General features: G+C 45.9%; 3 protein-coding genes across 14 annotated transcripts; 1 reads left to right on the top strand and 2 right to left on the bottom strand.

Moving 5' to 3' along the window:
• Positions 1 to 22939: 22939 nt before the first annotated feature.
• Positions 22940 to 82408, top strand: LOC100502409 (uncharacterized). Of its 10 annotated transcripts, none has more exons than XM_020543811.2 (51): positions 22940 to 23190; positions 25915 to 26215; positions 26301 to 26526; positions 26621 to 26960; positions 27052 to 27165; positions 27234 to 27362; positions 27445 to 27621; positions 27819 to 28010; positions 28142 to 28279; positions 28431 to 28550; positions 28658 to 28893; positions 29418 to 29521; positions 32604 to 32698; positions 32792 to 33028; positions 33275 to 33469; positions 33614 to 33710; positions 44196 to 44293; positions 44364 to 44509; positions 44577 to 44685; positions 44766 to 44912; positions 45177 to 45224; positions 45365 to 45493; positions 45587 to 45826; positions 45905 to 46051; positions 46135 to 46220; positions 46305 to 46410; positions 46479 to 46574; positions 46701 to 46853; positions 56955 to 57137; positions 57233 to 57462; positions 57552 to 57651; positions 57751 to 57867; positions 73327 to 73371; positions 73573 to 73650; positions 73762 to 73878; positions 74760 to 74886; positions 76184 to 76284; positions 76371 to 76433; positions 76618 to 76686; positions 77138 to 77284; positions 77359 to 77496; positions 78498 to 78545; positions 78628 to 78774; positions 78851 to 78912; positions 79879 to 80032; positions 80152 to 80343; positions 80424 to 80528; positions 80622 to 80753; positions 81261 to 81509; positions 81727 to 81828; positions 81907 to 82408. In XM_020543811.2, the coding sequence occupies exons 1-51, from the start codon at positions 23092 to 23094 to the stop codon at positions 82042 to 82044; spliced, it is 7149 nt and encodes a 2382-aa protein (XP_020399400.1). In that variant the 5' UTR covers positions 22940 to 23091; the 3' UTR covers positions 82045 to 82408. The 10 variants fall into 10 exon arrangements, with proteins under 10 accessions (XP_020399400.1, XP_020399398.1, XP_008658994.1 ...); XM_020543809.2 differs by having other exon boundaries at positions 76371 to 76478; XM_008660772.4 differs by having other exon boundaries at positions 57552 to 57657; positions 76371 to 76478.
• A 27831-nt stretch (positions 82409 to 110239) lies between these two features.
• On the bottom strand, positions 110240 to 115589 carry LOC100383156 (uncharacterized). Of its 3 annotated transcripts, XR_004852501.1 has the most exons (15): positions 115096 to 115589; positions 114925 to 114998; positions 114757 to 114790; positions 114613 to 114671; positions 114263 to 114377; positions 114147 to 114184; positions 113805 to 113902; positions 113603 to 113658; positions 112362 to 112671; positions 111925 to 112040; positions 111248 to 111304; positions 111047 to 111089; positions 110914 to 110979; positions 110706 to 110780; positions 110240 to 110604 (listed from the first exon to the last, which is right to left on the bottom strand). XR_004852501.1 is itself a non-coding variant. In XM_035962347.1 (14 exons), exons 4-14 carry the CDS (start codon positions 114666 to 114668, stop codon positions 110548 to 110550), a joined length of 1044 nt encoding a protein of 347 aa, XP_035818240.1. In that variant the 5' UTR covers positions 114669 to 114671; positions 114752 to 114790; positions 114925 to 114998; positions 115096 to 115570; the 3' UTR covers positions 110240 to 110547. The 3 variants fall into 3 exon arrangements, 2 of the variants coding, with proteins under 2 accessions (XP_035818240.1, NP_001169292.1); XM_035962347.1 differs by lacking the exon at positions 111047 to 111089 and having other exon boundaries at positions 114752 to 114790; positions 115096 to 115570; NM_001175821.1 differs by lacking the exon at positions 111047 to 111089 and having other exon boundaries at positions 110241 to 110604; positions 115096 to 115460.
• An 861-nt stretch (positions 115590 to 116450) lies between these two features.
• LOC100192056 (putative oxysterol binding domain family protein) lies at positions 116451 to 122362 on the bottom strand. The gene is made up of 9 exons (NM_001137479.1): positions 122022 to 122362; positions 120998 to 121351; positions 118826 to 118919; positions 118200 to 118621; positions 117493 to 117660; positions 117259 to 117399; positions 116988 to 117185; positions 116805 to 116918; positions 116451 to 116728 (listed from the first exon to the last, which is right to left on the bottom strand). Exons 1-9 carry the CDS (start codon positions 122316 to 122318, stop codon positions 116585 to 116587), a joined length of 1932 nt encoding a protein of 643 aa, NP_001130951.1. The 5' UTR covers positions 122319 to 122362; the 3' UTR covers positions 116451 to 116584.
• Positions 122363 to 143807: the final 21445 nt, after the last annotated feature.

Here is a 143807-nt window from a genome sequence, read left to right as displayed (position 1 = left end):
AATTTTGTGAGCTTTGAATGTATGATCAAGGGCTCAAAGAAGATCAACGAGCTTGATGATCCCTCCACATCCGAAGCACAACCAGTGGCTTTCAAGGCAACGGAGGAAAAGAAGGAGGAGTCTACACCAAGTAGACAACCAATCGACGCTTCAAAGCTCGACAACGAGGAGATGGCCTTGATCATCAAAAGCTTTCGCCAAATCCTCAAGCAACGGAAGGGGAAGGATTACAAATCCCGTTCCAAGAAGGTTTGCTACAAGTGTGGTAAGCCCGGTCACTTTATTGCTAAATGTCCATTATCAAGTGACAGTGACAGGGATAACGACAAGAAGGGCAAGAGGAGAGAAAAGAAGAGGTACCACAAGAAGAGGGGCGGCGATGCCCACGTGTGCCGCGAGTGGGACTCCGACGAGAGCTCCACCGACTCCTCCGACGACGAGGACGCCGCCAACATCACCGTCACCAAGGGACCCCTCTTCCCCAACGTCGGCCACAAGTGCCTCATGGCAAAGGACGGCAAAAGGAAGAAGGTTAAATCTAAATCCTCCACTAGATATGAGTCCTCTAGTGATGACACTGCTAGTGATGAGGAAGATAATTTGCGTATCCTTTTTGCCAACCTTAACATGGAACAAAAAGAAAAACTAAATGATCTAATTAGTGCCATCCATGAAAAGGATGATCTCTTGGACTCCCAAGAGGACTTCCTAATCAAGGAAAATAAAAAGCATGTTAAGGTTAAGAATGCTTATGCTCTAGAGGTAGAAAAAATGTGAGAAATTAACTAGTGAGCTAAGCACATGCCATGACACTATTGCCAACCTCAGAAATGAAAATGCTAATTTATTATCTAAGGTTGATTCTCATGCTTGTAATGGTTCAATTTCAAATTCTAGAGATGATAATGATGATTTACTTGCTAGGATTGAAGAATTGAACATTTCTCTTGCTAGCCTTAGAAATGAAAATGAAAAATTGCTTGCTAAGGCTAAAGATTTTGATGTTTGCAATGTTACTATTTCTAACCTTAGAAGTGAAAACGATATATTACATGCTAAGGTTGTAGAATTAAAATCTTGCAAACCCTCTACATCTACCGTTGAGCACACTTCTATTTGTACTAGATGTAGGGATATTGATGTTAATGCTATTCATGATCACATGATATTAATTAAACAACAAAATGATCATATAGCAAAACTAGATGCTAAAATTGCCAAGCATAACTTAGAGAACAAAAAATTTAAATTTGCTAGAAGTATGCTTTATAATGGGAGACGCCCTGGCATCAAGGATGGCATAGGCTTCCAAAGGGGAGACAATGTCAAACTTAATGCCCCTCCTAAAAGATTGTCTAATTTTGTAAAAGGCAAGGCTCCCATGCCTCAGGATAACGAGGGTTACATTTTGTACCCTGCCGGTTATCCCGAGAGCAAAATTAGAAGGATTCACTCTAGGAAGTCTCACTCTGGCCCTAACCATGCTTTCATGTATAAGGGTGAGACATCTAGCTCTAGGCAACCAACCCATGTTAAGTTGCCTAAGAAGAAAACTCCTAGTGCATCAAATGAGCATGATATTTCCTTTAAAACTTTTGATGCATCATATGTTTTGACTAACAAATCCGGCAAGGTCGTTGCCAAGTATGTTGGGGGCAAACACAAGAGCTCCAAAACTTGTGTTTGGGTCCCCAAAGTTCTTGTTTCTAATGCCAAAGGACCCAAAACCGTTTGGGTACCTAAAATCAAGAACTAAACTTGTTTTGTAGGTTTATGCATCCGGGGGCTCAAGTTGGATCATCGATAGCGGGTGCACAAACCACATGACTGGGGAGAAAAAGATGTTCTCCTCCTACGAGAAAAACCAAGATCCCCAACGAGCGATCACATTCGGGGATGGAAATCAAGGTTTGGTCAAAGGATTGGGTAAAATTGCTATATCACCTGACCATTCTATTTCCAATGTTTTTCTTGTAGATTCATTAGATTACAATTTGCTTTCTGTATCTCAATTATGCAAAATGGGCTACAACTGTCTCTTTACTGATGTAGGTGTCACTGTCTTTAGAAGAAGTGATGATTCAATAGCATTTAAGGGTGTGCTAGAGGGTCAGCTATACTTGGTAGATTTTGATAGAGCTGAACTCGACACATGCTTAATTGCTAAGACTAACATGGGTTGGCTCTGGCACCGCCGACTAGCCCATGTTGGGATGAAGAATCTTCATAAGCTTCTAAAGGGAGAACACATTTTAGGACTAACAAATGTTCATTTTGAGAAAGACAGGATTTGTAGCGCATGCCAAGCAGGAAAGCAAGTTGGTGCCAATCATCCACACAAGAACATCATGACGACCGACAGGCCGCTTGAGCTACTCCACATGGATCTATTCGGCCCGATTGCTTACATAAGCATCGGCGGGAGTAAGTATTGTCTTGTAATAGTGGATGATTATTCTCGCTTCACTTGGGTGTTCTTTTTGCAGGAAAAATCTCAAACCCAAGAAACCTTAAAGGGATTCTTGAGACGGGCTCAAAATGAGTTCGGCTTAAGGATCAAGAAAATCAGAAGCGACAACGGGACGGAGTTCAAGAACTCTCAAATCGAAGGCTTCCTTGAGGAAGAGGGCATCAAGCATGAGTTCTCTTCTCCCTACACGCCACAACAAAATGGTGTAGTGGAGAGGAAGAATCGAACTCTATTGGACATGGCAAGGACCATGCTTGATGAGTACAAGACTTCGGATCGGTTTTGGGCCGAGGCGGTCAACACCGCCTGTTACGCCATCAACCGGTTATATCTTCACCGAATCCTCAAGAAGACATCGTATGAACTCCTAACCGGTAAAAAGCCCAATATTTCATATTTTAGAGTCTTTGGTAGCAAATGCTTTATTCTTGTTAAAAGAGGTAGAAAATCTAAATTTGCTCCTAAGACTGTAGAAGGCTTTTTACTAGGATATGATTCAAACACAAGGGCATATAGAGTCTTTAACAAGTCCTCTGGACAAGTTGAAGTTTCTTGTGACGTTGTGTTTGATGAGACTAACGGCTCTCAAGTAGAGCAAGTTGATCTTGATGAGATAGGTAATGAAGAGGCTCCATGCATCGCGCTAAGGAACATGTCCCTTGGGGATGTGTGTCCTAAGGAATCCGAAGAGCCTCCAAATGAACAAGATCAACCATCCTCATCCACACAAGCATCTCCACCGACTCAAAATGAGGATGAAGCTCAAGTTGATGAAATAGAAGATCAAGCAAATGAGCCACCTCAAGATGACGACAATGATCAAGGGGGAGATGCAAATGATCAAGACAAGGAGGATGAAGAACAAAGGCCGCCACACCCAAGAGTCCACCAAGCAATTCAACGAGATCACCCCATCGACACCATCCTCGACGACATTCATAAGGGGGTAACCACTAGATCTCGGGTTGCACATTTTTGTGAGCATTACTCTTTTGTTTCCTCTATTGAGCCACACAGGGTAGAGGAAGCACTTCAAGATTCGGATTGGGTGGTGGCGATGCAAGAGGAGCTCAACAACTTCACTAGGAATGAGGTATGGCATTTGGTTCCACGTCCTAATCAAAATGTTGTAGGAACCAAGTGGGTCTTCCGCAACAAGCAAGACGAGCATGGTGTGGTGACAAGGAACAAAGCTCGACTTGTGGCTAAGGGATACTCCCAAGTCGAAGGTTTGGATTTCGGTGAAACCTATGCACCCGTAGCTAGGCTTGAGTCAATTCGTATATTATTGGCCTATGCTACTTACCATGGCTTCAAGCTTTATCAAATGGACGTGAAAAGTGCCTTCCTCAACGGACCAATCAAGGAAGAGGTCTATGTTGAGCAACCTCCCGGCTTTGAAGATAGTGAGTACCCTAACCATGTGTATAAACTCTCTAAGGCGCTTTATGGGCTCAAGCAAGCCCCAAGAGCATGGTATGAATGCCTTAGAGATTTCCTTATTGCAAATGGATTCAAAGTCGGAAAAGCCGATCCTACACTCTTTACCAAAACTCTTGAAAATGATTTGTTTGTATGCCAAATTTATGTTGATGATATCATATTTGGGTCTACTAACGAATCTACATGTGAAGAGTTTAGTAGGATCATGACACAGAAATTCGAGATGTCTATGATGGGGGAGTTGAAGTACTTCTTAGGATTTCAAGTGAAGCAACTCCAAGAGGGCACCTTCATCAGCCAAACGAAGTATACGAAAGACATTCTAAACAAGTTTGGGATGAAGGACGCCAAACCCATCAAGACACCCATGGGAACCAATGGGCATCTCGACCTCGACACAGGAGGTAATTCCGTCGATCAAAAGGTATACCGGTCGATGATAGGCTCATTACTCTATTTATGTGCATCTCGACCGGACATTATGCTTTCCGTATGCATGTGTGCAAGATTCCAAGCCGACCCTAAGGAAGCTCACCTTACGGCCGTAAAACGAATCTTGAGATATTTGGCTTACACTCCAAAGTTTGGGCTTTGGTATCCTAAGGGATCCACATTTGATTTGATTGGTTATTCGGATGCCGATTGGGCGGGGTGTAAGATTAATAGAAAGAGCACATCAGGGACTTGCCAGTTCTTGGGGAGATCCTTGGTGTCTTGGGCTTCAAAGAAGCAAAATTCGGTAGCTCTTTCTACCGCCGAAGCCGAGTATATTGCCGCAGACCACTGTTGTGCGCAATTACTTTGGATGAGGCAAACCCTGCGGGACTACGGTTACAAATTAACCAATGTTCCTCTGCTATGTGATAATGAGAGTGCAATCAAAATAGCGGATAATCCCGTCGAGCATAGCCGCACTAAACACATAGCCATTCGGTATCATTTTCTTAGGGATCACCAACAAAAGGGAGATATCGAGATTTCATACATTAATACTAAAGATCAATTAGCCGATATCTTTACCAAGCCACTAGATGAACAAACTTTTAACAAACTTAGGCATGAGCTAAACATTCTTGATTCTAGGAACTTCTTTTGTTGATTTGCACACATAGCTCTTTTATATACCTTTGATCATGTATCCTTCATATGCTATGACTAATGCGTTTTCAAGTCTATTTCAAACCAAGTCATAGGTGTATTGAAAGGAAATTGGAGTCTTCGGCGAAGACAAAGGCTTCCACTCCGCAACTCATCCTTCGCCGTCACTCCGAGCATCACTCCGTCTTTGGTATAATCTTCACTCCCTTATTTATGACCAAAGGGGGAAAGAGTAATTCTAAGGGCTCTAATGACTCCGTTTTTGGCGATTCATGCCAAAGGGGGAGAAAGTATTAGCCCAAAGCAAAAGGACCGCACCACCACCTAATTTTTTTAAAAAAAGAGAGTTTCTCAATTGGTATGGTTCTCAATTGATAAATTTCAAATTGGTATCTTATTGTGTTCAAAAGGGGGAGAAAAGTCGTGTTTCAAAATTGATTTATCAAAACCCTCTTGAACACTAAGAGGAGGATTTCATTTAGGGGGAGTTTTGTTTAGTCAAGGGAAAAGCATTTGAAACAGGGGGAGAATTTCAAATCTTGAAAATGCTTCTCTAAATCTTATTCATTTTGACTATTTGCAAAAGGACTTTGAAAAGGATTTACAAAAGAATTTGCAAAAAAAACAAAACAAGTGGTGCAAGCGTGGTCCAAAATGTTAAAAATAAAGAAACAATCCATGCATACTTTATGGGTATTTATATTGACTCAATTCCAAGCAATCTTTACACTGACATTATGCAAACTAGTTCAATTATGCACTTCTATACTTGCTTTGGTTTGTGTTGGCATCAATCACCAAAAAGGGGGAGATTGAAAGGGAATTAGGCTTACACCTAGTTCCTAATCAATTTTGGTGGTTGAATTGCCCAACACAAATAATTGGACTAACTAGTTTACTCTAGATTATATGTTCTACAGGTGTCAAAGGTTCATCTACAACTATACTAATTCGACTGTCCGGAATACCGTAGATTATTCCGGACAGGAGAAGCTTTTTGGAAAAACAGGCCAAGCGCGGACCGTCCGAGCCCTTGCGGCAGACCGTCCGCAACACCAGGATGACACTCGGACAGAACCAATGCAAAAATCTAAGTATGCACTACGGACCGTCCGAAGGAAAAGCAAGGACCGTCCGAGACCGTGCGTGGACCGTCCGGGCTCAGGCGCGGACAGTCCGGTAGGTGAGAAACCGGAAAACCCGAAGGTAACGGGTTCGGAAAAACGAATTATAGCGGCCTCGCGGACCGTCTGGGGTGCACGACCGGACCGTCCGCGACTGGCTTTATCTGACATCTGACGACGCATTAAATGCAATATAGCCGTTGATATAGCCGATACTGCTGACCGTTGCGTTTTCAGCCGTTGATCTACAGGCGCGGACCGTCCGGACCAGGCGGGCGGACCGTCCGCGGTCTGCAGAATGGGGCAACGGCTAGGAAGTGGTTGGTGGCTATAAATACAACCCCAACCACCTCCATTCACTTCACCCAAGCATTCCAACCTTCAACATTCAATACAAGAGCTAGCAATCCATTCCAAGACACATTCAAAGCCTCCATCTCTCCAAGTTTCACAATTGAGAAAAGAGATCATTAGTGATTAGTGACTTGAGAGAGAAAGTGATCTGTGTGTTATTTGTCGCTCTTGTCGCTTGGTTTTTGCAATCGTGCTTTCTTTCAATCTTCATTGCGATCAAACTCACTTGTAATTGAGGCAAGAGACACCAATCTTGTGGTGGTCCTTGTGGGAACTTTGTGTTCCAAGCATTTGAGAAGAGAAAGCTCACTCGGTTTGAGGGACCGTTTGAGAGAGGGAAAGGGTTGAAAGAGACCCGGTCTTTGTGACCACCTCAACGGGGAGTAGGTTTGCGAGAACCAAACCTCGGTAAAACAAATCCTTGTGTCTCACTTCCATATTCGCTTGCGATTTGTTTTGCACCCTCTCTCGCGGACTCAATTATATTTCTAACGCTAACCCGGCTTGTAGTTGTGATTAATTTTGTAAATTTCAGTTTCACCCTATTCACCCCCCTCTAGGCGACTTTCACTTACAACCACACCATTGATTGTTTTGAAGATCTTATTGTCCAAGTAGGTGTTGTTGTCCTTGATGTCTTCCTCTTTCATTTGAGTGTCCTCCCTTTGTGATTGTCTCTTTTTCCATCCAAACTTATTGAAAAATACTCAAACGTATATGATGAAAGATGATTTCTTTAGACAAGAAATATAAACAATTCATCATCCACAAGTCACATAGAAATGAAGTAAAATCCTTAACATTAGTGCACATCATTAGAAAAGAGGAATATACACCTTTTAAACATTTTTGATCAATCATAGGAAATTTACTTCTTCATATTGAATTTATTATCATAACTTAGTGAGAGCACCTTGAGGGGGGTGAATAGGTGATCCTGTAAAATTCAACACTAATAGCCACAAAACTTAGTTATTAAAGTTAGAATGGCTAAGTAGCTTGAAACGAGCTCTTGTGAACACAGTCAATCAAAGAGAAAGCACACAAGAGACACGTGATTTTTATCCCGTGGTTCGGCCAAGTAACACTTGCCTACTTCCACGTTGTGGCGTCCCAATGGACGAGGGTTACACTCAACCCCTTTCAAGTGATCCGATGATCAACTTGAATACCACAGTTTTTCCTTTCTTAGTCTTTCTCCCGTTTGCGAGGAATCTCCACAGCTTGGAGCCTCTCGCCCTTACAATGATGATCACAAAAGAAGCATAGAAGTAAGGGAGGGAAGAGAAACGCACACAAGACTCAAATCACAGCACAATCACGCACACAAGTCACAACTTGAGCTCAAATCACAACCCACAGAGTTCACAACTCAAATGGAGCTCAAGTCACTATCTCAAAGAATCAAATGCGCGAAGTTGGAGTCTTGGAGTCTTAGAATGTTTCTTGTAAGCTTGGGTTGCTCCTCCATGCACCTAGGGGTCCCTTTTATAGCCCCAAGGCAGCTAAGAGCCGTTGGAGGCCAACAAGGAAGACTATCCTTGCCTTCTGTCGGGTGGCGCACTGGAAAGTTCGGTGCGCCACCGAACAGTCACTGTAGACGGTCCGATGTCGATCACCTTTCTATTCTGTCGCAGACGACCGTTGCATCTCCTGGCCAAATGGCGCACCGGACAGTCTGGTGCCCCCTGTCGACCGTTGGCGCGGGCCACGCGTCACCCGCGGATTGCGCGGCCGACCGTTGCGCTGGCGACCGTTGGCTCACCGGACAGTCCGGTGCACCACCAGACAGTCCGGTGAATTATAGTCGTACGCCGCCGATTTTTCCCGAGAGTAGCCTGTTCACCGGAAGCCAGCCTGGCGCACCGGACACTGTCCGGTGCACCACCGGACAGTCCGGTGTGCCAGACCGAGCTGGACTTCGGCTGCACCAGGCCAAGTCATTTGCAATTCTTTTCTTCTTTTCTTCTCACTGTTTCTAGCACTTAGATAAAACATATTAGTACATAAAAACTATGTACTAAGTCTAGAAACATACCTTCTCCTTGATTTGCACTTCTCTCTTCATTTAGCACATAAGAACTTATTTAAATGTGTTGGCACTTAATCACCAAAACATAATAGAAATTGCCCAAGGGCACATTTCCCTTTCAATCTCCCCCTCTTTGGTGATTTATGCCAACACATCCAAAAGCAACCAACAGAAGTGCAACATCAATGCAATTGAGAACAAAATTGTATTCGCACAAATTTTGACATATTTGGATCATTCTTTGCCACCACTTGGTTTGTTTTTGCAAATCAAATTCATTTTCCTATCTCTAAGTCAAACACACTTGTTTAGGCACAAAGAGAGATATTCCAGTGGAAAAATTGAACAAGTGCCAAAAACTCCCCCTTTTTCCCATAATCATAAATTCTCCCCCACAAGAGACCAAATTTTGCAATAAGAGTATTTTGGACAAATCAAAAATTCTAACTCTACTATTTTAAAAATTCTCAAGTGGCAGCTGATCCATTTGCTCTAGCCTTAATTTCTCCCCCTTTGGCATCAAGCACCAAAACAGGATCATCTTTGGCCCTCTAACCCCATTGCCTCACCAAAATTGTCAATTAAGAGCAAAAAGGCAACTAGAGCATAAGAATGAATTTGGAGGTGAGTACACTAATATCGGAGTGCAGTGGAAGTCTTTGCATGGTCCAAGTTCACCTTTCCCTTTCAATGCACCTTTGAGACTACATCAAGTACACTTAAACACAAAGGTTAGTCTCAAAGGGTCAAGTTGTAGCACATCTCCCCCTAAATATGTGCATCATTCACACATGGACTTTTGAGGTCCGGAGATCCCTTGCACAACTTAAGCACCATAAATAAGCAGCAAATTGCATAAATGTATAAGTAACATGATCAAAGGCATAAAACACATGTATGCTATAGATGAATCCAAGTTACGTGAATCTAAGACATTTAGCTCACTACACAGCATGCAAAAGGTTTTCTCATCTAATGGCTTAGTAAAGATATCGGCTAGCTGGTTCTCGGTGCTAATATGGACACCTCGATATCTCCCTTTTGCTGGTGGTCTCTCAGAAAGTGATGCCGGATGTCTATGTGCTTAGTGCGGCTTTGTTCAACAGGATTATCCGCCTTGCGGATTGCACTCTCATTGTTACATAGGAGTAGGACTTTGCTCAGATTGTAGCCAAAGTCCTGGAGGGTTTGCCTCATCCAAAATAGTTGCGCGCAACACTGTCCTGCGGCAACATACTCGGCCTCAGCGGTGGATAGGGCAACGGAGGTTTGTTTCTTTGAACTCCAAGACACCAGGGACCTTCCTAGGAATTGACACGTCTCTGATGTACTCTTCCTATCAACCTTGCATCCAGCATAATCGGAGTCTGAATATCCAATCAAGTCATAGGTAGACCCCTTTGGATACCAGATCCCGAAGCAAGACGTAGAAACTAAATATCTAAGAATTCGCTTAACGGCCACAAGGTGACATTCCCTTGGATCGGATTGATATCTAGCACACATGCATACACTAAGCATAATATCTGGTCTACTAGCACATAAATAAAGTAATGACCCTATCATAGACCGGTATGCCTTTTGATCAACGGACTTACCTTCTTTGTTGAGGTCGACATGTCCGTCGGTTCCCATCGGTGTCTTCGCGGGCTTGGCGTCCTTCATCCCAAACCGCTTGAGAAGATCTTGAGTGTACTTCGTTTGGGAGACGAAGGTGTCGTCCTTGAGTTGCTTCACTTGGAACCCAAGGAAGTAGTTCAACTCGCCCATCATTGACATTTCAAACTTTTGAGTCATCACCTTGCTAAACTCCTCACAAGACTTTAGGTTAGTAGAACCAAATATTATGTCATCGACATAAATTTGGCACACAAAAAGGTCACCATCACAAGTCTTAGTGAAAAGAGTGGGGTCGGCTTTCCCAACCTTGAAATCATTAGCAATTAGGAAATCTCTAAGACATTCATACCATGCTCTTGGGGCTTGCTTAAGTCCATAGAGCGCCTTAGAGAGCTTGAACACATGGTCGGGATACCTGACATCCTCAAAGCCAGGGGGTTGTTCCACGTACACCTCCTCCTTTATTGGCCCGTTAAGGAAAGTGCTCTTCACATCCATTTGAAACAACCTAAAAGAGTGGTGAGCGGCATAGGCTAATAATATTCTAATAGACTCTAGCCTAGCCACAGGAGCAAAAGTCTCCTCGAAATCCAAACCTGCGACTTGGGCATAACCTTTTGCAACAAGTCGAACCTTGTTTCTTGTCACCACCCCGTGCTTGTCTTGCTTGTTGCGGAACACCCACTTGGTTCCCACAACATTTTGCTTGGGACGTGGCACCAGGCTCCAAACTTCGTTCCTCTTGAAGTTGTCGAGCTCTTCCTGCATGGCCAACACCCAGTCCGGATCTTGCAAGGCCTCTCTACCCTGAAAGGCTCAATAGAAGAGACAAACGAGTAATGCTCACAAAAATTAGCTAAATGTGAGCGAGTTGTTACTCCCTTGCTTATGTCACCTATAATCTGATCGACGAGGTGATTTCTTTGAATCGTCGCTCGGACTTGAGTTAGAGGGGCCAGTGGTGCTTCTTCCTCCATAACTTGTTCTTCTTGTGCTCCCCCTTGATCACGTGCCTCTTCTTGAGGAACCTGTTCATCATCTTGAGTTGGGGGATGCACCATTGTTGAGGAAGATGGTTGATCTTGCTCCTGTTGTTCCTGTGGTCGCTCCTCACCAATAACCATTGTGCGCATTGCGGCCGTCGGAACATCATCAAGATCAACTTGCTCTCTTGGAGAGCCATTAGTCTCATCAAATACAACGTCGCTAGAGACTTCAACCAAACCCTATGATTTGTTGAAGACTCTATACGCCTTTGTATTTGAGTCATACCCTAGTAAAAACCCTTCTACAGCTTTGGGAGCAAATTTGGAATGTCTACCTTTCTTCACCAAAATGTAGCATTTGCTCCCAAATACACAAAAGTAAGAGACATTGGGTTTGTTATCGGTAAGGAGTTCGTAGGAGGTCTTCTTGAGGAGACGATGCAGATAGAGCCGGTTTATGGCGTGGCAAGCTGTGTTCACAGCTTCCAACCAAAACCGCTCGGTCGTCTTGAACTCTCCAAGCATCGTCCTCGCCATGTCGATAAGTGTCCTGTTCTTCCTCTCTACCACACTGTGTTTGCTGTGGTGTGTAGGCAGCGGAGAACTCATGCTTGACACCTTCCTCCTCAAGATACTCCTCAACTTGTAAGTTCTTGAACTCGGACCCGTTGTCGCTCCTTATCTTTTTCACCTTGAGCTCAAATTCGTTTTGAGCCCTCCTTAGGAAGCGCTTTAGGGTCCCTTGGGTTTCTGATTTATCCTGCAAAAAGAATACCCAAGTGAAGCGGGAAAAATCATCAACAATTACTAAACCATACTTACTTTCCCTGATGCTAAGATAGGCAATGGGTCCGAAGAGGTCCATGTTGAGAAGCTCCAGTGGTCTTGATGTTGTCATCACATTCTTTGCTGTGATGAGTGTTTCCCACCTGTTTCCCTGCCTGACAAGCTGCATATGGTCTATATTTTTTGAAACATACATTGGTTAGTCCTAACACATGTTCTTCCTTTAGAAGTTTATGAAGGTTCTTCATCCCAACATGTGCTAGACGGCGATGCCACAGCCAGCCCATGCTAGTCTTAGCTATTAAGCATGCATCTAGATCGGCCTCCTCTTTCGAAAAATCAACTAAGTAGAGTTTGCCGTCTAATACACCCTTAAACGCTAATGAACCATCACTCCTTCTAAAGACAGAAACATCTATATTTGTAAATAGACAATTATAACCCATGTTACATAATTGACTCACAGACAATAAGTTGTACCCGAGCGATTCAACTAAGAACACATTGGAGATAGAATGCTCGGATGTAATGGCTATCTTTCCCAATCCTTTAACCTTGCCTTGGTTCCCATCTCCAAAGATGATCGGATCTTGGGAATCATTGTTCTTGATGTAGGAGGTGGACATCTTCTTCTCCCCCGTCATGTGGTCTGTGCATTCGCTGTCGATAATCCAGCTTGAGCCCCCAGATGCATAAACCTACAAGGTAATTTACACTTGGGTTTTAGGTACCCAACTCTTGTTGGGTCCTACAAGGTTAGTCACAATAGCCTTTGGAACCCAAATACAAGGCTTATCTCCCTTGCATTTGGATCCCAACTTCCTAGCAACTACTTTTTAATTCTTACAAAAAAATTGTAAAAGAAGTATTGCAAGCATGGTAAATAGTAGAAGGTTCATTACATACTCTCCTAGGCACATGATGCACAACATGATTTCTCCTAGGCTTACTTCTACCATGCACAAAAGTAGAGCTAGAAGCAAACATAGCATGTGAATTAAACGCATCATAACTCCTATTATAATGAGCATTTCTAGAAAATTTTCTATCATAAATGTAAGCATGACATTTTTTAGAACTACTAGCCATAGGAGCCTTCCCTTTCTCCTTGTTGAGAACGGGAGCCTTTTGGCTTGTTAAGTTCTTGATTTCCTTTCGAAAACCAAGTCCATCCTTAATATAGGGGTGTCTACCAACGGTGTAGGCATCCCTAGCAAATTTTAATTGATCAAAATTAATTTTGCAAGTCTTAAGTTGAGCATTAAGACTTGCCACCTCATCATTTAATTTGGTAATAGACATAAGGTGTTCATCACAAGCATCAACATCAAAATCCTCACATCTATTACAAATACTAACATGCTCTACACATGAACTAGATTTATTTGCTTTCTCTAGCTTAGCATTTAAATCATCATTTACACTCTTTAAACTAGACACAGTTTCATGGCAAGCAGATAACTCAGAAGATAGCATTTCATTCCTTTTAATATCTAGATGTCGGGTACCGTAATTAGGGGTACCCCCAATACTCCTAAACACGGCTGGTAACCACCATCAGCACAAGCTGCAGAGACTGATGGGCACGATTCAGGTCAAGGCTTCGTCTACTCAAGGGACGCGATCTCGCCTCGCCCGAGCCCAGCCTCGGGCGGGAACAGTAGTCCCAGAAGAATTCTCACCTCGCCTGAGGGCCTCCTCAAGCAACGGGCGCACCCTTGACTCGCCCGAAGCCCAGCTCGGGCAGGCTTCGTAGTGAAGCAACCTTGGCCAAATCGCCTCACCAACCGACCGTATCGCAGGCGCATTTAATGCGAGGATCGCCTGACACCTTATCCTGACACACGTGCCTCAGTCGGCAAGGTCGAAGTGACTGCAGTCGCTTCGCCCTTCCACTGACCGATCTGACAGGAAAACAACGCCGCTTGCCCCTCTTCGACTGTTGTGCCACCCACTAGGGTGAGGCTGACAACAGCTAAGTTCAGCCCCAGGCACAACAGAAAGCTCCGCCTCGCTCGATCTTGGGCCTCGGCCTTAGGAGGATGTCTCCGCCTCGCCCGACCCCAGGGCTCGGCCCCCGCCTCGGCCTCGAAAGATGGTCTCCACCTCGCCCGACCCCAGGGCTCGGCCTCAACCTCGGCCTCAGGAGGAGGTCTCCGCCTCGCCCGACCCTAGGGCTCGGCCCCCGCCTTGGCCTCGAAAGGTGGTCTCCGCCTCGCCCGACCCCAGGGCTTGGCCTCAACCTCGACCTCAGGAGGAGGTCTCCGCCTTGCCCGACCCCAGGGCTCGGCCCCCGCCTCGGCCTCGGAAGGTGGTCTCCGCCTCGCCCGACCCCAGGGCTCGGCCTCAACCTCGACCTCGGGAGGAATCACGTCCTCGCCTGACCCTGGCCTCGACCTCAGGAGGAGTCTCCGCCTCGCCCGACCTTGGGCTCGGACCGACTGCGCCACGGGGGATGCATCATTACCCTACCCCCTTGCTAGCTTAGGCTACGGGGGAACAAGACCGGCGTCCCATCCAGGCTCGCCCCGGTAACAAGTAATGATGGCTCCCCGCGTGCGTCCATGACGATGGTGGTTCTCAGTCCCCCTACGAAAGCAAGGAGACGTCAGCAAGGTCCCAGCAGCCCCGACAGTTGTGCTTCTACAGGGCTCAAGCGCTCCTCCGACGGCCACGATACCGCGTACACAGGGCTCTAGCACCTCTCTGATAGCCACGTTGGCATGTACACAGCGCTCAGGCACCTCTCTGCTGGACACGTTAGCGCATAGCTACACCCCCATTGTACACCTAGACCCTCTCCTTGCATCTATAAAAGGAAGGTCCAGGGCCTTCATGAGGGAGGGTCACGCGGGAGAACGGGCTGACGAACAGGCTCACCCTCTCTCTCTCTCTCGCGAACGCTTATAACCCCTACTGCAAGCGCATCCCCCTGGCGCAGGATAACACGAGCCGCGTTTTCCCCCCTTGTGTTCCATCTCACGCCAACCCATCTGGGCTGGGACACACAGCGACAATTTTACTTGTCGGTCCAGGGACCCCCCGAGGTCTAAACGCCGACACTAGAGCAAGAGATTTTTGAACACTAATAAACTTATCATGCTCTTCATACAAAATATCCTCTTGCTTTTCTAAAAGTATATCCTTTTCATTTAGAGCACCAATTAGTTCATTAATCTTTTCTACTTTAGCTCTATCTAATCCTTTAAAAAGACTAGAGTAATCTACTTCATCATCGGAGGAATCCTCATCACTAGAAGTAGAGTACTTAGGGGAATCTCGAACACTCACCTTCCTTTCCTTGGCCATGAGGCAAGTGTGGCGTCCATTGGGGAAGAGCGAAGACTTGTTGAAGGCCGAGGCTGCCAGTCCTTCATCGTCGGAGTCGGATGAAGAGCAGTCTGAATCCCATTCTTTACCAAGGTGCACCTCGTCCTTCGCCTTCTTGTAAACCTTCTTCTTCTCCCTCTTCCCATGCTTTTCTTGTTCCTAGTCATCATCATTATCAGGGCATTGTGCTATGAAATGACCAGTCTTATCGCATTTGAAGCAAGAGCGCTTTCCCCTTGCTTTGTTCTTGTTGGGGTACTCCTTGCGTCCTTTCAATGCGGTCTTGAAGCGCTTGATGATAAGTGCCATCTCATCTTCATTGAGGCCCGCGGCCTCTACTTGTGCCACCTTGCTTGGTAGTGTCTCCCTGTTGCTGGTTGCTTTGAGGGCAACGGTTTGAGGCTCGTGGATGGTTAGTGTACCATTTAGAGCATCGTCCACATATCGAGCCTCCTTCACCATCATGCGCCCGCTCACAAACTTCCCAAGAATCTCCTCGGGCGTCATCTTGGTGTACCTAGGATTCTCACGAATAAGGTTGACAAGATGGGTAGTCTCCAGCAACCTCTTCAGCCCGGGACGCTGCTCCGCTTCGGGAGCCTCGAGTTCATGTCCCTCGACGGCAGCTACGACATGGTACTCCTTCCCCCGCAGCGCGGCGGCGACAACGACGGCCGTCAGCTCGCTCCGCGGCGGCGGACTCGACGACGTCTTCTCCCTGTGGCAGAAGAGCAGCATTCGGGTTTGTCCCGTCGCCTTCCTCGCTGCAGGAGGAGGAGGCGGGGCAACCATGGCCAGGCAGGAGGCGGCACCTCGTCGGCTATCGAGCGAGTCGACGACGCTGGCACCCCAGCGGGGGACATGTCGGGCGTTGTCCTCGTGCCTGAGACGACGACGAGTGTCGCTTCCCCACAACATGCCAGCCCCAAGCGGACAGATGATGCCAGCACACTCGCGAAGGACTTGATGGGTGTTAGCCTTGTACCTGAGATAACGGTTCATTCCGTCCCCAACGCGACTTCGTCACCGTCCATCGATCGAGAGGTACCGTCCGTTTTCCACCTTGTGCCTTTTAGATTCAACTTCGATCCACCAAGCGACCCTGCTTCGGTGAGCGCTTTCATAAAGGCATATCCTAACCTTCTGGGGTACCATATGTGGTCAACCTGGGACCGACTGATGGCCGTCTCGACCTACGGGCCCCCGGGTTCCGAGGAAGAGGACGAGCCCGACTCTGGTTGGGATTTCTCCAGGCTCAGTAATCCCAGTGCCATGCGAGAGTGCATGACCGCATGTGACTACTGCCTCTCCGATTGCTCCGATGATGGCCACAGCCTTGACGACGAGGGTTGTGGCCCAAGTCGCGAATGTTTCCACGTCGATCTAGGGGGTCACGACGAAGGCAACCACCTTGGTATGCTGGAGGATGACGATCCCCCTGGGCCTGCGCCTCGCGTTGACATCCTGCGGGAGCTAGCTGTGGTCCCAGTCCCTGCGGGGGGTCAGGACACACAGCTCGAGCAAATCCGCGAGATGCAGGCCAAGCTCGACGAGGAAGCAGGACAACTTGTGCAGCTCCGGCAAAACATCGAGCAGGAGTGGGTAGGTCGAGCACTCGCCGGAGAAGCACGTCATCAGGCCCGGGACGTCTAGCACCGTATCGCTGACGATGCCAGGGCAAGGCTGCCCCTGGCCTCCAGTGGGGTCGGCCAGAATCTGGCTGCAGCGGCAATACTTCTCCGAGCAATGTCGGAGCCATCCACCACCGAGGGGCGGCGTATCCAGGGAGAACTCAAGAATCTCCTGGAGGACGCCGCGGTCTGAAGGGCCGAGAGCTCTGCCTCCCGAAGGCAAGGGTGCCCCCCGGAGCATCGCGCAGCGACTTCCCGATTCATGCGGGAGGCCTCGGTCCACCCCGGGCGCACGCAGGATGCGATGCCTACAGCCCCGGGACGCCTCGGCAACGAGCACCACCGCCGCGACCGACGAGCCCGCCTCGACGAGAAGGTGCACCGAGGCTACCACCCCGAGCGTGGGGGACGCTACGACAGCGAGGAGGATCGGAGCCCCTCGACCGAACCACCTGGTCCGCAAGCCTTCAACCGGGCCATACGACGGGCGCCGTTCCCGACCCGGTTCTGAGCCCCGACTACCATCACCAAGTAATCGGGGGAAACAAGGCCGGAACTGTGGCTTGCGGACTACCGGCTGGCCTACCAGCTGGGTGGAACGAACGATGACAACCTCATCATCCGCAACCTCCCCCTGTTCCTCTCCGACGCCGCCCGGGCCTGGCTAGAGCATCTGCCTCCTGCACAGATCTCCAACTGGGACGACCTGGTCAAAGCCTTCGCTGGAAACTTCCAGGGCACGTACGTGCGCCCTCGGAACTCTTGGAATCTCCGAAGTTGCCGCCAGCAGCCAGGGGAATCCCTGCGAGAGTACATCCGGCAGTTTTCGAAGCAGCGCACCGAGCTGCCCAACATCACTGACTCGGATGTCATCGGGGCGTTCCTCGCCGGCACCACTTGTCGCGACCTGGTGAGCAAACTAGGTCACAAGACTCCCACCAAGGCGAGCGAGTTGATGGACATCGCCACCAAGTTCGCCTCTGGTCAGGAGGCGGTTGAGGCCATCTTCCGGAAGGACAAGCAGCCTCAGAGACGCCAGCAGGAAGACGTCCCCGAGGCGTCCGCCCAGCACGACACGAAGAAGAAGGCCAATAAGAAGGCACAAGCGAAGCACAACGCCACCGATGCAGATCTTGTCGCCGCTGTCGATCACAGGAACCCTTGGAAGCCTCTCGGAGGGGCCAACCTGTTCGACAAGATGCTCAAGGAGTCGTGCCCCTACCACCAGGGTCCCGTCAAGCACACCCTTGAGGATTGCGTCATGCTTCGGCGCTACTTCCATAAGGCTGGCAAAGGCCAAGACAACGCCAAGAAGGAGGGTGATAAGGCAGAGGAGTTCCCCGAGGTCCACGGCTGTTTCATGATCTACGGTGGGCGAGTGGCGAACGCCTCGGCTCGGCACCGCAAGCAGGAGCGCCGGGAGGTCTGCTCGGTAAAGGTGGCGGCGCCAGTCTACCTAGACTGGTCCGACAAGCCCATCACCTTCGACCAAGGCGACCACCCCGACCGCGTGCCAAGCCCAGGAAAGTACCCGCTAGTCGTCGACCCCGTCATCGGCAACACCAGGCTCACCAAGGTCCTCATGGACGGAGGCAGCAGCCTCAACATCATCTACGCCGAGACCCTCGGGCTCTTGGAGATCGATCTGTCCACGATCTGGGCCGGTGCGGCGCCCTTTCACGGGATCATCCCCGGGAAGCGCGTCCTGCCCCTTGGACAACTTGATATGCCCGTCTGCTTCAGAACTCCCTCCAACTTCCGAAAGGAAACCCTTACGTTCGAGGTGGTCGAGTTCCGAGGAACCTACCACGCGGTGCTGGGGAGACCATGCTACGCCAAGTTCATGACCGTCCCCAACTACACCTACCTCAAGCTCAAGATGTCGGGCCCCAACGGGGTCATCACCGTCGGATCCACGTACCGACACGCGTACGAATGCGACGTGGAGTGTGTGGAGTACGCTGAGGCCCTCGCCGAGTCCGAGGCCCTCATCGCCGACCTGGAGTGCCTCTCCAAGGAGGAGCCTGATGCGAAGTGCCACGCCGGCAACTTTGAGCCGGCAGAGGCGGTTAAGTCCGTCCCTCTCGACCCCAGCAACGACGCCTGCAAGCAAGTCCGAATCGGCTCCGAGCTCGACCCCAAATAGGAAGCAGTGCTCATCGACTTTCTCCGCGCAAACGCCGAAGTTTTTGCGTGGAGTCCCTTGGACATGCCAGGCATACCGAGGGATGTCGCCGAGCACTCGCTGGATATCCGAGCTGGGGCCCGGCCCGTGAAGCAGCCCCTACACCGCTTCGACGAAGAGAAGCGCAGGGCCATAGGCGAGGAGATCCACAAGCTAATGGCTGCAGGGTTCATCAAAGAGGTATTCCATCCTGAATGGTTAGCCAACCCTGTGCTTGTGAAAAAGAAAGGTGGGAAATGGAGGATGTGTGTAGACTACACTGGTCTAAACAAGGCATGTCCGAAGGTTCCCTACCCTCTGCTTCGCATCGATCAAATTGTGGACTCCACTGCTGGGTGCGAAACCCTGTCATTCCTCGACGCCTACTCAGGGTATCACCAAATCAAGATGAAAGAGTCCGACCAGCTCGCGACTTCTTTCATCACACCTTTTGGCATGTACTGCTATACTACTATGCCATTTGGCTTGAGGAATGCAGACGCGACATACCAAAGGTGCATGAACCACGTGTTCGGAGAGCACATCGACCGAACGGTTGAGGCTTACATCGATGACATCGTAGTCAAGACGAGAAAAGCCTCCGACCTCCTCTCTGACCTTGAAACGACATTCAAGTGTCTGAGAGCGAAGGGCGTGAAGCTCAATCCCGAGAAGTGTGTCTTCGGAGTCCCCCGAGGCATGCTCCTAGGGTTCATCGTCTCCGAGCGAGGCATCGAGGCCAACCCGGAGAAAATCGCAGCCATCACCAACATGGGGCCTATCAAAGACTTGAAAGGAGTACAAAGGGTCATGGGATGCCTTGCGGCTCTGAGCCGCTTCATCTCGCACCTCGCCGAAAAAGGCCTACCCTTGTACCGCCTCTTAAGGAAGACCGAGCGCTTCACTTGGACCCCCGAGGCCGAGGAAGCCCTCGGAAACTTAAAGGCGCTCCTTACAAACGCGCCCATCTTGGTGCCCCCCGCTGCGGGAGAAGCCCTCTTGATCTACGTAGCCGCAACCACTCAGGTGGTCAGCGCTGCGATCGTAGTCGAGAGACGAGAAGAAGGGCATGCACTGCTCGTCCAGAGGCCGGTCTACTTCATCAGTGAAGTGCTATCCGAGACCAAGATCCGCTACCCGCAAATTCAGAAGCTACTGTATGTAGTAATTCTGACGTGGCGAAAGTTGCGACACTACTTCGAGTCTCATCCGGTGACTGTGGTGTCATCCTTCCCCCTAGGGGAGATCATCCAGTGCCGAGAGGCCTCGGGTAGGATAGCAAAGTGGGCGGTAGAGATCATGGGCGAGACAATCTCATTCGCTCCTCGGAAGGCTATCAAGTCCCAAGTCTTGGCGGACTTCGTGGCTGAATGGGTCGACACCCAATTGCCAACAGCTCCAATCCAACCGGAACTCTGGACCATGTACTTCGATGGGTCGCTGATGAAAATAGGAGAAGGTGTTGGCCTGCTCTTCATCTCACCCCTCGGGAAACATCTCCGCTATGTGTTGCGTCTCCATTTCCCAGCGTCAAACAACGTGGCCGAGTACGAGGCTCTGGTTAATAGGTTGCGCAACGCCATCGAGCTAGGGGTTCGGCGCCACGACGCTCGTGGCGACTCACAGCTTGTAATTGACCAAGTCATGAAGAACTCCCACTGCCGCGACCCAAAGATGGAGGCCTACTGCGACGAAGTCCGATGCCTGGAAGACAAGTTCTACGGGCTCGAGCTCAACCACATCGCTCGATGGTACAACGAGACTGCGGATGAGCTGGCTAAAATAGCCTCAGGGCTGACAACGGTTCCCCCGGACGTCTTCTCCAGAGACATACAACAACCCCCGGATCCCTCTTGATAGTACGACGATTCCTAAACTCAAGAACTTAAATAAAAATCAAACTTACTCTCCAATAGACACTAGGAACTCCAAACTTCAAATCTAAGGAATCCTCTTACCTTATTGAGTTCCAATATGCTGCAATGGTCACCAAGAACATGTCCAATAACTGGAATGACCCAAATTCTGATTATTTCTAGATTTGTCACTTTTTGTCATTTCTATCAAAGTCTTACACAACTATAATTCATTTCCAGGTTCTTTCTTTGATACCTCTTCCTTGGACTTGTGACCTTGCTTCTTCAGTTGTCTTGAGCTAGCAACCCCCATGTCATATGATTTGAATCATCTAATCACATATGAATTAAACCGATGACTTCTAATCACATCCTCTAATGTTGTGATCTTCATCGTTGTATTAATCTTCACAATCTGATTAGTCTATCGACATCTTGCAAGTACTCACTTCTTCACCTTAGCTATGGTACCTCGGTCCACAAGCCATCTGCTTGACCTTCACCTTCACTTAATACATCAAAGCCCTTTCCTTACCTGTATTCACCCTATCAGGTTGTTTCCAAGTCACATTATACTGAGCATCCATTTAAAAAGCATTTCTTCAATATTGTGAACCTTGTTTTAATATTATCTAGATATGAGTGTAAAGATTAATCAAGCCTCAGAGTGTTTCTCATAGAAACATATATGTATCAACATCAATATGATCAAACCAATTCATAATTCCTTATATCATATTCGTTTTGGCTTGACACTTCCTTTCATTTACTTCAATCTCTATCTTCAACAAAGATCAGTCATCCTTATATGACTTTTATCTGGCTTGATTTGTCCCTTGACTAAATGCAAGAACTTGCTTCTTCGCTTGATCAAGCTTTCCTTAAGCCATACCTCTTGAGTGTACATTGAATCCTTTGATGTCTAATTATCTAATAGATGATATTTTAACTTTTGATCTTCATGGAATATCTCATCTCCACAGATCCAAATGACCTTACTTATATGACATACTTACCATTGTTTGATGTTGATCCTTTATAATTTTATATTATGAACAATTGATGTATATGATACATTTTCATATCAATCCTTATAGAATAGTTAAAGCGTGTGCGCGCAGGCGTGGGCGCTCAGCAGCCGAGCGAGGGGCACGTGTGCCAGATAGGGGCGTGAGCGAGGTGTAGTGGCGCAGTGCAGGCGGGCGCGTGTGCCAGGCGTGGTCGCGCATGCGAGCGTGTGTGTGAGGGGGGTGGGTGGGCAGGTGGTGGGGTGTGAGGCGACGGGTGGTGTGAGAGGTGGCGTGGGGTGGAGGGTGAAGGGAGATATGCGGGCATATTATAGAATATAGGAGATGATGACAAATTTCGTAATTTTAATGTATATAACCATGAGTAGTGGATCTTTTGCTAAAAATAATCTCAAATAAAGTACTCTCGAGAAAATTATGACGTTATCATAATCTGGGCTTTAGATTATACAATCTGGACCTATAATCTAGGTGTTTGTTTACCCACTAGATTATTTGCACTAGATTATATAGGTTCTGTTTGAGAGGATTTCACTTCAAGAATTATAGTTTCAGGTTTCTAGCTTCACCATAAAACAATTTCAACAGATTAGTAAGACAAAGTTCAAGAGTGTTTGGCTTGCACATAAATTCTAGCTTCTATAATACAATTAATTTGTTTGAGTTTTCTTAATTATCTTTGATGGTTAGTGAGTGAAGAAAGAGACATAAATCGGTAGATCATGTAACCAATAGCACGGTAGATAATTTTTATACAACTTCACGATAATGTATGAAAATATTATTTTTGAAGCACCATTTGAGTAGCTTCAAAAAATTTATGAAACTGGCTTTTAGTTTAAAATTTTTTAAAGTTAGATCTCGTGGAGCTGATCGTGTTGTACAGAAGAAGCTAGAATAGACTTAATTTTTTGAAGTGAAGGTCTACTAAATAGATCATACTCTAAGCATATTATAATGCAAAACAAATAAACCTAAAAATTTGATATTGTAATGGCATATATATATATATAAAACATACCATTGCAATGTCAAAGGGCGAGGATCGAAACTAACCTTTCCAATCTATTCGGCAGGATCTGCTTTGCGACGCTGTCAAAGGAACTCGCTCGACCACCGAACCCCCCTTGCCCTAGCGCTCCCCGCCTCCGCCTCTCGCCGCCGGCGAGATGATCCCTGTCAGCGCCGATATCCCTGTGGAGCTGCGCTTCCTTCTCGAATGCGCCACCGGCTCCAACTTCGACTCCATTCGGCTCGAGCTCTGCCAGGTATCTGTACTGCTTGACCCTTTCCGCTTCCTGCCATCGTTGCGTTCCCCCTCCCTTTGATTCGTCGGTTCTCAGTCTGTGTAGCTTGTATCCTTGTGGAGGGCGATCAGTTCTACCCTAGGTTAGCCTAACGGTAAGATTGTCAATTCTGAGTTTAAACTTGTTAGAGTTGCAGGCCACAAGTTCAGCGCCTAGCGACCTAGGTTGTTAACTTCGCATCCACTTGATTACTGCAAACAAGTTTTTTTGGGACGTATGACCGTGCTTAAATTCTGTATGAATCTTTAAAACTCATTGGCTTCACTAGCTGTGCTAACGTATTTAATCTACTAGCCAGTTGTCCGTGCTTTGCTACGGTTTTTATAGAGGACATATCCTGTGCAATCACTCATTTTGGTGCAAGCGTGCAATCAAACTATCCAGAGCATCCAGTCTAGATCCAACGGTTTCATATGGAAGTGGTTAAATGTAAAATAGAAACTAGGTTTCAGGTGGGAGGGGTTAAATGTAAAATAACAGTTACCATTAGATCTAGATCGGATGCACCAGATCGCTTGATTGCATGCTTGCACCAGGATAAGTGATTGCATAGGATATTTTCCCGTTTTTATATATCATATAATTAGGTATATAATTAGGTTTGAAATATTTATTCAAATATAATTATTGTTTATTTCTAAACACTAAGGTATATGTGGTCTGATGGTTAGCCCCAAATTTCTAGATTAGGGTGGCGTGGTGTCGGTGTTTTGACCCAATGGTCATAACCAACTAGTGAATTAGTGCTGCGTGCCCTGGTCCAGATGGTTGATGCAAGAAGACATAAATTTTATCCTGGTTCGGGCAATAGAATGCCCTACTTCCAGCAGAGGGGGATGAGACTTATATTATCTTGCGCCTAAATGCTTGTAGTAGGGGGTACAAGTTAGTCGAGAGTGGGAGTAGATCCCAAGTCCCTAAAGATTATTGAGGCAATTGCCAAATATCGGTTGTGGAGGCGAAAACTTGTGAAGTGTTCTCTCCTCTCCCTTGGAAGCCCTGGACTCCTTTTATATAGCCTTAAGGAGGGATCCCAGGAGCGCCAATGTTTGTCGTAAATGGGAGAGGAGGCGAGTTCGAGCCCCTGTAGCAGCATGGCCACCGGAATGACCTTTGTCCTCGCGGTTGTCTTGGATCAGGGGGAGGACGTCCGACCCTTGTATCTCACATTTTGACCGAGCAGAGAGACGAGGCCAGGATCAGTGCTCGGATGCATACCCGAGCCTATTTTGTGGATGTGTTGTCCGAGTGGTAGTTGTTGGAATAGTGATAAGTATGGTGAAAAGCACATGGTAAGTCGTCCCGTATGGTGTAAAGCATACTTGTCACCAACCCTGTAGTTTCTGTAGTCATCCCGTTGTCAGATGTCTCTGCGGAGGAGTTGGTGGCGTCAGGCGTCCTTTCGTCGATGTTATCTAGGCCGAGGCCATGCTCGGGCGAGGCGGAGGTTCCTCCCGAGGCCATGGTCGGACCTGTGCCAGGGCATGCGGCCGTGTGGGGAGTAGTTAGAACAGTCGCCGGAGTGGCCTCCTGTGGGATTCACGGGGAGTTGATGGCTGCTGGCTGCTGCCAGGGTAGTTGGCCGAGGTCATGCTCGGGCGAGGCAGAGACTTCTCCTGAGGCTGAAGCCGTCTTCGGGCAAGGCAGAGTTCTCTCCCGAGGGTGAGGCTGTGCCCAGACGCGTGCATGTCCCATCCAGAGTTTGTTCGAGAATAGTGGCTGGAGTGGGGGAGCAGTGTTCGTTATTCGTGGGCGTGCGTCATCGTAGTCGGTAAAAGTAGATGGGACCGCGGTCCCATCGTCCCCTGTTTGACCGAGGCGTCACATGGAGTAGATATCCGAATCGTCGCATTTAATGCGCACGTCTCCACGGTCCCCGTGACCTTTGGCCGAGGCTGGTCTCGGGGCTGTCCTCCTGTCCGAGACGAGCTCGGGCGAGGTGGAAATTGCCATTCCGTGAAGAGGGGCCCTCGGGCGAGACGAGGATTTTTCCCGGGCACTGCCTTCGCCCGAGGATGGGCTCGGGCGAGGCGTAGTTTTGAGCGACCGTTGAGCGGGGTCTCGGGCGAATCGTGATTCAACCCTGCTTGACCACGGGGAACGTGTTTTCTGATTTTTCGGTACTTAGGTGTAAGCATGTTTAGTGGCACAATCTGGGTACCCCTAATTATGATACCTGACACGTGGGTTCGAGTGCTCGCTCTGTACTATTTTTTGGGCGGTGTGGTAGCTGCGCGGACGGGGTCGGGTGCTGGGCAGGCGCAGTAGCTGGCTGCGCGGGTGTTGGGTGTCCACAAGGCAGTAGCTGAGAGAGTGATGCGCGGGCGCTGGGCGTGGGGCCCACAGGTCACGGCGCCAAGGCGGGGCGCGTCATGCGTGGGGCGGGTCCAGAGTGTCAGTGCGGAGGGTGAAGCCGTGGTAGCACCAGGTGCCCACATTAGGTTCTTAATAGAGTAATATAGATTTTGTTTCCTCAACGGTAGAGCTCGTGGTGTCTTTTCATTGACAATTTTAGTTCAAAATCTTGTTGAACCACCTACTGTAGTTTCGCAAACCGGAGCAGTTTGCCTACTTGCTGGTTAATATAAGTTTCTTCTTTGGCTTCCATCATATCTTAGTTCTAATGACTGAATACTCAGTCTGCTTGATGTTTTCTAATTCAAATTATTTTCACCATCTTTTCAGTTAGTTGACAGTGGCTTGGATGGATGCATTTTGGTGCTCCGAGTATGTCTGAATCAAATGTTGCTAAATGCTGGGGAGGTCAAGAACCTCCAGTTGCAACAAAAGCTTCTATCTGATGTTTTCAGATATTGTTTACATAAGACCTGCTTCACAACTAGTTTTTGTGAGGCGCTGGCAACGATAGCCTTGACGGATGATTTTCTTGAAAGCTTGACAAATCTGCTGGAGCTCTCAGTTGCTGAGAAAATTGGTGTTGGACTTGCGCTGTCAGATTCTGAGGACTCAGAGATGAAGCAAAAAGGTAGTCATTTCTGTGTGAGTCTAGTGACATCATATCTTCTTCTCTTATTTTCAGATGGTCATTGATATCGCCTCTTCTGTTCCAGGGCAATGGTTTTCAATTGCTCAAATTGAAAAGCTGTGTACGAGTCATATCCAATCTCTATCAAATGGTCAAATTCATGAAATTGTCATGTTTCTGCATCAGTCTGATGGCCTGTCAAAGCATATGGACACTTTTAATAATATTATATCTCTACTAAAAGTCACGGAGAGGCCATTTTTTGTACCTGTTACGAATGGAGATTTTGATAGCCAAGCAAATCCTTCAAGGTATTCAGTTTCTGACCAATCAAAATCTAATATTTGTACCTTTTCGTTCCCATTTATTCACAGATGCTTTTCTCCTCTTTCTTGTGCCATGTAGACATTTGGAGATGTACTTTGGTAGCACAAATGATGATTTTGAGTCACTTCTGTCTGAAATTGGGAAAGAGATAAGCATGGCTGACATTGTAGCCGAGTTAGGTTACGGATTTACTGTTGACAGCACTCACTGTAAGGAAATACTTTCCATTGTGGAGCCTCTTGATGATATCGCCATATCTAAGTTGCTTGGGGCTGTTGTCGGCACTCATATTGGTCTTGGAGAGGCCCATAACACATATGCAACATTTGTATCTGCTATTCGTAATAGCCACACGAATGACTCACCTCAGCCGACTAAATGGAACACAGATGTCCTTGTGGACTCAATCAATGAACTTGTAAGCTATTGACTTCTTACTTTTTCACTGGGTGTTCTTTTCTGTTTTATTTTCGTTTTGCACCCTTACACTCAATCTCTTTATCATGCAGGCCCCAAGTACAAACTGGGTGCGTGTAATTGAATATCTTGATCATGAGGGTTTCAATATACCTGATGAAGCGAGCTTTTATCTATTGATGTCTATATACGAGTGTGCTTGCAAGGTATGTGTATAAACGTTTCTATTTTGGATAATTAACTAGTTGGTTGATAAATTAATTGGATTATACAGGATCCATTTCCACTTCATGCTGTTTGTGGGTCATTGTGGGAAAACACAGAAGGCCAGATATCGTTCTTAAAGCATGCAGTTTGTGCTCCATCTGATAAATTTACATTTGCACATTCTTCTAGACACCTGGTAATTTTGACAACATCTGCCCTCACTCTTGATACAACTCCATCCAATTCAAGCAATCAAGCCTAACAGTTGTAATATACAGGCATTTCAGGACTTGGCAGGCCCTAGTCAAGGCAATCATGCTTGGTTCTGCCTTGACCTTCTAGAAGTTTTATGCCAACTAGCTGAAGTTGGGTACACTGCATCTGTACGATCAATGCTTGAGTATCCACTGGGACATTGCCCTGAGCTCTTACTTGTTGGTGTTAGCCATATCAGTGTATGTATTTCAGTATTTCTATTCCCACCTAATGAGTTTGCCTGTAGTTTAATGACTTGAATTTTATAGTGTTGAGTTTGCCTTGTCTCTTACTTGGTGTTAGCTGCATCAATGTATGCATAACTAGTCCTGCATAATGAGTTGCCTCTAATTTCATTTGATTTTAATAGTGCTAAGTTGTTCTTGTCTCTTCGCAGACCGTGTATAATCTTCTCCAAAATGAAGTACTGTCCTGCGTATTTCCTGCTTTACTGAAGGATCCAACAAAGCGCAATGTAGTGAATTATCTCTGGCATACAAACTCATATCTCACACTTCAAGGTTTTGTTGATGCTCATAATGATCCAGATTGTTTGCTAAGAATTGTTGATGTTTGTCATGACTTGAAGGTTTGTGCAAGCAAAATGCACTTTAGTTTCTAAAATTTGTATGAAAACTTATCGCTACAATATTCAATGCTGTAACACTATCTTGTCAAATAGATTTTGTTTCACTCAACTTTTATTTCCACTTGAAACAGATTCTGTCGACTGTCCTTGATTCTACTCCATTTGCATTTTCCATTAAATTGGCTGCTGCTTCCTTGAGGAAAGACTATAGTAATCTTGAGAAATGGCTGACTGAAAAGCTATCTCTTTATGGAAAAGGTTTTGTTGAGGTAATATGCATAATCTACTCTTGTAAGCAACTACATTGTAGCTGACCTCTTCCACATCTATTATGTTGTTCAATTCTGCTAGCAAACTATCAATTTTTTTCAATGCTTGATTATAAGGTTTATCTTGTCTAACTTAACTGGTTCTACTCAGGAATGTGTGAATTTTCTGAAAGCAACTATGAGCAACACAGATTACGTCTTAGAGGGCACGACACAACCTCAATCTATTGTCAGAAACATATATTGGGAGTCTTCTTATGCCTTCATAAAGGTCTACATGGTTATTGTTTTTTTAATTTTCCTTTTTTTTGTGTGTGGAGGGGGGGGGGTATCGTTATCAATATGGACTCATGTCATGCATGTTTTTAGGTTCTCCAGTCTCACTCGGGGCAGCTCTTGTCAGATGCAATATTGGATGAAATAAGGAAACTGTGTGTTTCGTTTGAATCGAGGAATCCTAGCTCTGCTGTAAGAGAGCTTGCTAATTCAGACGGAGGGTCAGATGACATTGAAGTAGAGGCTAATGCATATTTTCAACACATGTTCTCTGGACAGATAAGTGTTGATTCCATGATACAAATGCTTGGGCGCTTCAAAGAATCTACAGATAAGAGGTGCAAATTGAAGCTAAACTGGAATATATTCTGGACTGATTTTGTTGCTTTTCTGATTCGATGCGTGGTGTGGAGTCTGTAGACAATCACTTCACAAAATGCTGCAAAGACTTGATGGAAATAGGTTTGGATCAGCAGTAAAATACTGAAGAAGATATTATGTTTACTAATTTAATTAACCTGAGTGCTAAAATTACAACCATGATCATTTATTTGAAATTTAGCTTCTTTATTTGTTGGTATTATGCTCGATATTCTATTTAAGATGTGCTTTATAGACATCATTCATTTCAAATTGGGGAGTACTGTGGTAGGATTGCATTTTTTCGACATAAGCTTAGGATAATCTGAAAGTTCCAATCCTTGCTGCCAATTCCTTTTGCCTTCAAGATTGCTGCCTGACTAGTACTATGTTTTTGCAATAATCTCTTTAGAGCTGTGTCTTCCAGTAGATTTTTTACACAGTTACACTGGTCTATGCCTAGCTCTTCATAATTGTATTATTTGAATGCTATTGTTAACAGGGAGGTATCAATTTTCAACTGTATGATCTCAAATCTTTTTAAAGAATATACATTCTTCCCCAAGTATCCTGATAAGCAGCTTAAGATAGCAGCTGTTCTGTTTGGTAAGCACATTTTTATTTTGATTGGCCTTCATAAGCCTTCTGTATATATATTTGATATTTGATTCTCAAACATGCATGAGAACTGTGTAAAATTGCAATGCAAAGATGATTTGTTACAACTAGTTTGATGATTACATTTACGCCGTTTATTGTTTGTAATTGTAACCTGCATGCAATACTATATCTAGTTCTTTGACAGGTCATCTGAATTTAGTCTCTTACAAAATAATGCTCTTGACTTATGATCCAGGGTGATAATTATTCTACTTGACGATCGTAGTAGCTTGTAGCCTTTACTCGTTGGTGCCTTGCCGGAGACAAAGATGATCCTTGGATCACCCAAGCGCTCACAAAAACTCAACACAGACAGACACTAAAAGAACACACTGAGTTTTTGGTACTGCCCCTAGAAGAACTACACCCGCTACGTAGGTGTATTTTATTGATCTGTTTATTTACACAATTACAAAGGCTCACAACACCAATCAACAATCAATTAGCTAAGAAAGGAAACTATCCAATTCCAATCAACCATCAATTAGCGAAGAAAGGGAACTAATCAATCAGCTATCAATTAGCTTAGAAAGGAAAATAACTAGTCAACTATTAATTAGCTAAACGAAACTTACCAATCAAGTAAGAATGAAACGGAAAACTGAGCTGTATTATGCAACAATCTCCCCCCAAGTCTGTCTCGGTTTATTTGACCTGTTGGAGTCAGTCTAATGTACTATATGTTCTATAATACAAATCAAGCACAGAGATAACTCTAGGGTAGTGGCTGCATGTAGGGTTGCAAATTGTGCTGAAAAAAATGAGCCCAAGTGGCCTAAACCATCTTAGATGCAGCCCACGTTCTCAGCTGTACATCAATTCCATTACGTTTCTGGTCGCCTGGTTTTCAAGTCGTCCGATTAGCTGGTCGAGTAGCAGGGGCGATCAGCCGACTAATCGCGATTAGGACGATGACTTGAATGATTAGTCGGTCCTTGTCATCCCTGATCGTCCAGGTCTTCCAGGACATATATTTATATATATGTAGTATACTTGAGCACACACATACACACACACATTTATGCACGTATATTATATATACTATGCAGCTTGTCTCCTGTCAATAGACATATATACGTATACATAAACTTATGTTGTCTCCTGTCAATAGACATATATACTTTTACATAAACTTATGCACAATATAACAGAGAACAATATGAGCAGCATGTATATAGATAGTATTCAGAATTTCAGATGGAACAAGACAGTAGCATATCAAAATTCAGATTCTGATTACAAGCATTTCAGAAAGCAACTAAGCCAGCACACAATTAAGGGTCTGTTTGGTTCGATCGCTGCCTAACTTGCCACAATTTGCCTAACTTTTTCTGCCTAAGGTTAGTTCTTCAATTTGGCTGACTAACCTTAGGCAAGGTTTGGCGCAGTTAGCCGAGAACCAAATTGGCCCTAAGCATTTCAGCAGCAAGCCGGCAAACAACTAAGCATTTAGCAAATACTCACCTACAAACTTACAAGACCTAAAGGAGCAGATCATCATCCAACTGAAAGGTTTCACCAGCAATTGCTGCTCCTGCTGATTCAGACTCATCATCTTCCATTGCACATGTTGTTGCAGCATGTGGCGGCTCTTCATTTGAAGGCACCTCATCATTACCACTGTCATTACAACTGGAGAGCCGGGCAACAACTGAAGGGTCGTGCGAAACTGGAGAGGTGTTGGTGGCGGTTGTTCATATGGAACTGTAGCCCGGCCAAAAATGGGAGGCCCAAAAAAAAACCTAACACGTCTGGACGGTTTCTAGTCCAAAACGGATGACTCGCTGATTAATCGGACGACTGGACGATTATCACATCTAATCGGGTCAATACTCCTAATCACCCCTTAATAACAGACCTGCACGACTAATTGCGATTAGTTGGACGAGTTGAAAAAAGAGTCTGGTCGTCCACCCCTAACCGTCCAATTAGTCAATGACTAACCAAGTGGCTAGAAAACTAATCGGCCTAATTGAGTCACAAACCCTAGTCGAATCTAGGATACCGACTGGGATAACTATTTGCGAGTAATCACAGGATATTTTATGAGTCTAGCTTTTGCTGCATCGAATTGAAAAATAAATTTCTTCATTTGCGGCAGTTGTTGTGCTGATTCGTGAGGCCAAGAGCCTCTGTATCTTGGCTTTGCATAAGGCTTTGTTATGATTTTGTCATGGGTAGTCTGTAATGAAGCCCACATAATTGCCAGTTGTGCTGCCGAGTTTAAGATGGCAACACCTGTGGCCTGTGGGTTGATGTTACTCCGTTTGTGAGTGGTGTGTTAGGTCCTTGTATATACTGTTTTTTCTTCTTGTAATGAAATGATACGCAGCTCTCCTGCGTGTTCGAGAAAAAAAATGTTAGAGCAAGTCCAAGAGACTCGGTAAAGTGCCTTTGCTCGGTAAAAAAATGAAAAGTGTCGTGGAAACAGATTCCAACAAACTCACTTTCATACTCGCTTCTTCATCTGACTTGCCATCACCTTCCTGTCGTTGGCCATCTTTACTGAGCTGCTGTGACTCGCCAATGCACTGTCCCGCCCACTCGCAGTCCCATTTCCCGCCACGTTCTCGTACCTGTTGCCACGTTGTGCAGCATACAAGTTGTAGGGGCTAGGCGTTCTTGTTCCTGCCGGCAGCGTTTTGCAGCTCCATGTTAAGTCCTGGGGTGGCGGCAGGTGCAATACGTGGATGAGAAAAGTTAAATTTAGAGAATCTGTTGGTTAACCCCACCTTCAAGAAGTTGTCTATTTTAAAGAGACGTCCATAAACTCTATAATTGGCTAGGATTTATAACTAGACTCTTGGAGTTACTCTTACTCCGTTTGTACGTTGGGGCTTGTTTGGTTCGATCCCTGGCTCAGGCAGCGCTGCCAGCCGTAGGTGTCCAAAATCAAATGTCTTCGAGGCCAGCTCCAATCCAAACCGGCTCTTTGGCCAGCGGTTTGGCTGTTGTGTCCTTTTGCTAATGGAATGAATTATTGTTTGTCTAAAAACATGTCTCTGATACATTCTATTCCTGAAAATAGGATCTCTTATTAAACATCAACTTGTGGCTCACTCCGAACTTGGAATTGCTCTGCGTGGTGTTCGTGATGCCTTACGCAAACCTGTTGATTCAAAGGTTTTTTAGGACCTCTTTGATACTAATTTTTACATCTCCAATTGTTCACTGATGCTTCAAACATGTAATGCTGATGGTGTTATTGGCTTGCAGATGTTTATGTTTGGTACATCAGCACTGGAACAGTTTATGGACCGTGTCATAGAGTGGCCACGATACTGTAATTACATATTGCAGATCTCACATCTTCGTGGAACACATTTAGAAATGGTTTCTGTTATTGAGAGAGCCCTAGCCAAAATCTCCTCAAGTCAAAATGAGCCAAATGTTGGCAACCTGCTTTCTGCAGAGCAGCATGTTTCTGGTTCATCATCCATGGAAGGCATAGAGGTAACTTTATCACATAAACTTGAGGAAAGGGGAACACATCTTGGTTGGAGGCTTTGAATTTGAACTGAATATATATTGGCTCTTGCAAACTGGTTTTCTTTTTGTTAGCAATTTAGGATTATGGGAGGTTGCCACATGCTGACTGTTTTGCAATGTTATCAATGTTCTCTTGAATGCAATGGTTTGATTTTCATGATTCCTTTTACATTTTTCTAAATGCTATGGTAAACTACTGAAACTATGTAGGCATCTGAATCATCATGGTTGATGGGTACCATCCCAAGTCAACTAGGAAGGCCTCTTTCTTCTCCTTTGCAACATAGGCAGCAGGGTCTTCTCTCGGAGAGGTCTGAGGTTTCTATGAATTCACTGAATAAGAGCAATTTATCCAGTCAGCCTCCCCTTGCTTCATCGTCTGCTGATTTGACTATTAATTCAAAGGTATCAGGGAATTTTCATGTGCTTGCTTCCTAATTTGTGATAGCAAGACACTTCGTTGTAGTGGTTGTTTCCATTTCTTTCTGGAATATCTGTATTCGAGATTCCTGTTTGCTTGTTCCCTTCACCGATATATATTTAATGCAGACAACTGCTCCACCCTCTTTACTAGCTTCACCTCATCAGTCTATCAGTGTGTCAACGAGTGTGCATGTTGGATTTCTGCGTTCTCGAAGTACCCCAGGTGGCTTGCTAGCTTAACTCATTCATGATACCATTAGTTACTCAAGCTTTTTACATCTGTTTTACAGTTACACTGTTTTATTGAATACGCAGGAGACCTGCGTATTAATATATTAAGGACAAAAAGGTCCAATGTGGACCAAGTACAATAGAGCATCCTTACGGTGGCCAGAATATAGCGTACAAGAACACCTCCGTGAAAAAACACATGCTAGACAAGCTCGACCCACAATTAGAAAAAAACCCTACTCTATGGTAACAGCTCCTCAATCTGGACAAAGCGGAAGGCTTTGCCCCCAGATATAGACCAAAAACCTACCTCTTCCCTGGCTGCCTGCAAAACACAGTCAATGCAACCCTCAAACACGCATCTATTTCTATGCTTCCAGATAATCAACGCACCCAGAATCACATAGGAGTTAATTTTTTTTTGTAGCGTTTCCGGTCACTGCTGAGCTGCTATGCCTCCACCAGGCTTCAAACGAGAGAACATCTTGCTGTGGACAGAGGTTTTGCAACCCTCCAATCTTTAGGAGCTCAAACCAGAACTGTTTGGCAAAGACACTCAACTAGCAGATGGTTGATAGTTTCAGGCGCTTGGTCACACAAGGGGCACCATTCTGGATGATCAATATTCAATACCACGTTTCACGAGTCTGTCCGCAGTCCACATCTATCATGTTCAACCAGCCACATAAAAAACTTGCACTTCCCAGGTGCCCAAGCCCAACTTTTCCACACTCTCTCAGCTGGTCCAAAGCACACTGCACCTTGAAACAGGGCTCTATATGCCTCGCTGGCTGAGTAGGAACCAGAGGCACTAAATTTTCATATGTGCTGGTCTTGTACCCCAGGTTGAAGCACCTTATCATCTAGAATCTCATACAGCTCCAACAAATCTGCAAGTGATCTCACTGAAATGGTGCCCCTCAAATCTGCCAACCATTGGAAGTTCGACAGAGCATCTTTAACCAATCTTTCAGCTGCCCTGCGTTTCGACACTAACTCAGCAACAGCAAGTGCAATGTCCTTGATACTTCTGCCATCCAGCCATCGATCTTTTCAGAACAGGGTATTAGCTCCATCACCCACATGAGAGAGAACCACCTATCAATCAGTTTCTGATTTACCGCACCCACCTGAATTGGGAAATCAGCCCATGGCTTGCTCTGGTAAGTCTTCTGCAACCACGGCCAGCGAGCACGCAGCCCAACCAAGGATCAAAGATCACTGATGCCAAGGCCCCCTAAGTCTTTAGACATAGTGACCTTAAGCCAAGGCAAGAGACAATGTCCTCCCTTAGCCTTCTTCGGTCCTTCCTTTTTTTCTCTCGAAAAGCACATGAGAACTGCGCACCGTTATATTAAGAAGGAAAAGGTCTAAAATAGACTAGGTACAAGGACTTCCTTACGGACGTCGAAAACTCAGCAACATAAGAAGATCCATCTAAACAAACTAGAAAACCTCACCAAAATATCCGACCCACCCTTCCTAGAACTAAACCTCAGGAATAGAGGCTGCTAGGTAAGAGAGGCCTTGGCCCCAGCCATCTCCCACATCATTCTCTCTTCCCTAGCTAACCGAAGAGCTAGAGAGACATTGGGGGTCCAGCCATCAAAGATACACTTGTTTTGTTGATTCTAAATAATCCATGCCCTCAAAGCAATGAGAGAGTTGAGCCCCTTCTTGAGGTCATGCAGAGACTGGGTTTTGGTCAAGTGTGGAGAGACATCCTGTCTGGGCTGCTCCTTACCTCCTCCACTCATGTGCTGCTTAATGGCCACCGTGCGAGCACCATCACACATCAGAGAGGGCTTCAGCAAGGCGATCCACTTTCTCTGATGCTTTTTGTCCTAGTGATTGATGGGCTTGGTCAGCTTTTTTCTAAAGCAGATGAAGAAGGTTTGTTGCAGCCTCTTTCATCTAGGCTTTTGCAACATCGTATCTCCCTTTTTGCCGACGATGTGGTTCTCTTCATACATCTAGTGGGGGAGGATATTAATGTTACTTTAGACATCCTTCAACTTTTTGGCGGGGCTTCTGGGCTCTACAATAACAACCAGAAATCTAATGTCTATCCCATCAGGTGTCATGAGGAAGATCTCGAGGTTGTTCATCATTTTTGGCCTTGTCAGATAGCTGGTTTTCCTTGCAAATATCTTGGTTTGCCCCTCTCTCTTCATAAGTTGAAGAAGGAGCAAGCTCAGCCCATTGTGGTCAAAATTGCTAATCAACTTCCTAGGTGGAAAGCTGACCTGTTAACAAAAGCCGGAAGACGTGTTTTGGTGCAGTCTGTTATGACAGGGATGCTAATTTACATTGCCATGGCTGTGGATTTGCCATCTTCAACTGTGAAGGACATTGATAGAATCAGAAAAGGGTTTCTTTGGCGTGGTCGAAAAGAGGTTAGAGGACATTGTCTTGTGGCATGGGAAAAAGTTTGTAGACCCCTTGAACTCGGAGGTTTGGGTATTTTCAGCATTTATGAACTGGGATGGGCTCTTAAAATGAGATGGGCTTTGCTGCAAAAAACTGAGCCAAACCGTCCATGGGCCTCTTTACCTCTTCATGTTCCGAGAAAAAATTGAGAATTCTTAAAATTGGCCATGCAATCTGAGGTCGGCAATGGTGCCTCTACCCTCTTTTGGAGTGATCGATGGATTGCAGGACAACGTGTAGCTGATATTGCCCCTCGCCTTCTGGAGATTATTCCTAGAAGATTGGTTAACAAGAGGACAATGCAGGAGGCAATAAGAGATAAACTATGGATAAATAACATTCGTGGGGGATTGTCAGTTGGAGCCATAGCAGATTTCCTTCACCTTTGGGACATTGTTGCACATGTTGTGCTTCATCTGGATAAAGATGACAAGCATATTTTTCGTTTGTCTGCTAATGGCAAATACTCGGCTAAAGCTGTCTATGAGGGTCTCTTTCTTGGATTTGTGCAATTTGAACCTTATGAGATGATTTGGAAATCTTGGGCACCGCTAAAATGTCGTTTCTTCATGTGGTTGGCTGCCCTTAAGAAATGTTGGACGACTGACAGACTCCAAAATCGAGGCCTTGATCACCCAGAAAGATATCCTCTTTGTGATCAAGTGGGGGAGACAATTGATCATCTCCTTGTGGCTTGTGTCTTCTCCAGAGAATGTTGGTTCCTCATTCTTAGGCAATTTGGTCTCCAAGTCTTGGCATCGCAACCAACCGCTCGAAGTTTCATGGCTAGGTGGGAAGAAGTCAGTGAAATTGTTAATAGTCCTTTGAGGGATGGTCTCAGTTCCCTTATTATTTTGGGTGCCTGGGTCCCATGGATTCATAAAAATTGATGTGTTTTCACGGCCTCTCTTCTAGTATTGCTGCAGTTATAACTCATGCTGGGGAGGAGCGTCGGATATGGGAGTGTTCTGGGGCCAAGGGATTATCCTTCCTTGCAGCTCCCTCCCAGAGGTGATTTAGTTTACTTGTTGGTAGATGGATCATTTTGTGTATGTTAGATTCTGGCCGCCGTGAGGTGGTTCTTTGCACCTAGGTCTAGTTTGACCTTGTATCTTTCTTTCTTATTAATATAATGATACGTAGCTCTCCTGCGTGTTCGAGAAAAAAAAGTTGAGCCCCTTCTTAATAGGTCCATTAATCGACCCAGAAGCTTCTCCCCCCATATCATGAAGGAAGGCAAACCAGACTGTGGTGCAACCACTTGCAGACCAACTTGACTTAGGAGCTTGAACCAGAAATCTCTTGGAAAAACACAAGACACTAATAGATGATCCAAGGTTTCAGCTTCTTGATCGCATAGAGGGTCACCCTGTCATATACAATCTCAGGGATGCCCATTGAGGAGAATCCTGGTGGAAGATGTGGCTTGCAGCCCACACACAATATTCACACCAAATCTGATCAAAACCCAGCTGCTTCAGAACTTCTATAAGAAAAGCCCAAGAAATGGAATCAAACGCCTGAGAGAAATCTAATTTGAAGAGGATGAAGGCTTGCTTTTGTTGATGCAGGAATCTAGCTATTTGTTGAACCAACATAGAGTTGTACAAAATAAAACGCTTCTTGGCTGTCTGGTTAGGAGAGATTATATATTGTTTTTTTGAAGGGGAAAGGCTGTATGGCAAACCCCTACAACACGATTTTATTTAATCAAAAAGAGTTAACATGATCAAAAGAAAGAAAGAAAGGAAGAAAACCAACAAAAGAGGGGGGGGGGGGGGGAGGGAGGAGCAGGCTATCGAGAATTTAGCGATGTGGATATTATATATTGTTGATGTGCCACTAATCTGTTTGCCAAGTTTTTTTAGTCACCAGCTTTGGAAAGCTATGAATGAGGCTAATCGACTTAAAGTCCTCGACATGATAGGCGCTCCCTCCACCTTTGGCAGCAGAGCGATGTACGCAGAATTTAACTGTCCCATGTTTCTAAAGTTACAAGCCCAAACACAAGAGATTGCTGCCATAACATCACATTTGATGAGGGCCCAATAAGTTCTATAGAATTTGCCTGTAAAACCGTCCGGACTTGGTGATTTGTTCGACGGGAGATGCATAATTGTTTCCCACACTTCGGTTTCTGTAAAAGGGGCATCAAGAGCACGAAATCATACGAAGGCATTCCAAGAGCTTCTAACCAATAGTAACCTGCCGTCCTACATCAGTGTCGAGGAGGCCCTGATAGAAGTCAAAAAACGCTGCGCCTTATCCTCTTGTGCCGAAAACAGCTGCCTATCCTCAGTGCTCATTGTAGCAATAAAATTCTTCCTCTTTCTGAATCTAGCCTGTGCATGGAACAAAGCAGTATTGGCATCGCCTTCCCTAAGCCAATTTATCCTTGACCTTGTTACTAACCTTGGGATTAACAATTGATAATTAGTCCCTAAGGACTATATGATATATATAGGCAGTAGGCCTGGGCCTAATGGACCTTAACACCCCTCCTCAAACTCAATGTGGAAAAGGAGGATCTGAAGCGTTGAGTTTGATCAAGTGAAATTGATGTTGTGCTCTTGTTTGTGCTATGGTGAAGAAATCTGCCACTTGAGATTCTGAGGGCACATATTGAAGATCAATAGTCTTCTGCTGACAATGAGACCGAGTAAATGATGCATCGACACCAATGTGTTTAGTAAGTTCATGCTTCACTGGATCATGAGAAATCTGTATAGCACTCAAGTTATCACATAACAGAGGTGGAGTGTCACAAGAGACACCAAGATCAGCCAATAGCCAGCGCATCCAAATAATTTCAGCAGTGGTAGTAGCAAGAGCCCGAAGTTCGGCTTCAGCACTAGAACGAGATATGATCGCTTGCTTCTTGGATTTCCAAGCAATAGGAGAGGATCCAAGAAGAATACAGTAACCTGTAGTAGAACAACGGTCAACAGGATCACTTGCCCAAGTGGCATCAGAATACACATGTAGCTGAAGTGGGCTATCAGAAGCATAGAGTAAACATCTGGATCGTGTCCCGCGTAAATATTGAAGCACACGAAGCAAATGACCATAATGAACTGAGGTTGGTGTGGATACAAATTGGCTCAACATATGAACAATATGAGCAATATCAGGTCTGGTGATGGTGAGATAAACAAGAGTACCCACAATATGACGATATCGAGTGGGGTCTACTAGTGGTGTCCCATCCTTCGGACGAAGTTTTAAATGAATATCCATTGGTGTTGCAACTGTCCGTGTATCAGTAAATCCAGAGCGATCAAGACAATCTTGTATATACTTGGACTAAGACAGATAAAAACATTTTGGAGTCTGCTGAACTTCAATGCCCAAGAAATAGCTAAGTGGACCCAAATCAGACATATGAAATTCCTTACTAAGATGCTGCTTGACATGAGAAATATGTTTTGAGTTGTCACCTGTAATCAGCATATCATCCACATATAATAGAAGTAAAGTGCGCCCTTTTGGAGAGACATGAACATACAATGCATGATCATGTTCACCAGAAGAAAAACCAGCAACTGTGATGACAGAGATGAATCGCACAAACCAAGCACGAGGAGCTTGCAGCCCATACAATGCGCGACGGAGACAACAAACGTGCCCTAAGGGAATATCAACCCTTGGAGGAGGATGCATATAAACTTCTTCATGTAGATCACCATTGAGAAAAGCATTCTTGACATCCATCTGGGAGATAGTCCAAGAAGATGAGGTTGCAACTGCAATCAAGGTTCGAACAGTAGTCATATGCGCAACAGGTGCAAAAGTCTCATCATAATCAAGTCCTTGAGTCTGTTGGAAACCACGAGCCACAAGACGAGTTTTATACCTCTCAATGGAACCATATGATTTTGACTTAACTTTGAAGACCCATTTGCATGTGATAGGAACAACATGCGAGGGTAAAGGAACGATATCCCATGTACCAGTGCGTTCAAGAGCAGCCAATTCATCAATCTTAGCTAGCTGCCACTCAAGAATCCCAGAAGCTTCCTGATAAGTAGTGGTTCAAAAATTGCCACACCAGCTCGTGGGAAACCATAGCGATCTGGAGGTTCAATGGTACCACGGTCACGAAGACGATATCCCTGATTAAAAACATCGTTAGACTCATAATTGTTAGTACAAGAATCGGTTACAGGATCAGTATCAGGACCAACCGCAGGAATAGAGCGGGAACGATGAATGTAGGTTTGGATGATAGGTGGTTTGGAAGAGTAAGAAGAGGATGCCGTGGAGGTGGAAGGTGGTGTTATGGGAATGAGAACATCAGATGTGGATGTAGAAGATGGTTTAGATGTAGGAATGGAAGAAAGACACATGAAAGAAGTAGATTCTATGGGATATTATGAGGAGTGAGTAGACTGGTTGTGAAAGAAGGGGCAATTTTCATTGAAACTCACATCTCTAGAAATTCGAATACGACGAGTAGATGGATCATAACAACGATAGCCTTTGTGTTCAGGACTGTATCCAAGAAATACACTCTATGATTTGAGCAGTCAATTTAGTCTGCTCACGTGGTGGTAACAAGACATAACATATACATCCAAACACATGAAGATGATCATATCGTGGAGAAGTGCCAAAAAGAACTTCACCCGGTGATTTGCCAGAAAGTTTAGATGATGGTTGTCTATTAATGAGATACACGACAGTGAAAACAACTTCACTCCAAAAGTGTGAATGAACAAAAGAAGATATCAAAAGAGTACGAGCACTCTCAATAATATGACAGTGTTTGCGTTCAGCAACACCATTTTGGGCATGAGCACTAGGACAAGAAAGTTGAGCTAGAGTACCCTCTATGGTCAATATCTGGCGAAAATTATTAGATAAAAATTCACCACCAGAATTGGAACGAAATTTTTTAATAGGAGAAGAAAACTAGGTGTGAACCATGCGAGTGAAGGACTTGTATATAGAAGGCAATTCAGAGCGACGTTTCATGAAGTAAATCCAAGTATAACGAGAATGATCATTAATAAAAATGACATAATATTTATGACCACCTTTAGAAACAAACGGAGCTAGACCCCAAACATCAGAGTGAATTAGATCAAAAGGTTTAGCAGAATGGGAATTACTAGTAAAATATGGAAGTTGTATTTGTTTTGCAAGATGACAACCTTTACAATGAAAACTAGACTCATCATGTGTAGGACCTAAACATCCTGACTTTATTAGAGTAGACAGACGAGATCCACATAAATGACCAAGACGATGATGCCTGGGCGAATGACGTCGTGGGGCCCGAAGCAGCAAGCACATGAGGTGTAGTGGTATGGTATGAAGGATGACGCAAAGTATCCAAGATGTAGAGGCGAGGCGAAGTTTTACGGCGACGACCAGTCCCAATCACATCCCCTGTTTTGCGATCCTATACAAAACAAGATGAGTCATCAAATCCAACAAAACAATTGTGATCGGTAATTTGACCAACTGATAGTAGATCCATGGATAACTCAGGTACAAAAAATATATTTGGGACAGTAAAATTTGGATCAGAAAGAGAACCCTTGTGGGTGACATGACATAATGTACCATCAGCAGTCTGAACAAAAGTACCCTCGGTGACAGGTGTAGTAGTCGCCAACAGTGACTGATGAGATGTTACATGAAATGAAGCTCCAGAATCAAGAACCCAAGATGATGACAAAGCACCAGCAGATGAAGTAGCAGCCACTACAACTGAGCCTCTAGGAGATGGTCCTGTACCACGACCACGAGTAGCACGACAGACACGAAAATCAGCCAGCTTCTCTGTAAATTAGCAAATCAGTTCTCAGACCGATGAGTGGTCCTTTTGCAATGTTCACAAGGCTAAAAAGAGGTGTTTCTGGACTTCTAAGCAGCAGCCAACACACTGTGAGAACTCACACCAGTAATAGAAGACATAGACTTAAGACGAGTCTCTTCAGCAAGTAATTTAGACAACGCCTGAGCCATGGTGAGAGTAACAAAACTGTGAAGCAGCCTTGCATGAAGAGAATCAAATTCAGATCGAACTCCCATAACAAATCTGTATGTAAAAAACTTCTCAATGAACTTGTGGGTTGGGCAAGACACAGCTGTACAAGCAGGCACCATGGAGGTCAAAGCACTCATAAGACGATCAACGCTGAATAGTATTCATCAATGGACATACCATGTTGCTCAATGACATGAGTCTGTTGCATAAGGGTATGTAGAAGAGCACCGCTGTCCTGACCAGATAGCCTTAGGAGTGGTGAATTTGGACAGACTCAATCATAGTTGGTTTAGTGCTATTGACCATTGCAGCCATTACCTTGCCATCATTGATCTGCCAAGTCTTGATTGCAGTAGCATTGCTTCTATCGGCTGCTAAGACTTGTGAATCTTCAGTCAAATGAAACAGTAAACCATGACCTCTTAATATAGTCTGAACACAGAAAGCCCATTCTGGATAATTCTGCCCATCAAGCACAATATTGACAACAATAGCGTTGGTCGACATATTGAAGAGCAAGAGAACACTGAATAATAACAGAGAATACCAAAATTCCTGGCAGGTAGCCTGAACAAAACTGTGCGAACTCCCAACAGATCGGCACAAGTGGCAGGCGGATTCTGGGCTCGGCGCAGACGGAGATGACCGACTCTCCCTTGTGGAGATGGTGCAGTGGATCTGGACAGTCGGAGGTGGCCACGTCGGCGAAGCAGATCTGGGCGAGGTGACCACGTTGGTGCAGATGCAGGGGATCTGGACGGCCAGGGCGCATGGGACGACAGGTCGACGGCGGACGAATCTGGTCGGCGAAGAAGGACTGGGCGCAGGGGACGGCAGGCCGACGGCGGACGCAGGGCTGGTCACAGGGGACGACAGGCTCCCTGGTCGGCGGAGAAGAACAGACGGCGGACAGATCTGGATTGGCCGCGACGACGTCCTTGAGGGAAAGCCGCGACGGCGGCTGCAACGACGGCCGGGGAGGGCCGCGACGGCGGCGGAAGAAAAGGCCGCGGGCCACGACGACGACCGGAGGAAGGACCGCGACAATGGCTAGGATGTTTGAGAAACCCTAATCGTAACTTGCTCTGCTACCATGTTGTTACTAACCTTGGGATTAACAATTGATAATTAGTCCCTATTGACTATATAATATATATAGGCAGTAGGCCTGGGCCTAATGGGCCTTAACAGACCTCAACCGAGCTATAGTTCTAGAAAGAGAGGATGAAGCCATAGAGTGTTTCTTTAGAGAAATCTTGAGCCAAAAACCTCACCAAGCGACAAGAGACGACTGTCTTGAGCTATTTCGAGTTGATGTAAAAGCTCGCTAGCCATCTTGAGCTGAAACTTCACATTCCCCACCTTATTGTGGCTCGAACTTTGCAAAGCCCTCGCTGTAGCAGTCAGCTTCTTGGACAAAGCAACCATTGGGCAAGGACCCGAGAGAACCGAGTTTCAGGCATGCGTAACAACATCATGAAAACCCTCCAACTTAGTCCAGAATGCCTCAAAGTGGAATCTGCCTTTACTGAAATCATGCATCCCCAGCAGCTACGGGCAAATGATCAGAGTCATGGGAAGTCGAACTCTGCAAGATACAAGCTAGAAACCGCTCTTCCCAATCTGTAGTACAAAACACTCTGACCAGCTTCACCAAAGTGTGCCCATTCGACCAGATGAACTTATGACCCACTAGCGCCACTTCTTTAAGAGCCATGTCATCAGCCCAACTCCTAAACATACACATCATGACTTGATCTAGATTAGAGTTGTTCTTATCTTCATCGTTGCACCTTCGACCGCCCGCTGGGTAAAAAGGCTTAGAAGCAGGGGACAGGGGAATAAACGACGCCTCGCGAGGGGTGGAGGTAGTGACCACATGGGTATGAACCGTGGAAGGAACAATGGCCGTCGGGGCCGGGGTAGGCGCCGGTGGGGGGGGGGGGGGGTGGGCGGGAGGCGGAGAGGTTGGGAGCCGAACGGGGCAACATGCCATCTACTGTATTATAGTAACTTTGATTCACAGCTACACTGTTATGATGTCTTTTTTAGGATTACCGAGGCAGCCTTCATATACTACTGGATTTGGGACTGCTTTGAATATAGAGACGCTTGTTGCAGCAGCGGAACAAAGAGATATACCAATTGAGGTTGGTTTTGTATTACTCTTTTGGGGTAATACATGATTTGTTCTGTGCTAATGGACTTCTCTTAACCTAGACACCTCCACCTGAAGTTCAGGACAAGATTCTTTTTATGATCAACAATATATCCATCTCAAACATGGAAGCTAAGGCAAAGGAATTTAATGAGGTCATACAGGAACAACATTATCCTTGGTTTGCACAATACATGGTCATGAAAAGGTATCATTCTTGATTATAGATTTCTCTGACAATGCTGAGGTATACAAATTACTTCTCATCTTGGCAGGGCAAGCATTGAACCAAATTTCCATGATCTGTATTTGAAGTTCTTTGATAAATTAAACTCAAAATCCTTGAACAAGGAAATGCTGAAGGCTACGTATGAGAACTGCAAGGTTTTTGTTCACCCCAATTCGTCTGCCCTGTTCATATTTTTTGCTAGCGATTTTGTTTAAACTTGATACTTCTGCTGCAGGTCTTGTTAAGATCAGACCTTATCAAATCTAGTTCTGAGGAGCGTTCCTTGCTAAAAAACTTAGGCAGCTGGTTGGGCAAGTTCACCATTGGTAGGAACCAGGCACTAAGGGCTAAGGAGATTGACCCAAAATCTCTTATTGTGGAGGTACTGCTCCTCTGCATTTTTTCTTGAACATGCAGGAGAACACTTCTCTTCTTTGAACTCCTGAGTATTTGGAGTTCTGAAAGCTCCCTTTGGCCATCTACTGCCTTTTTATTTAGTATTGCTATAATTTATTTAATTTGATATTTCTGTTTCACCTGTGTTTGTGTTGGTTTGGTAAACATTTACATGCTTATTGAGGGATACAATTCAGTTCCATGGATTCAATTTGGCTGCCTTTAATCTTTCGAGTATTTCTTTCTTCAGGCGTACGAGAAAGGATTGATGATTGCGGTCATACCATTCACTTCAAAGGTGTGTATTCTCGCTAACTTTTTTTTTGTAAAAGATTTCTCGAAAGGAAATAATCTTATTAAACTAATCCAAAGAAATTCCAATTATTAATTTGGATTTTGGGCGCATATCATGTGTCATGACTATTGGCTGCTCTGCAGATTCTTGAACCTTGCCAGTCAAGTATCGCATATCGTCCTCCAAATCCCTGGACCATTGGAATTCTAAGTCTACTTGCTGAAATTTATAATCTTCCAAACCTGAAGATGAATCTGAAATTTGATATCGAGGTCCTCAACATTTCCTTTTTTGATAGTTCCTTTATTGGCATGTATCTGCCCTAGCTACTCATGCTCATGCTAACTGTTCTTTTGGGATTTCAGGTTCTGTTTAAGAATCTTACAGTTGACATGAAGGATGTGAAACCAACTTCCCTGCTTAAAGATCGTCTGCGCGAGGTCGAAGGAAATCCGGATTTTTCAAATAAAGATGTTACTACCTCTCAAACCCCTGTGGTTCCAGAAGTTCTTCCAGGGACTATTCCTTCATCAACTCATGTTGAACTGCAGCCTGAGATCAATATTACATCCCGAGCTATGAGTCTTCCAAATATACTCAATCAGGTTTGGCTTTGAACTTCTATATCAATTATGATGTGGTAACACTTCTGCCATTATAGTTGGAATATCTTTTGTTTGCAGTATGTGGCTCCTGTCCGTCTACCCACAAACAGCACGGTAGAAGCTGACAAAGTTGCTCTGATGATGCCTGAGCAAGTGTCCTCCTTGACCCAGGTTTTGCCAGCACAAACACAATCACCATCACCATCTCCATTCTCTGTTAATCAGGTTACCTTAATGTTTTAACTGCTTTTATTTATCTAAACAACTAGATCGTGTTATATGATTTGCTTTCCATTTGCGATATGTAGCTTATGGCAGCTATTCCACGTGATGAGATATGCTTCAAAATAAACCCAAAGCTTGGCTCAATTGGTCCACAATTGCAGTATAGCAAGTATGCTTCCAAGTTTCTGAAAGGATTTTATTTTATTTTATTTGAAACTTCTTTTGTCGTTGATAAATTATTTGCTTTATCTAGAATTATGGATTTGGCTTTGGATAAGGCTAACAGGGAGATAATACTCCCTGTTATTCAAAGAAGTGTGACAATAGCAAGCCGAACTACAAAAGAACTTATCCTGAAGGTTACTTTCTGATCTGCTTTGGTTTAAGATGTTAGTGTGATGATATTGTTGACACATATTTCTTGAAGGATTATGCACTGGAGTCTGATAACAATATGATAACTCGATCTGCACATTTGATGGTTGGAACATTAGCCGGAAGTCTTGCCCATGTTACTTGCAAGGTATTTCTGCTTGGTGCCTTTGAGACTGTTAGTGGAATGCTATTCCTGCTTGTTCATTCTATTAGCCTAACCATTCTGTATCTGTTGAACACAACTAATAATTGTATTTCTTTTTCTCTGGTATAGGAACCTCTTCGTGTCGCACTATATTCCAATCTTCGGAATCTCATTCAAAACCTTATGAGTGGCAGTGAAACTATCGAGCAAATTATTCACATGCTAGTCAACGATAATCTGGATCTTGGCTGTGCCATCATTGAGGCTGTGGCAACACGTCAGGTAGCACCTTGACAATTCTAGTTCTGCTAAGTTACATGCTCCTTTTACTTCCCCTTTGACACATTTAAAAGCGTAAGGTCCAAAATCCTGGTTTGTTGTTGTTCTTAAAATTTCTATGGAGTTGCTGTAATTGCTTTAATTCATCTAACTTCGGACATCTAACAATGATTACTCATAAAGGTAAACTATATTATGTTAAGGTGTAGTTGGGTACCCCTTAACATAATATGTGTTAAGGTGAGAGTTATTGAGCATTGTTTGAGAGGAATAACGAGGATCCCTATGAACTAGTTTGGTTTCATGTTTGGAAGGTCAACCATGAAAGCCATTTTTTTAATAAGACAAGCGGAAAAACGGTGGATCAGAACAAGCATTTGGAGGTTCTTTCAAAAAAAAACTGTAGGGCCGTTATGACGGTCACGCTCCCGCTCCCGCCCTCTGGCCTTCCCCCTCCCGACGCCTCGTTTCCACCCCCCACTGGCCCCTCGCCGGCTCCTATTCCAAGACCGGCGACCACCCCTCTCCCCTCGCCGGCGTCGCAGGACCCTTCCCCTGGTGTTCAGCGCGGCGGACGTCCGGAGGTGCTGCGCTACGCGCCGTGTCCTCCTTCCTCTGGCCTCTCGCCGGCTCTTACTCCAAGACCGACGACCACTCAACTTCCCTCCCCGGCGTCGGAGGATTATCCCCTTGGTGTTGTGCACGGCGGAAGATCGAAGGAGCAACGCTGGCTGGAGGACGGTGGAGCTTGTGCCTCCTCTGCTGCGTCACTAGTTCAGGGTGACGTGGGGAAGAAATCCTATAGGGAGGCTCTGCTTTCTCCCAAGCCTGCTGCGTCCAGGGACGTTGGTGGTTGGGTAACGGTGGTTCGTCGGCGTTCGAACACCTTGAAGTCCCTCTCCAGACCTGTCCCGGTGGATTTGCGCGGAAGATGCTTCAATTGTTTCTCGTCTGAGCACCGTGCGGCTGTGTGCCGTAATCGCGTGCGGTGTTTTTTCTGCCGGTTCCCGGGGCACCGTGTGGGCGTGTGCCCGCGCCGGCGGACGGACCCTCCCATCCCTGGACGCACTTTGGTGTGGCGACCTGTGGCTATGAGACCTTCGGAGAAGACTGTCTGCGGTCGAGAGATGGCTGTGGCTGGCGGGTCTGGACCTGTTACAACGACTGGTGAAGGCGCAAAGAAGAGAACTCGCCGTGGACAGTGGAAGAGGAAGTCGGGCGCTGGGGAGCAGTTGCCTCCTCCGCCTGCCTTCGGCCTGGATAAGCCGGTGAGCTTTGTCGGGCGTTGTGGAAGAATTGATCGGGCTGAGGAGGAACTCCGTCGTGCACTGATCGTCAGTGTTGTAGGCAGGGAGGATTCTGGCTGCGCCGTGGAGGTGCGTGACGCGATCGCCTTGAGGTTTTGCCTTGAAGCAGGGTCGCTCCGCATACGTCGTGCTGCGCCTAATTCTTTCCTTGTCTTCTTCCCCTCGGTTGCCGTGGCTGATCGGGTGATTGGGGAGGGGCAATCTCTTCATGTCCCTCCGCTCAGGTTGCATATTCGAAGGTGGTCTCGTCAGGCTTTCGCTTCTGGAGGTGGACAACCGCTTGTGCCCGTTGGCGTTGAACTTCGTGGAATTCCTGCGCATCTCTGGGGGATTGAGGCGGCTGAGGCTGTTCTTGGTGCATTCTGTTTGATTCATGGGTTTTTGCCTGGCTTGGGTAAGGAGGAAGATATGTCTGTTCTCAGACTGAAGGTATGGTGCCGGTCACCTGTGCTGCTGCCGGCGGTGGTGGATCTCCTTGCTGAAGAGCCGTTGGTCTGTGGAGAGGATGGGAGCTGGGTTCCTAGCACGTTGGTGTTCCCTGTTTCTGTGGTGGTTCTTCATTCTGATGGAAGTTCAGCTTCCGGTGTGGATCCTCCTGCGCCACCCCCTTCGGGCTTTGTCGACGAAGATAGTGATCATGAACATCATGTGGAGCGGCCGGGGCGCCCTGCGTCTTCTGTTCGGGTTCCAATTCATTTGCGTCTGGGTCAGCGCAGTCGTTCTGGGCTGGTGGATGACATGTCTGTTGAGGCTGTTCATCAGGAGTTGGTGGAGGGGGGATCAGTTGATGCTCCGGCTCTCCCGATTGTTTCGGTTGAGGAGCGGGAGGCGCCTGGTCACCCTCCAGATTTGGGATCAGTTGATGCCCTGGCTCTCCCGGAAATTTCGGTTGCAGAGCTGGAGGCGCCTGGTCACCCTCCAGTGTTAGCGTTGGATCTGGCAGAGGATTTGGGGGTCAGTTGTCAGGAGGACTGGTCTTCGCATGTTGTTATCTCGCCGGCTGGGCCTTGCTTGGACAATCCTTTGGTGGGGGACCTTATGTCCGGCTTGGCGGAGGCTGTCACTGCTGGGCAGCATGGTTCCGGGTTCTCCTATTTGCTGACCGACGGTGTTTCTGCTAATGTGGAGGAGGCAGTCACTGCTGGGCAGCATGGTTCCGGGGTCTCCCAATTGGTGGCTGTTGGTTCTCCTGCTGTTGTCTCTGCCAGGGTGCGGAGGTTTGAGTCTTGTCAGTCTTCCCGGGCTGATAGATGGAGATCAAAGCCACCCGTGTTCAAAGTTTATTCTAGAAGAAGATTATCTCAGGCTCAGGTGGTCCAGGAAGACCTTTTACTGCAATCTGTGGTGGAAATGGTTCCACCTTTGGAGGAGTTCAAGTCTGCGGTTACTAAGCCTTCTGATGGCTTGTTACCACCCCCTCCCCACCGAAGGACCAAAAGCAGGAGAAAGGTAATGCCAAGTGATTTTCGGCCACGGAGAAGTAGGAGGGTGGCCAAATTCCCTCCAGAACTTGGATCCAATGCGGCTGCACAAGTATGTAGACATCTGGGTTTTTGTGATGAAATGGAGAATATTTCTCTCGATGATGCCTGCAATTATGCAAAGTTATTTGATTCTGGGCTTTCGAGTGCACATGTGGCTGCTTTGGCAGCTTTGTTTGGTTGGGAGGTCCCTCAGGTGGGGGCGATCTGATTTGTTTCCAATGGAGAATAGCTGTTTTCTTATTTGGAATGTGAGATGTCTTAATGATCGTGCCAGGAGGGACTCGGTTAAATCTCTGGTCCTTGATATCAAGCCTTCCATTGTTTGTCTACAGGAAACCAAATTGTGTGCTATCTCGGACTTTGACATGCTGTCTATTCTTGGGACTGGTTTCAGTAATTTTGTGTATAGTCCCGCCCAGGGGACTAGAGGAGGAGTACTAATTGCTTGGCGTGATGGGTCTTTTGTCTCTGTGGCTTCGGTTGTGAAGAATTTCTCTGTCTCAGTCCAATTTCAGGATGAGTCTGGTTCTTCCTGGTGGTTCACAGGTGTGTATGGACCTCACCAGGATATTTTTAAGCAAGAGTTTATCCATGAATTGAGAACGGTTCGTGATGAATGTGTGGGGCCATGGTTTTTGTGTGGGGATTTTAATATGATCCTCCGGGAGGAAGATAAGAATAATTCCAACATTAATAGGCTATTGATGGGTCGCTTCAGGGGGTTTGTTTTCCTTTGATTGGTAGAAGATTCACTTGGTCAAATCAGAGGGAGGTGCCTACTCTTGTGAAATTAGATCATGTTTTCTGCACTGCGGACTGGGAGGATTTTTTTCCAGATTGTTCTCTTCACAGTAATGCTACTGCTGTCTCGGATCACTGTCCCCTAACTCTTAGATTTAGAGAGGGGGGCGTGGGGAGGAGAAGATTTCACTTTGAGAGTTTTTGGCCAAAAATCCCGGGGTTTTTGGAGGTGGTGGCTGCTTCGTGGAGTCTACCTCTGCAGAATTTTTGTCCATTTGAGAAGATATCTTTGAAGTTTAAAAGATTAGCTAAGTGTTTGCAGTCCTGGGGTCACAAAGAGGTGGGGAATGTCAATGCCCGGTTGGGTCTTGCCCGTGAGGTTTTGCATAGGCTGGAGATGGCGCAAGATATCAGATCCTTATCCAGGGAGGAGCTTTGGCTTTGGGGGCAGCTGAAACAGCATTGTCTGGTATTGGCGTCTTTGCAAAGAACTATTGCACGTTTGCGGTCCAGAATTCAATTTTTAAAAGAAGGAGATGCCAATACTCATTTCTTTCACCGACAGGCTGTCTACCGTAAAAAAAGGAAGTTCATTTCAAATCTAGAGGAGGATGGAAGGGTGTACACAAATCATGAGGATATTCAAGGAGTTCTGGACGGTTTCTTTACCAACCTTCTAGGCACTGATTTTCCAAGGTCTGTTACTATTGATTTATTGGGCTGTCATAGGCCTGCAGCGGATCTCAGTGATCTGGATAGCCCTTTCTCGGAGAAGGAGGTGAGGGATGCGATTGCTGACCTGCCTTCTGACAAGGCTCCTGGGCCCGATGGGTTTACAGGGAGGTTTTACAAGACCTGCTGGAGCATTATTAAGGAAGATCTGCTGGCTGCCCTGAATTTTCTGCACCAAGGAAATGCTCATAATCTTGGACTGTTGAATTCAGCCTACATTATTCTTCTCCCTAAGAGGTCCGATGCTATGACTGCAAGCGATTATAGGCCCATTAGTCTCATCCACAGTTTTGCTAAGTTGGTCACCAAGCTGCTGGCCAACAGGTTGGGCCCTCATCTTCATGAGTTGGTGGCAGCCAACCAAAGCGCTTTTGTGCGAGGGAGATCAATTCATGATAATTTTATGCTGGTTCAGCAGTCTATTAAGTCGCTGCACAAGAGGAAGATTGCGGGTCTATTCTTAAAATTAGATATTTCAAGGGCATTCGATTCCGTGTCATGGGCCTTCATTATTGAAATTCTTGTCCATCTTGGTTTTGGTCCAATCTGGCGGAATCTTATTTCCTCCCTAATGTTCACGTCTTCTACGCAAGTACTTCTTAATGGCTCGCCTGGTGCTCGTATTGCTCATCGGCGAGGCCTTCGTCAGGGTGATCCCCTTTCTCCTATGCTGTTTGTGATGGTCATGGATGTTCTTAATAGTCTATTCAGGGCAGCTGAAAGCAGGGGGCTGTTACAAGGATTGGAGGCAGCTGGGATTCGGAATAGGCTCTCGATCTACGCTGATGATGTGGTGCTTTTTGTTAAACCTTTGGTGGACGATCTGAATTGTGTTAAATTGATTTTGGATTGCTTTGGTGAAGCAACGGGGCTGGTAACAAATCTGCGTAAAAGTTTTGCTATTCCAATTAGATGTGGAGGGCTGGAGAGTCAGGCTGGCTGCAATATCTTGCAATGCAGTTCGGGATCCTTTCCGTGCAGCTATTTGGGGCTGCCTATCTCTGATAAAAAGCTGAGGAAAAGGGATTTTATGGTGTGGGTTAATAAGATTGCTGACCGGCTTCCCAACTGGAAGGCTCGTTTGCTGAGTCTGGCTGGTAGGACAGCGTTAGTGAGGCATGTGCTTTCGGCAATTCCAGTTTATATCCTTATGGCCATGAGTGTTCCCAAATGGGTGATCAAGTCCATTGATAAACTCAGGAGAGGTTTTCTATGGAAAGGAAGGAAGAATGTTAATGGTGGAAGTTGTCTTGTTCCTTGGGAGATAGTAACCGGGCCTCTAAAGTATGGCGGTCTTGGAGTTTCTAATTTACAATTCAAAAGTTGGGCTTTACAGGTGAAATGGTTATGGCTGCAAAGAACCGATCCGTCTAGACCTTGGCAGGGAATGAATCTTCCTATTCAGCAGCAAGTGAGGCAGTTTTTCAATCTTTCGGTCTTTCATGTGGTCGGAGATGGAACTAGCACTCTCTTTTGGTTTGATAAATGGTTGGATGGGAAGGCTATCTTTGATATTGCACCAGAGGTTGTCTGTTTGGTGGACAGTAGAGTCAGCTCGACCCGGACGGTTGCTCAAGCTTTGGACAACTGGCGTTGGGTTAGGGATATTGGGAGTCATCTTTCTATGCTTGGGCTGCAGCAGTACTTAAAATTATGGGATGAGATTGGACAGGTGACTCTTTCACAAGAGGCGGACAGGCTTGTTTGGAGACACACGACTTCTGGGCAGTTTTCCTCAAAGTCTTGCTATAATGCCTTCTTTCTGGGGTCCATTTTCTTTGAGCCTTGGAAACGATTGTGGAAGACTTGGGCCCCCCTAAATGCAAATTTTTTCTTTGGCTGGCTATAAGGAATAAATGTTGGACTGCGGACAGACTTCAGAGGAGAGGGTTACATTACCCGGCGAGTTGCCCCCTATGTGATCAGGAGCAGGAAACAATCCAGCATATCCTTTGCAGCTGCAGTTTTTCTAGGGATTTTTGGCATCTCATTTTGTCGTCCATCGGGTTTGGTAACTTCACTCCTATTGCTGCTGAACAGTCCTTTGTTGCGTGGTGGGAGAGGGTCTCTAAAAGAGTCCATAGGTGCAAGAGGAGGGGTTTCAATAGTGTCATTAATTTGACAAAGAGGTTGTTTCTAGATGAGTTGATTAGTTGGAGTAAGGCGGGAGCGAAGCATTTAGACAGTTTGGGAATTATTGTCGCTTTAAATAGGGTCTCGTAGGGCCCGTCAGGCTTCCCCTTGTGGGGGAGGCTTGAGGGTTTGGTCTTGGTGTTGTAATTTGGTCCACTTTGGACCTTTCCTTTCTTAATATAATGATGCGCAACTCTCCTGCGCTTTCGAGAAAAAAAAATAAGACAAGCGATGGGGCGGGTATAGGGAGCAGATGGACCTACAGATGATTTTTGTTGACTTGGAGAAGGCTTATGACAAAATACCAAAGAATGTTATGTGGTGTGCTTTGGACAAATATAAAGTTCCAATGAAGTACGTTGAACTTATTAAGGACATGCACAACAATGCTGTGACTAGTGTTCGAACAAGTGATGGAGATGCAGATGACTTCCCGGTTAGTATAGGACTACATCAAAAAAATCAGCTTTGAGTCCTTATCTTTTTTTCCTTAGTGGTGGATAAGGTCACAAAGGACATATAAGGGGATATCGCATGTTGTGTGTTTTTTGCGGACGATGTAGTGCTAGTTGATGAAAAATGAGTAAGTAAAAAAACTAGAATTGTGGCTAGCCTCTAGAGTCGCAGGGTGTGGTCGGTCTGGGCTTCATTGCCATGAATATTCCCAAATGGGTGATCAAATCGATTGATAAGATTCGCAGAGGGTTCTTATGGAGAGGCAGAAAGGACGTGAATGGAGGTAACTGTTTAGTCTCTTGGGATGTCGTTACAAGGCCGCTCATATTTGGTGGGCTTGGGGGTCCCAAATCTGTATTATCAGAGCTGGGCACTGCAAGCTAAATGGCTGTGGCTGGAGAAAACAGATTCAAACAAGCCCTGGCATGGGCTTAAGCTGCCTGTGCCATTGCAAGTAAGGAAGTTCTTTCAATCTTCGGTTATTACTGTGGTTGGAAATGGAAACATGACTTTATTTTGGTTTGATAGATGGATAGATGGCGGCTGCATCAAAGACTTTGCTCCTGATGTTGTTTCTAAAGTTGGTAAACATATTGTCTCCACTAGAACAGTGGCCCAGGCTCTTGAAGGATGGCAATGGATCAGTGACATCTTGGCACCTCTTTCTTGGACGGGGATCCGTCAGTTTTTGCTGGTATGGGATGCTGTAAGCAGCGTAGTGTTAACACAGGAGGCTGATATTCATACCTGGCTGCATACTTCCTCTGGGCAATTTTCTTCAAGGTCTTGTTACAAGGCCATTTTTATGGGGTCTATTATTTTCGAACCTTGGAAGAGGCTATGGAAATATTGGGCTCCTCCAAAGTGCAAGTATTTCTTGTGGCTGGCTATTCGGAATAAATGTTGGACATCTGATAGATTGGAAAGGAGAGGTCTGGACCACCCAGTGTCTTGCCTTTTCTGCGATCAATCGTAGGAAACCATACATCATCTTTTGTGTACCTGTGTCTTTGCAAGACAGTTTTGGCATTCCATTTTGTTGGCGTTGAGTGTAGGTAATCTCTCCGTCTGGAGATGAGACCTCCTTTGACGATTGGTGGCGAAAAACAAGAAGATACATAAAAGCAAGAGAAAGGGCATGAACAACATCATCATTTTGGGGGCCTGATGTTTATGGATCCACCGCAACAAAGCTGTCTTCAATGGGGAGACCCCTTCGCTAAGCTCTATCAGATGCGTCTTTCTCGTTGAGATGGGGTGTTGGATTACGGCTCGAGCCAAACATCTTCAGAGTTTTGGCATTGAGCTCACGCGTAACCTTCACAGGGCCTAGGTTGTGGGTAGCGTGTGAGTGGGTGTTTGTTTGTTGAGCCTGCTTAGGGCTCTGTACCTTGGTCCATTTTGGACCTTTTTTCTTCTCTAATTAAGGGCCTGTTTGGCATGGCTCCAGAGCAAAACTCCAAGGAGGAGCTGGCCAGAGCATGTCAAACACCCTAACTCCAGAGTTGTAAACTCTATGGAGTTTTTGGAGCTGCAGTACAATTTTTTGGAGTATCTCTTTTGCTGCTCTGAAAACTCCAAAAAAGCAACCTAGGCATGGAGTTTTGAGTTATTTACCCGCCATTGCCACTGGTTATGAGAAACAATCTAAACTCTGGAGCAGAGCTGCTTCACCCAGAGTTTTAGAGTAGAGCTGCTCTGGGGTGGAGCAGAGCCATGCCAAACACACCCTAAATGATGCGCCGTTCTCCTGCGCTTTCGGAAAAAAACTAGAGGAAGCCCATGGCTCCTAATATACCTGCCCTATATATATATCCCCGGAACCGCGTGAAGGGGGAGGTGTCCACACGGGAGCAGCAGGGGTGGGGTGGACCATAGGGGCAGCGGGTGCCGCCATGGTCGCCATGGGAGAGCAGAGGGGCGACAAGAGCATGTGGGCGGACACCTGGGAGCATGGAAGCGTCGGGGCAGAGGCCAGCTCCACCGCCCGGGCGTAGATAGCAGGGACGGGGAGAGCAGCCGAAGTTGGCACACCCATGGAGATGAGGGCAGCCCCGGACAGGGCTACGCCTAGAATGGTCGCGGCGATGAGTCCGCCCACGCCGGAGAGGGGGACGCTGGGGAGGAGGGTTGCAGCTGTGGCTGTGTCGGCGGGCTCGCCGCGAAGTTCGCCGGACAGAGGGAGACCGGCGCTGGTGGAGAGAAGCTCCGCTACAGCGCTGGTGTGCACGCCGTTGAGGAAGAAAGCCAGTGACAGGAGGCGCGGTTGGGACAGCTGGAGGAGCCGTGGCTGAGGCCCCGGCGGCGGCGATACACAGGCCGGGTGCAGGCGGGCCGGAGAAGGAAAGAGCGAAGGCCGCCGACCCCCAAGCGCTATGCGGACGATAGGTGAGCGCACGACTATCCATGGCGGTGGCACTAGGGGAGGGTGCCACAACAACAGGGGTCCACACCGGTGGGCGGGTGCGGGCGGGCGGGGAGGAGCATTGTCCGCAGGGAGATGGCGGGAGTTAAAGTTGTTCCACAACTTTTAGCTCTTGCCCCCAAACTGCTTAGGGGTATTTGGATCCGCTCTGTGGTCGTTAATTTTTAGGTTTTACCTGGGGATGGATCCTTTTATGTATTTTCGGTTTTGGCCACCATAAAGGGGCTTTCTCCTTTTTATGTATCGGTTTTTTGGGACCTTGTTTTCCTTAATATAATGATGCACAATTCTTCTGCGCTTCCGAGAAAAAAAGGAAAGGACATTAGAGACTTTTCACCATTTTTCCAATCAGAACTTCAGAAGCTATTTGACCAAACATTTCACCAAAACAACTTCAACTCCACCAGCAGAACTATTCAGAAACAGCTTCTCCAGCGACGTTGTTTCACTAGTGAAGCGGAGCTATACCAAATGGACCTGTAGTCTTGATGCTTGCTTTATTGTGTATACTATTTAGTATAAATAGCTGTATATATTATTTTTGTCCTGAAATATTTAGGATGACTATATGTACGACTATGACTAGGCTTGAGTAATCGGTCTGGTCGAGGACTAATCATGATTAGTTGCCCAGTCTGTCCCATGGCAACTAGGTTTGACTATACAATTTATAAACATTGGATCCTATCTAAGTGCATCCAAAGCAACTAAAGTCCATTTGGACTTTGATTATCCAAATTCACTACCACTTCTACCTTTGGTAATGGATAAGCAGCTGAAGCTCTTGTTCTTCCCCTGATCCTCATGACTAACATGCTCTTGTCAGGCTGTTGAATTGATTGATGCAGAAATAGCCCAGTCATTTTCACAACAAAGGAAACAAAGAGAGGGCGGTGGTCCTACATATCATGAAACTTTTGCTTATGCTCAAGGGCCGTTTGCTCGTGTACCTGAAGCATTAAGTTCTAAGCCTGGGCATTTATCTGCTTCCCAACAGAGAGTGTACGAGGTACAGCAGCAGAACATAAACTTCTGAATTAAAATTTTGCATATTGTTTCTGCATTGGATACATGACTGTCTGCATCTAATTCTGTTCTTTTCAGGACTTTGTTCATGTATGGCATCCCCACAATCAAAATGTGGGAGCTACAGGTTCTGGTCTGTCTGGTGTTGCTACTGTCTCGAGTACTCTTGGTGTACTTCGAGCTTACAGTCCAAATTCGACATCAGCATCCTCCAGTAATTTGTCAACTGTCCATATGGGTGGACTAACATGTATAACTCAGCCGACAGAACTGGGGTCTGAGGATACTGTTATCGCACAATTTTTGAGGTACACATGTTTTGACTATCTTTTACAGATGTGTCATTCTTTTTTCTGTTGCTTGTTTTGGACTGATTATATTCTTGCGCCTTCCATAGTAATCCTGCCCAAGTTGGACCAAGCGAGTCTCCTGTCCTATTTAGTGGAACAGTTGGTGCTGCATCTACATTTTCTCCATTGGCATCTAATGACCTTCCTGTTAGTGTAACGACTGTCTCAACCAATGTATTTTTCCTGTTGACCTCATGACTATGTTGCCATATATTATCTTCTAAGACCTTTCTAACCTTCTGCCAGGAAATAAGTGCTATGGTGCCCCCTCCATCAACATCTGCTGATCGTCTGGGATCTATTTTACCTGAACCTTTGAATACTGGGGATGCTTTGGAGAGATACAAACAGGTTGCTCAGAAGGTACTGATATTTTGGCTCGTGCTTAGAGATGTCAATGGGGACCCGATACCCGCTAACCCATGGGGATTTCCCCTATTAGGGTACGGGTATGGGACAAAAACTGTCCCCATGGGTACAGATATGGGACAAAATCTTCACCCATTGGGTAAATGAGTATGAGTTTGGGAAGCAATAATCCGAACCCGATTACCCATGGGTATTTCATACGTGTACACCTGTCATGTTTCTATGAATGAGTTGAGGTCGAGCCGGCCACCAAGCCCAGCACGACAGCGCACCAGGCCCCAGGTCCTAGCCCAACAAGGCAACACGGAGTACTAGTTTCTTTTCTGATGGATGGATGAATGGATCATGGTTCATGGATGAGTGCTTGCCGATGTGGTGATGTCTAAAATCTGGATAGTTTGTGCTAACTGTTAGTACCTAGTTATCCCTTAATTGGGGATGGGTACTTGAAACCCGAATGGGGATGGGTATGGGATGAGTTTTGCACCCATGATGGGGATGAGTTTGGGATGCTATAACCCGATGGAGAATTCCCCATTGACATCTCTACTCGTGCTTGATAGGGAGGTTTGAGGGAAACCCTGACCCTAATTAGAGCAGGCACCTGTATATATATAGTGAACTGTACATGGGCTGGGCCAAAGCCCATTGCATTAGTATAACACACAATCTAACCGTGCTTGTCACCAAGATCCTTTCGGGATGATTTTTATTAAAGATAACATAACAGGAATTACTAAATTGAAATGAATATGCTTTTGCTTTTAAATCCTCACATTGTACTGGCTGCTGCTGGTGGACCATTTTTATATGTTGCAAAGCATAGTTGTTAAGGCATCCCTAAGGCGTCGCTGAGCGCTAAAGCGTGCTCCAGTCATAAGGCGTACTAGTCACCTTAGTTTGGAGTCCGGAGCCTAAGGCATCCACTTTGGACAGTAGGGCGTTGCCTCGACGCCTTGGAGAGTGTTAGCGTGTGCTATTTTAGGCAGTTTAGGTGGCACGACCGCACATGATTGTTGCCTTGTGCGCCTGCCCCTTATTTGGTTAATTGGTCTCAATAGTCAAGGATCTCCCTGATAGGATTGTGTACGATTGTTTCCTATTCCTATGATTGTTTCCATTTCTGTAGACATCCTTGCCTATATGTACTTGAGCCTTTGCTCCCATTAATCAATCATCATATTTTCTGCTAATTCATTGTCTCTCATGGTATCAAGAGTCCAGGTTCTACCTCTGATTTCCTCGCTTCCGCTCAATTAGCGCGCTGGCCACCCTGCCGTGCTGCGCCATGTCTGCCACTCCTCCACAGTCGCCCACAACCAAGGCGGCTGCTACTGCCGCTGGACTCACCGACTCCTCTGTCTCGGCCACCCTCACCCGCGCTTAGCAGGACAAAGTTGACGCTCGCCAAGCCAAGGAGAAGGCTAGTGCCGCTGCCCTGGAGCGCCAGCAAGCCTACGACGCAGCCCTTGCCTGCCTCGCCAAGGTAGAGGATGAGGTCCACATCGCTGCCAGCGCTCGCGACGCCGCCCCATCGCGCAGATCGGTAGTGGGTGGCCGCCAAAGCCCTCGCTCCCCTGCTCCATGAGGGCGACTCCTCCGCTCATGCGCCCACGGACATCCATGGTGCCATGCTGCTGCAGGAGGCCGCTGCCCTCGACCTTCATGCCTAGGCCGTCGTCGTCAACAACATTCGGAGCCTCATCCACATCGTCCTCGACATCGACTCTGACCACTACAATCGCTGGCGTGCCTAGCTCTTACTGACCCTGTAAGTTCTCCATCCAGGATCATGTCCACCTCGACGCCCCGGTTCCCTCACCAGATTGGGATCAGATGGATTGCGTCGTCAAGTCCTGGATCCTCGACTCGCTCGTCGATGACCTCGCCGAGAACGTCTCCTCCTAGGGCGACACTGCCCGGGACACCTGGCATGTCGTCGAGTCCCAGTTCCTCAGGAACTGGGAAATACATGCCATCCAGTTTGAAACGAGGTTCCACAACTTCGTCTAGGGAGACCTCTCCATCGCCGAGTACTGCCGTCGACTCAAGAAGATGGCCGATGATCTCGGCGCCCTCGGGGAAGTCGTCTCGGACGGTCGAACCGCACCCTCGTTCTCAATGTGATCCGCGACCTCAACTAGCGCTTTACTCACGTCGACGCCATGCTTTGTCGCGCTCGGCCCTTCCCCACCTTCCTCGCCGTTAGCAAGGACCTCACCCTGGCGAACCAGCAACCTCATCCGACCGCTGCTCTCGTCGCCACCACCAAGTCCCCACAGCAGCCCTCCGAGTTCAACTCCAGGGGGGGCTCCCAACGGGAACCACTCCAAGAATAGCAGCCGTTGCAGCAAGCGTGGTGGCAGCCACGACGGCGGCCGACAGCAACAACACCGCCCTAGCGGTGGTCAGCAACAGCACCACCCTAGCGGCGGTCAGCAACAGCACCGCCCTAGCGGCGGTCAGCAACAGCACCGCCCTAGCGGCGGTCAGCAACAGCACCACCCTAGCGGCGGTCAGCAACGACAGCGCGCAGCAGTAGCCCAAAGCAGCTCCGCCACCGGCTAGCTCTTGGCCATCTGTCTACAACCCGTGGACGAGTACCATCCATATGTGTCCCAGCGCACGTCCTCCGGCTCGTCCACAACAGTAGGCCTTCGTCGTCCAGCATCAGCCACCTGCGGCTCCTGCTCTTGCTACACTGAAGTGGTCAGCCAATGGGCTCCGCCAGGGTTCTACCACCCCATGGCCGGCCTGCCCTCCTGGGACACTCGGTCACTGGCCTATGCTTTCAGCATGGAGGCGTTGCAGCAACCCCCATTCACCGAATGGTAATTTGACTCAGGTGCTACTTCCCACATGGCATCCTCTTCCAACAGTCTTGCACAAACTTTTTCCCCGCGGTATCCTCCATCAATTGTCGTCGGTAATGGTTCCCTGCTTCCTGTGATCGGCACGGGCTCTACTGAATTACCTCATTCCTTATTTCTTAATAATATTCTTGTGTCCCCACGAATTATGAAGAATCTTATTTCAGTCCGTAAATTTATTATCAACAACAATTGCTCTGTTGAGTTTGACCCTACTGGTTGTTTTGTGAAGGATCTGCAAACTCGGAACGTGTTCGTCAGGTGCAATAGCTTCGGGGCCCTAAATCCCTTGCACCTTCCTCCAGCTCAGTCTTTTCGCCAAGACTGCCTCCCTCTTGTGGCATTGTTGTCTCGGTCATCCCGGTCATAAAGCTCTGTCGAAGCTCACGTCTAGTGTCACTTTCAATTTAGAGGATTGTTCAGCCTTATGTCATGCTTGTCAACTTGGGCGTCATGTTCGATTGCCTTTCCATGCTTCTCATTCTTGTGCAACAATAAGTTTGATCCTATACATTTTGACCTATGGACATCTCCAATGGTTAGTGTCTGGTTATAAATATTATTTGGTCATTCTTGACGATTGCACTCATTACCTGTGGACTTTTTCTCTTCGTGTTAAAGCTGACACTTTCAGCACGCTCGCGACCTTCCTTGCCTATGCCTCTATCCAGTTCGGCGCCGCTGTGAAGGCCATCCAGTGTGACAACAGGCGCGAGTTTGACAACTCTGGTGCTCATACCTTTCTTCTTAGCCAGGGCATCCACCTTCGCATGTCCTGCCCCTACACCTCACCTCAGAATGGTAAAGCTGAACGCATCATTCGGTCAATTAATAATGTTGTTCGCTCCCTATTGTTCCAGGCATCTATGCCCCCTCGTATTGGGCCGAGGCACTCTCCACAGTGACATGACTCCTTAACATCTTGCTGACCAAGACCCTTGCCTTCTTTACGTCGCACCTTGCCTTGTGTGGCACTCCTCCGGCGTATTATCACCTACGGGTGTTCGGTTGCAAATGCTATCCGAACTTGTCAGCCACAGTTCCCCACAAACTCGCCCCTAGGTCTGCCCTATGCGTATTCCTTGGCTATTCTGATCATCACAAAGGATACTGCTGCCATGACCTCTCTTCCAATCACATCATCATCTCGAGGCATGTTATCTTTGATGAAACTACCTTTTCCTTTGCTGATCGCGATGGACCACACCCTCCTGCAACGTTTGACTTTCTTGATGGTCTTTACACTATGCCTGATCCTATTGGACCGCAACACATGTTTTTGCCTACAGGAACTCCCGGCGACCCTGGAATATCAGTAGCCCCCCATAGATCATGTGGTGCCGCTGTCTTCACCCGCGCCACGCGCGGCCTCAACAGCGTCTTCCACCACGCCAAGTGTGGCCTCGGCTACGTGCCCGGACCTCGACTAGTCGGGTGCCGCCACTCGCGGCCCACTGCCGGGCTTCCCGCCTCTACAACCTCAGGTGCACATCATCACCAACGTCTACGCGTGCTGAGACCGCACGAATGCTGTTTCGGAGCTGGTCGCTCCATCTCCAACGCCGCTTCCCAAAGGTGTTGTTGCTATCTAGCTAGTGACCAATCAGCACCCCATGGCGACACGCGCGAAACGTGGCTTTCACGTTCTAGCACTGTTCCATGCTGCCTATCTCTCCCTGGTGCCCAAGACCTACCGTGGTGGCCTCGCTGACCCGAGTTGGCACGCTGCCATGGAGGAAGAGCATGCTACCCTTCTGCATAATGGGTCTTCAAACACAAGTTCAATGTCGACGGGACACTAGAGCGGTAGAAGGCACGTTGGGTTCTTCGAGGATTCACCCAACACCCAGGTGTGGATTTTTCTGAGACATTCGGTCCAGTGGTAAAGTCAGCTACGTTTCGCACAGTTCTCTCCCTGGCTCTATCCCGGAAATGACTTGTACACCAGCTTGATGTGAAGAATGCCTTTCTGCATGGAACTCTATCTGAGACGGTGTACTGCATTCATCCGTCTGGATTTGAAGACCCTGCACACGCCGACCTCGTTTGTCGTCTGAACAAGTCCTCTACGGATTGAAGCAGGCTCATCGCGCATGGTTCAGTCGGTTCGCCACATACTTGCTCTCCCTTGGATTTGTTGAGGCCAAGTCTAACGCATCACTCTTTGTCTTTCGGCGTGGATCTGACACTGCCTATTTGCTGCTCTATGTTGATGACATCGTCCTCACCGCTTCCTCACCTGCTCTTCTGCGCCGGATCATTTCGGCCCTCCAACAGTAGTTCTCCATGAAGGATCTCGGTGTGCTACACCACTTCCTTAGTATGCATGTTCTGCCCTCAGGCGATGGCCTTCTTCTCAGAAGCAGTACATGGTGGAACTACTTGATCGCGCAGGGATGTCAGAGTGCAAGCCTTGTCTCACCCCGGTGATACAAATCTGAAGGTTGCTTCAGCTAATGGTGCGCCGGTAACTGACGCTTCAGATTTTCGTAGTCTTGCTGGTGCTTTGAATTGGTTGACATTAACTCGGCCTAATATTGCCTATGTTGTTCAGCAAGTTTTTCTTCACATGCACTCTCCCCGGGAACCACATATTGCCGCACTGAAACGGATTCCGCGATACATTCGTGGCACCCTTGATCTTGGCCTCCTGCCACGATCATCTATAACGACTGATCTTGTGGTCTACACCGATGCTGATTGGGTTGGTTGCCCGGATACACGCAGGTCCACCTCGAGCTATGCTACGTTCTTTGGTGACAACCTCATCTCTTGGTCCTCTAAGCGTCAGAACACTGTCTCCAGGTCTAGTGCTGACGCCGAGTATCGTGTTGTAGCTAATGGAGTTACATAAGCCACATGACTGCGCCAGCTCCTCCTGGAACTCCATGCTCCTCTTCGCCGCACAACACTAGTGTATTGTGACAACATCAACACCGTCTACATGACCTCCAACCCTGTCCAGCATCAACACACCAAGCACATTGAGATTGATCTACACTTTGTCAGAGAACGGGTTGCCGCCGGTGCTCTTCGTGTCCTACATGTGCCGACGACATCACAGTATGCCGATATCTTACCAAAGGCCTCCCATCCTCTGTCTTCAACGAATTCAGGACCAGTCTGAACGTGCACAATGGCTGACGATCTGACTGCGCGGGGGGTGGGGGGTTAGCTTGTGCTATTTTAGGCACATGATTGTTGCCTTGTGCACCTGTCCCTTATTTGGTTAATTGGTCACAATAAGCAAGGATCTCCTTGATAGGATTGTGTACGATTGTTACCTATTCTTGTGATTGTTTCCTTTTCTGTAGACATCTTTGCCTATATGTACTTGAGCCTTTGCTCCCATTAATCAATCATCATATTTTCTGCCAATTCATTGTCTCTCAGAGAGGTATATGGCGACACTATGATGATGCCTTGGAGAGATCAGCGGCGGTGTTGGTCCCCTGGCGGCGGCGGCCCCTCCCCCCGTGATCGTGAACTTTCCACGCTGTACCGGCAAGGTTCTCTGGACCCCTCACCTCCGCGGTGGCCCCTCCTGTCCGTGACCTCTCCAGGCAGAGGTCGGCGTTGGGGAGGGCAGCGCCGCGGCGATGGTGGAGGGCGGCTGGGAGGGAGAGAGAGAGAGAGGGAGAAGCGGCTAGGAGAGACCGAGAGAGAGGGCTGGGGGAGGGGATAAAGGGAGGCGGTTGGTGCTTGGGACTTGGAGAGGGAGGCGGCGGGTGCTGGGACATGGTTGGGGAGAGAGGGTTAGTTGGGCTTAACCTAATTTGAATGGGCCAGCTGGGCTAAGTTGGGCTGATTGGACTGTTCTTTTTCTTTTCTTTATTCTTTTTCTCTTCTTTATTCGCCATGTGCTTCCCAGCCCCGTCCCTCCTCTCCCGCCCTGGCGCCCCACCCTCACCACCCCACAGCCCCACGTCGGTGCCTACTCCAGGCCCGACGGCCATTCCTTCCTCTCCCTTGGCGCCGGAGACTGCCTCTACCCCGTTGGCCGCTGGCCGTTCCAAGGCCCTTAGGTGGCGCGACGACGGAAGCCCGGCGTTCTCTCCCGTTGACTCTCCGGGACTCCATCGACGGAGACCGTCATACAAGGAGGCTCTTCTTCTACCCAGGGCTGCTCCCTGTCTTGGCCGGGAGGCCGATAATGGCGCTGGCTGGGTGAAGGTTGAAGGAAGACAAGCTCGTCGACGTCGTCTTCGCCCGCTCAAGTCCCCTCCTCTTCTCCCCAGGGTCGTTCCGTCCGACCTTAGGGGGAAGTGTTTTAATTGCCTTTCCCCTTCCCACCGTGCTGCTGCTTGTCGTCGGCTGGTGAGGTGTTTCTGTTGCCGGCTGCCTGGGCACCGTGCTTACGTGTGCCCGCGCCGGCGATCAGGCGTACCCCAGCCACGACGGGGCCTGGTGTGGAGACCTGTCTCCCAGTCCTCTGGGATGGCTGGCTCTGGTGATAGTTCTGCTGGCAGAGCTGAGGCTGGTGGAATTGATGACGTTGGAAGATTGAAGAAGCGCACCCGCCGTGGTCAGAGGAGGAGAAGATCAGGAAGCCAGAGGAATAGCGAAGATCAGGAAGCAGCAATCGAGGTGCCCGCCCAGCATTGTGCCGAACAAAGCTTTGTTCATGCAACGGGTAGGACCACGCGGATCATCAAGTACTCCAGGAAGATCCTCCAGGAAGAAGAAAATCTTCGGCGGGCTCTGATCATCACTGTCTTTGATCAGACGAATTCTGGCTGCGCCGCGGATGTGTCTGAGGCGCTCGCTGCGAGGTTCAACCTCGATGCGCAGTCGCTCGACCTCCGTCGTGCTGCGCCAAATTCCTACGTCGCGTTCCTCCCCAGTGAGGAGATTGCCTGCCGGGTCCTCAACGGCGGTATGCCTTTTGTCTCTCCCACTGTTCGCCTTCACATCAAACGCTGGTCCAGACATGCCTTGGCCGTCGGCGGGCGAGCGTTGCCAGTACCAGTTGACATTGAGCTGCGAGGAATCCCTGCTCATCTCTGGGGGTTGGAGACAGCCTCGCTTCTTCTTGATGAGCACTGCCTCATCCGTGATGTGCACCCAGCGTCCGCGGAAGGCGTCGATCTTTCAGTCTTCAAGTTGAGTGCATGGTGCGACGAGCCAGGGCTTGTGCCGACGGAGTTGGATCTTCTTGCGGAGGAGCCGCGTGCCTGTGACTCCGACCCCAGTCCTCGCACACTGGTTTTCCCAATCTCCGTGCAAGTGTTCCGTTCGGACGGGATCCTGGACAGCAGTTCCTTGCCACCGCCACCGCCTCCCTACTCCGGCGACGATCGCGAGCAAGACCATGACAAGCGGCGGAAGAGTCCACATTCAAAATCTACGGCGTCTGTTCGCAGACCTGTGCACGCGCGCCTCGGGCCTAGTGCCCGTGCCGGTTCCGCGCGCATCGGGTCTGCTGTCCGCGACGGCTCCGCGTGCCTCGGGCCTTGTGTCCGCGCCGACTCTGCGCCTGGCGGGACGGTTGCGCTCCCTGTCCCCTTGGGGGAAGGGTCTGCCGCTTCGGTTTCTCCTCCTCTGGCGCGCGACTCTGCGTCTGGATGGACTTCTGCGTCGGTCGAGTTTCCGGGCGCCTCGGCAGCAGAGGTTTTCGTGGGAACAGGGGTGGACGCTTCGGAGGGTTTCGTGGGAACAGGGGTAGACGCTTCGGGCTCCCCATTACCGTCGTTCATCCCTTCGGTTTCCCCTGGGCCAGTGCCGGTGCCCATCTCTCCTGGGCCTCCCCACGGAACCAATTTTCAAACGATGGAGGAATTTGGCGGGTGTCACAGGACTGGACAGATCTCAGAGCGTCTCTGTATTGTTCATTCAGATCAGGCCTCTGTGCCAAACATGCAAGACCCGAGGGTCCCCATCACCATTGCTGCACAGGTCAGGGACCCCTGGGAAATTATCAAGCATAGTCTGCAAATAAAGCCACCTTGTTTGAAGGTGTACTCTAGAAGGAAAGATGCCACACCGGTTCACTCCCAGGCAGTGTCTTTGGCAGCCTCGACCCCCTTGCAAGAATTTAGTCAACACATCTCCAAGGCCATTAATGGTCTGTTGAGCCCGCCACCGGTCCCTAAACGCAGAAAGAGGACCCTTCCAAGAAATTTCAAGCCTAGGAGGTCCAGAAGGGTGGCCAAGATCCCGCCTGAGTTAGGCTCCGATGCTGCAGTCTCTGTTTGCAAGAAGTTGGGATTCTGTGATGGGCATGGCAATATCTCTCTGGAAGACGCTAGCAGATATGCTGCTCTATATAATTCACCCCTGTCCAGAGAGCACATCGCTGCATTGGCAGCTCTGTTTGGTTGGGATGCATCTGAGCTCGCGTAAGCTTGGATCGTTTGGTCTGGTCGTGTTTCCTTTTTCTCAATGGACCAGTGCAGCTTTCTAATTTGGAATGTGAGAGGATTGAATAGTAGGGCTAGGAAAGATAATGTCAAGACCTTAGTCCTGGACTTCAAGCCTTCACTTATCTGTTTGCAGGAAACCAAAATGAGCAACATTTCGGACTTTGATATCCTTTCCATCCTTGGTGCTGGTTACAGTAATTTTGTTTTCAGTCCAGCACAGGGGACAAGAGGAGGCATTTTAGTGGCTTGGAGAGATGGAATTTTCACCCACAGCAGTCATGTGATCAGGGAGTTCTCGGTCTCTATTCAGCTGCAGGAGGCTTCAGGCCCACTTTGGTGGTTCACAGGGGTTTACGGGCCACATCAAGATAATCTTAAACAGGCTTTTCTACATGAGTTAAGTGAAGTCAGGGCAGGCTGTGATGGGCCTTGGATCTTGGCAGGTGACTTTAATCAGATTTCCAGGTCTGAGGACAAGAACAACTCCTGTATCAACAGGGCCCTGTTGAGAAGATTCAGAAGATGGATAGATGAAAAGGAGCTGAAAGAAATTCCTTTGATTGGAAGAAGATACACCTGGTCTAACCAGAGACAGGCCCCCACTCTTGTTAAATTAGATCATGTCTTCTGCACTTCGAGCTGGGAAGGGTTGTTCCCAGCGGCTACTTTATTCAGCAAGGCCTCAGAAGATTCTGATCATTGCCCTTTGATTTTAAAGCTGCGTGAAGAAGAAGGTACAGGGAAAAGGAGATTTCATTTCGAGAGTTTCTGGACCAAAATGCCAGGCTTTCGTGAGTTGGTGGCAGATTCCTGGAGCCAGCCACTTCCAATTTGTGGTCATCTGGAGAGGATCTCTCTGAAGCTCAAGAGGCTAACTAGAGCCCTGCAGTCTTGGGGGCACAAAACAGTGGGCAACATTAAAATTCAACTGGGTTTAGCAAGAGAGATTTTACACAGGCTAGAAATGGCTCAAGACAGCAGGGTGTTATCCCCAGATGAGTTATGGCTGTTAAGAAAACTCAAGCAACAATGCCTGGTCCTTGCTTCACTGGAGAGAACTGTTGCAAGGCTCAGATCTCGAGTTCAGTATCTGAAAGATGGAGATGCCAACACTTCCTTCTTCCATATGCAGGCCTGCTGTCGCAGGAAAAGAAATCATATATATAGCTTATTGGATGGTGAGAGGGTGGTCACATCTCATGATCAAAAGCAGGAGGTGCTGCATGATTTTTACTCTAATCTGTTGGGGTGTGCCCCCCAGAGAAGGCTAACTCTGAAGCTTGAAGAATGTCACAGAGATCCTATAGATTTGTCTGCTCTTGAGCTGCCTTTTACTGAGGAGGAAGTGTGGGAGGCTATTGCCAGTCTTCCTTCAGATAAAGCGCCTGGGCCAGATGGCTACACAGGGAGATTCTACAAAACTTGCTGGTCTATAATTAAGGCAGATTTGATGGCTGCCCTTGCTGCCCTTCACCTTGGTAATTCACAAAAGTTTGGGCTTCTGAATACAGCATATATTACTCTGATTCCCAAGAAGGCAGACCCCATTTCTGCTGGTGATTACAGGCCCATCAGCCTCATTCACAGCTTTGCTAAGCTGTCCACCAAGGTCCTTGCCAATAGGCTTGCTCCTCTCCTCAACAAGTTGATTGAGGCTAATCAGAGTGCTTTTATTAGGGGCAGATCTATTCATGACAATTATATGTTGGTCCAGCACTCAATTAAGTCATTGCACAGGAGAAAAGTGGCCAGCCTTTTTCTGAAACTGGATTTAACAAAGGCATTTGATTCTGTTTCCTGGGCATTCCTTCTTGAGGTTTTATCCTACCTTGGTTTTGGTAATAGGTGGAGGAATCTGATTTCCAATCTACTGGCTACTTCCTCGACTCAAATTTTATTAAACGGATTTCCTGGGGAGCTGATTAGACATCGCAGAGGTTTGAGGCAAGGGGATCCCCTCTCCCCAATGCTCTTTGTCTTGGTGATGGATGTGCTCAGTAGCCTTTTCAGAGTGGCAGAAGAAAAACAATTGTTGTCTAGTCTGGAAGGTGCCATGGTGAAGTCCAGATTATCTCTATATGCAGATGATGTTGTATTGTTTGTCAAGCCCAGGGTGGAAGAGCTAAATTGTGTCAAACTCATTCTTGACTGTTTTGGAGAAGCTTCTGGCCTAGTAACTAATTTGCACAAGAGTTGTGCCATCCCAATAAGATGTGAGGATGATTTGCTGCAGGAAGGGTGTAACATTCTGCAGTGCACCCCTTCTTCTTTCCCTTGCACTTATTTGGGGCTGCCTATCTCAGATAAGAAGCTTAGCAGAAATATTTTGATGACTTGGGTTGACAAGATTGCAGATAGGCTACCAAATTGGAAAGCTAGGCTCCTCAACCTTGCTGGTAGGACAGCCCTTGTGCGCTTTGTTCTCTCTGCCATCCCAGTTTATCTTTTCCTTGCAATGAATGTCCCTAAGTGGGTGATTCACAAAATTGATAAAATCAGAAAAGGATTTGTGTGGAGAGGGAGAAAAGAGGTGAATGGGGGTAGCTACCTTGTGGCATGGGATTCAGTCACAAGACCTTTGAAGTATGGTGGGCTTGGGATCCCTAATTTACAACACATGTGTTGGGCCCTTCAAGCCAAATGGCTTTGGCTTCAAAAAACAGATCGGGATAGGCCTTGGCTTGGCTTGTCCATCCCCATTCAGCAACATGTTAAAGACCTTTTTGCTGCATCCCTGATTTCTCATGTGGGCAATGGCTCTAATACCTTGTTCTGGACAGATAAGTGGCTTAATGGATGCTCCATCAGAGATCTTGCTTCAGAAGTGGTGTCCAAGGTGGCTAAGCGAGCTCTTACCTCTATGACAGTGGTTCAGGCTCTTGAAAACAGGCAGTGGATTGCACATATCAACCCCCCCCCCCTTTCCTTGATTGGAATTCAGCAATTTCTTTTCTTATGGGATACTTTAGGAGATGTGCAGCTTTCTCAGGAGGAAGACCGCCATGTTTGGAGACATGAGACATCAGGGGTGTTCTCCACTAAATCCTGCTACAAGGTCTTTTTATTAGGTTCTACTGTTTTTGAGCCTTTTTTTTTTTTTTGAACAAACGCAGGAGAGCTGCGTGTCATTAAATTAAGAAGAAAAAAAGAACATAGGAGAGACAAGACTTGTCAACCCCTAATTACAAAGGCCCCTAGGCCGAGACCCCTCCGGCAATAACACAACGCACCACACACACACAAGGTAACAACCCGACCAAAAACGACTACCAGCAGGAAAAACTGCTAAGGTCCCCTAGGGAGCTGGCGCAGCAGGAGGTCCTGCAGAGCTGATGCACCAGCCAAACACCAGACGTTGCCCTCCTCAATCACAGCACTCTGAACTCGCTGGGTGCAGGGCACAACCCCCTCAAAAACACAAGCATTACGGTGCTTCCAAATCTCCCAAGCAACCAAAATGATCAAGGAATTAAGACCTTTTCTTAGACTCTTCTCCACTTTCTTGATACTTTGGCACCACCAATTTGAGAAACGAGTGCATCCATGCTGAGGCACAATGGCAAGGAGGCCTAAATTGTGTAGCATGGACGTCCATATCTGCCGAGCGAACACGCAGGAGACAAGAATATGCTGGATGGTTTCCTCAGCCTGATCACACAGAGGGCAAGCAATTGGATGGGGCAGACCTCTTTTTGCAAGTCGATCAGCTGTCCAAACCCTGTTTTTGATTGCCAACCATACAAAGAATTTGCATCTTAAGGGGGCCCAGGTCTTCCAGACACGTCGCCAAGGGCCAAAAGGGATAGAGCCAACAAAGAGAGCATCATAGGCCGATTTGCTACAATAAGTACCATGAGCAGAGAGGCGCCAGATGTGTTGGTCTGCGATGTCAGGTTGCAGAACTACCCCATCAACCAAGTTCCATAGCTGCAGATACTCTACTAGGACCGTTACAGACAATCCTCCCCGAATATCTGACACCCATTGACGATTTGTGAGCCCCTCAGCTACTGTTCTTCGCTTTAAAGCCCTTCTAGAAATCACTTGGATAAGGGTTGGACAGTGTTCAGCCACAGTTTTACCAAGGAGCCAACGATCAGACCAGAACTTCACAGATTCACCACTGCCTACCACTGAGGTAATAGCCACATCAACGAGGGCCTTTGCATTACGGTGCACTCGGATAGGGAGACCAGCCCATGGCCTTGACGCGTCAGTCTTTTGTAACCAAAGCCACCTGGCACGTAGGGCCCATCCAAACATCTCCAGGTTGAGAATACCCAGACCACCATACTTGAGAGGCCGCTGGACAGCTTCCCAGGACACGAGACAGTTACCTCCATTTGCATCACCTTGCCCCTTCCAAAGAAAGCCTCGTCTCCTCTTATCGATTGCCTTAAAAACCCATTTAGGGAGTTCTAAAGCAAGCATAAGATAGATAGGGACAGAAGACAACACTGTCTTAACCATGACAAGACGACCAGCCCGGCTGAGAAGATTAGCTTTCCATCCTGGAAGTTTATCAGCAACTTTATCAACAAGCGGCAGGAGATCAGAGTTAGCAAGCCTATGGATTGATAGAGGAATCCCCAAGTAAGTGCAGGGAAAATTTTTTGTAGCACATGGTAATAAGGCAGAAATGGTGGTCAGCTCATTCGCTCCACATTGAATGGGTGTAACAGAACTTTTGGAGATGTTCGTTTTTAACCCAGTAGCATGACCAAAGATGTCTAAAATGCTGATAATTGCTGAGATATCCTGATGAGAGGGCCGCATGAACAAAACAACATCGTCAGCATAGAAGGAGATACAATGTTTGGCATGTTGATTTGCAATCGGCTGCAGCATATGTTCCCTGAAAGCATAACTGACCATAGCATTCAAAGCCTCCATGACAAGGATAAACAGCATGGGGGACAAAGGATCGCCTTGCCGAAGACCCCTATGATGCAGAATGTATTCCCCAGGCTCGCCATTGACAAGGATCCGTGTAGAGGAAGTGCAAAGCAACAGACTAATAAGGTTGCACCAGCTTCGACCAAAACCCAAGTGTTGTAACATGTCAAGCAGGAATGGCCAGGATATCGAGTCAAAGGCCTTTGAAATATCCAACTTCAGCAGGATGTGAGGCTCTTTTGAGTGGTGTAATGATCTGGTAAGTTGCTGCACCAGTAGGAAATTGTCTTGTATACTCCTTCCTTTGATAAAGGCACTTTGGTTGATAGAGACCATACTTGGCAGGTGGGGATTATGGAAGACCTGGGCTCCTCCCAAATGCAAGTTCTTTCTTTGGTTGGCAATAAGAAACAAATGTTGGACAGCTGACAGATTACAGTTGAGGGGACTGCCACACCCAGATGTTTGCCCAATGTGTGATCAAGCCCAAGAGACAATTCAGCACCTCCTTACTACGTGCATTTTTGCCCGGCAATTTTGGCATACAATTCTTGCTGCTATTGGCTTGGGGCATCTCACTCCGACTGCTGATGAGGGAAATTTTTCAGAATGGTGGGGAAAGGTGTGCCTTAGAGTTACCAAGACAAGGAAAAAGGGACTTAACTCTCTGATAATCCTGGGGGCTTGGTGCCTATGGCTTCAGAGAAACAGAGCAGTGTTTCATGGGGAGTCTCCTTCATTGCCCAGGATTCTTAGATGTTTCTCAGATGAGTGTGTTTGCTGGGTTTTAGCAGGAGCTAAGGAGGTCGGTAGTATGGGCTTAGTTGCTGCCCTGGGCGAGGTCGGGTCTAGTTTCAGTACTTCTATGTAATTTCTTTCGGAATTTTGTGGGTCTTTGGGAGATTTGCTTTGCAACATCTCCTCTTTTGTAATGTTTCTCTTCCTCTTTATTATATAAGATGCGCAGTTCTCCTGCGCGTTCTCAAAAAAAAAATATTTTGTCCTAAACACTTTCTCAAATATTAATATTTTTCTATTTTGAAATATATTTAAGGCACCGCCTTGCCTTACGCTTTACTGCTTAAAGATGAAAAGGGGGTTAGTGGCCTTACCGCCTTAACAACTATGTTGCAAAGTATACACTAGTTTCATGTTAGCATATTTACTCAGTAAATTCGATGAAAGCCTATAATCATTTGGTTACCTATTTTGTTTGTGAGTTGGTTCATCCAGTTTTCCCCTGATTTACCTGTAATCTACTATGGATGGTTTTGTTTTCTTTGGAAACCTATTGATAAATTAATATGTATATTCTTTCCCTACAGCTGGAAGCCTTGATTGCTAATGATGGTAAACATGTGGAAATTCAGGTCAGACAGTGCTTTGTTTATACTGCTCTGATACATTAATATTTATTGTAGGATTCAGTGCCTATTTGCTTAGCAAAATGTGGCATACATACTGTGCTAGTATGCTACAGCTTGTTAGCTCTGTGCTTCATAAGTCTATTTTTTGCCAATATACGCTACCTTTCCTTATCTGATGATACCTAATGTAATATTTGTATTCAGTCTGTTATTGCAGAAGTTCCTGATATGTTACGCCGGTGTGTTAGCCGTGATGAGGCTGCATTAGTAGTAGCGCAAAAGGTAATTGATCTGTTTGATTAGGAAAATATGCATTTCTCAGTTGATTGTTCTTTGTAACTTACTGTTTTGAGTGTTTTAACAGCAAGCTTGTTTTGGTGCATTATGTCCCAGGTTTTCAAAAGTTTGTACGATAATGCATCAAATAGTGCTTATGTCTCCTGGCTTCTAGCAACCTTAATTGCAATACGAGATGTCTGCAAGCTTGTTGTCAAAGAGTTAACAAGTTGGGTATGTTTCATTGTACCTTTGTATTCCATGTTGTCTGCGTAATGAAATCTATGTATCTGGAAAAGCAGAAATGTCTAATACTTTGGAATAGGAAGTAGTTTTTACCATTGAATTTTCTTTTGTTGAGACAAACTGAGGGCAACATATCTAGTGTAAAAACGATTATGATGCTACATTCTAATATCAAATCTTGTCTATCGGAACCACTATCTACGGCTGAGTGCAATCTCACCTCCTCTCAGACTATTTTCTAAAGAACCCCTATGTTTTTTATAGAATAGATCGTGTCCGTCCCCAAGTGGAACTGCTCACTCAGTCGTAGATGATAGAGCCAATGGATAAGATTTGATGTTAGCATGTTAGTACCCTAATCGTTTTTACACTAGACATGTTGCCCAAACTAAGTTAATTATGATTTGATTTTGTATCATTCCATTTCCGTTTTATTTTTTTACCTGGGTTTCAGTTTTATATTTTTATATACATATATATTCTATGACTGAGATTATTGAAATTTGATAGTTCATAGGTTTCTTTTCATTGGAGAAGCTTTTTTGGGTCTTCTATGACACTAAAGTAAAATTTTGTTTGAGTATTGCTTCTGTATGTTTAATATCAATAGCATTAATTGCGCGAACAACACATCAACAATATGAAACACACGAACCAAATATTAACCTGTAAGCTATGATTCGGTGGGAGGGTCTACATATGGAACTCTTACTCTATACCATTTTGTTTAGTACCATCTCATTTTATTTTTTGAAGAAGTTGATTAGCTTGATGTTGCCCTGGTTTGGTTCTTCTGTTTCATAGTTCATCATGAAGGATTTGAAAGCAAAATATTTGTTTTGTTTTTGTTTGTTAATCTTTTTGTTCAGGTAATATATTCAGATGAAGAGAAGAAGTTTAACATTGAAATCATTTTTGGCCTTATTCATTCCAAGTTGCTGAATCTTGGGGAGTACAACGTTCATTTGACAAAGCTAATTGATGGGGGAAGAAATAGTACGTTGAGATTTAAAATATTACGTTTCATTTTTTATTTTTTATACTTGTGCACATTTATCAACAAAAAGCTACATGATGGTCTCAAAGTACTTTGCACCTGTTCTGTCGCTACATGTTTACCTGGATTATATATCCTAGTAAATTGTTGTGACAAACCAATTGAGATAAATGAATCATGTTTTTAGGAGGATGTAGGTATGCCACTTGAAATCTTGTAGCATAAACTCTTAAAACATCAAATTGTGAGCAGAGGGAGCATAAAATGCTGAATTCAATATTTGAGCGAGATCTTCTACAATTTAGTTAGCACAATGTTGTCGGTGTTATATAAACTATAGTTTATACTGGGTAAAAAAAAACTCGACTGCGGGGGGTAAGACAACCCCAAGTCTTGTATTATGAAGAAGACCTTCGCACACGGGTCTAGAAAACTCTCGAATCCCTGCCCCACCCATACACAGCGGCATCAAAGCTCATGTGAAAACAACTGCGACCAGGGCCGAGCCTTAGACCTGTGCTTTGGCGTGAGACAGATAAGTCTAAATTCGCTCCCACGGGGAGTTGAACGCAAGACCTGAGGAGTGCTACTCAGACTACCTAACCAACTCAGCTAGAGGCCCTTTCACTTGTACTGGGCAAATTGTCTTGAAACTGTGATACGGAAATGGATTTCACCTTTCTTGCAATTGAATTAAATGATTTATGTGAATCTTACAATATAATGAGTGATAACTGATAAGGTGCATATGCAAATGAAATCAATATCTTGTATGTGTGCGTGCTTTCGTTCTTTCTTTTGGGTGGGGGGGGGACTGAGACCGTTCACTGTATCCATTAACAAAGCGACATAAATACATAGAATGTTCAGCAGGGAAGAAATGGCTTAAGAGAACATGAGAAGGAATTAACATATGGCTTAGTTTCGGGCCCTATTTTTATTTATTTTTAACTAACATTATTTAAGGGCTCTAATTTTTTGTGAAGGGGTATTTGGATCGTGATCCATTACCACACCTAGCTACAACAGTCCCATCAACCGGCTTTAATCCGAAGCGAGCAGCCCCACAACTTTTCCCTTGGCCTAGCATCAATGGCCCACCGGGTTACTGCAAGTATTAGATTGCGGTCCTTGTTTAGTCTTCTGGACTGGCATACTTGTTGCACATTTTGCCTCGTGTAAATCGGAGAACGTCATTGATTGGATTATTGTTTTTGACTATTCTACATTTTTTAGATGAGATGGTTATTGTTTTTCAGTTAGTTGAATTTACCTGCTTTCTTTTGTCCTACTCAGAGGTTGCAACGGAGTTTGCAATGTCTCTTGTCCAAACATTGATTACACAAGATCCTGTTAGCATATCAGAGCTTCACAATGTTGTTGATGCAATATCGAAAGTATGTATATTTCTGGACCTGCTCTTTATTTTCTTTTAGTATTTATCCATAGACCAGGTTCAACGGTAGGGAACGTGGGTTTGCAGCTTGCATGGGGACCAGGTTCACCTGAATCGTTGCAACAATTGATTGGGATCGCAAGGAATAATGTGAGCACCCCTACTGGTTTTGTTGTTATTGGGAAGGAAGAAAAGGTCAAACTTCTAAAGGATAAAAATGTTAACGATCTGGTCTAAACATATTAGTTGCCTTCACGTCTGAATATTCTTCGATAACTCTTGTCCTCACAATGTCTGCCCTTTTTATTTTAATCGTGTTTCTCTTAATTTGTAGGTTCTAGCTGCCCAGGTAAACAAAGAGGAAAGCATTGCTAATGAAACTACACTAATTGATCCAAATCAGGTTCAGTTGACATGCTTAACTTGGTTTTATGTATTATGAATTCTTCTGATTTACAAGAACCTTAGTTTGATTTACATAAACCTATTCTTTTCATTTTTAATTAGATGCTTTGGTTCTGTTTCTGTTTTCCTTCTATTCCATTTTCATTTTTTGGGTATGGAATCAGAGTTCCTTAGTGTACACATGAGTTTTTTGTTTGGTTTGATGAGAAATTTTTTCTTTGTATCTTGAAATGATCCTTTTTCTATTCGTAGAATTCCTTGTCATGATTGTGGTGATGCCATCACATATTAGCATGTTAGTTCAACCAGGAGATAGTAAGCTGTCAATGTCTTCCATTGGTGGTGTTACCTGTATTTTGTTGTGGTTCTTGCTCAAGCCATTCTAACAACTATACCGTGAATCTATGTGCTAGATTATTAGCTAATCTGTTAAATTGTTTGATGTACAGGTGGCAGTCCTGTTTTCTGAGTGGTGTCAGATATGTAGTCATGTAAATGCTAGTGATGCAATATACAGTCGTTTTGTCACACAGTTGGAGCAGGATAGTCTGTTGAATGGAGATGATATCTCTGAACGCTTCTTCCATATTCTCACGGTGATGAATCTACCTTTCTACCAGATTTTGTACTACACTTTGTCATACCTGGATACTTATTTTGAATCATTCAGGAACTTGCTGTTACACACTCTCTAGTCTCCGAGCAAATTGTTGCTCCTGGTGGATCATCTCAGCAATCACCACAGCAACCCCATATTTCATATTTTTCCATTGATTCATATGCAAAGCTCGTGGTTATGGTTCTCAAGGTACCTAAAGGATTTTTGACATGTATTAAATGTAACTTTTCGAATTGCAGTTTTTCAGTGTTGATTTCGTTGTGACCATGCGTCATAACTGTTTAAGGTTGTCTTCAGTGGAACGTGTAAAACATGACATTTGCACTGTAGATGACACTGTTGACACTCTTTGCAGAGTGAAGTTTGAAATAAGGGATGAGTTAGGGGAGCTGCTGGGGATAGCCTAAAGTTGAGTAAATGTATTTGGCTGTTAAAGAGTCGTTTTCATGAGATTTAGGCCTTTGGATATCTGAGGGACTGCAGATTTTGATCCCTGTGTTCTGTTATGTTTAGTTCTATATTTTATTTTTCTGCTATTGAGGTTTGTGTAGAGCAGAATGATTGATGTACTATAGTGTCAAATTTGTTCTGTTCTACTTAGCTGCATTATCATGGTACTTGAGTAAAAAAACTCGGTCGGGGAGGGAATAACCGTCATCCGGTATTATATTAAGAAGAGACGGAAACATTGGTCCGGCCGAGAAAATCCCCGAACCCTGACCTCCCATCACTAACAGCCCGGCGTCAACCGTCCACTCTGCAACGGCCCAACCGGAGGGTGGCGCACATGACATCGTAACCTAAGAGCTGATGAGACACAATGAGAGGATTTTTTAACCAAGCCGGAATTTTTTTTCCCAAAGGGAATCGAACCCGGGTTCTTGGAGGTGCTAAGCCTTAACCACTAGGGCTAGAGACCCTTTGGCATCATGGTACTCGAGTAACATTTGAGCTATTTGTTGAGCTGGGTATTGGAGTTATATCCGGTAGGGATCTTTATATTGTTTAATTATTAATTCCATTTTTCTCTAGAAGGGAATTCCTTATTTTCTCCTTGATTTATTGGCAATTGGTAATACCAGCTAATAGAATTCATGGCTATGATGCTTTATGAGATATTGGAATGCATCTAAGATCGATAAAACCCCATCTCAAGTGTTATTAATTGCTTGCTTTTTGTTTGTATTTAGTACTCTTCAGTGGAGATAACACCAAATAAAGGCAGTATACTTTCCAAGGTTCGTTTTTACAAATTAGTTATGGCTTTTGAACATATACATGTATTCATAAAACAAGTATTTTCCAACTTGTCTTGTCTAGATTATTTCTGTTACTGTGAGGACCATTCAGAAAGATGCTGAGGAAAAGAAAGCTTCATTTAATCCCCGACCATACTTCCGATTGTTTATAAATTGGCTCTATGACCTTACTACTACTGATGGCCATCATGATGGTTCTAATTTTCAGGTATGCATCGCTAGCTATGTATAGTTTAATACTTTTATTGGTCCATCTGTGATATAGTAATATTGATCGGCGACAGGTTTTGACTGCATTTGCCAATGCATTCCACTTGCTACAACCCTTGAGAGTTCCTGCCTGGAGGTCTGTCCATCATTTTGGTCTACTTATGAATTTACCTTTCTATGTTGGTGTGTTCAATTATTGTGTCATCTTTACGTGAATTTGAAAAACATGTGCTATGTATGCAATTCCTGGTGATTATGCTTAACTATAAGCTTTACATTGCTACACACTTGGTTGTCATCCATAACATGTGCTACATTGAAGCAATAATGTCTTGGTGGCCCAATAAATGTTTGGTGTACAAACTGACCTGACATCGTTTAATCTGGATTGGGATCGTAATATTAATGAGCTCACAAAACGAGACTTCTCTTTTTTCTCGTGTTTACGGAGTTCCAACCCTCAATTCTTGCTGCTCAGGTGATGGGTGTGGAAATTGGTTCACCGAGGCAGCTCAACGTTCATGTTCACGTTGCAAACATTTTTTTATTATATCAAAGATGGTTAATAATCTTTAGTAAAACCATAATTACTGAGAAGTTGAGCATATGACCCAACATGTGCCTATCATCAATATAGGAAGCGTCCTATGTTAGTTCTGCAATGTTCTGAGAAAATTTCTTATTACATGTTGTTGAACCTCGGGCAATTTCTGTATTGTGCAAGTCTTTGAAGACAGCTAAGGATGCTTCTGTTTTTGCCAATCTAAAACCCTGAAAACCTCCGTACTTGGAACTGTTCTTTTCTGCACCATGAAATCAAAACCGATTCTTTTTTCCCTCTACTTGGTATCAGCTTTTATCACTAGGCGTACAAGTACCTGCTTCTTGTTGTTGTTTCTTTAGGGCTCGTTTGGTAGAGCTCCGCTCCATGATTCTCTAGTTTCGAGAGCTGATTCTTCGATAGAGTGATTCTGATTGATTCTCTAGTAGAAGTGAATCTGTTTTGCAAAAACTGTTTGGCAAATAGTATCGACAAACCTTTTTGAACACATGCTGTGTTTGCTATTCTGTATTATCTGATTAAAATTATCCTCTTATGTAGCTTTGCTTGGCTTGAGCTGGTGAGTCATAGGAGCTTCATGCCAAAATTGCTGATGTCCAATTCACAGAAAGGTTGGCCGTTTTTTCAGCGGTTGCTTGTTGCTCTTTTCAAATTCATGGAACCATATCTGAGAAATGCTGAACTCCCAGAGGCGGTAAATTTTTCTTGCACTCATTACTAGCTTGATTCAAGGAATACTTAATTTTTCTCGCACTCGTTACTCCCATAGACCCATAGACGGTATTTTTTATACTGTATCTACTTTTTTTCTAGGTGGACCTTTTATACAAAGGAACTATGAGAGTTTTGCTTGTATTACTGCATGACTTTCCTGAATTTATTTGTGATTACCACTTCAGTTTCTGTGATGTGATTCCTTCAAGTTGCATTCAAATGCGCAATGTCATTCTTAGTGCTTTTCCACGTAACATGAGACTGCCAGACCCTTCTACTCCTAATCTAAAGGTACATGCTATATGTGAATCAGTGCTTTCTCTGTCTAACACCAATTGGGCATAGTTTAATTTTTTTTCCTTGTTTTACAGATTGATTTGTTGGCTGAAATTTCAATAGCACCACGAATCATGTCAGATGTTGATGGTACCCTCAAATCAAAGCAGTTGAAGACTGAGTTTGATGAATATCTCAAGGTCAAATATTTTTCTTGTTCTTGTCCTTTTTATAATTTTGGACTGCTATTCATGGGCTGATATGCATGCTGTTCCCACTTTGGTATCTCACAGAGGCCGGAAGGCTCTTCCTTTCTAAGTGTCCTGAAGCAAAATTTGCTGCTGCCTCAGAATGAAGCAGCTGTTGCTGGGACACGCTACAATGTGCCTCTGATCAATTCACTTGTTCTTTATGTTGGCATCCAAGTGAGTTTTCCCTCAGTTAGTTTTCTCATTACAAAGAATAGTAGAATACACATTATGCTAAAGTATGCACCGAAGAGCCAAATGATGAAAGTTATGCTGTTACATCACCTTAAGCATCCTCGAATTATTATTTTGGTCATGTTATTATCATTGGCACTCATGATGTGCTGCTTTGATGTGCCACAGCCCACTTAAGTAATTATGAGGTCACAACACGATGCGTTTCTGCAGAAGAATAAAAAATGGCCTACCTCATCTTTGTTTGCTCTTTGAGAAAGATCCAAACTTGCATGAGGCTTTGATTTGCCTTATCAATGCATCTCTCCCACCAGCCAGTATATTTGAACGTCTTGCTAATTAGCTTTTGCTAAGGTCCTACCTCACAGCATATAGATGGCAGAACCTTCACCAGGAATTGCATTAATTTGTTTATTTTTTGTTCTGTAATTCTTTCTTTTTCTAAAGAAACATGGTTTCTACCTCTAACCTCCTTTAATCAATATATAGGCTGTGCAACAACTGCAACAGAACAAGGCTAATGCATCTGCATCAGTGCAGCAGATTAAACATACGCCTACGATGGACAGTTTCCAGATTGAAACAGCTACCGAGATGTTCACAAATCTCATAACAAGTTTTGATACAGAGGGCCGCTACCTTCTGTTGAATGCAATTGCAAACCAACTGCGCTATCCAAATAGCCATACACACTACTACTCCTTCATCATTCTGCATCTATTTGCTGAGGCTACCCAGGTATTGTGAGATGTTATTTGTATGGTTCTTGCTTTCTTGGGTTCAATGTTGTTCTTTCTGTAACAAACAACCTTCGCATGCTTTCACATCCCATTGCCTGTAGCACCTGATTTATTTTTGGAGGCTGCTACTGTTTAGTGTTTACCATATTGTATATTTGCTAATAGTATAGATTGTATGACATACCCTCCAATGTCCATGCGATGTGATTAAGCAGGAGATTATCCAGGAGCAAATAACAAGGGTTCTTCTGGAGCGTCTAATAGTGAACCGCCCCCATCCTTGGGGGTTACTTATTACTTCCATTGAATTGATAAAGGTATGTGACCTGTTTCTTTTCATGCGGTTGATTAAAATATTGCAAACACTATCACTAAATGTACCTTTCTTGTGTTAGAATCCGCGTTACAACTTTTGGAACCGGTCTTTTACACATAGTGCACCTGAGATTGAGAAACTGTTTGAGTCAGTGGCTAGGTCCTGCGGCGCAAAAGCTGTAGATGAAGGAATCAGTGTGCAGGATGGCAGTCACTAATAAAGTAATTTGCTTTGTTAGTGCTGTTTTTGTGCTATTTCGCACTGTAAATTGTGTGCTACCCTATCTGGGCTTGTACAGACCACGGAAATACATAGTGCGTCACGTCAGCTATTTGGGTGCCTGTGCTTTGCCTGGTAGCTAGGAATTACTATTGATCGCCAGATGCTCCAGGTGCAAATTTTTCCGTGGACTGGTTCACTTATTTGATTCAACTATGTCAGAATGGTAGATGGTGCGAACTTCAGCTTAGATAGTGAGTTGAGTTGCAGGCATGTTTGTAAATTATATTTTTGATGCCATTCTGTTTTCTCAGAGAACGGAACATTTCAAGATCAGTCTATACTCCTATGCCGTTTTAAAATTGCACACCAAATGGGATTGCAAGTAGAATGGATGGGTTTTTGGTGTTTGACGAATAATATGATTATTTGTGTTGGAGGACTTGGACTTAGATAAAGTGATGGTATAAATGATCAGGACTTCTAGCAATATATTATAAACTTCGATAAACTAACGAATTGATGATATGGATGATTAACATTTTAAGCAAGATATTATAAACCATGTTGAATATTTAAGACATGTCAAAAGTATAAAACACTTAGTAGAAGATTGGGCACAAAGACAAATAAAAGTAGAAGCTATCAAAGTTTACATCAAAGTTTAGACAGAGATAGTTGAATTGGAAGTGTTTTATGATTTTGGATATACTTATATTAACAAGACTTTAAGTTGTAAACTTTTTTATTAACTTTTTAAAAACTTTAGAATCAAATTCAGAGATTGGAGTAAGAAGTTATGTCTAAAATTTGAAAGTGGGTTTGCGCTAAAAAAGCAATATTGGGCATGTTTGTTGCACATATCTGTTGGACATAGGATACAATAGTCGGGGATAAGATCCCAGATCCTTGGGGCCCATTGGTCAGCGAGCGTGCTAAGGAAAAGTCTTTGGCGATTGGGGCTCGTCGGTCAACTGGAGGAAAAATGAAATGTCTATTCTGTAAGCATCTACCTCTGGATTAACCCCGCGGCACCGAGCTCGAGGTCGGACGTGGCGAAACCAGATAAGGGGTCGGGCGAGCCAAAGGGAAACATCCCTCGTTCGGCTCGAGTTCGACCCGCCATAAGTGATCGGTTGCATTAACTATGATTGGCGTCGAGCCAAGGCAGAGGCGCCAGTTCGCCTCTCACTCATGGCCTACGAGCCCCTCGGGCTGTGGTGCACTCATAACTTACGAACCTCTTGGACTGTGGCGCATTTATGGCTCGCCCTCCTGCGGCGCACTCATGACCTATCTGGACTAGACCTGAATGCGCAGACTGTAGGACACAACAAGACAAGTCGCATCGAGCCTCAGGCTACGAAGGCTAGGGGTTGGCGTAGTTCGAATAATGGCGCTCGGGCCCTACGCTGCCAACACCGTCCGCTATAAAGAATACAAGACAACCAGGCGACCCCGGGGCTCATGGACGCACGTGGCTTCACCGGGGCACAACGCTCGGTTTTACCATCGCCCAGTGACTCCTTGAGGAAGCCACCGCCACTCGACCCCCTCATTGGTCTATAAAAGAGGAGGTCAGTCATAGGGAGAATAGAGACACATAGAAGGGGGGAACAGACGCCCAGACGGACACCGAGACACAGACGACGTACCGACGGGTGAAAGTAGGACGCACCGACGAGGACCTAGAGGCCGAAGCCTCGCTGCCAAGCCAAGACTTAATTTGGGCTCCACTCTTTAGCCCTTAGCTCCGCCTCCTCCACCATAAGAGACTTGGGAGCCTCTCCCCTCTCTCTCTCGCCCGCTTGTAACCCCTACCACGAGCATTGATCAACAATTGTGCCGGTAGTGCAAGCCACCGAAGATTGGATATAGGGACATTCTGCTCGAACTAGTATAAATCTTGTACCCACCGCGCACACTGTCCAGAGCCTAGAACACACACAAATTTACATGTCGGAGCTAGGTTGTGTGAAGATCGTAAAGAGCATGATGAAGAGTGGTGGCTACGGGTCCTTGCAGATTCATCTTCGTTGGAAGAATCATCCCAAGTCTTGACACTTGTAAGCGCCTTGCCTTTGCTCCTCGTCTTGTTGGGTTCGACCGAATTTGGACAATTATCTCGAAAGTGGCCCTTCTCCCACATACAAAACATCATCTCTTTCTTTGTCTTTTCTTGTCAATGTTAAAGAGAAGATCCTCGACCTGCAGGGGCACACCCATTAGATTAATCTTGTGAATCATCCTCATTTCCTTTCTGATGCATCAGACTGTTTCTTCGTCCTCAAAGAATGATGTAGAGGCTTGATCATCATTATCTTCTTCCTCTTCTTCACTTGAGGAGCTTGAGCTTGGAGCCTTCTTTTGCAAAAAAAAACATACGACTTTGAAGAAGTTGGCTCCTCGTCTTGACCATCTTGTGTGATATTTAAAATGCCACAATCTTCTCGATCATGAGTGTCGAGGTCATTTGGCTCAAATCTTCCAAGTTGTGAAGAATGGTGATAATGATCCCATATTTTCTTTGTGGTAGCAAGGAGATGATTTTCCTCACAATGTATGCATCACCTAGCTTATTAATTCCAATAGAATTGAGATCATTGATAATTAGATTCAAACGAGAATACATATATCTAACAAGCTTATTTTCTTTCATAGCAAAAGAATTATACTCACTTAATATTATGCAATGTTTTTGCTCATGCACATTTGATGTGTCGTCATGAATCTCATGTAATTTAAGTCAAATCTCATAAGCATTTTTCAAAGTGAATAATTGATTGAAAATGTCTATGCTAAAAGATTCATAAAAGAGATTTTTAGCTCTAGCATTCAGACGAATTTCTTTCTTGTCACTCGCGGTGAGCTTCTTGAGATTCTTAGGTGGTTTCATCCTGTCGCGAGTGACTCTCGAAACACATAGATCAATCGCTTCTAGGTAACAAGCCATTGTAGCATATAATAAGGGAAGTTTGTGCCGTCAAAGTATGGTGGCCTATGAATATCGATCTCCTTACTCTATAAAGCGTCGGCTCTATTAGCAGTGAAGCTAAAACATTCCAAATGAACCTAGCTTTGATACCAATTGAAAGGAATTGAGACACCTAAGACGGGGGTGGGTGAGTTACGGCATGTTTGGTTTGTGGCTAAATGTGCCACACTTTGCCTAAGGTTAGTCATCCAAATTGAATAACTAACCTTAGGCAAAAAAGTTAGGCAAAGTGTGGCAATTAAGGTAACGAACCAAACATGCCTATAGTACTTCTAAAAAATCTCGCTCTCAACTAGGCTATAAATGAATCCCTAGAACAAAACCTATGCAAATAAGAAAAGTAGATTGTGCAGACTAGGTTTTGTCTAAGTGTTGCTATCTCTATCGCAAAAGGAGTTATGCAACCTATGTTCCAATCCTAAATATTCTAACTAAGAATAATAAAGATTGCAACTTAAGTAATCCATGTAAATGAAGAAGTTGAAGATAAAGGTAGAAAAACAAACTCTCATGGATGACGCCAGTATTTTTACCGAGGTATCTGAAACCACGCAAGGTCCCGACTAATCCTCGTTGTTGCACCTACGCAAAGGGTAGCTCATGCGAGGGTCAAGCACCACAGACGAGTAACTCTGTAGAGAGCGTCATGCTTTCTCCATACACAAGTGGTGCTCCGCTTCTGGCTCCTCTCATACGCTCCCTATCGTCTTCATTGTCGAGCTTCCAGCCAAAACGCCACATGCCTCGTTCCCTCTAGTACACGGTGGCAGTAGTATCACAAACACGATTGATACGGTCTCGTAAGACTCGTCCCACTCGGTACAATTACAACGGCTCGCGCAAGAGTAGAGGGGTTTGGTGGGTTTTTCTAAACTTACTCAACTAACTAGGAATCACCTAATGAAAGGGAAATGTGCGTTGGACCATTTCCAGTTGTTTTGGTAATTAAATTCTAGACAAATTACTATGAACTAACACTCCTCTTATGAGCATGAGCACAAGTGTTTAGAAAGCAAATTGAAGCAATCAAGTCCAAAAAGATTGAGGAAAATAAGAAAATCACTTTTGGACTTGTAATTGGGTATTGCAAACCTCTATGAATCAAAAAGATAAAGGTATGTTTCTAGCACTTAGTCATTTATTTTAGGTGCTAACAATGTTCATCTAAGTGCTAGGGAACCTCTCAAGTCGAGCCAAATTGGAGTGAAGAAGTTTGGCCAAGTTTGGGCCAATCTGGGCCTCACCAGACAGTCACCTGAGACGCCCTTGGGCAAGTCAGAGATGCGCTTGGGCGAATCGTGACTACGCTCGGGCGAGTCAGAGATGCACTTGGGCGAGTCGTGACTACGCTCGGGCGAATCGTGACTGCGCTTGGGCGAGTCGGAGGTGCTCTCGGGCGAATCGGAACGACATCTCCCATAGAGGTTGGCCTCGGGCGAATCAGAATCGTGTCTCCTACAGAGGTTGGCCTCGAGCGAATCGGAACCGTGTCTCCCGCGGAGGTTAGCCTCGAGCGAATCGGAATGGTGTCTCCCGTAGAGGTTGGCCTTGAGTGAATTGGAACCACGTCTCCCTCCAAGGTTGGCCTCGATTGAATCTGAACTGTGTCTCCCGCCCGGAGTTGGCCTTGGGCGAGTGGCCTCGAGCGAGTCGTGGCCTCAGACAAGTCGTGACTTAGGTCCCTCGTGCCTTGTCCGGTGGCCCATGCGACCGTAGGCGCGCAACGGTCACCTCGACTGTAGAAGAAAACAAATCGTAGACAGAGAAGACTGATTGCTTCCCAAATGAAGAACCAACGGCTCCTAGGCTCCTTGGAGCTATAAAAGGGACACCTAGGCGCATGGAGCCGGTACCCAAGCATCATAAGAGCATACAACTACTCTGAGACTCCGCGATGATGCTTTGGTTTATTAGAGAGAGATTTGAGCGCGTTTGAGTTGAGACTCTGTCGGTTTTCATTCGTGCGCTCTTTTCTTCACTTGTGTCGTGTGTGTGTTGCTACTCACTCCCTTAGTCTTGTTCTTGATTGTGATCATATTGTGTAAGGTGTGAGAGACTCCAACTTGTGGATATTCTTCACAAATAGGAATATACTATAAGGAAGACAACTGGTGTACTCAAGTTTGATCTCTGGATCACTTGAGAGGGGCTGTGGAACCCTCGTCCATTGGGACACCACGACGTGGAGGTAGGCCTTCGGCCGAACCATGGGATAAATCGTTGTGTCTCATTGTCTACTTACTTTCATTACTATTTTGTTCTTCCTAGCTCTCCACTTCACTTTCATTATTGCTCTAGTTTCAATACACATTTTGTGAGAGCAATTAAGTGAAGAAATCCTCCTTCTATTCTCAATTGAACTTGGTTTTAGATTTCACTAACCCCGTTTATAGACCAAGTTTGTTGTTTTTAGTTAAATTTTTGTAGGATCACCAATTCACCCTCCTCTAGGTGCTCTCACATAGAGCAAGCACAATAGCGGTCTAACTAACCTAAGCACCTCGCAATGCACCTACGCTAATCACCGAGTGTTTCTATTAAGCACTTGGGTGTATGAGCTCTTGGAAATGTTTATAACATGTGTTGATATGTTGCTTGGGCTCCCACAACTCCAAATGGCCGGGTGGTGTGGTATATATAGAGCCCCAACAAAAACTAGTCGTTAGAAAGTAGTTCTACAACTTTCTGTGGTGCAGAGGACAGGTGCATCGGACCGTCCGATGATGCACCGGGCCAGCCACGTGTACTAGCCATTAGAGGTAGTCGTTTGAGCTTCTAAAGATGGTGCACTGGACCGTTCGGAGTTGGCGCACCGGACCGTCATGTGGCGCAGAACATGATGCTTCGTATTTTGGCCATAACTTTTAGCTCCGAACTCCGATTTCAGTGATTTTGTACTTTTTGAAAGCTTATAAAATTCTCTACATCCCAGAGTTGAATCCATATCATTTTGAGTAAATTGTCCTTCTCTTGAGTCTTCTAACTTCTTTTCTTGGCCCTTTTGGTCTTGTGTATTGGACTTGTGCTAAGTATTTGTAAGTAGGAGTCTTTTATGTCTTCTTTTGAGGTGTTGCATCCTCAGAGACTAAGTCCAATCCACTTCACATCATGTGAACTACAAAACACAAACACTTGAAAAACATTAGTCCACAAGGTTATGTTGATCATCAAACACCAAAATCCTTAATCAAATGGGTCGAGTCCCCTTTCCTTACAACTGTCAACCCTTTCATGCTTGCGCACACCTTAACAATAGTTGTATTGGGAGAAGTTGTAGTCTTGAGAGATCACACCAACTACGTTTATGGTGTGATCGTCACAGTGTACTAAAGGCAACAAGGTACATGCGTTTCAACCGGAGGCTTGATAGTGGAGACAACGATGAGCATCTGAAAGTGGTAAGAACCGGAGCACCACTTGCACCCGGAGAAGGCCCAGATCTATCTATGGAATTACCTGATCAGGAGCTTGTTCTCACGTGGGCTTCCCATGTGTGGGGCTCCTATGAGGATTATTAAGAAGCTTGCACACTTCTTGATACCTAGGTAAAAATATTGGCACGTAAATGGGAGTTTGTATCTTTATTGTATTTAAGCTTTCTCATTTATATGTGTCGGAGAGGAAATTCTCCGGCCGGGTGGCGGAACGCACCCGCCCTAAATCCTAAGATGAGGAGGGGCCTAAGCGTTTTGCCTGTCTGCTAGATGGTTGATGAACACGAGTGGACACAAGGATTTTGAGTGGTTCAGGCCGCCGGAGCGTAATACCCTACTCTACTTTGTGTTGTATTGAGTCTGTGAGCTTGAGAGCTTGTGTGAAAGTCTATCTGAGGGTCTGAGTGAACCTCCCTTGTAACGTCGTGTGCCTTTCCTTTTATAGCTCAAGGGAGGCACGTACAAGGATGCTGGGCCCCGACATGTGGGCCCAGGAACATAACGGAAGGAATATATTATAAGAGTAACTAACGCCTGTGCAATCTCCTGGCGCCCTGATGTCCGTAGTCCACACAACATTGACACGCGGAGGCTGCTTCCTTGGTGACGTACGAGTAATGATGAGCGTAGTGCACGCGGCAGTATGGGCGTACCGTCTGCCAATGGAATGGACAGGCACGCCGCCTGTGGAACAGGCTGGTCACCGCCTGCCATCGGAATGGACAGGTCTCATTAAATGTGGAGGCGGAACATCGCCTGCCATCGGAATGGACATGGCTCATTAAATGCGGAGGCGGCACATTGCCTGCTAGTGGAATGGACAGGGCTCAATAAATGCGGAGGCGGTACACCGCCTGCCAGTGGAATGGACAGGCGGCGTGCCTTATCCTTAATAAATGCAGAGGCCGCGCAGCCCAGAGGCCTTACGTTAGGCTCCGCCCGTTGGCTTACGTCACGTACACCATGCCACGTGGCAGCATTGGGGCTCCGCCTGTGCGGGGAGCAGAAGCGTAAACGATAAGGTCCGGACACGTGTCGGCTCTGGACCGCCGCCTGGCCTTGATTAAGGCCTGGGTATTCTCTGTCCCAGAATCTCAGGACCCTGCTGTGAGCGGCCCGGACCCCACATAGAGGGGTCCGGACCCCATGCTAAGGGTTCGGTTTGCGCCCGTGGGGGTCCTGGACCTTACCCGGAAGCCCAGTCTGTACATACAGGGGTCTGGCACTTTCCCATGAGGGTCCGGACTCACTGTTGATACCTTGGAGTATATCATCTTCTCTGGCCACGTGGCGGCCCTGGAACCGTCCACGTGGAGGGGTCGGGTGCTGTCGCTGGCCCAGAGTAGTCGCCCGATGCTGGGGCGAGCCATGGTCTGGTCCCACGCACAACTCCTTTACCACGCGACTAAAGATAGCCACGTGGGTACTACGCCTTCATACGGTAGTAAGGGGTACCCCTGTTTTAGGGTACTGATAGTGGCCCCCGGGCCCACCTCAGGGGAGGACGTGAGCCTACAGGTGGGGCTAATAGCCTGATTGGTGATTGGCGCGCCGCTTCCGTGCGTCTGCTGACGTACTACCCGTCAATCCGCCTTCGGTCACGCCAGCTGCCATATTTGTCCCCGCGGCTGACTGACCAGCGGCCCCCACGCCTAAAGGCTTCGTCGGGTCACACGCGGGGCGCCTTGATACCGCTGCCTTGGTTTAAAAAATCACCTTCTGTCTTCCGCCGCGGCCTCGAGGAGGCGCAGTACCGGCGCGAGCGACGGTTCGCTCTTTTCGCACCCGGTATCCGACACCCAAGGAGTATGACTCGTGGGCCTGGGCCCCCGTGTCATAGACTGGGCTGTTGTTTCTTGCGGCGGGGATGAAGAGGCGCGCTACCGCGGGCGGCGGTTCGCTCTTCGAGCGTGTGCGGCGGTTCGCTTTTTCCGCACTCGGAGACCAGCACTCCAGCTGTATGACTTGTGGGACCGGACCCCCGTGTCAGAGACTGGGCCGCCTGGGCGTCAGGTGTGCGTCAGACGGGATTTCCTGTAGCGTCTCAGGGCGTGAGCGGGAGAGTCTGCCTTGAAAAGGGATTCACCCCGCGTGCAACAGTTACGCTTTCGCATTCTCTCCCAATCGTTGCGCCCTTTCGCCTTTGAGCTCTCTTCGCCCCTTTGCATTCGCGCTCTCCTGCTCTACACCCGCGCCGCCGCCGACGCCATGACTTCACTTGGCCATCCCGAGCGTTTCCAGTCTGAGAGGGCGCTCAACCTGGTGCGCCACCTGCTTGGATGGAGCACGCCGGTGCACGCCGGAAGGATCCGCGCCAGCACCACTCCCCTCGGCGATCTCGCCGCTGGGGAGTTCGTGTTGTTCGTCTCCTACCTCTCCTGCAGGTTGGCGCTGCCGATCTCGCCTTTCTTCTTGCTGCTGTTGGAGGAGCTCGGGCTCCAGCTTCAGCACCTCACGCCCCACTCCATCCTCCAGGCAGCCATCTTCGTCCACCTCTGCGAGATGTTCGTGGGGGTGGCCCCCTGCACCTCCCTCTTCCGCTATTTCTTCGTGTTGGTGAAGTCTGGGAAGGCAAAGGACCACCTCGGCGCCTACTACTTCCAGACAAGGTCAGATTCAGTCGTGGCCTACATCCCTACCCTTGGCGGTGCAAGGTGGGAAAACTGGCTCGGCGACTGGGTGATTGCCAGCGCCGAGGCCAACGACCTCCTCGTCTTGCCGAGTGACGGGCCAGCACTCGACCGGAAGCAATGGAGGGCCAAGCCATCCCTGGCGCCGGAGTTCCTGCTCGTGCTGGACAGAATCAAGACCTTGGCAACCGGTGGTCTAACCTCCATGCATGTGGTCGGCGACTTCCTGAAGCGTCGGACCGCGCCGCTGCAGAGGAGGGCACGCATGTGTTGCTGGTTCACCGGCCCAAACGACATCGACCGGATCCAGCGCGGGCCGGGTACCGACCTGTCCTGGGAGGAGCTGGAACTTCTAGTGAAGGGGATTACTGGTGAGTCCTTCGTCCCTGAGTCCCTAATCCTCCCCCAGGGCATCCCTGCGCTCTGCGACGACCCAAGGTTGAGGACGGCGATCTTGGCCATGCTGCCGACCTTCGACGAGAGCGGCGTGGCGGTTCGCCAGACTGGCGGCCGGGACCCCCACCGCGGGATCCGGATCTCCGATGCACCGGCTGGAGGCCCCCAGTGTGCCGGCGTGGCTCCCAACGCCCCGGCCGCGGCCCCCCGCCCCTTGGACAAGGGCAAAAGGGCTGCAGGCAGTTCCTCCGCCCCATGGGTCATTTATTTCAGACCCCCCAGAAGTGTCAAAGAACTGCTGGTGGGGTAGAGGAGGCCGGCTCCCAGGCCCAGGGCGCGCAGAGGCGCGTCAGTCCTCCGCCACCACCACCATCAGGGCCACCGCCACCACAACCACCACCACCATCGGTCCCGTCGCCGCCACCACCACCCGGGGGTGATCTCCCCCAGGGGCACCAGCAGCAGCAACAACAGCAGCAGCAGCGGCAACAACAACTGCAATCGCCCCGCTTCCAGGGTCGCTGGAAAGTCCAGGGCCCCAAGTGAGTGTAGCCCCTTTTTTTTGATTAGTCTATTTATCATGCCGACGGGTCTTAACCCATCCTTTGCTTGTCAGGGCCTCCTCCCCCTCTGCTCCCAAGGTCGCGCCTCCTCTGCCAGATATCATGCCCGCTGGTGGGTCCGGCACTCAGCAGCAGGCATCTGCTGGGAGTGGTGCCGGCGGTCCACCCCCGGCTGCTGCAAACTCCGCCGACGGCTACCGCAGCCTCAACGACGGCGATGCCGTCGAGTACATCGTCGGCAGCGGTGGAGGAGGGCCCAACTGCGCCTACCCCCACCATCAAGGGCGACGCGGGGGGCGCGTCTAGCTCCATCCCGCCGCCCACTCTGGAGGAGCCGGAGGTGGTTTTTAGGCAGCGGCTCCGGTCCAGCACCGAGCCAGAAGCAGCGCTAGTTCCCTTCCCCCGGGTGCTGTCTCGTGCCCATCAGGCTCTTCATGAGACTGAGTGCACCAAGGCGGCGTCCCGCCAGTTCGCCTCCGAGCGATCCGAGCTCGAGCGGGACCGCAAGGATTACAAAAAGGACCTCCGATCCAGAAGGTGTACGCCCGAGAGCTGGAGGCGAGCCGGAAGGAGAAGAGGTTGGCCAAGAGGGAGGAGGCCTTGAACCAGAGGGAGGAGGTCGTCACAGAGCTTTGGGCCAAGCTGAGTGCCATGGACAAGATCCTGGAGGAGCAGCGGATCCAGCAGACCGCGGATGTGGAGAGGCTGCAAAAGCTGCAGCAAGAGCTCGAGGGCAAGGCCAGCGACGCTGCCCTCACCGAGGAGAAGCTTAAAGCGAAAGGAGAGTCCTTGGATAGGCGGGAGACGGACCTCGCTAGGCGGGAGAAGGATCTCGCCTTCAGGGAGGAAATGCTTGAAAGGCGGGAGAAGTTGTTGGCCGAGCATGAGCTTGAGGCGGAGAAGGAGTGGAGGCTGGAGGAGCGGGTCTGCCAGTTCGAAGCGGCGCAGGCGGCGCCGAGTCCCCATGTGGCGGAGGCTGCCAAGAAGGCCCTGGAAGATCTCCAGGCAGAACACCGCGCCGGGGTCCAACGGATAGCTGAGTGGGCCGGCGAGGCGAGCACGGCGCTGGTGCCATTGGGGATAAGTCCCATCCCGGTGTCGGGGCCGCCAGCGTCGATCTCCGACGCCCTTCCGGTGCTGGACTCCGCCGCCGAACGCCTCCGTCGCCTAAACCAACTCCTCGGCGCCCGCCTGGAGGCAGAGGGCAGCAGGCTCTGCTGGGCGGTGGTTGATTACGTGCTGACGTGCTTCCGGAGCCACGATCCGGCCATGTCTTTGGCGCCGGTGCTCGACGGTTCGGTGGCCGCCACAGAAGACGCCGCCTGGGAGAGCGTCCAAGACGTCGTGGAGACGGTGGCCACGCGCTTCCAGCGCGACCCTACCGATGCCGAGTAGCTCGTACCTGCAGAGATAAGGCTAGGGTTCCGCTTGAAGGCGGATGTAATAACTTTTGTTTTTGTAAGATACTTTTGGAAACTATCAATCAAACATCACTTATCTGTATGCTATTTGTCTTCGCTGTGTGTAGTGTTACTAACTCCTCCCTAGTACTTGGCCCCCCTGGGATGTAGGCTCGACGTGTCGAGGTTGGATACCAGTATACCTAAGGGAAAATTAGTTGTCTGGTCCCTAGGTTGGGACCTGGACCTGCACACAGCTTTGGCTTTGAAGTGTTAGTAGCACACTCATAGGACCCATCGTCTGGTATCTGCCATCCTTTGATTCATGCAACAGGACATACAGGATTTAGCCTGGGAAACCAAGCTTTATGCCCGGACCTACAAGATCATAGCTCCAAATACTAGGGCACCCGTTGCAGAGTGGTGGAGGTGCAGGCTTAGGGTACGAGACCAGGCTAAATGGCTACACAGCTCCGGACCACTCCAGGAAACAAGCGCTCATTCTCTAGAACCGGATCCATAGGTTGCCGGACCCCCTGTATCAGGATAGGGGTCCCGAACTGCAAGCCTGGTTTACTCAATACATATGTCATCATACCAGCAAGGGTGGGAACTGTATGGGTGGGTCAGATAAAAAATAATATCTGGAAACTATAGCAGAATAAAACCATCACAGAAGCACATCTGGGGGGGTAAATCCTTTCTTTATAACTTGATATGCATGGGTGCAGACCAACAGGCCGGGCTTATGAGGGCGGACCTCACCGAACTGACGTACACATATGCACAACCTAGTTACAAAAAGAAGAAACCTTAACCCCTCAGACTTGCTCCTATGGATAGAACTTACGGAGATGCTCTATATTCCAGGGGTTGGGAAGAGGCACTCCTTCAGTTGTGGCAAGGCAGACACACCTGGGTCGGCATACTTCCGTCACCTTGAAGGGTCCTTCCCAACTGGGGGAGAGTTTGTGGAGCCATTCTCAGTTCAGTACTCGCCTTAGGACTAGGTCCCCGACACCGAGCTCCCTACTATGCACGAACCGTTGGTGGTAGCGCCTGAGCGCCTGGTTGTACCGTGCATTTTGGATCGCCGCTTGCCATCTGCGCTCGTCGATGAAGTCCACGTCCTCACGTCGTAGTTGTTCCTATATAGACTCATCAAACGACTGGACCCGTGGGGAGCCCATAAGGATTTCTGGGGGAAGGCAGGCTTCGGCCCCGTAGACCAGGAAGAATGGGGTCTCCCCGGTAGCTCGGCTGGGTGTGGTCCAGTTCCCCCATAGTACAGACGGAAGCTCGTTGACCCAATTTGCACCATGCTTTTTCAAGCAGTCATAGGTGCGTGTCTTGAGTCCTCTAAGGATTTCTGCGTTTGCCCTCTCCACCTGGCCGTTGCTCTTGGGATGAGCCACAGACGCAAAGCAGAGCTAGGTGTCGATGCCCTCGCAATACTCCTGGAAGAGCCGACTTGTAAACTGGGTCCCGTTGTCCATAATGATACGGCTTGGGACCCCAAATCTGCTGACGGTCGACTTAAGGAAGGCAACAGCAGCACCCTGGGTGATGCTGACCACAGGGGTGGCCTCAGGCCACTTCGTGAACTTTTCGATGGCGACGAAGAGGAAACAGTACCCGCCGACGGCCCTGGGGAATGGTCCCAGGATATCCACCCCCATACGGTGAATGGCCAGGAGGGTGGAATCATCTGCAGAGCCTGAGCTGGTGTGTGTATCTGCTTTGCATGGAACTGACACGCCTTGCAGAACTTTACCATCTCAGCTGCATCCTGGAGAGCGGTTGGCCAGTAGAAGCCGTGCCGGAAGGCCTTACCGACCAGCGTGCGGGATGACGAATGACTTCTGCACTCACCTCCATGGATCTCCGCGAGCAACTCGCGGCCCTCCTCCTGGGTGATGCACCGCATGAGAATACCGTTGGCGCCACGGGCCCCCGTGTCAGAGAATTTCCTGGGGCGGGCAGGGGTCCGGAGCCAACACGTGTTCAGACCTTATTGTTTACGCTTCTGCTCCCCACCCAGGCGGAGCCCTGATGCTTCCACGTGGCATGGTGCACGTGACGTAAGCCAACGGGCGGAGCCTGACGTAAGGCCTCTGGGCTGCGTGGCCTCTGCATTTATTGCGGATAAGGCACACCGCCTATCCATTCCACTGGCAGGCGATGTGCCGCCTCCACATTTAATGAGCCCTGTCCATTCCACTGGCAGACGATGTGCCGCCTCCGCATTTATTGAGCCCTGTCCATTCCACTGGCAGACGATGTGCCGCCTCCGCATTTAATGAGCCCTGTCCATTCCGCTGGCAGGCGATGTGCTGCCTCCGCATTTAATGAGACCTGTCCATTCCGCTGGTAGGCGGCGACCCTACCTGGCGCGCCAAATGTCGGAGAGGAAATTCTTCGGCCAGGTGGCGACCCTACCTGGCGTGCCAAATATCGGAGAGGAAATTCTCCGACCGGGTGGCGGAACGCACCCGCCCTAAATCCTAAGATGAGGAGGGGTCTAAGCGTTTTGCCTGTCTGCTAGATGATTGATGAACACGAGTGGACAGAAGGATTTTGAGTGTTTCAGGCCGCCGGAGCGTAATACCCTACTCCACTTTGTGTTGTATTGAGTCTGTGAGCTTGAGGGCTTGTGTGAAAGTCTATCTGAGGGACTGAGTGAACCTCCCTTGTAACGTTGTGTGCCTTCCCTTTTATAGCTCAAGGGAGGCACATACAAGGATGCTGAGCCCCGACATGTGGGCCCAGGAACATAACAGAAGGAATATATTATAAGAGTAACTAACGCCTATGCAATCTCGTGGCGCCCTGATGTCCGCAGTCCACACAATATTGACACGCAGCGGCTGCTTCCTTGGTGACGTACGCGTAATGATGAGCGTAGTGCACGCGGCAGTATGGGCGTACCATCTGCCAATGGAATGGACAGGTACGCCGCATGCGGAACGGACTGGTCGCCGCCTGCCAGCGGAATGGACAGGTCTCATTAAATGTGGAGGCGGCACATCGCCTGCCAGCGGAATGGACAAGGCTCATTAAATGCGGAGGCGGCACATCGCCTGCCAGTGGAATGGACAGGTGACGCACCTTATCCTCAATAAATGCAGAGGCCGCATAGCCAAGAGGCCTTACGTCAGGCTCCGCCCGTTGGTTTACGTCACGTACACCATGCCACGTGGCAGCATCGGGGCTCCGCCTGGGCGGGGAGCAGAAGCGTAAATGATAAGGTCCGGACACGTGTCGGCTCCGGACCCCCGCCTGGCCTTGATTAAGGCCTGGGTATTCTCTGTCCCAGAATCTCGAGACCCTGCTGTGAGCGGCCCGGACCCCACATAGAGGGGTCCAGACCCCATCCTAGGGGTCCGGTTTGCGCCCGTGGGGGTCCTGGACCTTACCCGGAGGCCCGGTCTGTATATACAGGGGTTCGACACTTTCCCATGGGGGTCTGGACTCACTGTTGATACCTTGGAGTATATCATCTTATCTGGCCACGTGGCGGCCCCGGAACCGTCCACGTGGAGGGGTCGGGTGCTGTCGCTGGCCTAGAGTAGTCGCCCGAGGCTGGGGCGAACCATGGTCTGGTCCCACGCACAACTCCTTTACCACGCGACTAAAGATAGTCGCGTGGGTACTACGCCTTCATACGGTAGTAAGGGGTACCCCTATTTTAGGGTACTGACAATATGTTTACCTTTGGTTGTGTGCTTTGTCTTATTAGCTTAGGTATAAGGCTAGTGGGTAGGTCTAGAACTTATGTTGCAATTTTTTTGTGGTAGATATAACAACACTTAGTTGAAACCTTAGTTGCACATATAAATGCTCGGTTATCCGCAAAAGTTTTGATTAAAAGAAAAAAAGGTTATGGATTAGTGCGGTTAGTTGTCATTATTCCTTAACCGTTGTTGAACCAACACTTTTATAAGAGGGGCGGATGTATACCTCTAGGACACCTTACTTCCCCTATTATAGTATTGGAATGGCTTTACCAAGAAGTCATTAATATAGATGTTAGGAGTGGCCCAACTAGGCCGAGTGGGGGTGGGAGCGTGGCCCAGCCTGCCTGCCCGCGGTACAAACGACAGGGTGATAGCATGAGGGGGCCAGGCCCGTATGTCGGTGGGAGGGGGCGATGGTGTGAGCGGGGAAGTGGACGGACACGGTTCAATTGAACTTGATCGATGCTGGTGAGCGGATCGCCGATGGTTCCTCGTTGACGCTCTGATTCTCTGGTCAGGGAGGGACAGGAGCACAGGGGTGGCTTACCGAGCACAATTCACAAGGTGATTTGTTCAATGGGGTTGCGAGGGAGGATGCCATGGCGAGGTGGTTTGCTGTCGTGGCTCGGCTATTCGACGGCGAGCTCTAGAGCTTGATCATGGTCGGGGCGAGTGGTGTGGCGATCGGGGTGAGCTGGTGATGCCTCTAGGGGGTTCAATTTTGCACGGGATTCTTAGTAGGGGGGCGAGGATGGCTCATGGATGATAGTGGGCGGTGATGCTTGCTTTGAGCAAGCCATCTCGAGGAAAGGGGAGGTGGTCGGGGGCTCGAGCGTTGCGGAAAAGCTCCAGGCGTGCTCCTTTTATAGGTGGTCGAGGAGGTGTGGCTCGCTCAGTGAGGCAGTGAGGGAGCAAGGGGGAGCGATGGAGGGTGGTCGATGATGTGACCACACATCGGGAAGTACATGGCCGACATGGTTGGGTGCGGGAGTGGTGAAAGAGGACTGGGCGGTGCATAACTCAACGAGACATGTTAGCGTGGCAAGGATAGTGGCTAGTGAGGATGCAACGATTGTCGTGCTCCTCTGCTTTGACGAGGACATCAGCGTTGACACGCGGGCCCCAATTGTCAGTGGGGGAGGGCTGAGGGACGCAAGGTACGCCGGTGTGGGTCGAGAGCTGGGCCGAGAAGGGGGAGGCGCGGGCATGGCTTCGGCCTGGGCCGAGATGGGTTGGGCCGAAAAGAGGGTGAGAGCACCTATAGGGGGTGAATAGGTGATCCTGTAAAAATAGCTCAACAAAACAAACTTGGTCTAATATTGGATTAGATATATCAAGAGCCAAGTCCGAATGAAGGGAGTGTGATGAGAAAACTTTTTCACTTAATTGCTTTCACAAGGTGAGTATTGAACTTAGAGCAATTATATAGTGAAGTGAAAGAGAGAAATCGCAATAAGATAAAGACAAGTGACACGTCGATTTTTATCCCGTGGTTCGGTCAAGTATAATATACTTGCCTACTCCACGTTGTGGTGTCCCAATGGACGAGGGTTGCACTCAACCCCTTTCAAGTGATCCAAATATTAACTTGAGTACCACAGTTCTCTCTTTATCTCAAGTTTATCCCATTGTGAGGAATCTCCACAATTTGTAGTCTCTCAAGCCTTACACAATTGATCTCGAATGAACACAAGAGTAAGGGGAGTAGACACACACACGAGACAAAGTCACAACAACACACACACAATCCTAGAGAAGAGCACAAAAGACAGCGCAGCAGAGTTACAACTTAAAACACGTGCTCGAATATTTAACTAGCAAAGCGATGGCGTGGTTGCAACGTCTCGGTGTTATAGAATGTTCAAGGGATGTTTGGTGTAGAGCTCCATGCGCCTAGGGGTCCCTTTTATAGCCCCAAGATACCTAGGAGTTGTTGGAGCTCCATTTGGAAGACCCTGGTTACCTTCTGTCTGCGGGTACACCAGACTGTCCGGTGGACACCAGACAGTGAACAGTGTGCGGGTAGAGAATCGCGTGATTGGCTGGTTTCCTGTTTTGGGAGGCATCATACTATCCGGTGGGTGGCACCGGACCGTCCGGTGCACCACTTGATCATTGGCCCTCGGTCGACCAGACTGTCCTGCGCTTCACTTGAACGGTCCGGTGAATTATAGCTGACGTAGGCAAGAATTCTCGAGAGGATGTAGTTGGTCGGACCGTGCACCGAACTGTCCGGTGCACACCGGATTGTTCGGTGGGTGGCACCAGACTGTCCAGTGCTACGCAGTCCAGCACAATTTTTCCTTTGTCTTTCTTGTTCTCTATTGCTCCTTTTGGCTTGACTTCATAAAGTCCCTAGCACTTAGACAAATATGATTAGTACTCAAAACAATTGACTAAGTGTCCAGAGCTTACCTTTTTTCACTTGGTCTCATATGGATTTGTATTATGACCTCTTTCAAGCTCAATTTGCTTCATATAGCTTTTCTCATTTTTCATGTTAGTCTAAACATAGTGTGATATGCATTTAATCACAAAAACAATATAGAAATGGCCCAAGGGCACATTTCCCTTTCAATCTTCCCCTTTTTGGTGATTTATGCCAACACATCAAAAGCAACTCAATAATGCACTAACCTATCCAAGTGCGAGCTAAAAAGTGCAAATTGATGTCAAATTGAAGACAAATAAAATTATCATAGGATTTGGCATATATGGATAATTTTTGCTACCACTTGGTTTGTTTTTTCAAAACAAATTCATTATCCTATCTCTATGTCAAAAACACTTTGCTTTGCCAAATAAAAATAACTTTCAAGACTAGTTTTGATAAAAAAACCAGAAACTCCCCCTTTTTCGCATAATCAAATTTCTCCGCCACGAGAGAACAGTTTTTGCAATAAGAGGGTTTTGATAAAAAACCAAGTATACTTACACTTAAAATTTTGAAAAATTCACAAGTGGTAGCTGATCTTGTTGCTTTAGCCTTAATTTCTCCCCTTTGGCATTGTGCACCAAACCAGAAGAACTAGTGGCCTTTTAACCTCATTGCCTTGCAAAAATTTCAACTAAAAGCCAAGGGCAACGAGAAAACCAAATAGGGACTTGGAGCAAAGGTCATTGATGCCGGAATGCAGTGGAAGCCTCTTCTTTGTCCAAGTTCACCTTTTTTCCCTTTCAATCCATCGTTGAGACTACATCATAAGTACTCAAGCAAAAACATTAGTCTCAAAGAATCAAGTTGTAGCACATCCTCTCCCTAAACATATGCATATTTTTCCACAAGGACTTGCGAGGTCCAGGGATGAATTGTTCAACTTGAGCACCAAAAATAAGCTAGTAAAGGCTATGATGCTAAAAAGAACATGATCAAAGGCATAAAACACATGTATGCTATAGATCAATCCAAGTTCCACGAATCTAAGACATTTAGCTCACTACGCAACCTGCAAAACCTTTTCTCATCTAAAGGCTTGGTGAAGATATCGGCTAGCTGGTTCTCGGTGCTAATATGGCAAACATCGATATCTCCCCTTTGCTGGTGGTCTCTCAAAAAGTGATGTCGGATGTCTATGTGCTTAGTGCGGCTGTGTTGAACAGGATTATCCGCCAAGCGGATTGCACTCTTATTATCACATAGGAGTGGGACTTTGCTCAGATTGTAGCCAAAGTCCCAGAGGGTTTGCCTCATCCAAAGTAGTTACGCATAACACTGGCCTGTGGCAACATACTCGGCCTCAGTGGTGGATTGGGCAACAGATGTTTGTTTGTTAGAGCTCCAAGACACCAGTACCTTCCCAGAAACTAACAGGTCCCGATGTGCTCTTCCTATCAACCATGCACCCGGTATAGTCGGAATCTGAGTATTCGATTAAGTCAAAGGTAGACCCCTTGGATACTAGATCCCGAAGCAAGGAGTATGAACTAAATATCTAAGAATTTGCTTCACGGCCACAAGATGACATTCCTTGGGGTCGAATTGAAATCTAGCACACATACATACGCTAAGCATTATATCCGGTCTACTAGCACAAAGATAAAGTAATGAACCTATCATAGACCGGTATGCCTTTTGATCAACGGACTTACTTCCCTTGTCGAGGTCCAAGTGTCTGTCGGTTCCCATTAGCATCTTAGCGGGCTTTGTGTCCATCCCAAACCTTTTTAGTAAGTCCTGAGTGTACTTCGTTTGGGATATGAATGTTCCTTCCTTAAGTTGCTTCACTTGAAATCCAAGGAAGTAGTTTAGCTCGCCCCTCATTGACATCTTGAATTTATGCATCATTACCCTGCTAAACTCTTCACAAGACTTTTGATTAGTAGAACAAAATATTATGTCATCGACATATATTTGGCATACAAACAAATCAGCATTAAAAGTCTTAGTAAAAAGAGTAGGATCTGCTTTCCCGACCTTGAAAGCATTGGAAATGAGAAAATCTTTAAGGCATTCATACCATGCTCTTGGAGCTTGCTTAAGCCCATAGAGCGCCTTAGAGAGCTTATAAACATGGTCGGGATACATGTCATCCTCGAAGCCCGAGGGTTGCTCCACATACACCTCCTCCTTGATTGGTCCGTTTAGGAAAGCGCTCTTCACGTCCATTTGAAACAACTTAAAAGAATGGTGAGCAACATAGGCCAATAATATGCAAATTGACTCAAGCCTAGCTATAGGAGCAAAAGTCTCCTCAAAATCTAAACCTGTGACTTGGGCATAACCTTTTGCCACAAGTCGAGCCTTGTTTCTTGTCACCACCCCGTGTTCATCTTGCTTTTTGCGGAACACCCACTTGGTTCCCACAACATTGTACTTCAAACGTGGCACTAGGCTCCACCACCCAGTCCGGATCTTGTAAGGCTTCTTCTACCCTGAAAGGCTCTATACAAGAAACAAACGAGTAATGCTCACATAAATTAGCTAATCGCGAACGAGTAGTTACTCCCTTGTTGATGTCACCCAGAATCTGATCCACTGGATGATAAATTTGGATGGTGGCCCGGACTTGAGTTGGAGGTGCCTGTGGTACTTCTTCCTCCTTGTCCTTTTCTTCCTGTGCTCCCCCTTGATTCACGCCTTCTTCTTGAGGCACTTGTTCCTCATCTTGAGTTAGGGTTGCACCATTGTTGAGGAGGATGGTTAATCCTGTTCTTGTTGTTGCTCAGGTCGCACATCTTCTATTGCCATAGTTCTTATTGCGACAGTTGGAACTTCATCTTCATCTATATTATCAAGATCAACTTGTTCTCTTGGAGAGCCATTAGTCTCATCAAATACAACGTCACTAGTGACTTCAACCAAACCCGGAGATTTGTTGAAGACCATATATGCCTTTGTATTTGAATCATAACCTAGTCAAAACCCTTCTACAACTTTGGGAGCAAACTTTGAATGCCTACCTCTCTTAACCAAGATGTAGCATTTGTTCCCAAATACACTAAAGTATGAAACATTGGGTTTGTTACCGGTTAGGAATTCGTATGACGTCTTCTTGAGGAGGCGATGAAGATAGAGGCGGTTTATGGCATGGCAAGCCGTATTCACGGCTTCCGACCAAAACCTCTCAGGTGTCTTTTATTCTCCTAGGATCGTCCTTGCCATATCGATGAGAGTCATGTTCTTCCTCTCTACTACACCATTTTGCTATGGCGTGTAGGGAGCGGAGAACTCATGCTTGTTGCCTTCCTCCTCAAGGTATTCTTCCACTTGAAGATTCTTGAACTCAGATCCATTATCACCCTGATTTTCTTCACCTTGAGATCAAACTCATTTTGGACTCTCCTTAGGAAGTGCTTTAATGTACTTTGGGTTTCTGATTTATCCTGCGAAAAGAATACCCAAGTGAAACGGGAAAATCATCAATAATTACAAGACCATACTTACTTCCCCCGATGCTAAGACAAGCAACGGGCCCGAAGAGATCCATATGGAGAAGTTCCAGTGGTCTTAACGTTGTCATCACATTTTATCTTAGATGAGTAGTTCCCACTTGCTTCCCTGCTTGGCACGCTGTACAAGGTATGTCTTTCTCAAAACAGACATCAGTTAGTCCTAACACATGTTCTCCCTTTAGAAGCTTATGAAGATTCTTTATTCCAACATGTGCTAGACGGCAGTGCCAGAGCCAGCCCATGTTAGCCTTAGCGATTAAACATGCATCTAGATCGGCATTCTCTTTAGTGAAATCAACTAAATAAAGCTTGTTGTCTAATACACCTTTAAAAGCTAATAAATCATCACTTCTTCTAAAGACAGATATATCAATATTTGTAAACAAGCAATTATAGCCCATATGACATAATTGACTTATAGAAAGCAAATTGTAACCAAGTGATTCTACTAAGAATACATTGGAAATTGAATGCTCGGTAGTGATGGCTATTTTACCCAAAGCTTTGACCTTGCAATGATTCCCATCTCCAAAGATAATCGTATCTTGGGAATCCTTGTTCTTGACGTAGTAGATGCACATCTTCTCCCCCGTCATATGGTTTGTGCATCCGCTATCAATAATCCAACTTGTGCCCCCGGATGCATAGGCCCTGTTTGGCACAGCTTATTTTCAGCTTCTTCACAAATTTAAGCAGAAGTTCTGCCAAACAGCTAGCTTCTGCAGCAGCTTATCAGTTCAGCTGCTTCTCAGAATACACTAAAAGCAGCCAACAAGCAGAAGCTGTTTTTCACCAGCTTATCAGATAAGCTGCTTTTTCAACAAGCAGCAGCTGTGCCAAACAGGGTCATAAACCTGCAAGGTGATTTAAGCTTGGGATTTAGGTACCTAACTATTGTTGGGTTCTGCATGGTTAGTCACATAAGACTTTAGAATCCAAATGCAAGTCTTGCCTTTCTTGCACTTAGGTCCCAAATTTTTAGCAACTACTTTATCATTTTTACAAATTAGCACATATGAAGCATAATAAGTCCGATAAAGCATAGTTGGGCCATTAGATGCATTTATAGGTGCACTAGAAACAACATGATGAACATGGCGCCTAGGTCTACTCCTACCATGAACATGCGAAGAACTAGAAGATGCAAACATGACATGAGAATTAAAGAAAACATCATGACATACAGGAGAAACATCATGATCATAGCAACCATCATGATGAGCAACGTTAGTGGCATCCTTAACATGAGCGTAGGTTCTTTTTGTCATGAAAAGAATGAGAACTACTAGCCATAGGTGGCTTCCCTTTCTCCTTGATGAGATTGGAGGCCCTTTGGCTTGTTAAGTTCTTGGTTCCCTTTTGAAAACCAAGTCCATTCTTAATGGAGGAATGTCTACCAATGGTGTAGGCATCCCTAGCAAATTTTATCTTTTCACATCCATTCTAGAAAATTTTAAGTTGAGCATTAAGGTTGACAACTTCATCATTTAACTTAAGAATAGTCGAAGCATGATTATTGCAAGCATCAATATCAAAATATTTACATCTATTGAAAATAGAAACATACTCCACAGATGAACTAGCAACATTTATTTTTATATTTTAGCATTTAAATCATCATTTAAATTTTTAAGACTAGAAATAGAATTATGGCAAGAAGATAACTCAGAATAAAGTAATTCATTTTTCTTAATTTTCATAGCCAGAGATTTTTCAGCATTGATACACTTATCATGTTCTTCATATAGAATATCTTCTTGTTTTTCTAGCAATCCATCCTTCTCATTAAGGGAATCAATTAATTCATTAATTTTATCAACTTTGGACCTATCTAACCTCTTAAAGAGATCGCTATAATCTACCTCATCATCGGAATCATCATTGCTAGAAGATGTATACTTAGGAGTGTCTCGTGTACGTACATTCTTCTCCTTAGCCATGAGGCAGGTATGTCGCTCGTTGGGGAAGAGGGAGGATTTGTCAAAGGCGGAGGCAGCAAGTCCCTCATCGTAAGAGTCGGATGAGGAGCAGTTCGAGTCCCATTTCTTGCAGATGTGAGCCTCACCCTTTGACTTCCGATAGTTATTTTTCTTCTCCTTCTTCCCTTCTTTTCTTGTACCTGGTCATTTTCATTATCAGGACATTGCACAATAAAATGAACAGACTTACCACATTTGAAGCAAGAACCGCTTTTCCCTTGACTTGTTCTTATTGGGATACTCCTTGCGTCCCTTCAATACCGTCTTGAAATGCTTGATTACAAGTGTCATTTCTTCCTTATTGAGCCCGACGGCCTCCACTTATGCCACCTTGTTACGTAGCGCCTCCTTGCTGCTTATTGCATTGAGAGCAACAGGTTGTGGCTTGTAGAGCGGAAGCGGTCGTTGGCAATATCATCAACCTACCTTGCCTCGTTCACCATCATACATCCGCTTACAAATTTTTCGAGAATTTCCTCAGGCGTCATCTTGGTGTACCTGGGATTTTCACGGATAAGGTTTACAAGATGAGGATCAATAACGGTAAATGACCTTAGCATGAGTCGAACGACATCATGATCCGTCCATCTTGTACTCCCATAGCTCCGGATCTTGTTCACCAGGGTCTTGAGCCTATTGTAGGTTTCAGTTGGCTCTTCTCCCCTTTTCATGGCGAACCTTCCTAGTTCTCCTTCCACCAGTCCCATCTTTGTAATCATGGTGACATCATTTTCCTCATGAGAAATCTTGAGGGTGTCCCATATTTGCTTGGCATTGTCCAAGCCGTTGACTTTATTGTACTCATCCCTGCATAAAGATGCTACAACATAGTAGTAGCCTGTGCATTCTTATGAATTTGCTCATTAATAAAACAGGATTATCGCTACTATCAAAATGCATTCCATTTTCCACTATTTCCCAAATGATAGGATGGAGAGAAAATAAATGATTACGCATTTTATGACTCAAAAAAGAGTAGTCGTCTCCATCAAAGTGGGGGGGTTACCAAGTGGAATAGACAATAAATGTGCATTTGAATTGTACGGAATGCCAGAATAATCAAATGAATAATTTTGATTAACTGTTTTCTTTTTCGTGGACGAGTCTTCGTCGTCCCTTGGTGAAGAAGAGGTGTCGCTATTGTAGTAGATAATCTTCTTAATGCGCCTTTCTTCTTCCCATCCTTTCTCTTGTTATTTAAGCCTGAGTCGGTGGGCTTGTCACCTTTTGTCTCATCAATGTTGAGAGTCTCCTTCTCCTTGTCGTTGATCATCATCCCCTTGCCCTTAGGATCCATCTCTTCAGGCGGTTAGTCCCTTGATGAAGAGAACGACTCTGATACCAATTGAGAGCCCCTAAAGGGGGGTGAATAGGTGATCCTGTAAAAATAGCTCAACAAAACAAACTTGGTCTAATATTGGATTAGATATATCAAGAGCCAAGTCCAAATAAAGGGAGTGTGAGGAGAAAACTTTTTCATTTAATTGGTCGAATCTTTAACTAGCAAAGCGATGGCATGGTCGCAGCGTCTCGGTGTTGTAGAATGTTCAAGGGATGCTTGGTGTAGAGCTTAATGCGCCTAGGGGTCGCTTTTATAGCCCCAAGGGACCTATGAGCCCTTGGAGCTCCATTTGGAAGGCCTTGGTTGCCTTCTGTTCGTGGGTGCACCGGACTGTCCGGTGCATACCGAACAGTGAACAGTGCGTGGCAGAGAATCGCGTGACTGGTTGGTTTCCTGTTCTAGGGGCATCGGACCATCTGGTGCACCACTTGACCGTTGGCCCTCGGCTGACGTGTAAGTTAGCCGTTGGCAGCTAGCACACCGGACTGTCTAGCGCTCCGCGCAGATGGTCCGGTGAATTATAGCCGACGTAGGCTAGAATTCCCGAGAGCAGACAGTTGGTCGGACCGTGCACCGAACTATCTGGTGCTACGCAGTCCAACACACTTTTTCTTTTTTCTTTCTCGTTCTCTTTTGCTCCTTTTTCCTTGACTTCATAAAGTCCCTATCACTTAGACAAATATGATTAGTACTCAAAACAATTGACTAAGTGTCCAGAGCTTACCTTTTTCACTTGGTCCCATATGGATTTGTATTATGACCTCTTTCAAGCTCAATTTGCTTCATGTACCTTTGCTCATTTGTCGTGTTCGTCTAAACATAGTGTGTTGTGCATTTAATCACCAAAACAATATAGAAATGGGTCAAGGGCACATTTCCCTTTCAAAGGGGGAGAGTTTTCTTTTCGTTTGTTTGGAAGAGGCATATATATATATATATATATATATATATATATATATATATATATATATATATATATATATATATATATATATATATATATATATATATAGACACACACAAAATATCATCATTTTGGGAGGAAATAATTGTTGTTTCTAGGAATGGTGTTCTTCAAAAAAAATTAGCAAACATCCATGCATAGATAATTTTGAAATATAAGTGTGCTTATACTTATATTTATGCATAAATATATAAGTAAGCCTAATTACTTCCTACTTGGAGATTGGGCTGTTACAATTATCGAGGCATGTGCCACTAGGTTGTAGGATGTTCCATAGTTTATAGTCTTCTTAGTTTTAGACATCTTCCAAGGATTGTCCTGGACGGTGCAGTGTGAGATTCTTAAGAGGTAGGTTTTGGGTGGCCAGCCTACATATGAGGATCATGCCCCACCTAAGGACCCTAAAGGCCACAATATTGCCTTTCAGTTCTTTCACTTGGCGCAACCCATGGATCAGCATGAACATGGCAACAACAACATGTTGCAAAACAATAATCAAGTTGACAGTGGGGGATGGGATGTGTGGCTTAAGCTTGATTAGGTTGATCACGCCCTGGACAACCAAGATGATCACTTCCCTGATGATGATGATGTCGTGTCGTACGCTCCGACACCCAAATAACAACTGGTGATCAACAATCAATACTCTGCATGTTTACCTTCCCAGATCCTCCTCTGGATTGGAGGACACCCACTGGAGAATGGGCACGTTGTAAATCAAGTACTTCACATTGGGGTCATGCATCATGCTGATGGTCCCTGCTTAGCCTCCCCGTGAAAGACTTCTTGCTTCACCTGGCCATCTTCAAGAAATGGGACAATTTGTTTGTTCCTAGGACCAAGGCTAGTGAAGTGATCTCTATGTCCCTCTCTTGGGACCCTTCGTTCAATGTTCTAGTGAAGTGATCTCTATGTTCCTCTCTTGGGGCCCTTTTTTCAATGTTGCATTATTGGACCCTAAATGCTTTGGTTGGGCCAAAGAATTCATATGCTCTAATGCTTGGAACGTTATTTCTCATAATTCCACTAACTCTAGCTCCCTGTATTACTCCATCCCTGATGTTTGTTCAGATTCTGCCATCTAGAAGTAGCCTTGAGGGGGTGAATAGGCTACACTAGCAAGTTTCACCAAAAACTGAAAGAGAAATGAGAATAACCGGTGTAGGGTGGTTCAACTGCTCTGAACCGTTCAACTAGAAAATGAGATATAAACTGCATTGATCTCTATAATCACCAAATAAACTTCACGTATGTGGTATCCGATATGTGGTATCCTTGATGTTCCATAGGGTTGTAGGAAGTAGATCTGAGAGGAAAACTTCTCAAAACCTACACACCACAAATATATGGGCAAATCACCCCACAAGGTAATGAGAGTATGAACAACTAGAAACAAACCCAATAATCAAGCACACAAGAGACAAGAGATTTACTCTGAGGTTCGATCACACCACTTAGGTCCCCTACATCCTCGTTGAGGAGCCCATGAAGAGTCGGGTCTCTTATAACCATAATTCTCCCCTTCACCGACCACAGAGATCAAGGTGAAGACACTTACTTGAGTTACTCAAATAGCAGGTAATACAAACTTCTTGAGTTTTTCCACAAGTTTGGAGACTCTTAAGCGACGCCTAGCCATCTAGGAGCTTGAAGCTCCAATAGTAATGAACCCACAAAGATTTTGATGTTCACCCAAAGGTCAAAGAAAGAGAGATTAGAGAGAATTAGAGGATGAAGCTCAACAACTCACATATCTCCACTTCACAATGAGATCCTCTCAAGGAATGAATAAGTCTTAAGGTGGGAGAGAGATTTGGGAGGAGTAAATGCTCTTGTTTGACTTTTATTTCAAGTTAGATGTGAAATAAATGCGTGGAGATATGTCGAAGAAAGAGGATAGAGGCTACATATGTGAATGGGTCCAGATCTAACCGTTTGAGAGTGGTCTGCGAGTTATGCGTTTGAATCGCCCAAGGGATCATTTGAACCGCTTCTCAGCAGAGAGAATCATGGTTGAGATAGTGAACTAGGTGGTTGAACCTCCTAGCTCAACTGGTGTAGGATCGGTTGAACCACCCTTGGTCCGGTTCAACCGCCTTTCACTATAGAGAAATGTGGTTGAGATAGTAAACTGGGTGGTTGAACTGCCCAGCTCAACTAATGTAGGACCGGTTTAAACGCCCCTAGGCCGGTTCAACAGCCTTTCACCAGAGAGGGACTCGTTTCAGGTGGACTCCTAGCGGGTTGAACTGCCCACGTTAACCGTAGAAAAGCTGAGACAAAGGTAATGTTTCAAATCAATGTTTTATGAGCTTTGGATTCAAAACCATTACCTTTTACGGATCCCTCTTGATAGTACGACAATTTCTAAACTCAAGAACTCAAATAAAATTAGCCATCATTCTAAATCTTGAGTGTTGGGGCACATCATGAATTAGCATCGAATCATTTTTAAATGTGATTTGCTTCTACTTGATGTTTTCTCCTTGTAGTGTTGCATAATTTCACATAGACACTTGTTCCTTCTTTTGACTTTTGACATGATCGATAGCACTTCTCATGGTTTTGCAAACTAAACACACACTTCAGCTAAACTTGTTAGAACTTTAATTTGTTTTTCCATTCGATCATCAAAATCGTCAAGAGGTTGATTGCGCTTAACACCAACACTGGTGAAGATGGCCCTACCAATGGGGATAACTACAAGCGCTCTTTGTCAAGGTCATGGCCTCCTAGAAAGAAAATATCTCTCTCCATTGTTGATTCTGGACTTCAGCGTAGTGCCAAACTCAAAGAAAAGCATTCTGCCTTCGAATGACTTCGGCTCTGAGGACGATGCCAAAATTTTCTTATGCAGGACGTAGATAAATCTTTACAAGTTTATATTCAGATAAAGCAAACAATGCCAAATTTTGTTATCTTATTCAGATTATGAGTATGCCGCATAACCTCTAATACAATACAGTACAATATTAATGCGAGTAACCCCAATCAGACAGACCCACGCTTATGGCTGGTATTGACAACATCACGATGGTATTTTCATATCGGTCTTGGTTGGAGATGATATCCAGACTCATGCGTAATCCTTTACAATGATATTCTTAGTGTCCATTGCCAGCATATAATGCCCACTGAGGTGTGGTTGGACAGGTTACATCCAAGAGTGTCATTGACCTTGATTGCAGCTTTCTAAACACGCAGCCAAAAGACCTCGCTCGATGCACTGCCAAGGGAAATAAGTTGTCAAAACCAGAGGAGCTGGGCCCTCACCCAGACACATTAGCATCAAGTTATTAAGGCCAAAAAGAAAGATGGCACGTGTACCTGAAGAAGATAGCTGTGAAGCCAATCTAATGTTTGAGGAAACGAATTTGCTGAGATATCAACAATGGTCAATCCCTGAACAAGGTTTTTTTTTTAGTGAGAGGCTTAGAATTACACACTCAAACTCGAGACGAAATAGATCAAGTTCATCAGATGATAACAAAACAACCTAAAAAATATACCAGCCTGTCAATCAAGGAAAACTTGCCTGTGACTCAAAAGAACAAAGGTAGTCCTGAATAAGCTTAAGGTTGTTTATAAGTTTCCGATGATCCTGAGTAACACATCACAAAGTTAGCACCATGTAATAGTTAGATACCTAGTTGCATGAGGTAGCCAACCTGAAAGTAGGTCCCACAAAATCACTGCTTATTAGTAACATCTCTATCATGCATCAACTTATTAGTAACATCTCAAGCATTGCGGACAAATAAGACATACCATTTTATATCAACTAATCACAAGAAGTACAAGGGTTGCACAACAATTTCAAAGAAATGTAAGTTTGTACATTGTATGTGTACCAAAGCTTCCATAGATACCTGAGGAATGCAATTATCTCTGAAAGCTCTAGTGGCTATCCATTCCTCTAGCAATGCCTGAACAGAACAACAAAGCAAATCATAAGATTAAAAATGAACCGATAACCCATGTAACGAGAATGCAGAAGCAATGGATGAAAAATATGGTACACAAATCAGCAGCTCTCTTTCAAAAGGTCTGTGCAGCCATAATTAGTACAGATGATGCATTCATATATGAGGACATATCCTGTGCAATCACTCATTTTGGTGCAAGCGTGCAATCAAACTATCCAGAGCATCCAATCTAGATCCAACGGTTTCATATGGAAGGGGTTAAAAGTAAAATAGGTACTATGTTTTAGGTGGAAGGGGTTAAATATAAAATAACAGTCATCATTAGATCTAGATCGGATGCACCAGATCGCTTGATTGCATGCTTGCACCAGGATAAGTGATTGTATAGGATATTTTCCCTTCATATATAAAACAAAAATAGATGGCCTTTTTCCCTGGCGGTTGGCGCTATGCCTAGAAGGTCGATAACACTGAGCTTTAAGAATTTACATAGGCATTTTTTAATCCTCTTATGTATTCAATACAAATTACAAATGATATTGCAAAGACATTATAGAACCAAAAGTATGTTATAAAAATAAAGGTAGATATGTCTTTAGAAAACCAACAAAAGCACACACTTTGTGATCAAAATCAGACATCCTCAGTACAATTGGAACAATTATCGGCTCAGCAGCAGGTTTGTCTTTCTTGGTGGCATTATTCTTCTGTTGGTCCAAATCTTTGTGCCCATCACCTGCAAGGCATAGAAAACAATTTTCTTTTAAGCACAACAGAAGAAGTCAGAAAACAAACTGGCATAGCACTGTGTTCTGGAAATTTGGGGCGTGTTTAAGGTTTTGTTCTGTCTGTGCTTTCATATTTGATCCCCCCAACCCCACCAACACACACATACTTCTTGATATTTGTAGAAAGATTATGCTGGCCTAAAACTAATCTGACAAATTTGATAGTTTACTGTCTTTTTTGGGAAACTTCAAGCTTGCCTTAAATTTCAGAAAAAACATATTGAACACAATACTAATAATAAATTAATTTCACTAGACTTTCTGCTTACTTTCATCCTTGGGATTTTTTTCTTGAGAACGTGCAGAATCATGGACCTTGGTTTCGTGGTTCTGAGCATAAGATAGACCTTCACTGGTTCTACCTTTCTCCAGCGTGCTTTTTTTGCTTTTGACAAAGTTTTTGTTGTCCTCAGTAGAATCCATTCTGTTCTCTGCTAGTCCATTTTTGAATTGATGTTCGACCTTCCTTTCTACAGAGATGCCTGGATTTTCAGAATCTGTTACTGTCTTCTCCGTCCTGGAATTACCATCACTCTTTTCCTCATCCATAAGATAAATGCTTGGATCCAAATGTATTCCCTGCAGTGAGATACTTAATAAGATCATGTATGAATTATCTATACATATGGCACTGTACTAAAAGGTGTATATGCTGTAAATCATATAGCTACCTTCAAACCCCAATCCAGGTATTAAAAAAGGAAATTCGAATTACAATTTGCTAGGCAGGCAATATCTGGCGTCAAACAAATTGAAACAATTGGTCGCTAACAAAATACCAAAAGTACAAAGGACCTATGAGAACAAACTGACAAACACCCTACCAGACATCATAAATGTGTTAAACACAACAAGCACCAGAGTTTTGTCATCCAATGGATATGCCTCCATCTAAATAAACGAGTCTATCAACATGGTTCTGCAAGATGCATAATTTCCATATCATACAAATAGTCATATGCACAAGAGAGTTCATTTACAGCACAAGAGATATGCTTAAATCTACATAGCATAATTATGTATCTAAGCCTTCATCCATGCCAAACAGGTCAAAGGACCGGCCCAGGTTCTCAAATGGGCAACAGTGTTGCCGTATTGGTGGGCACAGGTTCGTGGGGGGGGGGGGGGGGGGGGGGGGGGGGGGGGTTCTCAATCTACATGCGAAGAGTACCTTCTATCTTAAGCAAAACGACCAGGCTCTGTCTTAAACCCCACTGGTCAAGTTTTTTATCTATGCCTCCATGTTGATATAAACATAAATAATTATATTTTCTAGATGGTATTGTTTCTGGGTAATCACGCTCTCATGTGCATGTTCTCTAATTTCTATCATATAACCACATGTCTTGTGTACTGTACCCATCAATGTACACTGATGAAACAAAGGTCAGACAAAAGGTATGTGACATCAAAGTCTGGTCGGGAGGTTTTTCTGTGGTCGGATAGTGAGAGACATGTGGAAGGTAATATGGATATTTATCCTGAATGTACACAACACAAGGCAGCATACCTCTATAATAATTGGTTTCCCATCTTTCATGGCCTTCTTCAAATCGCCAGCCAAACCTAGTGAAAGGTAGCACAAAGTATAGGGACAATATTATCAGGTAGCCAAAGGAAATCAATGGAGTGATTACTATAGCTAGTTTGATCCAGATAAAGTGACAATGACATTTGCAGAGAAGATAAAGTGGGCATAAAATATGGCATACCCTTGCGTACAACTCTGCATTCTCTGCAGAATTCAGTGATAAGCTCTTCAGGTGAATTAAAATCGCGAGCCCACACAGGAACTGAAGTAAGTGGCGCACTGCATGTGTTAATCACGTGAGTACAAATTTTTATGTGCCCAAACTCAAATCATGGATGGTCCACATATCTTCACAAAAAGGAGGGACCAAGGGCAGCAACAGAACTAGGTAGTGGCATTTTTTTACTCCCTCCGTTTCTTTTTATTTGTCGCTGGATAGTGTAATTTTGCACTATCCAGCGACAAATAAAAAGAAACGGAGGGAGTATTAAACAACCAAAAAAAAAAAGAAGACACAACTTACTCTGTTGATGTCCGCAGCAGCTCATACACCATGTCAGTCTGCAGTTGCACAAGGGTAAGGAAACGAGGCACATGAGACATGAGCTATAGACTGGAAAAGATAAATAATAAACCCACCTGCAAAACATTAGGCAAATTGAGCCTCTGAGCAAGTTGTGTAGCGATTGTTGATTTTCCAGTACAGGCAGTTCCACACACCAAAATTACTAGTGGAACCCGTTGATGATGGAACCTGCACGAGGTAGGGGATGAGCACATCAGAAACATGTAATTTGAATGCCGCTGGTGTAAGAGAGAAGAGTTTCTTTCTATGCGAATGTAGGATAAGCACAAACATCGTGGTTTTTTCCTGGAATACGCAGGAGAGCTGTGCATCTTTGTATTAATAGAAGAATAAGAAAGGGGGGAGAGAAGCAGACTACTATAGAGAAGCAGAAGATGTATTTTTGGCCACTGCAGCAGAGTACCTTGTCATCATTTTATAGCGATTTATATACTCCTCTCCGTATCCCCGTTTTTCCATAAGCTGTGGAAGGAGGGAAGTTATAAGTTTGTGTAATCGGCTGAGGAAGTAGCATGCAGCAGGGAAGGGAAGCAGGAAGGTACCTAACCTTGAACAGATTAGCCTCTAGATCACTCTGGGATCTGTAAAATAAGGAAGTGCAGGAGTTAGAGAAAAAAAAAGGTACTAGCATACAATATAACATGTTGAAAGCTAATAGGATAGTTAGATGGTGGGGGAGGGGAATGGGAGAGAGGAAGAAGATGCATATACATACACATCAAGCAGGCTGTTGTCGACAAGCAGCTTCTTGAGCTCAAGGGCAATCTTGATGGCGACATGATTAGGAATCTGTGTGTTTTGTTTAAAAAATAAGAGCAAATACAAGGGGAAGGGAGGGTTAATTGATTGATGGATGGATAAAGGAAAGAGGAAATTAGTAGTGTACCTTGGTGACTGTGAGCATCCTGCTGAGGAGGAACCTGGAGAGGACGTAGTAGTGGTCGGCGTTCTCCCCGAGCCAGACCTTGACCTTGACGAAATCGTACTTGGAGGAGGCGTTGCGGGAAGGGATCGTCTGCGTTGCGGACGAGGCGGCGGCATCACCGAGGTCGGGGGGCGGCAGTGGGTCGGGATCGGCGGGTGCTGGGTCCTGCTGTTGCTGCATCGGGTCTGGGTCTGGCGGGGCTGGGGCTGGGGCTGGGGCTGGGATCGGGATGGTGATGATAGATGGATTTGGAGAATGGCGCGGAGACGAGACTAGGAAGATGAATCATCAATCGACTCGAGCTCGAGAGACGCACCAAGTCGCAGAGGATGGAGGGATGCGCCTCCTCCTCCTCGTCCTCCCGGACGGAGGAACAAGACAGCTGGCTGGGCCAGGCACAGACCGCCTCCCTCGTGTCACGTCAGTTGCCACCGCCGCACTCGCTCACTACACGTGTTTTGCTTTTACACCGTCCATTCGTCCAATAAAATACAAGAGAACACATAACTTTTATAAATTTAGACGGCTAATTTATAAAATAAACTAGTTTTCACTTTTTTAAAGCTTTGAGTGACTCGTTTTCAACTGACCCACCATTATAAGCTTAGATAGTCAAAATACATCAAGACTTGATCAAAATTATAAATACGTATAGCATAGAATAAGTATAATAAAAAAAAACCAATAATACTTAATTAATGTTATAAATATTGTTATTTAGTTTTAGTCTAAATTAATATGTTTTAAATCTTAATAAAATTAAAATAACTTGTAATTTAGGATGTAAGAAGCATATTTCGTTTCCTGATTTATTTGAACGAACAAAATATTTATCTCCTATCTATTTTTTACCGTAATAAAACCAACTATTTGAAACTTAACACTCGAAATTTAGAGCTGACGGTATATGTATATGTATGTCGGTGTAATTATGAATGCACAGCAAAATATGTGATGGAAATTGGTAGAACATACAAACCAAATTGATACAGTCCATGCGCGTTACCAACGAGTCCGGCAAGACGCGGGTGGCGGACCACGGCAGCCCGACAAAGTGTACAGCCCAATTGTCCAGTTCGACTATCTAGCTACTTGTTGTATTAGACACATATATACTACTACATGAAGATACACATACATACATACATACACGCTCCAATAATGTCAACAATTCCAATCAATTATGCGTATATAATAGCGGTAACAATTTTTTTGTATTTCAATTAAGAAGAAAAAAAATTGATCTAGTTTTAAGTGAAACGACCGAGCCTAAAACGACGCACAAACAACTCAGACAACAGCAATCCGCGAGATATATGTGTTCACTGTTCAGTCACACTGCACATACATATTAATATTATCATGGGAGACCAGAGATTATTATTATCATTATCATTATTATTATTATATATATATATATATAAAAGGTCCGAGCAGCCTCACTGTTGAGTCACACGAATTCACCAAATATATCATGACATCCGTCCCATTTCCGCTGCTGTCGTGCCTCCCAGTAACCTCCCACATAGCGGAATGTGTCATCATCCCTTCGGAACCATCTTGGTTTCCAACCATTGTCCTGCATCTTCCGTGACTGCAGTGAAGAAAATCCAATTACATAAGCTTTTCTATTCTATTTGTCGCCAAATATTCGAGATGCATGGGCATACCATCCGTTGCCTCCTCTCCAGTCGCAGCTTCTCAGCATTGGCCTTACTATACTCCCCGTTCTCTACATGTCGCTGATCTGGTCTGAGTCTTGAATCCGTTGGTGGAAGGCTCTCCTAACCAGCAGCAATTCAGAAGTGGCGCTAACAACAAAGGAGGCATCATAACGACCTATATCTACCTACCTTGAGTTCTGGAGTCAACTCGTTCAGAGTTATTGCGAACGATGAGAGGTTATAGCGAGTGGGATTAGTCGAAGCTTCATTTTTCTCCCACAACAGAATCACATTCTGCCCTGATGCGCTGCAGTACATCCTCTCATCCCACTTTCCCATTAGGCTTGCCACCGTCGAACCATCACCGTCCTTAACCAATCCTTCAACCTTGCATACATACAGCTACATCTTAGTAACATCCATCAAAACGATTCCAATGGGATGCTGCATTTCTTTTTACCTGCCGAGGGTTGCGCTCAACGAAAGATTGCCGTTTGAAAATCAGCTTGCATGAATATCCCCTGTTCCCAGTTATACTCATCGTTCCATAGTGATTACAATAAATTTGACCAATGATAACGTTATTAATTGTTGTTGTAACCTGGTATACAGATTTTAATTAATAAATAAAAATTATACAGATAACACACTGCATAATAAAGGGTTCAGTGAAAATAAAGCAAAGTATATTTACCTTACTCCATTGGAAAATTTCTCCATCATCAAATTCTACAGATAACACACCAACAGGATCCAGCTGGATTGTTTGCCCCCAGAACTTGCTCTTTACATTGCTGTCTCCCCAAAATTTCCACCCTTTTCCTTCACAATGACAAGCCATGACCATTGGATGATGACTAACCTATCGCAACAAATACAGCATCATAACATGAACTCCAGCTATAGTTTCTACTGAGGTCATGAAACAGCAATATTTATTTTTTTCAACTGAAATACTGATTTAGTTTTCATTGAATTAAAATACTGATTTAGAAACTAGTCACACTGCATAATTCAGTTAATATTGCCAGCCCATTAATTTGTCTTGTCAGGGGACCAAGCCCACCTCTTATGATTTAACAGCAACGAAAAAGGGGTGACTTTTTAACAAAGAATACACCTTTTCAGAAAAGAAACGGATTCCATTTTCAGGGTAATCAGCTTCATAGGTTTCCCCTAACAATGGATTGAAAGGTTTGCAGGGGCGCCCAACCGAGGAAGCATACCCAGAAACCGCAAATGCAGCAACATTAAGAATTCTCATCAAATTGTCCCCCTGAATTCAGAAGCATAATAACTGCGGAATTATTTCACGAGTCAAATCTACTTAATAAACCTTACAGTGAAGGTTCTAACTCAAATAATTGATTATCAAGTGCGAATTTGTAGCAAGAAAAATACCTTTAGGCCACATTCATATGCACGATCCAACAAATAAGAATACTCCAAGTCCTCAAAGCATTTTTGAAGAGATGATAATGGTTCGTTAAAGTAAACTGGAAGACATACTTGTGTAAGATCTCTTCCGACATTATCCTTGATCATTGACCAAAGACTAACACTTTTTTCCTTCTCAACTGGATCAGGCAACTTCGTGCGACGCTTGAAAAACGGTGGCAGGCACTCACTGTCACCTGTACCAGCTTTTGGTTTCACAAATTTATCACCATAAAGAAAGGTATCCTTGCCAGAATTTGAACATTTCATGTTCAAGCAAGAAAGTCCTGCTGAATCACTGAAACTCTGCCTTGTATCATAAAATTGATAGTCATCGTCATCCAAAAGTTCATCCAACTCCTGTTGCCCAACATCATCAGAAGATTCTGTATTGCTGCTCTCTGGTGTTAAATTAACAGTAAGCAAACATAGTTTAAAGGAGGGGAGGGGGAAGAACTCAATAAAATAGGGCAGACAGTACAAAGAGCAGCGGGCACGCATGTTTTGAAGACAGAATCAAGTGCATATTTTATAATAATAAAGCAAGCATAAACAACAAGTGAAAGAAAAGGATTTCGAAAATCAAGTACCACTACATTTTCCCTGTCCAGAGCTGCAATAGTCAGGTTTCATCAAGTGCGAGTGGAGCTCAATCATATTAGCATTATCATCTGCGCTAAGTACCTGAAAAACACATTATATCATCATGAAACCATGAAAAGGAACTGCAACAGTCAAGAAGTTGAATGTACAGACAGGGCCGGTCCTGACATTTTGGGGGCCCTAAGCGAAAATCTATATAGAGGCCCTATACTAAAGTTTGATTCTGCTATTTTTCAACTTTAAATGATATCTGAAAAATAAAAAGAAGTTGATGATTTACACTTCTTTTTCAAAATGATATGACTGGAGACTGTTACAATGTTTTATGAGTTATAAAATTATACAGATTATGTAATATAACTCTATATTTGCTTTGAGAGCGAGTATTTTATTTTTAATTTGTCAAACTAGCCTAAACCTTAAAATGCACAGTAAACCAAATTTAAATACATTAGAGCAAATTTTCTGGAAAATAAATTTCAGTAAACTAAACTTGGATTAAGCAACATAGGTTATCAGGGTGGGCCCTCCGGTAGGCTAGAATTGAGCAACGCCACAAGCACATGTGTACAACACCTTCCGGTCTTCCCTCATCAATCAATATTTAGTATTCGTCATAAGCAAAATGTTGCACGACCTCGAATAGATGATTGCCAAAAAATCAGAGAGACACAACAAAAAATGAGAATAGAGATTTACATGTAACATATATGTATTTGGACATTATCTAGGCATACGGGGCCCTACTGATATTGGGGGCCCTAAGCGGTGGCATACCCTGCACACCCTCAGGGCCGGCCCTGTGTACAGACCAAAAATGATTTCCGTAGAAGGCAGTTACCAATTGGTTGATAGGTCAGTAATGCATGTTCTACAATGAGAACATGGCCAAAAGAACAAACCTCTAGATATATTATACAAAATCCATTAGGATTACTGACAAAGTGACAATTACTCCTCGGTCTAGAGCTACTTGCTTTTCCAAATGGTGGTGCCAAGCAAACAAGGGGTTTGATAAGAAGATGAGAAAATGACTCGATTTTTTAATCACCTTGGTGGCTTGGGAAATATGTAAACATCACGATGCTTGTGTGCTTGAAGGAGTTCCTCCAAATGTCCAATTGGTTCAGCAAGCTGTAGCTAAGGCCAGGGCCAGCACGGGGCGATACCGCTCGCTGACCATGTGTCGCTATCGACCGCCACGGTGTCAGCATGGGTCGGTTCGCCTAGATAGTCAGTGTGGGTCGGTACCGATCTAAACCGGTCTGTACTGACCACCTGCTGCCACGTGGCCTCTTATATTGGTCCACGTTATTTTGATACCCAAAGAATTCAAAAAAATCCAAAAAATATATTTATGAACTATGTAACTTCTAGTTCCAGATATTACATATTTTTTATGTTTGATGAATTATGTCAAATTTGTCTATGGTTTATAAACTATGTAATTTGTATTTGTTTTTATGAACCATATATTTTTTATTTGCTTATTTATATACTCAAATGAATTTTTGTATCAATAAAACGACGTATTTTATCTAATAAGAGTCGATAAAAAGAGTGAGGTGGCTGTAGGCTGACAGTAAAGGCTATGCACCGGAGCGTTGCGGTAGATAAAGTTTGACGATGTAGATACAGACCAAACGATAGCTGATGTAGCGTTAGATATAGGATATTAGCGCTGGAACCAGCATAATGAGGGTGTTCTGTGCTGCACGGCTGGAGCTTCTGCTCTTAAGGAGATGCATCTTCAGTTAACTACTAAGATACGAGTGCTGTTTTAGTGTGCAGTGGTGTGAATGTTGGGTTAGGGAGTCCCTCTTGTACTAGGAGTAGGTATTATTCCTCTTCTTAATAAAATTACATGCAACTGCCCTCCTGCGTTGTTCGAAGAAAAAAAACATATTTGCATAGACTTGAGACGGCTTGCTACATACATAGACTTGAGATACAATGTCATTTCTGGAAGGGAACTTGCAAAGAAGTCGAAACAATTCTTTCTTTTCTCTCTTTTTTTGCTTGGCACACGATTGGTCTTTTTAGCTTATTGGCAAATTTAACTTGTGAACAAACAGAATCCATCAGACTTAAATAAAACTTAAAGGGGTAAACTGAGAATCTATTAATATTCTAATGGGCATGTACTGCATGAACGTTACCTCAAACTGCTGTGGAAGCCTGCTGAGAAAGCTTACATATTCTTCACAGCGTTGTTTCATCTGTGTGTGATACTGTGAGAATTCTGAATGGACAATCTGTTCACAGTCTTTAATTATTTCCTCACCAAGGCCTTCCTCGTGCATGCGATTTCTAAGCCTCTCCGTAGAAAATGATGCATCATTCTGGTTAGTCAATAAACCCCCATCAGGAGAAGATTCAGCTCGAGCAGAAACAAGGGCTTCAATCCAAGCCGCTCGTTCATTAGCAGAGTCTGTTCTCAGCTGCAGCGTCTTGGCTGGAGTAATTAGGTAGAACCGCCTGTCATCTGACTTGCTTTCACGGAACGAGGAGATCTGGAGATATTTAAACTCACAAAATAATCATTCAAAAGTCAAGCGTGTAGGTTCTAAGAAAATGAAATGTTTTTGCTATCCACCAGTTCTTTTTAGAGTCGTCTGGGACATGACTTGCAATTACTATAGATATGTCAAAAGAACTCCAAAGTTATGATAGTAGTTTTAACAATTCATATAACCACTGCAGATTGTTGTTAACTCATCCATGGGGAAAAAACTTGGATGCTGCAGATTGTACGATCTTTTTAATAACAGAGAGCTGCATTTTAGTCCTTTTTATTTAGTAAGAGAGTAGAAGAGTTATAGAAACTCAAGCTATTCAAGATGAAGAAGAAACACAAGGCGGGCAAAGGCACGAAATGAAATAGGATGAAGACAGCAAGAATTAATTAATTGAACAACAATAAGCATGGGGAGAAAAGGAAAGGTGAGTCTCATATGAAAAGAGAAGTCTTGTTCAGGGAAGGGGCAATCGAATCGCAAAGTTTTGGGGCCTTCTTTCTATCACATTCGCATTGCCATTGCTATCTGTATTGGATGTAAGTTCGTAATTAACCTTTTGGGGTTGGGGCAGAGATAGAAGTAATTAATTAGAGAATAGAGATCATCCAGGGAAGCATTACAGTAGGGGTGGGGAGTGCTGGCGGGGGGACGAAGCGGGCCTGACCTTGAGGTGCACGAGGCCGACGGGGCTGTCGTGGCCGTATCGGGCGTGCCCAATGATCCGGGTGGCTGTGGAGGAAGTGGCGGAGGAGGGGGGCGACGTGGAGCGGCGTGGAATCTTGGAGTAGGCGAGGACGGCACCGCGGATGGCGAACCAGCGCGGGCGCCAGCCCTTGCCGATGTTGGTCCACTTGTAGAGCAGCCCAGCCACGGCCGGCGGTGCATGAGCAAGGGGAGGCGGAGGGGGTCCTCCGTCGGCGGCGGGGAGGCAGCACAGCGGGTGCAAATCCCTCGCCCGCATTACTTCTACTAGTTTCTTTGGATTCGATTTGGAGCCATGGATCGCGCTCGCATTCGGCTCTCCTCTCCTCCACTCCTCCTCCAGTTTATATACTCCTACTCCTCCTAGAACTTCCAAATTCAAGTCCACATCAATCATCATCTACTAGAAGAGAAGACCCCTCGCCGGCCTCCTGCTGGCGCCACCACTCCACTGAAAACACTGGTGTCCTTGCTGACGTCACACGCCTCCTGCTTGAGAACTCTTCACGTCTTGCTAGCGATGATTGCCGCCACTCCACGGGGCTGCTCACTCACAGTCACAGGATGAGAGTGTGTCTGTATCAGATTCTACGGCTCAATCTCGTCTAGCGAGCGAGGCCGCCGTTCACGCTGGTAGTCGTCGTCCACGTCAATTTTTCGCACTCATCATTAATAATCATATTATATAAAATGATATATACATGTATGACCGATGAAAATTAATACTAACTACGTTCTTAAATATTTATCGTCCGCTAGTTCATTTCTATACTATATTAAAGTATCAGTTTCAACGGTCGTCACACTTTATCTTTTTACCAATAACCCCTCACATCTATTTCAAATTAACTTGTTGCACGTCCGATCCGCGCAACCAACCTCCACGTCCTGATCTGATGGAAAAAAGCGAGAGACACTGAGTGAAGGCGTCTAACCAGTAGAACATCATGATCATGTGTTTTTAATATTGAATATAAATTGTATATATTTATATATGTTTTTAAATAAAAAATATAATCGTGTCAGGCCGGGCCAGCACTACAGGTTGAGGCTACAACCCAAGCACGGCACAACGCTCGTGTCGGGCTGACCCAGGCACTATTAAATGGGTCGTGCCTCGGGCGACACGTCATACACGACCCATTTAGTCATCTATACATCCGCACGATAATGATGGTCCTCGCCTCAGTTGTCGCCACCTCGTTCGTCATCTTGCTTCTTTTCTCTCTCCCCTCATGCCTCCGCCTCCGGGCCACCCTCTCGGCAGAGAGCGTGGGAGCAGGCGCCTCCTCACCGTATTCGTCCAACACCAGCCCCGACACCGACCCGCGCAGTGGCTATTGCACGTCCACGAGGACGTTTCATAGTATGCGCGCACCATCATTTTTGCCGTCGTCGAACGTCTCGTTCGTCTTCCTGGCCTTCGCCCTGTTCTTCCTCCCCAACCTACTGCCCCCGCTCACGGTCGCAGTCGCGAGCCAATGCTCTTCGACGCGGGTACCGGGCAAGTCGGTCTTGCTCCTGCCCTTTCTTCGTGCGTGACACGCTTAGGTTATCTTGGCGATGAAGAGTCCAGGTCTGAGATATTGGACAACCAAGGCCAATAGCGCGGAAGTAGTCGACATATGCTACCGAGTTGGTGGTGGTGTTGTGTCGCCTCAGCGGGTCCAGGGCTGGGAAGACACTCGCACTCTCTCGCCCTTCTCGGATCGACGCCTGGTGCGGGTGCCTCTCAGTTTGGAGCTGCTCCAGCTAGGCTTCTTTCTCCGCTTGCATGCTCTCTCCCTATATGTATCTAGCAGTATACTACCTATGTCGCCTCTAGATGTCCAGGTCTCCGTCGTGTCCTTCTTCGGCAACGAACAGGTATGCCCGCCTCTTCCCTTCCCTTCCTGCTCTATGAAACATTGGAAGTGGGGAGGCGAGGGATGGAGGTCACTGATTTGCTGTCTATGGTACTCGTTCAATGGCTCGGCATTGCCTGTCTACATGGCCTTTTACTTACCACGATGTCGACTCGGTATGCGTCTACCGCTTCTATGTACCTGTCACCCATCCTTATGTCATTGCAATAATTATTGTGTTGTTCCTCTATTGTTTTGGGTGTTAGTTTTTTGTTGTGCTAAGAACTGAACATAATTTGGGTGTGTTAATACTTTATTTATTTCTGCACATGGTTTGTGTTCTTCTGATGATGGCTCATGGATCCTGCAAAATATGTGTTAGGATTTGGAGATCCATGTGAGCACTACCACAAGGTGCTCGTCTCTTGTGTTCTTGGCTCTTGCAAGATGTTGGGGACTTGTTCTCAAATGCTTCGAGTTAAGAACAAGGCAACACAAAATGTTAAAGGTTAATAGCCTTCGTCCTTCGAAGCATTATTTCCATTAGGATATAATGATCTTTAGACGAAGGTCATGAAGGACATACCTTCATGATCGTAGTATATGTTAATGAAAGGAGAAGCATGTAGAATATAAGAGACAATATGAATGATCATATAACATTATTAACTCATCTCTTCTTATATTATCGTGGATAAACAGAAATAATGTAAAGTTACATTTGTACCTTCGGCTTGACAGAAGGAAAAAGTACAAGCGTGATGCATGAGCGAGTACAAATCAACGTGAACAGTACGGGGGTACTGTTCATCTATTTATAGGCATAAGACGCAACATGTGTGAAATTACATTCATGCCCTTCATATTTACTATTGACTTATAGACAACCCAATGGGGACTAGATAGCCTTTTCCCCTTTAAGTTAGTTCCTTTTTCCGCCATTGAGCCGAAGCTCCCTTGCGCGTAGCTTCGGAGCAACATCAGCCTTCGTCACGACCATGCTCTTCACATTGTATATGCTTTTAACCTGAGTCCGAAGGTACCTGTTCATATGTCACACTTGGAAGACATTGTTAAATCATGTTTTTGAGGACCTTCGGAAGACGAAGGCCCCCCAACAGTAGCCCATCGCAGTATTAATTTGTTAAGATAACGAATTCAGACTGCGATATGGACGAAGGCCTTAAGCCGAAGGTCCGAAAAAACACCTTCCCTTCTTTCGGACATACGCCTGGAGGTATTCCTCATGGTCTTGCGTGCACTGGAACAAGGCCTAAGCTGTGACTGGCTTCGTCTGAAAGCCTTGGAAACTGGTCAGCAGCATGTCCTTGAGCTTCTGCCACGACGTAATTGTCCCTGGCCGAAGGGAAGAATACCACGTCTGGGCCACATTCCGGACTGCCATGACGAAGGACTTAGCCATGACAGCTGCATTGCCTCCGTATGAGGATATTGTTGCTTCATAGCTCATCAGAAATTGTTTTGGGTCTGAGTGGTCATCGTACATTGGTAGCTGAGGTGGCTTGTAGGATTGTGGCCATGGGATAGCCTGCAGTTCTACTGCCAAGGGAGAAGCATCATCAAAAGTAAAGGTATCATGATTAAAATCATCATACCATCCATCTTCGTTGAATAAGCCTTCCTAACGAAGCTCCCTGTGCTGGGGCCTTCGGTCTTGCTCGTCTTGAGCAAGATGACACACTTCTTCAGTAGCTTCGTCGATCTTCCTTTGAAGGTCGGCCAGCCGAGCCATCTTCTCCTTCTTCCTTTGCACTTGTTGATAGATGATTTCCATGTCCCTGATCTCTTGGTCCAACTCCTCCTCCTGGAGTGTTGGACTGGTGGCCTTTCTCTTCTGGCTTCGAGCCTCTCGGAGAGAGAGAGTTTCTTAGTTTCTGTCCAGTGGCTGCAGTGCAGCAGCTGAAAGGGAATTAGGCTTTCACCTAGTTCCTAAATAATTTTGGTGGTTGAATTGCCCAACACAAATAATTGGACTAACTAGTTTGCCCAAGTGTATAGATTATACAGGTGTAAAAGGTTCACACTCAGCAAATAAATAGACCAAGTTTTGGATTCAACGAAGGAGCAAAGGGCCAACCGAAGGCACCTCTGGTCTGGCGCACCGGACTGTCCGGTGTGCCACCGGACAGTGTCCGGTGCACCACCGGACATGTCCGGTGCACCAGAGGACTCCACCACGAACTTGCTACCTTCGGGAATTTCCAGAGGCACTCGCGCTATAATTCACCGGACTGTCCGGTGTACACCGGACAGTGTCCGGTGCGCCAAGGGAGGTCGGCCTCAGGAACTCGCCAGCTTCGGGAAACTCCAACGGCTAGTCCACTATAATTCACCGGACTGTCCGGTGCGTCTCCGGAGCAACGGCTATCTCCGCGCCAACGGCTCTCTGCGGAGCAATAAATGCGCGCGCAGCGCGCGCAGGAGTCAGAATCGCCCATGCTGGCACACCGGACAGCAAACAGTACATGTCCGGTGTGCACCGGACACCCAGGCGGGCCCACAAGTCAGAAGCTCCAACGGTCAGAATCCAACGGCAGTGATGACGTGGCAAGGGGCACCGGACTGTCCGGTGTGCACCGGACTGTCCGGTGCGCCATCGAGCAGACAGCCTCCCAACGGCCACTCTTGGTGGTTGGGGCTATAAATACCCCAACCACCCCACCATTCATTGCATCCAAGTTTTCCAGCTTCCAACCACTATACAAGAGCTAGCATTCATTGCAAAGCACACCAAAAAAAAGATCAAATCCTCTCCCAACTCCACACAAAGCATTAGTGACTAGAGAGAGTGATTTGTAGTGTTCATTTGAAGCTCTTGCGCTTGGATCGCTTCTTTTCTTTCTTGATTCCTTCTTGTGATCAAACACTCACTTGTAATTGAGGCAAGAGGCACCAATTGTGTGGTGGCCCTTGCGGGAAGTTTAATTCCCAAGTAATTTGAGAAGAGAAGCTCACTCGGTCCGAGGGACCGTTTGAGAGAGGGAAGGGTTGAAAGAGACCCGGCCTTTGTGGCCTCCTCAACGGGGAGTAGGTTTGAAAGAACCGAACCTCGGTAAAACAAATCCGCGTGTCACACACTTCATTATTCGCTTGCGATTTGTTTTTGCGCCCTCTCTCGCAGACTCGTTTATATTTCTAACGCTAACCCGGCTTGTAGTTGTGTTTATATTTGTAAATTTCAGTTTCGCCCTATTCACCCCCCCTCTAGGCGACTATCAATTGGTATCAGAGCCCGGTGCTTCATTAGAGCCTAACCGCTCGAAGTGATGTCGGGAGATCACGCCAAGAAGGAGATGGAGACCGGCGAAAAGCCCACTACAAGCCACGGGAGCACTTCATCGGAAGAGTCCCGTACCAAGAGGAAGGAGAAGAAGAAGGACTCCTCCAAACGGAAGGAGAAAAAGTCTTCCTCTTCTCACCACAAAGAGAAGAAGGAAAAATCTTCTTCTCACAAGCCGCATCGGAGAGGGGACAAGCACAAAAGGATGAGGAAGGTGGTCTACTACGAGACCGACACTTCATCAACATCGACCTCCGACTCCGATGCGCCCTCCGTCACTTGTAAGCGCCAAGAGCGCAAGAAGTATAGTAAGATCCCCCTACGCTACCCTCGCATTTCCAAACATACACCTTTACTTTCCGTCCCATTAGGCAAACCACCAACTTTTGATGGTGAAGATTACGCTAGGTGGAGCGATTTAATGCGATTTCATCTAACCTCGCTCCACAAAAGCATATGGGATGTTGTTGAGTTTGGTGCGCAGGTACCATCCGAAGGGGATGAGAACTATGATGAGGATGAGGTGGCCCAAATCGAGCACTTCAACTCTCAAGCAACAACAATACTACTAGCCTCTTTGAGTAGAGAGGAGTATAACAAAGTTCAAGGGTTGAAGAACGCAAAGGAGATTTGGGATTTACTCAAGACCGCGCATGAAGGTGATGAGCTCACCAAGATCACCAAGCGGGAAACGATTGAGGGGGAGCTCGGTCGGTTCCGGCTTCGCAAAGGGGAGGAGCCACAACACATGTACAATCGGCTCAAGACCTTGGTGAACCAAGCGCGCAACCTCGGGAGCGTAAAGTGGGATGACCACGAGGTGGTTAAGGTTATTCTAAGATCACTTATTTTCCTTAACCCTACTCAAGTTCAATTAATTCGTGGTAATCCTAGATATACTAAAATGACCCCCGAGGAAGTTATCGGGAATTTTGTAAGTTTTGAGTGCATGATCGAAGGCTCGAGGAAGATCAACGAGCTTGATGATGCCACCACATCCGAAGCTCAACCCGTTGCATTCAAGGCAACGGAGGAGAAGAAGGAGGTGTCTACACCAAGTAGACAACCAATCGACGCCTCCAAGCTTGACAATGAGGAAATGGCGCTCGTCATCAAGAGTTTCCGCCAAATCCTCAAACAAAGGAGGGGGAAAGACTACAAGTCCCGCTCCAAGAAGGTTTGCTACAAGTGTGGTAAGCCCGGTCACTTTATTGCTAAATGTCCATTATCAAGTGATAGTGACAGGGGCGACGACAAGAAGGGGAGAAGAAAGGAGAAGAAGAGGTACTACAAGAAGAAGGGCGGCGATGCCCATGTTTGTCGGGAGTGGGACTCCGACGAAAGCTCTAGCGACTCCTCCGACGACGAGGACGCCGCCAACATCGCCGTCACCAAGGGACTCCTCTTCCCCAACGTCGGCCACAAGTGCCTCATGGCAAAGGACGGCAAAAAGAAGGTTAAATCTAAATCCTCCACTAAATATGAATCCTCTAGTGATGACAATGCTAGTGATGAGGAAGATAATTTGCGTTCCCTTTTTGCCAACCTTAACATAGCTCAAAAGGAAAAATTGAATGAATTGGTTAGTGCTATTCATGAAAAAGATGACCTTTTGGACTCTCAAGAGGATTGTCTAATTAAAGAAAACAAGAAACATGTTAAGGTTAAAAAGGCTTATGCTCTAGAAGTAGAAAAATGTGAAAAATTATCTAGTGAGCTAAGCACTTGCCGTGAGATGATTGACAACCTTAGAAATGAAAATGCTATTTTAAATGCTAAGGTTGATTCACATGTTTGTGATGTTTCAATTCCCAATCTTAGAGATGATAATGTTGATTTGCTTGCTAAGATTGATGAATTGAATGTATCTCTTGCTAGCCTTAAATTAGAGAATGAAAATTTAATGACTAAGGCTAAAGATTTTGATGTTTGCAAAATTACAATTTCCGATCTTAGAGATAAGAATGATATACTTCATGCTAAGATTGTTGAACTTAATTCCTGCAAACCATCTACATCTACCATTGAGCATGTCACTATTTGCACTAGATGTAGAAATATTGATATTGATGCTATTCATGATCATATGGCTTTAATTAAACAACAAAATGATCATATAGCGAAACTAGATGCTAAAATTACCGAGCACAACTTAGAGAATGAAAAATTTAAATTTGCTCGTAGCATGCTGTATAATGGGAGACGCCCTGGCATTAAGGATGGCATTGGCTTCCAAAGGGGAGACAATGTCAAAATTAGTGCCCCTCCTAAAAGATTGTCAAATTTTGTTAAGGGCAAGGCTCCCATGCCTCAGGATAACGAGGGTTACATTTTATACCCTGCCGGTTATCCCGAGGACAAAATTAGGAAAATTCATTCTAGGAAGTCTCACTCTGGCCCTAATCATGCTTTTATGTATAAGGGTGAGACATCTAGCTCTAGGCAACCAACCCGTGCCAAGTTGCCTAGAAAGAAAACTCCTAATGCATCAAATGATCATGCTATTTCATTTAAAACTTTTGATGCATCTTATGTGCTTACTAACAAATCCGGCAAGGTAGTTGCCAAGTTTGTTGGGGGCAAACACAAGGGTTCCAAGACTTGTGTTTGGGTACCCAAAGTTCTTGTTTCTAATGCCAAAGGACCCAAAACCGTTTGGGTACCTAAAATCAAGAACTAAAATTGTTTTGCAGGTTTATGCATCCGGGGGCTCAAGCTGGATACTCGACAGCGGGTGCACAAACCACATGACAGGGGAGAAGAAGATGTTCTCCTCATATGAGAAAAACCAAGATCCCCAACGAGCGATCACATTCGGGGATGGAAATCAAGGTTTGGTCAAAGGATTGGGTAAAATTGCTATATCACCTGACCATACTATTTCCAATGTTTTTCTTGTTGATTCATTAGACTACAATTTGCTTTCCGTTTCACAATTATGTCAAATGGGCTACAACTGTCTATTCACTGATGTAGGTGTCACTGTCTTTAGAAGAAGTGATGATTCAATAGCATTTAAGGGAGTGTTAGAGGGTCAGCTATACTTGGTAGATTTTGATAGAGCTGAACTCGACACTTGCTTAATTGCTAAGACTAACATGGGTTGGCTCTGGCACCGCCGACTAGCTCATGTTGGAATGAAGAATCTTCATAAGCTTCTAAAGGGAGAACACATTTTAGGATTAACAAATGTTCATTTTGAGAAAGACAGGATTTGTAGCGCATGCCAGGCAGGGAAGCAAGTTGGAGTCCATCATCCACACAAGAACATTATGACGACCGACAGGCCGCTTGAGCTTCTCCACATGGATCTATTCGGCCCGATTGCTTACATAAGCATCGGCGGGAGTAAGTATTGTCTTGTAATAGTGGATGATTATTCTCGCTTCACTTGGGTATTCTTTTTACAGGAAAAATCTCAAACCCAAGAGACCTTAAAGGGATTCTTGAGACGGGCTCAAAATGAGTTTGGCTTAAGGATCAAGAAAATAAGGAGCGACAACGGAACGGAGTTCAAGAACTCTCAAATTGAAGGCTTCCTTGAGGAGGAGGGCATCAAGCATGAGTTCTCTTCTCCCTACACCCCTCAACAAAATGGTGTAGTGGAGAGGAAAAATAGAACTCTATTGGACATGGCAAGAACTATGCTTGATGAGTACAAGACACCGGACCGGTTTTGGGCCGAAGCGGTCAACACCGCCTGCTACGCCATCAACCGGTTATATCTTCACCGAATCCTCAAGAAGACATCATATGAACTCCTAACCGGTAAAAAGCCCAACATTTCATACTTTAGAGTTTTTGGTAGCAAATGCTTTATTCTTGTTAAAAGAGGTAGAAAATCTAAATTTGCTCCTAAAACTGTAGAAGGCTTTTTACTTGGTTATGACTCAAACACAAGGGCATATAGGGTCTTTAACAAGTCCACTGGACTAGTTGAAGTCTCATGTGACGTTGTGTTTGATGAAACTAACGGCTCTCAAGTAGAGCAAGTTGATCTTGATGAGATAGGTAATGAAGAGGCTCCATGCATAGCGCTAAGAAACATGTCCATTGGGGATGTGTGTCCTAAGGAATCCGAAGAGCCTCCAAGTGCACAAGATCAACCATCCTCCACCACGCAAGCATCTCCACCAACTCAAAATGAGGATGAGGCTCAAGTTGATGAAGGGCAAAATCAAGAAGATGAGCCACCTCAAGATGATGGCAATGATCAAGGGGGAGATGCAAATGATCAAGAAAAGGAGGATGAGGAAGAACCAAGACCGCCACACCCAAGAGTCCACCAAGCAATACAACGAGATCACCCCGTCGACACCATCCTCGGCGACATTCAAAAGGGGGTAACTACTCGATCTCGTGTTGCCCATTTTTGTGAGCATTACTCTTTTGTTTCCTCTATTGAGCCACACAGGATAGAGGAAGCACTTCAAGATTCGGATTGGGTGGTGGCGATGCAAGAGGAGCTCAACAATTTCACGAGGAACGAGGTATGGCATTTAGTTCCACGTCCTAACCAAAATGTTGTAGGAACCAAATGGGTCTTCCGCAACAAGCAAGATGAGCATGGTGTGGTGACAAGGAACAAAGCTCGACTCGTGGCCAAAGGGTATTCACAAGTCGAAGGTTTGGATTTCGGTGAAACCTATGCACCCGTAGCTAGGCTTGAGTCAATTCGCATATTATTGGCCTATGCTACTTACCATGGCTTTAAGCTTTATCAAATGGACGTGAAAAGTGCCTTCCTCAACGGACCAATCAAGGAAGAGGTCTATGTTGAGCAACCTCCCGGCTTTGAAGACAGTGAGTATCCTAACCATGTTTATAGGCTCTCTAAGGCGCTTTATGGGCTCAAGCAAGCCCCAAGAGCATGGTATGAATGCCTAAGAGATTTCCTTATTGCTAATGGCTTCAAAGTCGGCAAGGCTGATCCTACACTCTTTACTAAAACTCTTGAAAATGACTTGTTTGTATGCCAAATTTATGTTGATGATATTATATTTGGGTCTACTAACGAGTCTACATGTGAAGAGTTTAGTAGGATCATGACACAGAAATTCGAGATGTCGATGATGGGGGAGTTGAAGTATTTTCTAGGATTCCAAGTCAAGCAACTCCAAGAGGGCACCTTCATTAGCCAAACGAAGTACACTCAAGACATTCTAACCAAGTTTGGAATGAAGGATGCCAAGCCCATCAAGACACCCATGGGAACCAATGGGCATCTCGACCTCGACACGGGAGGTAAGTCCGTGGATCAAAAGGTATACCGGTCGATGATTGGTTCATTGCTTTATTTATGTGCATCTCGACCGGACATTATGCTTTCCATTTGCATGTGTGCAAGATTCCAATCCGACCCTAAGGAATCCCACCTTACGGCCGTAAAACGAATCTTGAGATATTTGGCTTACACTCCTAAGTTTGGGCTTTGGTACCCTCGGGGATCCACACTTGATTTGATTGGTTATTCGGATGCCGATTGGGCGGGGTGTAAAATCAATAGAAAGAGCACATCGGGGACTTGCCAGTTCTTGGGAAGATCCTTGGTGTCTTGGGCTTCAAAGAAGCAAAATTCGGTCGCTCTTTCCACCGCCGAAGCCGAGTACATTGCCGCAGGCCATTGTTGCGCGCAATTGCTTTGGATGAGGCAAACCCTGCGGGACTACGGTTACAAATTAACCAAAGTCCCTTTGCTATGTGATAATGAGAGTGCAATCAAAATGCCCGACAATCCCGTCGAGCATAGTCGCACTAAGCACATAGCCATCCGATATCATTTTCTTAGGGATCACCAACAAAAGGGAGATATCGAGATTTCTTATATTAACACTAAAGATCAATTAGCCGATATCTTTACCAAGCCTCTTGATGAACAATCTTTTACCAGACTTAGGCATGAGCTCAATATTCTTGATTCTTGCAACTTCTTTTGCTAGATCGCACACATAGCTCATTTATATACTTTTGATCATATCTCTTTTATATGCTATGACTAATGTGTTTTCAAGTCTATTTCAAACCAAGTCATAGGTGTATAGAAAAGGAATTGGAGTCTTCGGCGAAGACAAAACGCTTCCACTCCGTAACTCATCCTTCGCCATCACTCAAAGCAAAAGGACCGGACTTCGTCTTTGGTATAATCTTAACTCATTTACTTATGACCAAAGGGGAAGATAGTACTTCGAGGGCTCTAATGATTCCGTTTTTGGCGATTCATGCCAAAAAGGGGGAGAAATGAGCCCAAAGCAAAAGGACCGCACCACCACCAATTTCAAAAACTTAGTGTTTTCCAAGAAGTATTTATCATTTGGTATCCTGTTGTGTTCAAAAGGGGGAGAAAGTAGTATTTCAAAAATGATATATCAAAACCCTCTTGAACACTAAGAGGAGGATCTCCTTTAGGGGGAGTTTTGTTTAGTCAAAGGAAAAGCATTTGAAACAGGGGGAGAAAATTTCAAATCTTGAAAATGCATTGCAAAATCCTATTCAGTTACCTTTGACCATTTGCAAAAGGACTTTGAAAAGGATTTACAAAAGAGTTTGCAAAAACAAAACATGTGGTGCAAGCATGGTCCAAAATGTTAAATAAGAGAAACATTCCATGCATATCTTGTAAGTAGTTATATTGGCTCAATTCCAAGCAACCTTTACACTTACATTATGCAAACTAGTTCAAATATGCACTTCTATATTTGCTTTGGTTTGTGTTGGCATCAATCACCAAAAAGGGGGAGATTGAAAGGGAATTAGGCTTTCACCTAGTTCCTAAATAATTTTGGTGGTTGAATTGCCCAACACAAATAATTGGACTAACTAGTTTGCCCAAGTGTATAGATTATACAGGTGTAAAAGGTTCACACTCAGCAAATAAATAGACCAAGTTTTGGATTCAACGAAGGAGCAAAGGGCCAACCGAAGGCACCTCTGGTCTGGCGCACCGGACTGTCCGGTGTGCCACCGGACAGTGTCCGGTGCACCAGAGGACTCCACCACGAACTTGCTACCTTCGGGAATTTCCAGAGGCACTCGCGCTATAATTCACCGGACTGTCCGGTGTACACCGGACAGTGTCCGGTGCGCCAAGGGAGGTCGGCCTCAGGAACTCGCCAGCTTCGGGAAACTCCAACGGCTAGTCCACTATAATTCACCGGACTGTCCGGTGTGCACCGGACTGTCCGGTGCGTCTCCGGAGCAACGGCTATCTCCGCGCCAACGGCTCTCTGCGGAGCAATAAATGCGCGCGCAGCGCGCGCAGGAGTCAGAATCGCCCATGCTGGCACACCGGACAGCAAACAGTACATGTCCAGTGTGCACCGGACACCCAGGCGGGCCCACAAGTCAGAAGCTCCAACGGTCAGAATCCAACGGCAGTGATGACGTGGCAAGGGGCACCGGACTGTCCGGTGTGCACCGGACTGTCCGGTGCGCCATCGAGCAGACAGCCTCCCAACGGCCACTCTTGGTGGTTGGGGCTATAAATACCCCAACCACCCCACCATTCATTGCATCCAAGTTTTCCAGCTTCCAACCACTATACAAGAGCTAGCATTCATTGCAAAGCACACCAAAAAAAAAGATCAAATCCTCTCCCAACTCCACACAAAGCATTAGTGACTAGAGAGAGTGATTTGTAGTGTTCATTTGAAGCTCTTGCGCTTGGATCGCTTCTTTTCTTTCTTGATTCCTTCTTGTGATCAAACACTCACTTGTAATTGAGGCAAGAGGCACCAATTGTGTGGTGGCCCTTGCGGGAAGTTTAATTCCCAAGTAATTTGAGAAGAGAAGCTCACTCGGTCCGAGGGACCGTTTGAGAGAGGGAAGGGTTGAAAGAGACCCGGCCTTTGTGGCCTCCTCAACGGGGAGTAGGTTTGAAAGAACCGAACCTCGGTAAAACAAATCCGCGTGTCACACACTTCATTATTCGCTTGCGATTTGTTTTTGCGCCCTCTCTCGCAGACTCGTTTATATTTCTAACGCTAACCCGGCTTGTAGTTGTGTTTATATTTGTAAATTTCAGTTTCGCCCTATTCACCCCCCCTCTAGGCGACTATCAGCAGCCCCTGGCGCTGAAGCTTTCTTCGGTGGCATGACGAAGGTCAGGGCTTGCCGAAGGTGGTCGAATGAGTTCACCGGAGGTGGGCGCCAATGTTGGGGACTTGTTCTCAAATGCTTCGAGTTAAGAACAAGGCAACACAAAAATGTTAAAGGTTAATACCCTTCGTCCTTCGAAGCATTATTTCCCTTAGAATATAATGATCTTTAGACGAAAGTCATGAAGGACATACCTTCATGATCGCAGTATATGTTAATGAAAGGAGAAGCATGTGGAATATAAGAGACAATATGAATAATCATATAACATTATTAACTCATATATTCTTATATTATCGTGGATAAACAGAAATAATGTAAAGTTACATTTGTACCTTCGGCTTGACAGAAGGAAAAAGTACAAGCGTGATGCACGAGCGAGTACAAATCAGTGTGAACAGTACGAGGGTACTGTTCATCTATTTATAGGCACAGGACGCAACCTGTGTGAAATTACATTCATGCCCTTCATATTTACTATTGACTTATAGACAACCCAATGGGGACTAGATAGCCTTTTCCCCTTTAAGTCGGTTCCTTTTTCCGCCATTGAGCCGAAGCTCCTTGCGCGTAGGTTCGGAGCAACACCAGCCTTCGTCACGACCATGCTCTTCACATTGTATATGCTTTTAACCCGAGTCCGAAGGTACCTATTCATATATCACACTTGGAAGACATTGTTAAATCATGTTTTTGAGGACCTTCGGAAGACGAAGGCCCCCAACACAAGCATTAGGTCGTTTCTGAGACCACATTAGCGCAATGGACTCCATGGCGTTTGAGGTTGCTGAATTGGATGGAGCAACAATGATTTGTCACGCTAACAATAAAAGAAAAGGTTATTTGTTGGTTTTAAACGTTAGTAATTGCTACGAAATACAATAATTTGTGTGGAGCGCATCCAGTTTAGCAACCACTCCATATTTTGATCTATCTTTTTTATAAGTTTGAGTTCATGTGACTTATTTTAGAAACTTGAACTCACAAACTTCCTCTTATTTGGTCTCAGTATGGTGGAATTATATCATTCTATAATCTTTGTTCGTTCATTCAGTCGTTGTGAACTCTCTTCTAATCGCTCCCTTTATTGACCGTGTTGTACCAAGACATATTGGATGGAGTAAACAACAACATCAGTTAGTCAAATCAAAAAAAATATTATGCGAAGAGCGAAGACAATCAATAAAAAATTTTGAGATCTTTTTGGTGGATAGTTTACATGGGTATTGTTGTGAGCCGTCGCAACTCATGGGCAACTGACTAGTTTAAACTAAAACATGACAAATAAAAAAGAATAGAGAGAATAATCCAATAAACTAGCCAAATGGCTGGTCCAGCTAAATTTTAGTTAATTGTAAGAGAATGTGAACTGCTTTGTTTTATTGTAGAAAGGGATGGTATATATATACACCTAGGAAAACCCATCCAAATGGGTTGGCAGCCCAACAGTGGTATCATTCCACCTACACATATACATACGAGAACACACACAAACGATAAGACTGGAGCAGAAGCCGAAGGTAGGAGCCGATGGGTTGAAATCCCCCCGCAGTCGCAGTGTCGTGAGGGTGCGAGTGTTGTGACTAGAGTAGAGACATGTGTGCACTCTATATAGATGGTAGCCCCTGAATGCTGAGTTAGCCAAAATTGAGGTGGTGGCAGTCGAGAGACACATGACAACGACTTCATTCTTTGGAGGGGTCGACGTTTGAGCGTCAACGATTGACGGGGCAAAAAGGACAGCAAGAACCTTAGGACCTTCTTGCTTCTTTCCATGTCTAGTCGTCGAGGAGCCCCGCTAGGGAGACCGGGGGCAAAGCATGCGTATGCGCCAGTCAGGGTGGTCACGCCCATGGCAGAAGAGAAGGGGTGTCACCGGATCCAGACGAGAAGGTCACGACAGCGACAGATCCAACCATGAAGACGACGATCCGGTCAAAGGGATGACGGATCCAGCCGGGAAGGCCGCAGCAACGTGGATCCGGGCGGGAAGCTGTGGCAGAGACGGAACCAACCAAGCTCCCCTGCTTTGCGCCCGGTCGACGACGCGTGGAGGCCTTCCCTGCCGTTCACGCTGGTAGTCATCGTTGACGCCTGAGGAGGTTGGGAAGGAGTGGCGCAGACCCGAGGATGACGACACAGACGTTGGAGTAGGGGTGGGGCGTCTGCAAGGGGCAGAGCCGCGCATGGGAGGTGGTCAGCGGCGCCAGAGCTGGGAGAGGAGGGGCTAGCGGCAGGTGGCGTCGTGTCATGCGCAGGGAGGAAGAGAGCACGGGGACAGCGTCATCGCTGTCGGGGCCACCGGGCGGGCAGGGCAAACACCGTCGCTGTCAGGGAGTCACCGAGCAGTCAGGGCCAATGTGGACGCGAGTCGCGTGGGCGCATATGGTAGTGCAGAGGGAGAGGACGAGGTGGCGTGGGCGCACCGAGAAGAGGGCCGGCGGTGACTGGTCCTGCATAAGCAGACGTGGTCCGTGATCACGACGTGAAGAAGACCATCGGCGGCAGTTGCGCCTCCCCGCGTGGAGGTGGGCGAGGCAGGGAGCAGCGCCACCAGGGATGGGAGAGGCGATGACCAGTAGGGGGAGTACAACAGGGAAGGTACTCCGACCACCCTTTCTCTCGATTAGTGATTTACTCACATGTAATTGTCTGCCAAAGTAACCCGAGTCGCTCCACCACCATAAGTCATGCTCTAGCCATTCCTGAGGCCAAGGAACACCTCACTGAGTTTGCTATGTCACAAACCTGCCCGAGCCAAAATCCTTAACCTAGGACCCTTGATGGCACAAGTTCACCCCTGCAACAATGATGAGCCATCAGGGCATGTACAACCTAGACACTGTTGCATGGTACTCGAAGTATAAGACACAACTAAAATATAACATAATATATTGGTCATGTCTAAAACATGTGTCTTACCATATTTATTGTACCAATCAGAGCATTCAATAAATTAAAGTGACCAATCAGCTAGTCTCCTGTCTCGAACATAAAGCTAAGACATTGTGTCTTCGTTAAGATACATGTCTTGAGTTTTTTTACAATCATCCCCCCTGGAAACACTCGTAGACACAACTCAAGACACCCATTGTACATGCCCTCATAGATCTCGCAGTAGATGATGGGAATGTCAGCACCCTCCCCCTGCGCGCGCTGGCTAGAATCCCAACCGTCCAATTTAGATCGGACCGACCAATCCCAAACCCTTAACCGATCTAATCTAGACCACCAGATCTTGATCCAACGACTGAAGGCACCCGATACCCCTTCGGCCATGCCTTTTTATTAAAGAGTGCATGATATTTTTAAAAATAGAACCCATAGTCCTTAAGTTTTAATCTGAGTTCCTAGTTTTCACATAATAGCCCATGGACTCTAACTTTTCTCACAAACAAGTCCCTTTCTCTTGTAGGAAGGTCTTTAGACCCTAGTTTTTGCATTTAAACCCCCTATGTTTTTCAAATTTAATACCTAGAGGGCCTTGTTTTATTACATAGAAGCCCATATAGCCCTATTTTATTTACAAAAGACCCCAGACCATGTGTTTTATATTTTAAACATTATAGGTCTATAGTTTTAAACCAAAACCCTATGTTTTTACACCAAACCATTATGACCTTGCCATATTTAAAATCTAATATCTAAAAAATGGTTTTATAATTAAAATCTATTCCTAGAACTTTATTTTAAGCACAACTTTTATGCAGAGTCACTATTTTAAATAATTCTTAAACCTAAAGCCTTATAATAATGTGAAGAACAATTTTAATATGATGACCTCTTGTTATCATTGTCTGGTGTGTTGTTCTTTCTTTTGTTAGTATGTTAAATGTATGTTTGTATCGTGTAGAAGACAACCAGACTATGGAGCTCGATGGAGTTGTTAATGAAGATCCTTAGCTACAGTTTGGCAAAGGCAAGGGTCCTTTGACATATCAGTGTCCTATTTCACATGAGAACTTACTTTTCCTGCATAATATGCTTAACCTAAGGATGATTAGTTTTCTATTTTTCTATGTCCATGTTTATCCATGGGAATGTGTTGTGATGTGTTGCTTTAATTCTAGTGCTCGAACATAATGAATGAACATGATGAGATGATGATACTCTCATTAATGATACAATGTACAATTTAAATAAAAGTGGTTTTATGGCAACCTAGAAGCTTGAACTAATTTCTCGAGTGCTTCACCATAAGGATCGGTTCGTTGAGCGAACAACTAGGACAACAGTGCAACCATGAGGGTGGTGTGGGATGCCCTTAACTGATTAATTAGAGGAACTAAAGGTGTAGTTTGCTTCACTATCGTGTCGTATGGGGGTTTAGGGCATGGTGAAAGGGAAATGTGCCCTTTGGCCATTTCTAAGTATTTTGGTGATTGAGTGCCAACACAAGTAGTCATGTGTTAATCTATGCCAAATGATGGACAAAGTGAAAATCAACATCAAGGTATGTTTCTAAGACTTAGTACTTTGTTTTAAGGACTAATGTATTGTGTCTAAGTACTGGAAATAGGATAAATCAATTTGGAAAAGAGATGGCTTTGTTCAGCCAAAGACAGTTCAGTCTGGGAGCACCGGACTGTCCGGTGGGGCACCGGACAGTGTCCGGTGCGCCAGGCTGGCTCTAGTGAAAAGGCCGCTCTCGGGATTTCGTCGGCGGAGTACGGCTAAAATTCACCGGACTATCCGGTGTGCACCAGACTGTCCGGTGAGCCAACGGTCGGCCGAGCCAACGGTCGGTCGCGCAATCTGCGCGTGACGTGTGGCCGGCCAACGGTCTGAAGGGGGCACCGGACTGTCCGGTGTGCACCGGACAGTGTCTGGTGCGCCAACGGCTCCAAATCGCCAACGGTCGGCTGCGCCAAAACAGGAAAGAAATCCGCACCGGACAGTGTCCGGTGGTGCACCGGACTGTCCGGTGCGCCAGTCGATAGAAGGCAAGAATTGCCTTCCTGGAATGCTCTCAACGGCTCCTAACTGCCTTGGGGCTATAAAAGGGACCCCTAGGCGCATGGAGGAACACACCAAGCATTCTCTAAGCATTCCTAAGCACCAAGACTCCAATTCCGCGCATTTGACTCTTTGTGATAGCAACTAGAGCTCCATTTGAGTAGAGAACTCTTTGGGTTTGTTGTGAGCTCGAGTTGTGACCTGTGTGCGTGTTTGTGCTCTGATTTTGTGTCTTGTGTGCGTTGTTCATCCCATCCTTACTTCCGTGCTTCTTTGTGAACATCAAATTGTAAGGGCGAGAGGCTCCAAGTTGTGGAGATTCCTCGCAAGCGGGATATAGTGAAACAAAGCAAAACACGGTGGTATTCAAGTGGGTCTTTGGACCGCTTGAGAGGGGTTGAGTGCAACCCTCGTCCGTTGGGATGCCATAACGTGGAGTAGACAAGTGTTGGACTTGGCCGAACCACGGGATAAACCACTGTGCCTATTTGTGTTGATCTTCTTGTGGTTATTGTGTTTTGCAAGAACTCCTCTCTAGCCACTTGGCTTTATTGTGCTAACTCCTAATCAAGTTTTGTGGCATTAAGTTTCAAGTTTTTACAGGATCACCTATTCGCCCCCCCCTCTAGGTGCTCTCAATTGGTATCAGAGCCGTTCTCTTCAAGAAAGGGACTAATCGCCCAAAGGGATGGATCCTAAGGGAAAGGGGATAGTGATCAACGACAAGGAGAAGGAGTCCTTCATCAATGAGCCGAAAGACGACAAGCCTACTGACTCGGACTCAAGTCATAAGAAGAAGGAAGGGAAGAAGAAGAGGCGCATCAAGAAGATCGTCTACCACGACGACAGCGACGAGTCCTCTTCTTCCCAAAAGAACAACGATGACAACGACTACAAGAAAAAGAAGACGGTTAACTCGAACTTTTCTTTTGATTACTCTCGTATGCCGCATAGTTCAAATGCACATTTACTCTCCATTCCACTTGGTAAACCTCCTCACTTTGATGGAGAGGACTACGGATTTTGGAGTCACAAAATGCGTAGTCACTTGTTCTCTCTCCATCCAAGCATATGGGAGATAGTAGAGAGTGGAATGCAATTTGATAGTACTGATAGTCCCATATTTATCAATGAGCAAATTCACAAAAATGCACAAGCTACTACTGTTCTTCTAGCATCATTGTGTAGGGATGAATACCATAAGGTGAGCGGCTTGGATAACGCCAAGCAGATCTGGGACACCCTCAAGATCTCGCATGAGGGGAACGACGTCACCATGCTCACCAAGATGGAGTTCGTGGAAGGCGAACTTGGGAGATTCGCAATGATCAGGGGAGAGGAGCCAACCCAAACGTACAACCGGCTCAAGACCCTCGTCAACAAAATAAGGAGTTATGGAAGCACACGATGGACGGACCACGACGTCGTCCGCCTAATGCTAAGGTCTTTCACTGTCCTTGATCCACATATTGTAAACAATATTCGTGAGAATCCTAGGTACACCAAGATGACGCCCGAGGAAATACTTGGGAAGTTTGTAAGCGGGCGGATGATGATCAAGGAGGCAAGATACGTTGATGATGCGTTGAATGGCCCAATCCACGAGCCTCAAACCGTTGCTCTCAAAGCAACGAGGAGCAAGGAAGTGCTACCTAGCAAGGTGGCGCAAGTGGAGGCGGCCGGGCTTAATAAGGAAGAAATGGCCCTCATCATCAAGCGTTTCAAGACGGCGCTAAAGGGTCGCAAGGAGCATCCCAACAAGAACAAGACGAAGGGAAAACACTCATGCTTCAAATGTGGTAAGATTGGTCATTTTATCGCTAATTGTCCCGATAATGATAGTGACCAGGAACAAGAGAACAAGAGGGAAAAGAAGAAGGCTTACAAGAAGGCTAAGGGCGAGGCACACCTTGACAAGGAGTGGGACTCAGATTGTTCGTCGTCTGACTCCGACAACGAAGGAGTCGCCGCCTCGGCCTTCAACAAATCGACCCTCTTCCCCAACGAGCATCACACCTACCTCATGGCAAAGGAGAAGAAGGTAAACACTCAAAAGTATACTTATGCTTCTTCTAGTGATGATGAAATAGACTACACTAGTTTGTTCAAGGGCTTAGATAGAACTAAGATTGATAAGATTAATGAACTAATTGATGCTTTGAACGATAAGAATAGATTGTTAGAAAAGCAAGAGGATCTTTTGTATGAAGAACATGATAAATTTGTAGAGGCACAAAAATCTCTTGCTTTAGAAGTTAAAAGGAATGAAATGCTTTCTTGTGAACTATCTACTTGCCATGAGACCATTTCTAGTTTAAAAAGTGTTAATGATAATTTAAATGCTAAACTAGAAGTAGCAAATAGATCTAACTCTTGTGTAGAACATGTTGTGATTTGTAATAGGTGTAAAGATTTTAATGTTGATGCTTGTAGTGAACACCTAGTTTATATTGCAAAGTTAAATGATGAAGTGGCTAGTCTTAATGCCCAACTTAAGACTAGCAAAAATGAATTTGATAAACTTAAATTTACAAGGGATGCCTACACCATTGGTAGACACCCCTCAATTAAGGATGGGCTTGGCTTTAAGAGAGAAGCCAAGAACTTAACAAGTCATAAGGCTCCCATCTCCGCAAAGGAGAAAGGGAAGGCCCCTATGGCTAATAGTGCTCAAAAGAACCATGCTTTCATGTACCATGATAGGAGATATTCTAGGAATGTTCATTATGATAGAAGTTACAATGATGTTGTTTCACATGCCATGATTGCTTCAAGTTCGTCCATTATGCATGATAGAAATGTGGCTAAGAAAAATGTTATGCCTAGAAGAAATATTGCTCATGTTCCTAGAAAAGTAGATAATGAACCTTCTACAATTTATCATGCTTGCAATGCTTCCTTTGCTATTTGTAGAAAGGATAAAAAAGTGGTTGCTAGGAAATTAGTTGCAAGATGCAAGGGAGATAAATCTTGCATTTGGGTTCCTAAGACCATTGTTACTAACCTTGCAGGACCCAACAAGAGTTGGGAACCTAAAACCCAAGCCTAATTTGCCTTGCAGGTTTATGCATCCGGGGGATCAAGCTGGATTATCGACAGCGGATGCACAGACCACATGACGGGGAAGAAGAAGATGTTCACCTCCTACGTCAAGAACAAAGATTCCCAAGACTCAATCATATTCGGTGACGGGAATCAAGGCAAGGTTAAAGGGTTAGGAAATATTGCTATTTCATCCGAGCACTCCATTTCTAATGTGTTTTTAGTTGAGTCGCTTGGGTATAATTTGTTGTCCGTTAGTCAATTATGCAATATGGGATATAATTGCTTATTCACAAATGTATATGTGTCTGTCTTTAGAAGGAGTGATGGTTCATTAGCTTTTAAGGGTGTATTAGACGACAAACTCTACTTAGTTGATTTTGCAAAAGAGGAGGCCGGTCTAGATGCATGCTTAATTGCTAAGACTAGCATGGGCTGGCTGTGGCATCGCCGTTTAGCACATGTGGGGATGAAGAACCTTCACAAACTTCTAAAGGGAGAACATGTGATA

Source organism: Zea mays, chromosome 9 (genome assembly GCF_902167145.1).
Source record: "Zea mays cultivar B73 chromosome 9, Zm-B73-REFERENCE-NAM-5.0, whole genome shotgun sequence".
NCBI classification, from domain to species: domain Eukaryota; kingdom Viridiplantae; phylum Streptophyta; class Magnoliopsida; order Poales; family Poaceae; genus Zea; species Zea mays.
Note: the sequence above shows the minus strand (reverse complement) of the source record. Positions and strands in the feature narration are given on the sequence as shown.

Bases quoted from the DNA above. Each gene is read 5' to 3' on its own strand.
- LOC100502409 (XM_008660769.4), top strand. From the start codon at position 23,092: ATGATCCCTGTCAGCGCCGATATCCCTGTGGAGCTGCGCTTCCTTCTC. The intron at 44,913-45,176 runs GTACTGCTCCTC...TTCTTTCTTCAG, and splicing joins CAAAATCTCTTATTGTGGAG to GCGTACGAGAAAGGATTGAT. The intron at 80,754-81,260 runs GTGAGTTTTCCC...ATCAATATATAG, and splicing joins TTCTTTATGTTGGCATCCAA to GCTGTGCAACAACTGCAACA.
- LOC100383156 (NM_001175821.1), bottom strand. From the start codon at position 115,314: ATGCAGCAACAGCAGGACCCAGCACCCGCCGATCCCGACCCACTGCCG. The intron at 114,791-114,924 runs GTATGTATATGC...CTTATTTTACAG, and splicing joins GACAACAGCCTGCTTGATGT to ATCCCAGAGTGATCTAGAGG. The intron at 112,041-112,361 runs GTAAGCAGAAAG...TATGCCTTGCAG, and splicing joins AAAAAATCCCAAGGATGAAA to GTGATGGGCACAAAGATTTG.
- LOC100192056 (NM_001137479.1), bottom strand. From the start codon at position 122,318: ATGCGGGCGAGGGATTTGCACCCGCTGTGCTGCCTCCCCGCCGCCGAC. The intron at 117,400-117,492 runs GTAAATATACTT...TCTGTATACCAG, and splicing joins AAATTTTCCAATGGAGTAAG to GTTACAACAACAATTAATAA. The intron at 117,186-117,258 runs GTAAAAAGAAAT...TATGTATGCAAG, and splicing joins TTGAGCGCAACCCTCGGCAG to GTTGAAGGATTGGTTAAGGA.